At 41.5% G+C, this 144,179-nt stretch overlaps 2 protein-coding genes across 15 annotated transcripts; both read right to left on the bottom strand.

Annotated features, from left to right (window-relative positions):
• Positions 1-23,212: 23,212 nt before the first annotated feature.
• mctp2a (multiple C2 domains, transmembrane 2a) lies at positions 23,213-57,744 on the bottom strand. 3 transcript variants are annotated; one of them, XM_086208948.1, is made up of 24 exons: positions 57,242-57,744; positions 55,044-55,300; positions 53,497-54,495; positions 52,016-52,075; positions 51,815-51,923; positions 49,441-49,583; positions 49,055-49,131; positions 48,598-48,712; positions 48,486-48,509; positions 45,987-46,157; positions 45,150-45,280; positions 44,861-45,047; positions 44,531-44,624; positions 44,344-44,446; positions 44,146-44,248; positions 43,486-43,587; positions 43,318-43,392; positions 42,934-43,053; positions 32,975-33,094; positions 31,941-31,982; positions 27,522-27,631; positions 27,327-27,436; positions 26,184-26,281; positions 23,213-24,034 (listed from the first exon to the last, which is right to left on the bottom strand). In XM_086208948.1, exons 3-24 carry the CDS (start codon positions 54,481-54,483, stop codon positions 23,975-23,977), a joined length of 3,141 nt encoding a protein of 1,046 aa, XP_086065074.1. In that variant the 5' UTR covers positions 54,484-54,495; positions 55,044-55,300; positions 57,242-57,744; the 3' UTR covers positions 23,213-23,974. The 3 variants fall into 3 exon arrangements, with proteins under 3 accessions (XP_086065074.1, XP_086065073.1, XP_086065075.1); XM_086208947.1 differs by having other exon boundaries at positions 55,044-55,240; XM_086208949.1 differs by lacking the exon at positions 57,242-57,744 and having other exon boundaries at positions 51,815-51,920; positions 55,044-56,699.
• A 7,544-nt stretch (positions 57,745-65,288) lies between these two features.
• On the bottom strand, positions 65,289-131,850 carry mef2aa (myocyte enhancer factor 2aa). 12 transcript variants are annotated; one of them, XM_086208946.1, is made up of 12 exons: positions 127,373-127,526; positions 108,158-108,365; positions 100,188-100,391; positions 82,803-82,934; positions 82,601-82,735; positions 80,747-80,969; positions 77,844-77,903; positions 71,459-71,643; positions 70,367-70,390; positions 68,241-68,370; positions 67,978-68,101; positions 65,289-67,812 (listed from the first exon to the last, which is right to left on the bottom strand). In XM_086208946.1, exons 2-12 carry the CDS (start codon positions 108,209-108,211, stop codon positions 67,476-67,478), a joined length of 1,608 nt encoding a protein of 535 aa, XP_086065072.1. In that variant the 5' UTR covers positions 108,212-108,365; positions 127,373-127,526; the 3' UTR covers positions 65,289-67,475. The 12 variants fall into 12 exon arrangements, with proteins under 12 accessions (XP_086065072.1, XP_086065062.1, XP_086065064.1 ...); XM_086208936.1 differs by lacking the exons at positions 82,803-82,934; positions 127,373-127,526 and adding an exon at positions 131,676-131,850 and having other exon boundaries at positions 65,289-67,815; XM_086208938.1 differs by lacking the exon at positions 82,601-82,735 and having other exon boundaries at positions 65,289-67,815.
• Between the last annotated feature and the right edge of the window lie 12,329 nt (positions 131,851-144,179).

The following is a 144,179-nucleotide window of genomic DNA, read 5'->3' as shown; positions in this document are numbered from 1 at the left end:
TTTTCTAACTGGCCGTCCCTGCTTTCTTCTGTGCTCCTCTGTGTTGTGCCAGCATCAGCCCTGAGCCTCTCACCGAGAGAACGCTTTGATGTGTCCCCACTGTGCCGCCGCCCCCCTGTGCCCTGATTGGTGGATAGCAGGCGGGGCTGGCGGGGCAATGTGGGAGTGGATGGGGGATGAAAGCGAGCAGGGCAGCGAGGGGGCACCTGCACACAGAGCCTTGCCTGTGTGTCTGCTTCATCTTCAACTGCTTCCCTTGACCGCAGGCTGAACTCCTGTGTCAGCGACCATCACACGGTCGCTATGACCTCCCTCTCCCTCTCTCTCTCAATTTATTTCCTTTCTCTCTTCCTCCGTATCCTCCTCTTTTCTTTTGCTCCCTTTTGTCTGTCTATCTATATATAAATGAGAGAGTAGCAGATGACAGGTGAATCTGGGAAGCAGAATATGAATCAAATGAAATTCCTTGTCTGCTCAGGCTAATTTACTGAATCTCATATTTAATAACTGTGTTAATAATGATCACGGATTGATTTCATAAACACGATCAACGTACATTATATAAACAGCAGCAGAAATCTCTCAGCGTGAGACAGATATGTGACTACATCTGTCAACTGGTCTCTGTGGGAATTTGATTAACCATAAAACGGTGCATTATGTCGTTCATATTTGTGCCATTTAGAGTTGCCAAAAGGTCGTAGGAAAAATGACCTCTTTTTGACTTTTATTGAGATGTCTCAGCAATGAGGGTACTGTTTCGGCACAGCTGTATGCCAAGACAGGCCCAGCAGCAACAATGAATGTGTGTCTCTGTGCCATCGCATTTCAGACTTCACTAAGTCCAAAAGAAAAGAGGATTTGGTTCACGGCTGAAGTATGATTATAGCTCATGTTATGAATGGATAATGGTATATTATTAATAAAGTATATTTGTCCAAACTGTTAATGTCTACACTATAGTTTGAGGGTCCTGGCTGTGCTCAGAATTAAAAAGAATATATAAATCAAGAGGTTGATCTTTCCTTGAAAAAAAGGCCCCTAAAGTTGGTGATGTCATTTTCAACATAAAGGACTCTACTAATTGTCATGTAGTGCTGTGTGCTGGTGACTTGTACAAGTACTGTAGTGCTAGCAATGCTAGTAATTCTGACAATTGCACAGATGCTCACAGTTGCGCCATATTAACAAGGGATCCGGTGTGATCATGTCCTTTTTTAAACCAGCCTTAAACTTCATTGTCTTTCGTAGTTTTAGTACAGTCATATCATATCATATTATATATTTCACATCATATCACTGAAAGAGTTGTAATTACTCATCTGTTTTCCATGTTGAAAACAACCCTTATAGTCTTTAGCTCTGCTGTTAGCTCCTCCATATCTAACCCATCATGCTTTACGTTGCGTCAATCACCCAGTAAGAGATTCCGAGGGTCAGTGGCAGCTCTACATCTTCAAGATCTGTAAACTATGGTGTAACACGAGGTTCTGCCCATCACCTTCCACTGTACCTTTAGATTTACACGATACAGTTCACTACTGAAGAATAGAACAGCCTGTGTCTCATGGATGATGAATAGACTCTCATTCTCATATTTCTCATGTTTGGATCGCATGGATAGACACCCACCAAGAGAACATGGAATATTCTATGGGTTTATAGTTGGTGGGTTTTTTTGTATTCTTACCTATCAGATGTCATCCTTTGTGTCAATTCCAGAAACAACCTTGAGGAATGGCGCTCATTATTTCATGAGTGTGTGTGTGTGTGTGTGTGTGTGTGTGTGTGTGTGTGTGTGTGTGTGTGTGTGTGTGTGTGTGTGTGTGTGTGTGTGTTGAAGGGTGATTATTTTGGTGATTATTATTTTTCACTCTGGGCTCTCAATTATTTTGATAATACACAAATTATAGTGCAATCTAAACTTTCATAGGTATAAGTTGTAAGAGTGAAGAAGATGACCCTGAATTTCAGTGTAAAGCATGAGAATCAGCATGTAGCTGTGTATAGAATATAATTATTAGAATGCTGCTACTTCGTCTCCTGTGACGGCAATTGATCTGATGTGTATGTGCGTGACTGTAGTGTGTATAAATGTAATTTTCCTCAAAGAGAAGGTGTTGACGTGTCTCCGCTTGCTGTATTTTCGACACAAGGCCGGGATGTAGCCCTGGTGTGTGTTGCTGATGTGCAGTCAGGTCTCCACTAGCAGGAAACACTACATGATTAAGATCTGTCTGCTTTTTAGAGCTGTTTGGTGTACAGAGATCTGAGCTGACCCTGTGTAAATGCAGTTGTTGCAGAGGTGACCTGCTTGTAAATGAGGGTCATGGTTCAGGTGCTAAAGGTCACAAGAGTTCACCCTTTCTGTGCGTGAGGGCACCTTAGTGGCTGCTGCTGTCGACCCCCAAATGCTGAACGTGCATTTGATTGTGTTAGGGCCAATAAAGTATGGAGCTCCAAGGCAACAGAGAGGTCACCTCTGGACCTATTGAGATGTGAAAGGTGACAGGCAGCAGGGTCCAAGCCAATGGAACTCAAAGAGCATCTGTCAGATGTCTTCGACAGGAGTGTTTGCTCAGCAATCAGTGAGCGGCCGTTTAAAGAGACACAAGTACTTTGTGAAAAAAAAGGTATTCTTTCATATCATTTGATCCTGTGCAACAATTTAGATAATCCATACTGTGAGGCAAACTAGTCAAAGAGTAATAAAGACTTTTTTTCTTTTTTCTTTTTTTTTTTTTAAATAGATCTTCTAATCATTCAGTAGTATCAGTCCATTAAATCACTGTTATCACCTGTAATTGGGAACCTCTATTTGGGCTCTATTTTACCAACTGTAGTTCAAGCGACAGATGCCCTCTGGCAACCGTAGTAATTAGAGGAAGGAGTAAATCAGATGTCTTGAATTTATATAGCAAGAAAGTCCTTGCGGTCGGAGGCTGGCTGGTTGGGGGACGGGTCAAACAAACTGCACCAAGATGTCAACTGTTTATCTTTGAAACACAACTACTTCACATATACCTCTTGCTTTTAGCAGGCTATGTTTACCTCATCTGAAACATTTTAATGGTCAGGATTCAACTGATACTGCACTTATGAAATGGAAAAATAACATCCCCAACAGCTGATCCGCTGACATGAGCCTTGCTTTCACTCACCTAGATGTCAGTGAGAAAGCGAAAGTGGGAGCGAGAGAGAGAGAGAGCGAGAGAGAGAGTAGTGTAAAAGACTTCCAATGCCGCCTGTGCTTGAGAATTTCAGAGCAAAGCATCACAACACACATCACTTAGACCAAATCCCAATGGCCATGACTGGCGCAGCATGTCCCACATTAGCTCAACCACAGCTCAAAGAAATGGACTCGCCTGAGTGGAATGAAACCCATAAGGCAGCATGCACACCACACCAGCGGCTTTATCAGACAAAGATCAATGAACGGGAGCATTCACTCTGAGCACCCAAGCTGCAAGGACAAATACAGTATCTTGGGGGTTTGTGAGAGTCATTGATAGGCTTAGGCTGTGTATGTGTACGTCTCGCCTCCTTTAATCAGGTTTCCCAACAGCAAACACTGGGCGTCAAGTGATGCGTTGCAGGCAGTGAGGCCTTTCAGGCTGGACAAAAGGTGGGAGAAGCTGCGGGACTCAAGGCCCAGCCCTCTCATTCGCTGAATGTCTCTCAGTTTTCCAGTAGAGCTCAAAGGGCCTTTGCCCTTCCAGCTGTAAAATTGGCAGACGGGGAGCCTCTAAAATCCCCCACCACTGTGAGTCCACACAAAACTGCAGCGTTTAATCTGCATGAGCTAACCAGGCTTTATTACAGCCCGTAGATAACAGTGGTAGGAACTGAAAACAGCTCTGTTTGCAGGTTTTTATTCAGAGTGAGAGTATAGAAGTGAACTAGAGGGGCTCAGGTACAGATTGGAAACTTCTGTGAGAGGAAACAGAATAATCAGTTTGAGGTTGTTGTTTTGTTGTTTTTTTAATCCCGTGAAATTTCATGAAACACGCACGTAAACCACTATTTCATTCTGACTGCTGTAAATTGTCACTAAACAAAGACAAAAATTGTTCTTTTTTTTACGAAAAAGATGTATCTCTACTCCTTTTGTTAGCTCAACACTACAGCAATGATCCTTGTGTTGTGAGCCTCTATACATGAGGGCACTAAAAGGTCTGAATTCATCATTATTGCATCACAAGCTAGTGAAGTGAACCAAACTGAAGCCACAACCCCCCCTCGCCAAGGAAAATCATTTATTTATGAAGTGGCCCGTGACTTAAGAGCTCTTAACTAGGATCACGGATCTTATGAGGGATTTACTGTACATACTGTAACTTAAAACAATGGATGTGCACTTAACACAGTAACAGGTTACAAAGTGGTGTACAGCAGCTGTAGAATGACCCTGTTTGAGGGTAAATCACAACATTTTTATGATTGTTAATAAAATGTATTAGCCTGGGGTGTACCAAAATATCTGAGAGGGCCATCTGTCAACCCGTTTAGTGTAGGTAATGCAGGCTTGAGTGTCTTTGAAGACAAATTAAAGGAGGTCTTACTCATTTTTCAGTTATTTCGTTAGAAAAGGTTTCAAATCATCTAAAGCAGTGCTGTGTCCTCTTGCCCTAAATGACTAACTCTAGACGTCGTAGTGACACCGAAAAAAACTTCATGTTTTGTCTCTTTCATACTGCCACTGTCAGAGAAACCACTTGGCAAAGGAGCCTTTAAAACTGACACTGCGCGAAGAGAAAATACAACTAAATGACTACTAATTAGAATAGTAGGTGGTCTATTTTAACCTTTTGCAAATGTATGAAATTGGCTAATGACAAGTTTATGACACGGGCATCAGAACACTTTGGAGAAAGAGAGTAGAGGAGATGACCGAGAGCACATCAGTCAAGGCCCGGCCATGTTGTTTATATGATTCATAGGAGTCGCTGCTTATCACGGCCTGTGGCGCCCAGTCGAGAAAAGAGAGAAAGGATTGTAACTTTGGCCCTATTGTTTAACAGCTCCCAAAGACAGAGGACACAGAAATTATTCTGAAGAGCAGGAGGCACACGGTGGAAAATGACCTTTAACTGCACTTCCTTAGCTGAATCTCATCCAATTAGAGGACTGTATATTTTCCCTAATAGCAGCTGATGAGGCAGGGCGTATGAGCGAGCACGCCCGAGCGGCGTTGCTATGCAGCGAGATGGCTGCTTAGCACCAGAGGAGCGCTAGGGAATAAGTGAGCAGAGAGCTTTAATTTGATAGGGTTAGAATCCTGCAGGCTCCAGGGTCGCGGGTCACCAGGAGCTCGTCTCACACTGAATATGAAGAAATCAGAAGTAAATTGCTTACATCTGCTGCCAGTGGCTGTGAAGGCTGTGATTGGATCCCAGAGGTGTGCACTATCTAACGCAGGCAGCGGAAGGGGGCCTTGGTGCAAAGAAGGCTTGTAATTGGAGTAATTCTGCATTAATAGATGTTAAAAATCCTCCAAGCAGCTGGTTTGAAGAGAGAGGATTGCCTTCATGAAACACTGCATGATCACCAAGATGTTTTCCTTCTTCTTCTTTACATATCTACGCTGTGTTGCAATCACAACAGCCAGCTGCAAATGCTCTGCTTCCCTGATGAAGGAAGTAATAGTTATATCAGACGGCCAAGCAGACAAATAAGGCGCCATGTGAAAATTACTCTCCATCAACATTGTCCACAGACCAGGATCAGAGGAAATAGCTTGTAATATTACAGCCAATGAATAATGTTATATCAGGTCAAAGTTGGAGATGCATCCTCCATGTTTCCATCTACACATTCCATACCAATATCTGGGTTTGTTTGTCTTGTATGCGTCGTGATTACGGCTCAGCCATTTTCTAGGAACGCTGTACATGTTCTCTTGTCTGTGTCACACTGTCTAGTGGTTCATGTTTCTCATCACAGCGCCTACTTTGGGACTGTGTCCAACAGAAAATGGGACAGGCTGTGAATTATCACAAATGCTCTGGCAAATGACACTTCATTGGAAGGTCTTTGTCACCAATTATGTGTCTATTAAGAAACAGTCAATCAGTCAATGTGCAAATAGCTAACCCTCCAAGGGCTCAGCTATTGACAGGATGCTGTCAATAGTCCATCTGATATGATTTAGCTGTGGAGGAACTATGTGCTCACCGCAGAAGATTGACAATCCCACTGACTGTTTTGCAGGCGAACTTCTACTCTCGCTTGTTTATTGACCAACAATTACATTAATGAGCCTTTTTAATGGACATTTATTATTCACATTGGATTTGCTGTGCAGCTTGCTGTGGGTGAACCTTTTGATTGCGAGGTCCTCTGTACATCAAGTCATTCTTTTTTTTTTTTCTCTCAGCTGAATAAAAGTTTCACATCAAGAGCAGATCGTTCTAGTCTTCTGTAACAAAAACAAGCCACTTTCTACTCATCTAGTGGCCTGTAGCATATTATACCGCTGCTATATTTCACTAAAATGCAAATTGGATATCTGGTGGACTAATTTGATTACCCCAAAACCCTGAAACCGAAACCCTGTTAGTTACCTCAAATGATAGCTGTTATTATAGTTTGCAGCATGTAGCTGCAGCTCAGCAGCTCGTCCCAATCAGAAGCGTTATTACATTATGTTGCCATTTTCAGATGAACGCCTTTTAAAATGTCTCAACCATTGGTGTCTAGGCACAAATGCATTACGTTTACAGGCATATTCTAGTTTCATAATCCCGCTGTCTCAAAAACACCTCTGAACTAAATCCAGCCATGACTGGTTTTGATCACTGACAATCACAATGGAAAATCCTTCAACCTTCCCCTACAACTGGGAAAAAAAGTTTTTGCATGTTTTGTTTTGTTTTGTTTTGTTTTTTTCCTTTGGAACAAACTCATTGACATGTGGAGAGAGAAAAAAAACATCTTCGTGTGAGCGCTGACACTCTTCCTGTCAAAGAATGACTGGTTGTCAGTACGTAAATTATGAAAGTGAATGACAATTCAGTAACGCTGCATTTGCCTTAACCAGTCTGCTGGTAACAGGAGCATCCGCTCACGCTCTGACACAGCCTGATGGATAATCAAACACAGCAGCTGAAAATGGCCACAGGGCACACACACTGCTACTACACCTCAAACACAGTTATTCCTCGCCATAAAATGCATGTGATTTGCTTCAGCTATTGCTATTAGGTAGATAAGTGCATCTTTTCAATCCCCCCCCCCCCCCCGAGCTCACAGGAGACTCTTTTACGCGAGGATAGGGTGGATCAGACTGGCAGCCGGCGACCTGATAGTCCTCAACTATCCACCGTAATTACCATGACAGACTCTCTCAAGCTTCTCCTCCATCGAGCAACACCACTGACATGGATAGATATCTAGATTCTTGTTGTGTAGAATGGTCATTCGCCGCGAGAAGAAGCAAGGGGTGTTACGGCAAATACAGTTTGTTCTTGTAATGAAAGGTGTCACAGGAATGTAGGTGGACTGAGTTTATTCCAGCGGGGAGTTGTTTTAAAGACTGACAGGGATTAATTAGTCATAGGGAGTCGAGGATGTTGACATCCTTTTTTTTTTCTTTTTTCTTTTTTACTGACTTCTAGTGCAAAAAACACACAAGTAAAAACAGACAACTAAATGAGGAATTAACTTTAAAGCAAATGTTTCAAATACTTCCTCCCCTGGGGAATATCATGTCCTTTCTTACATTTTATTTTTAAACTTACAGGCAACTATTGTTTTTGTCTGTTTGTTTGTTTTTCTTTTTGTGCTGTATTTGAATACTACTTCCTGTTTCCTTGATTCTGATATGATTTGTGAGGAAATCAAATAAACACAGAATCATTAAAAAAGTAGGTCTCCAGCTGCTAAAGCGGTGGTGGGTGTTCCAGCTGAGGTAGCTCAATAAGCTTTCCCTTAAACATTGTCCCATGGTAATGGGAATATCTGTGGGTCAATCGGGGTTAGGCAGTCTTCCTCAACAGGAAATGAGCTTTTGGTGGGCTGTGTTCCCAAGGTAATGAACATGTGTGTGTATGTTTAATCTTAGCTAATATTGTTATAATAACTGGATAAATTATTAAAAACAAGCACATGATAACATTCTAAAGACCACCAATGCAACTTCATCTTACAACTTTTTAAAAGTAGAGGAGATGTGTAAATGTGCTTATAGGGGTCATGATTTGCTGCCTGTGGGTTTTTTTTTTTTATCTTCGTGTGTTGATTTCTTCTCTAAAAAGCTACACGTCTGTGTGTTTCCCAGCTTTAATTCTTGCATTCATTTTTACCCCCACAAGTGAGCTGTCAAATATTTGTTGTTTTCATCTGCTGTAAGGTCATTAATGCCTCAAATCTGCCACTAAGCAGCAGCGGTGGTGAGGGTGTATGAAATTATTGTCCTAATATGCAAATGAATTCATGAATGCTCCATATTGTAGAGCCGCATGCATCTGGCATGATTGGGCAGCGTGGGACAAATTGTCCTCAGCCGAGGCATTTTGCTACTCAGCAAAAGCTAATGTTGAAGCCGTGTTGAGAATTAGCATGATAAAAGTGAGCAAGGGGGAAGAATAAAATGTAAAATCAGGGACGTGAGCGTGTGCACGGCAAAAAATGATAAATAAATAAACACAAAGTCCCTCTATATAAATACAGACTTTGTCAAGAAATCACAGAACAAATGCATCAAATAAATACTTTATTCACGTGGAGCTTATTTCAACCGGCCATTTTGATCACGTCATTCCCTCTGGAAAATTGCAATTAAGTTTGGAGAGATAAAACATGCCAACTACTCTGCATTTCAAGGCTTGATTGGCCTATCGGCTAGTCAGTATGCCGCCATGGTTTTCATCACTGTTAATTGATCCTTTCTTTAATTAATCTGGAAAGGAAAGCCCATATCTCTATCCTGTCTGATCGTCCCCTCTGTCTGTCATAACACAATAAAGGCCCCTATCCTACTGCTAGTAACTCCGCGGTAGCCTCTCTCTCTCTGGCTCTCGGCCAAATGGACTATTTATGGTGCACCTATCTAGCGACAAGCCTGCTGTATGGAGTTCAATGGCAAGGGTTCATTAACAGTGCTTTACCCGGCTACTTCTAATTTGCATGCAGTGACACCTTGCTTTTAATATGGATGTGAAGGTTAGTGGTAGGCCAAGCCACTTTCTCGACTACTATTGGTCTAAGTATTGTTCTTTTCGCTCCTCGTCCCCCCAATGTCACTAACGCTGCCACGTTTTCCCTCTGATTCAATTAGACACCCTCTTTTTTTTCCATGCTTTGTTCCTCCGCTGGTTTTTTAGCCCGCGTATTGGTCTCAACCCCGATGATCAACGTGCATGGATTAAAACTTTGATTCTGGTTAATAAAAGCACTATGAATTGTTTCATTTGGTAAATACACAGACATAAAAACAACAAGCCATAATCTGTGCAATAAATATGGACTTTTTTTTTTCTTTTAGTCTCTTAAAAAAGTAGAACAACTTTGCAAAGAGTCCGTGGCTTGTAGTCATACATATTAAAACGGCTGGTATTTCTGTTTTTGCAAACACGAAGATGTCTTTGTTTGAAGCATGGGTGTGGCCTTCATCCGCCAGACTTTTTAAAACAACTTTCTTTGCCCTCTCTTTTGTGCACTTTTAACAGTTGGCCTAAGATTCTGACAGCTCTACCTGCTGTAATGGTTGCCTCTAGGAGGTGCGAAACAAGGTCTTAACACTTTGGCTTTTTTTTTTTTTTTTTCACCATGAATGTGTGCTTCTTTCCACTGCTCACAGTTAAAGTTACAATTGGACCATAAAGCACTTTTTTTTTTTCTCTCAACAGACTGTTAAGAAATGGATGAGAGGCAGCTGAGAAATGAACATGTGAGTATCTGTTTCTGTCTAATTAAATCCACAGAACAGCCTCGAGCCTTCCTCTGCCAAGCCTGGATTCAGACAACTTGCAGATAGACTGAGTGCGCCGTCTGTGGTAGCACACTGCCACCTATTGTTCAGAGAGCTCACCTCGTCCTCTGACACCTTTGTCTGCCTTCTTCTCTCCCTTGATTGTTCAAAGTTAGCTGGTAACAGATAACTGATGATAGTCGCATCAGTCATCTGTCGGGATAAAACACCCTTTTAAGATCACATATCTCTTTTGAAGGCTTCTTTATTACTATTTGTACAACACATAGGCTACCTCTAATGGCACAAATCATCTGAGCAGGAGAGTAATGCAACCCCAGCTCTTATGTGTTATCATTGTGAAATGTGTTTTCTTAGTGTGGGATTCTGCAAAGGCCCATTTGTTGTTGTTGCTCTTGAGAACAAAGCAAACCAAGAAGTGGCAGCTGGAGGAGCAATTTTTGTCCATCAAGGGCTATTGAGAGTTCGATTATTTATCTTGTGAAGTATTCCAAGGATGTGGTCAGCTCATCAGGGTTATAATGCACCGAGCGAGAGGACATGTGCATGGAGCACAAGGAGGAGGATGTTGTTGTAGTCTGAAAAAGTCAGCTAAAGCTTGTTTCCAGATACCAGCACTCCCACGCTCTCTGCAGCTGATGAGGACGTGTAAATGGACATTGTTCATATCTCTGCTAGCGGGGAGGACAAAACTGGGAATGTTCAACACTTACACTGACTTCAACTCACAACAGCCAGACACTGAGGTCATCTCTTATTTAAAAAAAAACAAAACAAAACATACGGACATATATTTTTTTCTTTTTTTCAGTAGAAAGTGCAACTAACTGGACCTTTTGCACTGTAACACAGATTGTCCTTGTAAAAACTTGTGAATGTCTCGATGACGATAATATAGCATTTCCTCAATGAGCGAATAAAAAGTATAAAAAATGCAGTAATGCATTTCTCCAGTTAACAAAGTTCAACTAACGGTATTTTTTTGTATTAAAATTGGGGATGAATTTATATTCTTTTCTTTTTTAGTGACCGAAGGATTAAATTGATTTATGATATTCATTTTGAGTGCAGTGCTGTGTTGGTGTGTCTTAAACTTTTTATTATTATCCAACAGTTATGTTTAATATCGTTCCACAAGTTAACATCAACAACAACAACAAAAAAAATGTCAAGAAAGCCTTTGGTCTCATGCATGTGCTATTTATAAATGTTAGAACACAATTGTTTGGTAGCTGTTCTGAAGTTTTGACAACTGATCTGGTTTGGTAAATTAAACTCACCTCACTACGGAATGTAAAATATTTATTCAAATATCATAGGGTGGTAGAGTAAATGCTTAACCCACATGGGAGGATTTATGAACTACACTTTGAGCCAGGGAACCTTCAGCCATATTTTTTTCTGACAAAGATACATAACAACTGTTAATGGAGGAAGGTTGGAAGGGGGTGGGATTGGGGGGGTACATTATGTCCATAAACAACATCAGAATCCTGGATGACATCACTTTCTGGTTTATCTTGGTGAGTGCCATGAAGCATTGTATGGAAATAACATTTAAAAGATCGTTTACTGGCCGCCATGTCAGCTGAGCAAACCTTTCCTACTACCGTCTATACTTTGATCAGCTCAAATAAAGCTTTCCAGCATAAGTCTGATGCCGCGCACCGGGTCATCTGTCTCTTTACATCCTGAACAGACGACAGGAGCAAGACTAAAACCCACCAGCACCAAAGTGTCTCCCTCTTGCTGGTTTTACTGAAATATCAGAAAATCCTGACATTAGCCAAATGCATTTGAAGCAAGACAAAGTATCAGTGAGATCCAGTAAACTTAAAGTGGCTGTTAAAACCCAGCTTGAAGTGAAATCCATCACTAGTTTATCCAAAAATGGATCACTTTCAGAATTCCTGATAATGTCCATCCATTTCTCCCAGTCAAATAGACTCTGTAAAAGTGACTGATTTTATACAGAACTCAATAATCCCGAGCCTGTGTGGTTTAAGCCACGGAGCCTCGCTGTGCGCATGTTAACACCATTAAATCACCTCAAATGTCTACATGATTCAATCTTTTTCACAGTGGACGACAACTGAATTGAATTTCCTCAAAGTGGCTGTCCATTTCCTGTCTGTGTGTGACGAGTGGCTAGGTTGCTGGGGAATTCAAACCCTCTCTTCCATTCACTTAACTCCCCCATATCACATTTAGTATAAAGCTGCCCTTTTTTCATGTAAAACTACAAAAACGCTCCATAAGAATAAAAAAAAGAAGCTATGAGTGTCAAACATGTATTTTAATTGTTTAAATTTTCATTTTTCTGTTCTTTTTTGGTTGTTCTTCCTATGTTCATTCAACAGCATGTGTGATATGTCTTTATCCGAGCAAGGATATCTTTTCTACACTGTATTGAACAGTGAACCACATTCTTAATTTTTTGGTTGCAGCAGCCAGATGAGGCCCCGGCCTTGTATGAGCCTGTCAGTGGCGTTCTATAGCACAGCAGCTCTTAGTGGCCGTGACTCCATGACCTGCTTTCCTGCTCCATCGTGAATAGCTGCTGGCACCTCTCTCCAGCCTGTCGACTAGATGAGAGGCAAGTTTAAAGAGATACCACTCTTTTTTTTCTTTCGGTACCATTACATTTTCTTTCTCCCGTCCTTGATTATGTTATTATACTCTACGCTATGTCTGCGTGGCGCTGCACAGTTTGACAATGCCCTCCAGGTCAGGTATAAGAATCGCAAAGAGTCTCCACGTGTTTGTGTAGTTCCGCAACTCTCTGTGAAAATGCTCAGCAGGAATTAAGACACACAGAGTTGATACTGAAGAAGTGTGCTGAGCAGGCTATGTAGACATGAAGAGAACAAAAATACGTGCTATATATATAATATTCCCGGTAGCGTTCATAAAAGCAGACTTTGTTGCATGCTTGTTGTAACACTTCTAATGTACGAGCTCTCTAATCAATGGAAAGATAAACCAGACCACCACCATCAGTGCAGCTGTAGATGGGCTGCGCTGGTAGCGGCTGGGGAACACTGATTCCCTCTGACAGACTGGGCCTGTTTGCTACCTGCTTAATCCCCAGCATTTTAAAATTGTGTTTGGAATAAACGGACTAAAGGGAAAAGAGCACCTCGGCACTCCAGAACCAGGGAGCTCGAAAGACTTGATTGGCAGGCTTCGTCAGTAAGTCTCTCGCAGAGAGAGGCACCTGTCTCAGTCCTTGTGGGATCCCCGCTCCAAGCAGAGGCATTGTCTTAATTACCCCCCCCCCCCAACTCCCCACATCTCAACAAGAAGAGAAAAAAAAAAAACCAACACAATTAACGTTAAGCATTTAGGAGAGAGAGATTATTTACTGGGGCCCATCTAGTAGAGACAGACACTCAGTGTTCCTGAGAGACAACAGTGTCCATCAGCTTAGTGAAGATGAGCAATGCACTGAAAGGAGAGATCTTTCAGGCGGATACTGCTTACTACTGGTGTTTGTTGTTCAACGATGGCATTTATAGAAATTAAAAAAAAACCTTGTTCAGCACAATCATCAGTTGTTTATGTATGTGTTATCATTTATGTACTGTATCAAAGGCAAAAGGAGAGCAACCCGAAAATAAATCGGAAAAAAAAAGCGTATCAGTCTCAACTGCAAACTGTCAAATCTTGAGGCTATGTAATTAACTTCTGTGGAACCGCTTGGTTCAGGGGACTTATATATCACTCTGTCCAGTGTGAGAATACAGGACAGTGGCTTTAACCCCCAAGCAAGGCAGCAGCAGACGTGATGTTAACAGCAGATAAATGTGTCAATATATAAGGAACTAGGATAACAGTGGCGGCCTCAGTGACCACCAACCGGTGTAGCTGCAGTTTACCTCCATGCTGGTCCAGACTCATAATATACTGTAGAATTTACTTTATGTGGTGCAGACTTAGAGGGAATTTTTACAAAGACATTCAAGGCATGCATATATATTCATATATATATATATATATATATATATATATATATATATATATATATATATATATATATATATATATATAAATATATGAATATATATATATTCATATATATATATAAATATATATATGTGTGTGTGTGTGTGTGTGTGTATGTGTGTGTGTGTGTGTTTAGAAAGTGCTTTTTTATATTGTCACATTGAAATTGACCTTTTTATGAGATGCAAAATATCATGACTTCATCACGTCATTTTATTAGATATTCATGTGAAATTTTGACATCATTGTTAGCATATGATTTCTGGAGATATGGCCAGAAACGTTCCAGAGTCACATTGACTTTGACCTTTGACCACCACGATCACATCACTTCATCCGTAACACCCAGAGAACATTTGTGCCATGTGTGACGGAATCCCCTCCAGGCGTACTTGAGGTCTCGCTTTCATGGGAGGTGAATTTGACCTTTGACCAACAAAGTCTTCGGTTCATCCTGAAGTCCGACTGGACGTTTGTGCCAAATTATACAAACTCAACCTCAAGGCATCCTTGAGCTATCCCATTAACTTGAGTGGAGCAGACGTACTACCTGAGGACACAATACCTGCACCCTTCAGCTACACGCCTCCAGGACCACAGTAATACACATAATAATAACGTTGCCGTTTACACTTGAGTAACAAGTGACAGTGACTATGGATAAACCAACAATTTTGGCCGATACCGATGACGGATATCAACACTGCTGTTATGGTCGATGGCCAGTCTGTGCCGACACTGAACTGATGTGTGTAAAAACACGTTTGTATGATATTCACACTCTGTACAAACTTAAAACGCAAAGGTTCGCTCAAAGGTCATCGTTGCAGGCCAGTGGACATTTAAGGAAAAGTGTGCATTATAAATCAAAATATCCTTAATTTTTTTTTTTGATTAATCAAATTTATATCCGTGACAGCCAGACACTCAAGAACAAAGTGTCCACTTCAACTCACATTTATAAGATACGCTAAATGGAAACCATTAAATCTGACCATTATCCCGTAACAGACACAGATTTCACACTGTATCATCTGTTGTTTATATCGGACTGATGTTGATATGAAGGCCGATATGCGACACGTGTTTATTGATGATAAGCTGGTGTTTTTGAGAATGGGTGGAGCCGGTCAGTAGGTGCAGGTGTCAGAGGACCAACTGACCGCTTCGCTGCATAGAAGATTCCTGTTAAGACAACAACATGCATGAGGGGAAGTGACAGCGCTCTCTACAGTATGCAGACTTCACCACAGACCCTCCAGGCTGAAGCAGAAAAAAAAGAATGCTGCAATTCAAAGAACAGGACTTTACTTTGAGAGAGGCAATCCAAATGAGAGTCTGGGCCTTTGGGTCCTCAGGTCAGCTAGCAGGTGGGAATGAGATGAAGCAGAGCGTGAGGGAAAAAAACAGGATGGCAGAGTGGGGACGTAACATCTGGGCTAAATTAGAAAGGTAATACAGCGGGCCTTGGAAAGTGTTTGAGGATCTGGGAGGCAGATCTCCTTTCCTTAGGAACAGCAGGTTAGTAAGTCAGCGGGGAGTCCAGATGAGAATGATTAGAGTTGGCCTTTGAGGAGCAGGTGCCTCTTCAACCACTGCTTCTTAGCACTGAATGGACCGTCATTAATCTTACATTGTCATAAAGCATTTAAGCAGATGATACTTTATGAGCTTGTCAAAATGTATGTGGTTTGTCTCACATGTAGAGTTTTGGCCGTCTAGACCTTCACTGAAAAGTTAACTGGAATCTGCTGGTGATGGAAAGAATGAAAGAAAGAAAGAAAGACAGAAAGAAAGAAAGAAAGAAAGAAAGAAAGAAAGAAAGAAAGAAAGAAAGAAAGAAAGAAAGAAAGAAAGAAGAACAAGGGGCCTCTTCATCACTCTAAGTGGATTACCTCACCTGACATGACATCATGCTTGGATTTGCGAGAACATCACGATATAAAAATCACACCGCTGCAGTTTGAACATTTAAAACAGAGATAGATACACTAACAAAAATCCTGTGAGAAGCCAAGTGTCTCCCTAATAGTCTCATAATTCGCCCCTCGGCTTTATCATGCTCACTGTCTCCCTCTGTGCCGCCATCTTGCCCGCTCTGCATAGCGCGGATGGACACGTTTGAGCATCGATTCAGCGCTACATTAGCTAATCTAGTCATCATTTACACCAACTGTTGTTTGGAGAAACAGAAGCATATTAAACAGGCATGAATGTCACTACGAGGAGAACGGAACGGTTTCGGGAGCAATGTGAGCGTTATCTGACTTAGACGGGCCACGTTGGAGGTTCTGCTCTCGGTTATCTCCTGAAGCTGTACAATGAAGTGGAAGATCTGCTTTTTCACGCCACCATTTCCACTCCATTTCTTTGCATTTGGCCACCATTGTTATCTCTAAAACAATTCAGTCAGTCATGAAGCTCTACCCCGTAAGAGAGAAGCATACAGCTGCTCGCAGGCGTGTGGGAAGAGCAGCTGCGGATACAGACCACTGCATGAGAACTACAGTGTAGGTGTCAACATAAAAGACTCCAGACAGACATAGATATTCCTTGACAAGTTTAAAACCACAGTGGAGAGCTGCTTTGTTCGTTACTAAACCTGGCGATTGTGTTCAGTCAATTCAGCTCTTAAGCATTGTGATAAATATTATGGATCTGTCATCCTTCCCCAAGCTGACCACCTATTTCTTGTTCCTTTTTAAAAAAAAAAGGGTTGTTTAAAAAAACACACACACACACACACCTGTCTGCGCTGTGCATGAAAGTGCTTTAATAAGAATTGTATAGTCTTAAGCTGGGAGCTATCTGGAGCCTTAAACCTTGGACAAAGACGGGGAGATAGACGAAGAAATCTGAGCCAAAGGCAATCGAGTTTGAACGGCTTTGCAGACTTTCCTCAAGTGCATTGTGCAGATTTTAGAGGGTAAAAGAATGAAAATGGTTACGTTTCAAATGCCAGTTGTCTTTTCCTCAAAAGTTTGCTTTTTTGTATAAAAGGTTGTTTTTATTTCGAAAAGAAATTACTGACTAATGACAGCTAATTAAAGGTCTATTTTAGTTTTTTTAAAAATTCGATTTCCATGAAAAATACTCGTAGAAGAATCATTTCTTTTAATTTGTTTATTTTGATTTTTTTTGGAAAAATCTCTCTAGCAATGGTGACCTGTGAATGTTAAATGTAAAGTACATGTTGATTTCATACATTTCTTATGTAAATATTCTGCAGAAACAACTAGTGATAGACTTGAAGAGAATAAAATAAAATAAATCTTAAATGACAATACTTTATAGTTGAGGTCGTAATTTTTGTTACGAGAAGAAATAAGCATAACTAAAACTGTTTCTTCACATTTCAGCTTCCAAAAATTCTTGCCTGATGATGAAGTGCGTCCTCATCCTCTCATCTAAGGTTTAGGATGGAGGTGCGGGTGGCTGCGGATCAGTAATGATTTACAAATAATAAGTGGAGGAATGAACAAATCAATAAATCAGTAGATCTCTGGATATTTGCGAGGCAACCTTATTTATTTTTATCTTACTTTTATTTATCTAGGTGTTTTATTTGTTTTCAGCTCTCCAAGGCAGGAGAAGGAATCCCAAATTATCCAGGGGGTTAGGGGGCGTAGTGCCCCTGAGCCCTGAGCCCCATAGTGGAGGTAACATATTCAATGGCCTGGGGCGAGTGGAGGAGAGGAGCGGCCCTGCTGCATACTGATGGCAGGGAGAGAAGCCAGTAATTGGAGCTGCAGAGGAGAGGGGAGAGGAGGGCAAGCACTGGGAGATGATTGCTTTGTTTTCTCTCTTCCTGTCTGTGCTGCTCAAACTCCTCCCCCCACACCCGACACACACACCCCCCCAGACCTCGCTCTCCCTCACACTCACTAAGTAGAGATATGGAGAAATTGAATAGAGATACTTGCTAATTGGTCTCTTGCTGCTTGCTTAAAGGACTATAGACATTCTTTTTCATTTGCCTATTGAAACTAATAAACGATGACTGTCTGTGTGTGTGTGTGTGTGTGTGTGTGAGTGTGTGTATGCGCGCCTGAGAGTGTGTGTGTGTATAGTGATTCAAGGATTACATGAAGCACTGTGTAGCTCTAATAGAGAAAAAAGGAAAGGTGTAAAAGACTGCTAATGCAGTAGTTTTAAGAACGGTTGTTATTGTTATTAAGACAGAGACGGGAAGCTACTTGCCAAAACCAGCATGTTCTTTAAAAATCTAAGAGTATTTATGATGCCATATCAAAGCTGGACTAGATCGTTTACTGCTTTTTTTCTCTCTCTTGTCATAAAACATATGCATTATGTCCATGAAAGCCAATTTAAACCCATTGCTGCCTGATGATGTAAATTGGTAAATACTATTTTAATCAGAGCACATCGCTGCTAATTAAGTAAATTACTTTGACAAACGGTTTGAAGCCGGTGTAAGAGCTTAAGCCAACAATGCAATCAGGCTCATTCCTTATAGCGGCGCTCCCTCATGTGGGTGAGGAACGCTGAGAACGCAGTTACATACATTACAGAGAAATCGCTATCAATTCAGCCTAGAGAAAGTGGAGTGGAAGTGAATCTGTAACCTAAATGCTTCCAAAATTGGCACTTTATCCCCACGGTGGTATGAAATATACTGGCTGGACAGAGAGAGAGAGTCTTTGCAGTTGGCCAGTCCATCCATAACAGGTTGGAGCCCACAGGTCACCAGAAGGACATACGCAAGAGGAGCTTTCATTTCCTGTCAAAGAGGAACAGAGAGACGCTTTCCAAGTCATCAGTCGCAAGCTAATTGGGCCCCGGTGGGTGACACTGCAGCACGATAAATAAAACAAACACAGTTGTGGTGTTTCTGCCACTGGACTCTTTAAACCTTCATCACAGAGCAAGCAGTTCTGATGAAACACCCAGCCTAATTACTCTGGTACAGGGCTGTTATCTTTTCTGCCTTACTGTAATTGATCCTTTTTTTTTCTGTGCGCATTTATGTTTTTAATCAGAAATGAGAGCATGCATCGCCTGAGAGCATGAAGACCTTGTAGGAGCCGATAATTAGCCGCTCTGGTTAATGGGCCTAACTATGCTCGTGTGCTACACGACTCTCCGGTGTCATAATGTGGCAGAGCTCGGAGGAGACGGTGCTCAGGGGTGATACACATGTGATTAGTCTCCTCACTTCACTGCAGCCCTCTTCACACCTTAGCTTTGCAGTCAGCGCCACAGACCTCTAGTGTAGAAAATTACATATGCTAAACTGCACTTACTAATCAAATCTGCTCCGTGTAAAACCTCCGACCAGCGTTAGAGGTTAATTGTTTTCCCAATTTTCCTGAAAGCGACAGATATACAGAAAGTTTCCTCCAAGCATGAAGAAAGATAAAAGTGGTTTCTCTGCTACATCTGCAGCATCTGTGTGTTTGTAGCAGCGTATATGCTAATTTATAAATATACAACTCGCCCCAGGCTGTGAATTGTAAATTTGGCTAATAATAATACACTTTTAGTCTCTTGCGTCTTTTAAATTCACATTAGATCAAAATACATCAGCTTCCTGATTGTCATGTTGTGCATTCTTTCATTCTGCACCCGGTTTTACTTTGTTATTCAGCCAGTGGCTCCTTCCTTGGGACCATATATCCATATTCATTCAGAACCTATAGAATGTGTCAAATAGAGGTGTCCTAATTGTGTCCTTGATGAAAGGCTATTAATATTGAACACTCTCACATTCACCCGTGCACTAGGCACTGAGAGAATGTGTTGTCCCCTTCTCTCACCGAGACAAAAAGCAGATCTGTTCATATCTCTAATGATACCTGATTCCCCAGGGGTTAGCGGCGAGACTAGCCGTGGCTTTAGCAGATTCATCAAACAAAAATATGGTGCTCTTTCCTCAGGAGGCTGAGAGTCACATTGTGTTATATCACTGTTAATTAGAATGAAATATGCAGTTCAATTATTCTTTGTATTGTTTCCTGACGCATTTGCTCACGCTAAATACAAGAGTGCTGATGTAACACCAAATGTTAAAAAGCTAAACACTTAAGTTAACTTAGTTCCTTTTTTTTTTTTCAAAAACATCCATCCGTTTTTTTGCTGACAGTTTTTGAACATAAAGAATAATCCAACCTGTGGTATTCAAATGAGGCTGGAGGTTCTATTTCTCATGAGCAGTAGGATCCTGTCACAATTTTGGCAGTAGCCGGCCTGATTGGATGGGCTGCCTGGTTCCCATGTGACATTGTTTTTGAGTCAGTCAGTAGCTGTCCTGTGGCCAGTGTCAGTACCTAACAACCTCTGATCCTGGAACAGCAACTGTCAGGCCTGCACCTGCAACGTTGAGACCTTATGCCCCTCCCGTCCACAACGCAGCGCTGCGCTTAGACATGCTTTGCATCTCACCGGCACTCACTGGCCCGAGCAATACTCCCGAGACTGGGCACGATCCCAGCTGTTGTCTTCATTTTAATGCACTCTGAATAATATTAAAGCGGAATCAGTTGAATTTATTAATGCAGCTTGCCCCTTAGAGAGATGCTTTTAAAGGCCAATGATTTAATTTCAGCTCTTAAATGCCATCTTCTATTCTTGATGCTATAAAGAATTATGGCTTTTGCCATGTCTTAACACCGCTGTGTACTGTGGGCCATGAAATGAATTATTAGTAAGCGGGAGCAACTGAAAACAGCTGCTATTAGCAACCATTTTTCTCTCTGATGATATCTCCATTATATTCCCACTCCTACTCCCAGAGACAACATCAATCCTGGCTGATGTATATCTTCCCTCATTGTTAGCGACTGAAGCGATGCAGTTTACAATCTGAACGAATGCAAAAGCATGATCATCCCAAACACTTCCTCTGCAGCTTCCTTTCCACTAATCTAGCAGAAGTCTGGTGTGTCTTTGGGGGTTATGTCCTGCTCTTTACAGGTGTCAGGGTGCTGACCGTACCCTCTGCATCGCTAATTCAGTGTTGGAAGAGTTGGAGCACAGCCATTGACCTCTATGAGCTGCTTACAAGCCAACCAAATAGCAAGAGCATAAGAGCTTTATGCAAGTGAGTCATGCTTTTGTTACTTTGTCCTACTGTGCGCATCATATGTCTCTCAGAGAGGAGGTCAGAGAACCTTAACAGCATAGCACATGTAACAATTACTAAGGAGGTGCAGAGAATAGTGGCTTATTCAAATGAGGAGAGGATTTTTTTTCTTTTTTTACTATGCATCTCCTTGTAAAGCAGAACTGCGACAGAGAAAAAGAGTGCACTGTTCTCTCGCTCTACACTTGGTAGTTTGACGCCCGCTCCGGGGCTGAACATCAGAGGAGTGGCTGCTGAAAAAACAGGTTGTATGGGTCCTTGCACACAGCCTGCCTGTGGTGCTGCCTGAAGGACTGCCATGGAAACAAGGAGTGTGACAGGCTCTGGGGGGATCCGCCACAGCTGCAGGCACTTCCTTTTTGACAGCCTGATGAAGACATCACTGCCACACCATGCACAACAACAACTACTGGTGGAAAAAAAAAAAAAGAAAAAAATGTGATCAGACAATGTTAACTGCTGTGTGGCTCAAATGTTCATTAGCAAGCTTGTAAAACATCCAGGGATTTTTTTTTTTCCCTACTGTATTTGGGAGAACCATATTGCACGGTGGCTTCATCTGCAGAGATTCAACGCCTTCCCAAGAGAAAATACATTGATAAATAATTCCTTGAATATAATCACACCTTCTTGAAAGAGGGGCTTATGTGTGTTTGTGCATCGGTGCATGTAGAAGCGAATCAGCAATTGTTGTAACCCTGTCAGACTCCTCTGTATGATCCATTGACTATGAATGATACAAGTCCACAACCTCAGCACCACAGATTCTACCACTTGACAGCTTGGAGGCAGGCAAGCGTATTCTCATATGACCACTCATAATGTCACCCGCAGCATTTGCTTCAATAATATATCTGCCCATGACACAATGTTATTTTGACTTAAACACTGCAATTCTCCTAAGTGACTTTTTTATTTAAATCAAATGTCTCCTAGTTGTCAGGTTCTCATTTTTTACCTGTCTCGTTAGAGAGATTTAGATGTCCTCATACGGCAATTTGGTTGTTTGCTGAAATGTCGATAGAAACTACCCTGGGAATATTGCTTAATTGGTTTCACCTCTTAGGGACGCCATCGTCGGGTATTGCCAGCGGTACCCTCCACCCTCCCTCGACTACCCAGCACAGCCAAAACCAGGCCCCCCGGCCCCAACAGAGCCAAGAATGTAAGAGGGTTTCAGCCAGTGTGTGGGATTTAGCTCGTCAGAAGCTCAGGGTCACCTCCACACCCTCTCACTTTGAAATGGACCCCTGGTGGCAGCTCCTGGGAGAGCCCAGTGATGTCTCTATCAGGCTGTCAAAAGAGATAGCCCGGGGCTCCACCAGGTCCCCCTGAGCCAATCAAACTCTTCACAAAGCACAGATGGATGCTCTTTCACCAGTGTGCAACTGCTGAGGAGGGGGTACCCGGCTGTGATGCTCAGTCCCCCAATCAGATTTACAAACTGCCATTGCCAGGGTCCAAACCTAAGTTCAGCCCATCTTCAGTTTGAACTCAGTTTATTCTGAGAGGAAGTATTGCCATGTATCGGTTATGAGAAAGCTGGAAACTTGGACACTTCTTTTTATGCCATCTTGTATTTACATGGTGAAAGTTCAACTGGCGGGTTTATGTAGATGAATATAGTGAATCGGTGTGAAATGAAAAGTACTTTTATAACAAAATTAGCCCCGACGGTTTGTACAAAATGACATTAATAATGTTTTGAATGTAAACTTCATATAAATGAGGTAATTTGGAGGATGGTTTTCTACTGTACCTCTTTTTACATGAGAAAATCATTGAGGACAGATGGAGTGGATGGTGTGTGTGTGTGTGTGTGTGTGTGTAGCCATTGGATAGGCCAGGTGATTTTAGTGCAAATGTGAAGCACTAAGTGCTGAGGATGGAGAGAGTACAATCTGTGAGATGAGCTCTTTCTCTCTCATCTGGACCCTGTTATTGTGAGGAGGCAACAAAGCAATGCATTAGGAAGCACAGTGGAGACACACAGCTTTGATGTGAGCTCGGGAACCAAAGCGCAGCGGTGGCCAGTGTGTGAGCTCTGTTCCAATGGCTGTGTTGTGTAATCAGATGTGTTTAGTGTGTATTCAAGTATAGAAGTGGTGTAATCCATCCTCACTAGAGTGCAGTTATTGGAAAAACATGGGCAAAAGCAGGCGCTCCAACTGATCAAGATTCTTTATTCAGGATATTTACAACACTTCCATTTGCTAGTGCAGACATGATGCAGGGGGAAAAAATAAAACTCTCAAATTAATTACATGAAAACTTTGGTTAAAAAATATATTCCGCAAACAATAATACAGAGTAAATATGTGAAAGCTGGCAGTATTATATTACATTCAGTAAATCCTTACCAAAACAAAGGAAAGCATAATTCAGTACTCTGTCCAAATGTGCAACAAAAACTAATTCTCCCTAATTATTCAAATTATACATTTAATATACTTGGCCTCTTGACATGTAATTGTATTAACATATGGATGAAAAATGTTGCCTTGGTTTGTTTTCCATGAATTGTTTTAGCGTGTATTAACTTTACCTCCGGGCAAATATCTCCGGCAAAAAAGCAAAACATTGGAGATCTGAGGTAAGCCAAACCCGACGCTTTTCATTCCTTTGCTAAATTATATCCAAAGATGAAGGCTGAGCCTTGCAGCGCTCTCTTTTCTTTACCTCCAGGCTTGTGATTGACAGGGCCATGTGCTGCCCTGCTAGCTGCTGCAGTTCACAGCCCCTGTCAGGGGGGTGGCAAACACACAAGCCAGCGAGTGGCTGGCTGCCCCGCAGCAGCAGGGGGCAGAGCTAGGGTGCTACAGTGAGGTGCACGGGGTCACGGGCTCTGGTGGCACTGGAGCATTGTTGTCAGGTGGACTGCATCGTACTGATTCAAAAGGAGACCAGACTTTCATCCAGCGTGTCCGCTGAGCTTACTTTTTCTTCTTTGGCTGGTTCTGGCTGGTGGGCGCTCTCAGTGCGCTGTACTGCACCTGTAAAAACAAACAGGAGTTTGGTCAGAGGCAGGTAATCCGAGCTCAGTGGAGCGCACGGTAATGGCTCCCCTGAGGAGAGCTGGTGCAGAGGAAAGCGAGGCGGGCTCGCCTGTAATGAATCATTTTTTAAACACAGGAGCAGAGGGGATTAATCACAGGGAGGAAGGATTTGAAGAGTCAAGGGTTCCGTACCAGTGTACGCCCCCCTCATTCTGCACCACAATCACAATATTAGAAACAGACATCAACTGTTGAGATGACCTGCCAGGCCAGTCAGGGAGTTGCAAACTGCATAATCACTCACTGTAAGTTATGTCCCCTACAGACCTTAACTTTGTTGAAGTCCAAGAATAGTATAAAGCAGGCGTTGTTTAGGTTAGGAAGTTCCCAACACTGTTCAAAACTGTACCTTTCTTCTTGGCGTGAAGACCCTGAGTGTCACTTTGATTTCTCCAAGCTGACATGTGACATCTGAACTTGCATCCCTGTTTCCTTCTCTTTGATACACACCAATTCAACTTGAGACAGACACACTAAACTTTCAAGTTTGCTTTTTTCTGAAATTCCTTGATGTTTAAAAGAGTTTACACAACAAAATTATGAGTGAAAATTAAGTTATCTTTGACATTCGGGAAATTAAATTCAATTGTCCGTATATTTTGTTCCCAAAATTGCCACCATAATCCAAAGAAGATTGATCATAGGGCGAATTGAAAAGGAGAAGGGCTAGAATTTGTAAACTTGCTTTTGAAGCGTTCTTGCTGAGCTCCAACAATACGGCAAATCTGTTGAATAAAGGTAAGAACTATGCTAATTAGATGGTCTCCATTATTAGAATGGAGGATGGAACGTGGGAACAAAGTGACTGCCTCCTGCATCAGAACATGAAACTGTCCTCAGAACTGACAGATGCTTCTTATTTCAGACAGACACAGCGTTGTCAGAAGTCCCCGTTTGAGGCAGACTTTGTAGATTTGCGCAGGCACTAATTGCCAAGTCACATTTGCAAGAAAGACAGGAGTCAATTTTCAGCCTTTGTGGTGTTTTTATGTCCACACCTATCTGAGGCTTGAAGTTCTAAGTCAACAAAAACAAAATATGGGGTCTATTGTTTTGGGTCTCCTGTGTATATGATGTTACGGTTATTTTTTTCACAGTACATAATGAAACATACTTATGATGAATCTTAAGGCTGTTTTGTTTTTCATGACTGGAGCTATTTTCAAGATGTAGTTTCTCTTTTAAACCAAGCTAAAAAGTATTGTCTCCATGGGATTTGAAAGTGAGTCATTTTCAAAGCTCAAACATTGTGTCCCAATGGGGAGGAAGACATACAAAGGATTCTGAATCAAAATGTATTCACCACCTTGTTTTGCCAACTCAGTCAGCCAAATCTCAAACAACACAGGCTCCCTCCGACATCACAGAGAAGTCAGCAATGGCTTGCTGCAAGAGGACATCAAGGGTGCAGCAGAGGAACAGACTGGGGTGAGAGTGTCTTTCCAGATCCAGACTGTCAGGATTTCTGACTGAATTCTGTCAGTGGAGTTACCTGGGAGATGAAGGCACTGTGTGGCACTTCATTTCCTGGCAGAGCAAATATCTCCGTCGGAGAACCGCGAGCACACAGCACCACTTACAATGTCCTGACAGCTCTCCCCAGCTCTGTGATGTAAATGCAAATGACATATCAGCCATGGCTAATATGTAATCACATATGGCACCTAGCAAGACGACTGGGGCTCACAAGTACATTAATTGACTCTACCACCCTGAAGTGACGGAGGCCACATCAGAGTTTCTGTGCTGACACAGCCGGAGACGTCAGGAGCCCTCTACCGGCCCCTCCACCAATCACCAGCTTTAATGTCACGGCACTTCCACCAGACAGACAAAATTGCTATTAACGGTCCGGGCTACAGCAATATGGCCGAGGACAGATCTGAGCAATCTCTTCATTCTGCAAGTACATGGAACTGCACTGAGGAATAATTGGGCCAGGGCTGCTTTAAAGGCGAGAGTCCATTAATAATCAAACAAAGCCAGAGGATATATTTCCTCAACACTTGGGAATTCTGGTACAGCAAATAATACAGTCATCTTCAGGGAATTCCTCCCCTATCTGTATGTAAAATTGAACCCTTACCTTTTGAACATCAGAAGGCACCCTCCTGAGAAAATCCAGTATTTCATTATTGTCAATAGCATATGGGTTGCGCAGCTTCTTGGTAAATTTGTTAACGCCTGTGAAAACAAGAACACGTTAATAAATGCAAATGTCACAGTGACCGATGCGATTTTACATTCCAAAAAGAAATAAAATCTGTTTACTATAACTCTTTACAGCACAAACCAATCGTATCGAAAGAGTGTCGCCACTTTAGCTCATCCACTTCATACTTAACTTTAATTTTAAATACAGACAAACATTCGTGACAGTTGTCCTCACTTTTTCTTCACTTCCATCTGATAATTTTCCAACCCATCTATATTTACTTTAGACATGGCTGCATACTGTGGAGGGGAAAAAAAAAACAAAAAAACATCTCTGGGGTCTTGTAATGGGACCATTATATTCACAGCTTGCCTTACTCCAACATGCAGACAAAGAACCTAAGGACTAAAATATGTGCAAGTAACTTGAAAGACTTGCCTCGCAACCACAGAGATGGGGGTTAACTGGGCAGACAGAGGAGTGTCTCAGTCTGTGTGTTTTTTGTTTGATATGATGGTTTTTTGGTATTGATTGTGTTGAAGGCAGTGTGGAAGTACAGTGGTTGTGGGCTTACAGCTGGTGGAGGAGAGAGCCTGTTAAGGGCAACATATCTCCCTGACCACTGAGATGACTGTCTATTCTGTATGACTACAGCAGATAATGAGAGGCTAGACCAGGAGCCTACAGACTGCCCAAGGACATCATGTATTATATACAGCTTGCTACTCTACCTCTGCTTTGTTTCCACACAAACCCTGGGCCTTGCCTCTGCTGGGCTCTGCCATATCAGCCCACACTGAGCACAGTGAACCTCTGCAGCTGTCTGATCTCTGTGCATCTGCAGAGGTGTGAGGATGGCAAAGAACTTAAATGACTGCACTTCATTAAATCACTGAATGTTTTGCAACAGTGTTGTGGGTGTTGATTTACTTTTTTTTTTGTTGTTGAAAGGAACTACAGCGGGAGCTAACTTTTTCTGGTTGACCCAACAAAAAAACAAACAAATCCATAAATAAATGTTGCTGATCCTTCTTTTTTTTTTTAGAATTTTATGAATGAATTTGTAGATCTTACCCCATATCAGGACGATATATCGCAGCGGGATGACGTATAATAGCGAGGTTGCCACAAACAGCACTAGGCAGGTGAGACACGACAGGAATGGAACAGACCAGTTGAATATGCTGTGAAAGAATGATGGAGATCAATGTTATCTGTGACACGTGGCACCAATAAAGTCACTTCTTCAGCACTAAACGGTTAAATTACTTCTTCATTCGTTCTCCGATATTTGCGATTTCTTCCAAGACGTTCTGGACAGCCAGCACTACTTCCTGCACCATATGTATCTTATCCATCAAACCTTTTTTTCCCGGTTCCTAAAAAAACAACAACAACAACAAAAAAATGCTCTGATGAGGCATACTGCATGTCAATTGTTGGGCAGGGTAGACAAAAGACCATTTATCTCTGCTGTGTTATTACGTGTGATTTATCTATTGAATGGCCCATAATGAGCAAACACTGTATATCTTCAGAGCATGCTTTTGAAGATGAGACGGACTCAGAGGTTGTTATGTGGATGGCTGTGAGATTTCAGCTTTTGTCCGCCACACACAATAGAGCTGTTGCACAAGTGCAGCACAATCAAGACTCTCTGGTGGATGAAAAGTACATAAAATGGCCATCTGCAATCAGGCAGACTAGACGACCTAGACAAAAAGTCCAGGGGCTTCACAACTTTCATTCCAGCAGCCTGCACCGGACAGGTTTGAACATGTTTTTTTTTTGTTTTTTGTTTTTTTTTGCAAATCTGTCAGTCCAGGCTCTCTAGCCAAACATAACACTTTGTCTGCACAAGAGAAACACTTCACCTTTACTGAGCACTAGATGGGTACGTATTCATATGAATTTTGCCACATTGTGCGAGCATTATTGGCTTTTAATGCACATAATAATGATGGCCGAGTCTGGCAAGTGAACATGTGAAGGGGAGATAGAGGGTTTGTCTCAAAATGAACTAAATGTGATCACATCAAGGCGAGAAATAACGACTGGGGTGAAGCCTTCCAGAGGGAGAGGAGTGCTCCGAGATAACAAGAGTAACACAAGCTAAAGAGGCCTGAAAACCTGACATCAAAAGGAGGAAATAATGACAGGAATGATGACAGAGAGGAGGGCAGGAGAGGGAGAGGGAGCACCAAGAGTGTTAGGGGAGGGCGCTCTGATGGACCCTAACAGGAGGCTTGAGGATGTCTAGATGTTTATGTTACAAGTCAGCCAAAGCCACAGCCTGTGTGCATTGACAGGGTCCAGGCAGAATGCCTTTATCAGAGCTACATGAGGCAGCCCCTGGGAATGCACTGTCTGCCAGCACGGAGAGACTCCCCACTGTCAGGCCCACTCTCCTCCACGGAAGGCGAAGGAAGAGAGCAATTCCCACACTAGCAGATCCTCCCCCACTGAGCTCAGATCTGGACAGACACTGGAAGCTCAGCACTGTCCAAAAAAGGAAAAACTACCACAAATATGCTTTTCTTTGAGATTCACATCTCATGGTCTCATCAAGGGGAAAATGGACTATCAGTGTTTATGCATTATGCACTGGGATGGGGGGAGGGGTTCTGGGCGAACCTTTGTGTGTCCTTTTCTTCACATCAGGTGTTAATTGAGCTGTTTATCCTAAGTTTATTTTGAAAGCATAAAACACTACTAGGATTTGCTAAAAGTCATTGCAACCTGCGCCTGTGAACGCCTGAAGGACCTTGAGAGGCACACAGTGAGAAACGATAGGTCACTCGATATGGAGCCTCATCAGTAAAGCTTGCATTCCTTTTCATGTTCGCACTTTAACTTGAGCAAGTGACCCAATTACATGATAAAGATTTTAAATCAAATAAGAGATATGGAGCATTATTTAGCTGCACATGCGAGGTATATTACCAGAAATATATCTCAGGGAGGAAAAGAAAACATATTGTCTTTCATTTCTGGAGAGAAAAAGGGGGGGGTAGGAATCTGACAAACGGATGCAGTCTGAAGTATAAATAAAGAGACAGAAATCTCATGATCATCATTATTCATCCCCTCTTAAATTCCTGAAATCCTCCATCTCCTTGGTGACCAAAACCCAAGATCTTACTACATGAATCATTTGAAGACATTTTTCTCTTCTCAGCATGTACACAGAAAACAAACAAAATGGAGAAACTGATCTCCTTGTGAAATGGAAAAGAAATGGTCTAACTGGGGATGGGCTAAATGAATCCTAAATGTCTGCTGATTAGAAAACCTGTGTGAAATCATATTCTCATTTCAGATAAAATTGTGAAAGCTTCCTCAAAGGTGCGGTAATGGCGAAGCAATTTGATCTCCTGCACAAAAGTAAACATATTCTCAAAGACATGCGGGGTGTCGTCAATGGCTGGAAAAAGCTCATTTAGCATCATTTTAATTAGAGCAAACAGTGCCAAATTTGAAATCTCTGACTGAATATTTTTCAAGGGTCTTTTTCCTTTTTTTTTTTAACCAAAATAAGAAATGAAAATACAGCTGTTTTCAAAGCAAATTATCTCCCATGCAGTAACAAGAAACAAACAAAAACAACAACAGGAAAACACTGTCCTAATGCACGCCACGGTGGATGACATGGGCAGTCTGTCTGGCTGGTACGCTCAAGGAGACCCAGCAGTGACCATGGACGATTGGATGAGAGATGGAGCAACACCCCCCTTCCCCCCCCCCAGCCCAGTCTAGCACCCCGACAACCACGTCCTCGCTCTCCCTCCCCTTGCTCCTCTGGGCAGGGCTACGGGAGCAAGTCAACCCCAGACCAGCTCTGCAAGCCAGGGGGCATGAAAGGGCTTTTTCATCTTCCTTGTTCGTTTCCATTGGAGATCTATGGACTTGTTTTGCACTCTCTGTTTCTTTATGTTATGATTAAATATTGTCTATCTGCACAATTGATACCTAAGGCCAAAGGGAAGTCACTTTGCCCACACATAATTTGTAAGCTGTCTCTTTCCCTGAGGACAGATTTGTTCACAGAGAATCTGTTCTGTATTATCCTGCTGCAACACTGCTTTGCCTTTCGTCTCTCTTTAACATCATGCCGTCACATTCTTGGTGCTTCGTCTGAGGTTTACATATTTCCTTCCTCAAGGGGGAAAAATGGGGGGATAAAAACATATTTGAGTGGTAATCATAACCTTCTCCTAGGGAAAAAAAAAGCCTTTATTCACATGTTAGAGGAAAAACTAGGGGAAAAGGCTTTGAAGTCGTCAAATTTAACACTGATCACTCTTTAACCCCAAATATTTTAAAGAATACTTTGATAGGAGGTGTAAAACTACACTGCTTGATCTAACTGCATGATATCACATTCAAGTGACAGCGAGACCATAACAAGACTTTCAAATAAGCCACTTTAAATTAAAGCTGACAGCTTAAAACAAACATGGGTGACTGCTTAATTAGTAAATGAAAGGAGATATTTCATTTTTCCTCGGAGTGTGAAAGGGCTTAGGAGGCTCATGGAAAACCTTTCAAACAGCTTTAAGAGGCGACGGCTGGAAACACACAAGCAGCGTATTGAGAGGATCTTAAATCTTTCTAAAGACATTGCCATTTCTTCAGCTACAAAAAAAAAAAAAAGCTAATCGTAAATTGAGGTTTCAAGGTAAAGACACATATAATAAATATTCAAGGAAGCAATGATACTAAATTCAGTGCATGAAGCAAATCTTGTCTGATTCAATAGTGATCAAAACATGGAATTTTCACAAAGCTTCCCACTTAGTGTGTGCAGACGTATCATGCAAGTTTCATCTGTGAATTAGCCCATCCTTGCAGACAGGATTTGGTAAATGTGCCGGTGTTTTTAAAAGGGAGCGGGTGGGTTTTTTTTTTTTTTTGTAGCCCCGGGTCATCACAGCAGAATATATTGAGCGCATTATGGATATGAATCCCGGGCCTAGACACGCAGCACAAGGGTCATCGCTCGGAGGCTTTGCGTTAGTTCCACACTTCATTGCCATAAAGTAATAATACAGATCCCTGTTAACTCTTCGTTCCTTACAGAAAACAGTGAGATGAGTATAATTGAATATTATGTGCTGAAGGGAAGTAGAATTTTAAGGCTACTTAAAGATTTCCTGTGGTTTTGTTTTTCAAGAGGCACCAGAGAGACGTATATTAATAAACATGATTTATGATTTCTCGCAAATGAGCAAATCAAAACCACCTTTTCGGCAAAGTACAAGTTATTTTTAATTTGCTCTGGTAGTAAAGGTCATTCTCAGCTATTCTGTTTAAACGGTGATGATACAAGAAATCTACTGAGTGAGTCCACAAAAGCTGCTCAAAAAAATGTATGTTATGATGTTAAACTTGATTTATAGATGCTGAAATGGTTGTACTGCAAACTGAGACACTGTGCAAAGCCCACACGGCTCGCCATTTTGGCAGAATGTTTTCTTTTTGTTTGATTTTAACTGAATTATTCAGAAAGAAATATTATGATCAGTCAGAAAATTATCCTCACACAAAGTCAGAGACAAATGTTACTACAGCACATTAAAAGCCAGTATTCACAGTAAGCAAGGAAAGACATATTTATATTTATTGTGAAAGGATACTACCAAAACATATTATCGGCTACAATGTTACAAATCAGACAAGATAAAATACCTTCTCGTCCTCGTCTTCGTCGTCACCCATGCTCATGTTCACCTAAGAGAAAATAAAGGGTAGAAGGTGATTTCAAACGGAGGGGACATGTGGGCACTGGAGCATTTTTAACAAACACCTAGTAATGAAATTTTCTTTGAGTACATTCACCCCTATTGGGAGAGGCTTGTTTCCATAGAGACTGCATCACAGGGGTGACCTCACACAAAGGAGAGGTGAAAGAGGGCCTTCCTCACAAGAGCACTGTCACACCAAAGCAATCTCATTTCTCCACAACATAAGCACACAGAAAAACAGAAAAAGGAAAAGAAAAAACACACACACACACATTTAATTTGGATGCTGTTGCCTATATCACTTTATATCAAGTCATCCCTGACCCGACGGTGGAGCACATTGTGACATTGCCTGGGAACAGAGCTTTGTCATTGCCGGCCAGAGGGTCACAAAGGGGTGACAGAGTCTCCGCACTGGATATGAGGGTGAGCCCGGGTTTTAACATTGCCCAGGGACGGCATCTTTGCCAGCAGCCATAAACACAATCTACTGGGGAGGGGGGGACATTGCCTTGGGGAGGGTATGTGCAGGCCAGACCCCTGGCTGGCCGGTGAGAAGACTTACAACACAGTGAAATTGGGGGGCAGTCAGAAGTGTGAACAGCATTAACCTTCACAGACATGTGTAGGGCAAACATAATTTCCATAACAGCAGATAGAGTGGAGATAATGGCATGTTCTGGAGAGGGCAATAGTCTTGTCTTTACACATGTGGTGAGACTATATCAACAGACTATAAGCTGCAATTTACAGTGACTGAATTTCAGACACTTCATGCTATTTCATGTTTTACCGAGCACCTGACGTCAAAAAACCATAAAGATGCCACAATTGCCTGAAACAAATGCAGTTTTCATACATTTCCTAGGATAATGTAGAATGTATTCAAAGCTATCAGCTGCTAAAATTTACACATTTATTGCAGGGAGTCTAGAGATGTGTGGACTATGCAGACAGATATGGGTCCTTGTCACTCACCAGGTCCTGGTTGGCGCTGGCCTTCCCTGAGTTGAGATAGAAGTAGTTCCAGCCGATGAGCAGAAGCAGGAAGAGGGGCAGCATGAAGAGCTCCCAGTGCCATACCGTCACCAGGAAGATCTGCAGAGACAGGACATGACAGCATAAATGTGATATACAGCAGCTTCATCACATTAGAGCAACCTCACCCCCCTTATGTTCACATCTCGGCAGGCCTGTTCCCAAAACAAAATGGATTTAAGCACATTTTAAATCTCCTGAAATCCACTACAGCCTCTGAGATTTACAGCCGATGGCAACAGATTTTATTCTTAGTGGTTTGAAAGTAGTAGACATTCAGGGACAACTTTTAATATCTTGAAATCCTTATTATATACAGCAATAGCACTGCGTTGGCAGAGCGTCTTATTGCTGAACAGAAAGTACGACATAGATAGGCATAGTATGCTGCCTTTTAACTAGCACATCAAATCCTCTTAGATTCGGAGGCAGCGTGGCTCTCAGATGAGGCACATATGGCAACTGGAGAAGCATTTGCAACAATTACCCCCTCCGTGGCAATGATACTGAGAAAAGCCAAGACCCCTGGTAGAAATAAGATGGATCGCGCTGAATGAGTAATCCCTCATAATTCTGTAAAGGAGTGGTGCTAAGTACGTTGCACAACACCCACTGCATTTCACAGCAGAGCACTAATTGGACGGCTGCATTTAAACCCATTTAGTGACAGTCTAATGAGTCTGTCTCCAACTGAAATTATCAGGAATGTGTGAGGAGTATCACACCAGCAAGTTGACAGGGATGAAATAAAAATGTCCCCCACAGCAAGTTGAATCTTGAAATCTATTATGGTGTGATTATTCGCCAATACAACCAACATATGGTCCCCTTTTAGTTACCCTTTTGCAGGGTTCATTTTTACTCACTTCATATGCACAATTTTGCTTTAATTAATGCATCTTTTACATCTACAACATTCACTCCACTTGCTATCTGCTATGCTGAAGCCACATGATGGTAGCTCTGCGCAGGCTGAGCTCAAAGAGCTGGAGGCTGCGTCAAGTACAAACAATATGTTTGCGTTAAGCATGAGACAGGATGTGAAACACTGGGGCCTTCAGGCCTCAATAGCAGGCCTGTAAACAGCAGACTGACCCTGTCATAGCAAACCGTGCAGAATCTGTACATGTTGCTCTGGGGCCCAGTCTACCTACTGCCACACCAGGGTTAGGTTCAAACAGGCCACCAGGGAAACGTGAGCAATGAGTAATGCAGACAACACTGTAGCTCTAATGCCCAGGGCTTTACCTCTGTACTACTACTATCATCCTCGAGTGTAGCAGCGGGTGACTCAAAGCTACATGCAAAATCAGTAGAATGACCACCATGTTAAGAAATTAACAGCGTATTACTGTTATTTTTCTATAAGAAACACTTTGGAATTACGTGTGCTGCGACAAACTAGTGCCAGTGGGGGATAAAAAAGGTAAACAATGAATATGCATGATGTGCAGAGGTAGCTGCAGTACATCTCCTCTCTGTTATGAATAACCTACGTCATGTGTTGTCACCTCAGTTCCCATGAGGCGACTCGAAAGCGACGCTCTCCTCACCCCAGAGGAATTCAGCTGGCTGGTGGACAGGTAGCTTGTCATATTCCCAGTATTCTCATAAAAAAGGAAGAGAGAAAGGGGGGGGAGAAATGTGCTGGGAAACTGACATGAGCCCAGCAGGAATGTTGAACCTCCTTGCCCTCCCTGCAAAAGCTGCTACATTAACCACTAAAGTCTAATTGCTTGGTCTCTGTCTTCCTGTGCAAGTCAACAGAGGGAGCCAATTCATTTCCGCCCAGGGAGCCAGCAGAGAGAATCTGTCACAGGTATTCATAATCGCCCACTAATGCAAATTTCTGCTCATCGCGTTCTGGCTCAGTGGACAAGATAAAAGCCTACAGAAATACAATGCCTGGTGTCTAAACTGAGTGCTTAAATGAGGGTATAAACCAAAACTGTCAGAAATATCTTCTCAATTCTTCCCTCATGGTATGTCAGCCCATGTGTTCAGGATTTACATGCTTTTTTAACACTAATAAAAACGATGGGAGAGAAACATCTGGGAAAAGCTCTCAGATTCCTTCACTCAGGTGCACCGACGGAGACTTTGCCATCAGATATCCCGCAGTAATGAGCAGAGGCAGGGCGATAGCTTCCCCTTGTCTCCTCACATTCTCCAGAGTTTCAGTGGAACAGAGACAGAGCTAATTCCCAACTAAGTGGTTGAAATTTTATTAGCAACCAGCAAAGTGATTAAAGAAGATGTTGGACAAAGTGCAACCTTTCAGGCATAACTGTAAATTGATATAAAAATAACTCAACATTTTAATTGCCACAGACTGTAATTTTAACTGCGTACTTTTTGTCCACCAACAAATTATATATGACAAGTAAAACCGTGAACTTTCCCAAACACGACAATGCTAATATGTTGAACTTGCAGTATAACAGCCATTTATTTCAACCAAAAATGACATAAAGCAGTAAACAAAAGAAAGGCAGGTCATAATTGATGGTATAACTGAGCATTTAGGTTTGCACACAGCAGAACTGGATAACGGATGACTCGTAATTGAACAAGCGCTAGTATATATGTCTGGGAGGAGTGTCTCTAATGTAGGAAACCTCCCTTGACAAACACCATTTAGCTGAAAAATGGCTGTATGATTATGCACAGGGAGCCTAGGGAGGAAAAAAACAATGAATTAATAAAACTATTAGCACACGGTGGAGTAGATGATGGAGATGCACTCTCCTTAGCCACCTGTAAGCGCTTGGAGAAGGGGGCAACCCTGGGCAGAGCAATTCTGCCAGCAAGGTTAAGAACAGCCTGACAGATTTGTTTTATAGTGCCATTAATATGATTCCACTAAATGCATTCTGCACCTTCTCATGCAGATCCCCTGGCCAGCAGAAACCAGCACCTAATAATAAAGCACTCAGCGATTAAAAGTGTGAATAAAATAACTTAAAGCTGAGCAAGCATGGCAGCTCCCACCACCCACACTCTCCCAGGAGAGGGAGAAGGGATCGTAGCAGGAACAAAGGGACAAAGACACCCTCTATAAGAGTTTCTACCATCCTGTAAATTGATTAACAGAGGAGGGGGTGGCCCCATCTACCAACCCAAACTACTGACTGGCAGACAGCAAGACTGCCAAATGCTCTCCCTGTACACTAAAGCAGACAACAGGCTATAAATACAGGCGTCGCATCAGTATAACACGCATAATACTGTTGATGAGCCAAATTAATGTAATGTCACAACACATGGGGGCATGTAATATCATTACTGTTGGTGAAAAAAGAAAACACCACAGAGTAAAAATGATACCTTTTTATATGTTTCGAATTTCACAAATACCCTTATATTTATTAAGACGATCCAAAAACACTTCTCCTTTAGTTGCACTTCACTTGGGAAGCTAAACAAAGCAAGAAGAGTGCCAAGTGGCATTATGAGGGTCAATCATGGGGGCTGTGGACGGATGCCAGACAACGTGAGCATTTAGTTAGTGGGTTTCATAAAGTGCAGAACAACAACTGCAGTGTTAATGACCGTATTGGAAAAACAACTGGATAAAATAATTAATATGTGAAAGAATAAATGTTAATTGTGTAATCTGAATCTTTTTTTTTTTTAAATCAAAAAATTAATTTGCATTACATTTGGAAATTAAACTAAAAAGGAAAGAAGACTCAAAGGTAGAAGTAGCATCTCAGTTCACTCAGGTCTTGTATTTTTCAGCCGGGCTGTAACAGAATCTGCGGCTGAGGGCTTGTGCTGGGGACAGAAGCGGCAGGCTTTAAAGTAGCTGTAAACGCAGAGCAATGAGACATGTAATTTGTGTTGAGCTCGGGCCAGTGTAGGGACAGGCTTTCAGGGGGTGTCGGAGGCAGAGGAAGCAGATAAGATTTCTCTTCGGGGCAGGTAGAGTGTGTGGGCAGCCATGGTGCTCTGAGCAACCGCTGAATAAATATTTCACATACGCTCAGCTCAAGTCTTATCGACTGGGGAGAGAGAGACAGGGGGAGAGTGTGTGGGGTGGGGGGCTAGACAGAGGCTATGGTGAAGTGCGAGCAATAAAAAGGGGAATCTCGTCCCCCTCTTCAGCGGTGAGATGTGAATTTACCAGATATGGTGCACGATGCAAATTTTTAATTAATTTAATGGATATACTGTAATATAATATCAAGTTAAGTGGGTTAGTTGTCTTTTTTCTGAAAGCCTCATGAAGAAAAAATAAGGAATGAGAGTAAAACTTTTTTTTACTACGTGCATAAGTAAATCTAAGCAAGATAAATGCAAAATTCTTTCAGCAAAATTAAATCGCTAATTTGTCTGACTCATAAACAAAAGAAGATAAGAAATGCCACAGCTTGTCAGGACATCTGCACGGCACAAAGCAACGATGATAGCAGCTCTTTATCAAAGCACTGAGGAAGAGCAGCCGTGCAAGGAAGACCATTAGCATTTGCTCACAGGGCCAGCTCTGGCCGATGTCTCCCCGCCTGTCTGACACATGCCAGGGCCAGAGTAGCACCAGTATGAGGCTGAAGCGGGGCAGTCAGCGGGGGCCCCATGGTGCCTGTCAGTGGTGGCTACACTGACCCTGCACTCCGGCACTGGCCACTAGTGTTTAATCCGTGTCGGGAGCGTTAACACTGAGCGACCTCCTGGGTGACAGATCTGCCATGTGAGCTTTTTCCCCTGAGGAGGCGAGGAGGGAGTGGCATGGATTCTCTCTCGCTGTCAGCTCAGCTCACACGCACGTTAACACACCAGGGCAAAGACTGGCCCCAGAACAACCACGCACAGGGGCGGACAGGTCAGCGCCTCTGCTCCTGGGGAGAGGTGTCTTCTTTGACTAGCAAGGTGGTGAGTATGTTGAAGGCAGTTATTACAACACTGCACACACTGCAGGGTTTAACACAGAAAACTGAGACAGAATACTTACACCAAATAAAACATTCTCAGGTCAACATGTTTATTCAAACTGAAGTTACTCGATGCTTAAAAAAAACCCAACAACAACAACGATGAATTCTGTTAGTTTAGAACAGAAATCTATGTCCTAACATTAACGATGAATTCTGTTAGTTTAGAACAGAAATCTATGTCCTAACATTAACGATGAATTCTGTTAGTTTAGAACAGAAATCTATGTCCTAACATTAACGATGAATTCTGTTAGTTTAGAACAGAAATCTATGTCCAACATTAATTGAGAACATTTCACAACTCTAATGAGGAGAAATCTTATTAATTCTGCTAATAAAGGGGCATGTTTCAAGGTTACACAACATTTTCAGAGAACCTCGAGAGCTGTCAACTGACACACTCATTCGGGGCGGCTAAATAATAACAATACTCGAGAGCCATCGCTGAGCAGCTCGCAAGTACTCACAGCCTATCATTTAATAATTAATAGATCACAGACTTAAAACCGTGAATGCACACTTCAACATACAGCCATCACTTTTTCCTACGAGACACATTCCCACTGCACAGTCTGTGAGAACTCCCACAGCCACGGAGATGGAGAGTGCAACCCCCATGAGACTGAAGAAACCCACTCCTTTGAGGCCTCCAACTTTTTTCAAAACAGAGAGAAAACAGATGCAAAGCAGAAACAAGGAGACGATTCACAGGCGTGCACGGTCCTTTTCACAAATGCTGGGCTACACTGCAATGCAGCAAACCACAAATGGCCAGATCCAAGACTCACAAAGCATCTCATTTTCAGGGACAGTGTTAACAAGAACAATTATGACAACTCTGATTACGTCTTTGATCTTAGCCAGGCTGGTGTTCTGGTTAATGGCCTTCGCTGCCAAGGGTTCTGCACAGGTGGTCACCCGAGACCTCTGGAGCCAGATCTGACCCTGCCCTGCCCTCATCTGGGGAGACGATGATTATATCAAGCCGCCGCCCCCCCCCCCACCCCCACCCCCCCAAAAAACGGCAGTTGCAGCTGCCAAGTGTGTTTACAGCTGCACCGCATCAAACATTCATCAAATGCCATCTTTACAGTGTGTGATGTGAGGCAATCAGCATTTCACAGGCTGTCAAATGATGTCTAAAGCGGTTGCTACCTGGCAGTGTCAAAAAGAAAATGGTTCAAATACTCACATAAGGTATACAGGTTTCTTTCTAGTCCAACTCCTGACAGATGAGGTACCTCATATGTTTAAATATTAATTCTACTTAAATACTTAAAGCGGTCTAATGACAGCAAAGCTCAAAATCAGCTTTCAAGTGTAAATTATCTTTTTTCTTTTTTTAAACTTTCATCCATTTCATCTAAATCAAAATTGTTCTCAACTTTAAACTTCTAAAACAGATTAATTTGCCTGGCTAATACATGCTAATTTAGCTTTTTTTTCCCTCTTTTTTTTTTTTTTTTTGCTTTCTTCATCTTGTGTCTCTTGGTCTAATGCACAGAATGGAGGATTTCACTATTACAAGTTGTTCCCACGAATGGCTCCTGTTGGGAAAAGTAAATGATCTCCTTAGTGCCGCCAATCATATCTCCAGCAGTGCTGTAGCTCCATCTACAGGTCGTAGACTTGTGTGCAGCAAAGAACTCTGGGTGACCCCTCTGCAGTCACTGCTGATGTATAGCACATTCATCTCGCTCAGTCTTAGTGAAAAGCACATCTAAAGGCCGTTATTTTATGAAGATTTTAGCTGTCACATTTCCTCTCTCTCAGAGAAAGGAACATGCTGTTGTCAAACTCTTGAAAAGCGTAGATCCTAGGCTCATTACTGTAGCATAAACAAACCCGGGGGGAAAAAATAAAAAAAAAAAATCAAAATTTCTTGTTTGTATTTCCGTTCACTGATGAAAATGTTTATGAGGATTTGCCAGAACTTTGTTTAAATGCGTGAGAATGTTTCTTTTTTCTTTTTTTTTTTGTTACATTACCTAATTAGAGAGACTCTATTTTAAAACTGCAAGCCAATGGTGGAATGTCGGAAGCAGCTTCAAACAGTAGAGACTCTGCTGATGAGATTGCACACTAGAAACAAGTAGCCTCCTGCACCTGCAAACTTTGACAATACGGAAAGTCTTTCCATTGTTTCCAGAGTTTTCTCAAACAATAACACCCAGTAGCAGCAAATCAACCATTAATCTGTAAATGCTGGATTCACGTTCCCTGGAAAAGTTTTCCTGATATGAACAATGAACAAGAACTTGTCAAATAGCCTTTTTTTTTTCCCCTTTTCCCCTCCACTTGTGAACCAGGAGTGATCCCTCATGCAAAATATGAATACCTCACACACCACACACCAACAACCACTTCATAATGCATACATGAATCTACATAAACAGGATAAAAATGTAGACTGCATGCTGTGTGGAGGTCAGAAAATTGGCCTGTGGGACTGAGTGATATAATGGCTAAGTATTCCTGGTAAAGCACTATGCAAGCATCCCGCAGTCCCAGCAGAAACCACAGCAGCCATAATGCATTACAGGATGTATACGGTGTAAAAGGGTAGGACTGGTCTGCCTGCTTGATAAATAATGTATTGTAATGTATATTAAAGCTAGACCCACCACTGCAGCGTTTCCTACCGGCATACCCTGAGAAGCCCTGCGCTGCCTGCCGCTGTGGAAAGGAGCAGACACTAGTGGTATAATTATGCACATCTGAGAGGCAAGTACAGGCCATCTGTCAATGTCTGAATCAGTTACCTTATTACCACTGCCTAAAGATATAAAGATAGGAGTGGGAGCTGCTTTCATTAAGGCACATGCTGCTTTAGACAGCTCCAAACACTAACTTAATTGCAAATGATGACTTGGAGGAGGAGTTGTTGTACAGCGGCTGGCCTCGGAGTGGGCAAGGGGCACTAGTGTGGAGAGTGGCATGACACCAGCCATGTAAATACAGTCGGTCAAGGCCTTGTTGTAACTCTCAGACAGCGGAGCAAGTCAGGTTTTTTTTTTTTTCTCCTTGTTTCTATCAATCACATGCAATATTTACATGTTATTATGTTTGCTGTGCTTGTAGGAAAACAGCATTTATGCCTCCGTTGTGGCGGACTTTAAATAAAATGTACTGAAATGTTGGTTTAAATTTAAAGCCAAGTTAAAAAGTTCATGAATTAATCTTTTCAACAGGTGTTTTTTTTTTGTTTGTTTTTTTTGTCCAGACAGTCTCTTACCAGACAAACAGTGGTTGTCATAAAATAAATACTTTGAGGACGTTCGTGCTAGATGTCATCAAATTTCCTCCAAACACTCCTGAGGTGGTCATGAGGATAAATGTGACCCTGACCTTGGACCACCAAGATCTTTTCAGCAAATCCCTAAATCCAAGTGGACACTGGAGGTCACATTGGTATGAACTACCTTGAGGCGTTCCTTAGATGTTATGTTAAGGAGAATGGGACGGCTGGAAGAACAACCCCAATTCTTAAAAAAAAAAAAAAAGTCCCCAGGCCCTTGGCTGCGCTGCACTGAAGCTGGAGTCAGCTGATGACTGCGTGATGAACACACTTCACTCCGACTGTTCTCATCAGACACCTTCAACACTTAAAGCACACCTCATCGCACACAACGGTGTAAGCCTCTGTTACAAACTAAACTGAAAAATATGAGTTTGTGCGAGTGTCTGAAAACAGCTCCATTTTTATTATAAAAAATAAATAAATAAAAAGGATCATCTTCACTGACAGAAAAGCTGCAGATGGGGAAGCACTCTGCTTCATCATCAATGATGATAGTCCATGTGTGAGTCCTTTCCCTTCATTAGAAGATCTCTATTTTGTGTGCTGTAGTGCTAAACAGCAGGTAGAGTAGAAGTGGAAATGAAAGATTAGAGTGTGCCACCACACACTCCCATCGCCTGTGGAGGATCTAATTATAGGTGGAAGAAGATGGCCCCATCCCGCTGACCTGTCACCTGTCAGCCTGCCTATCCTCCTGCTCTCCTGCCCGTATCCCTGCCTCCCAGTCTCTCCCTATCTACCTTCTGAGATCGCACTCTTACCCAACTGTCTTCCTCTTTCTGCGTTCTAACTTTCTTTCCCAGATAGTAGCCTGCCTCCCACTCTGTCCTTATACAATCGTCCGCATTGTTCTCCGTCTTCCTGTCTGTGTGTCCTCCTGCCTGTCTGTGTGTCTCTCGGTTGCAAAGGCTGTGATACACTGAGCCCGGCCATTGCCTGAGGGGATATGCACCTCAGGATCAGTGAGAAAGGCTTATAGAATACACCAGGTATGAATTGCATGTCATCCTGAGACAGAGCAGACAGAAGAAAGGCGGTGAAAGGAGAGTTCTTCACACACCCTGTCTGTGACCGCTTCCTCACCCTGACACTGCGCTGGCAGGGCTTTCATGGCAAGTGTACACTCTTAATCATGACATTACATGTGCTGTACTAAGGGGGATTCACAGGGTGATTTAAGATTATTTAAGCTTAGGACCTTAGATCACATACCCTCATTAAAAACAGCTAAACAGAGACATTTAAACAAGGTTCAAATCTCAGAGGTGGACTGTCACTCCTCCACCCAAGGAAGCTGAGACTGTGATCCTCCTTACACCGTCCCCCGGGTTAGGAGGCTTTGCTAAGAAGTCAGATGTACAAACGCCCAAACCCCACCCCTTCAAATACACTCTAATGTCATCAGAAGTGAAGGAAAGCCAAGTGGGGTTTGAGTTAAAGGATAAAGCACATCCATCACATACGCTTGGGATAAAAACAGAAGGCAGCCATTGTTTTTCCTGGGAAAAGACTCGCTGAGAGAGAACATGGCTAAAACCAGAGATCCTCCTCAACATCTAATTCACATAAAATAAAAGCGTTAACACTGGGCTGCAGTGAAATGGGACAAAACTTGTTCGCCCCAAGGCTTAAAGAGAGATCATTAACGTGAGGCAATGACTTACCAGAAAGGCTATTAGACTCCGTTGCGTGCTCTCCCATTGAAAACAGCTTTTAATGTACTGTAACGTGTACAGAACTGCTGTGCTGATTTTTCGAACCCGATATATATTCCGGGCAAGAACCTAATGGGAAATAATTGGAACAAAACACCAGTTAGTATCCTTTGATACTGGACATAATGTTTATGGCTCTGCAATGAGGTTCAATCAGCTTTACAACCCCTTATTTTCTACTTGTGAATTTAAATGTTTCAAGACAATTAAACTAATAAGGTTGACTATGACCAATCCAAGCTATGACCATGTGGGCACTTTATTTGCGAGTCTTCCGGTGAGTCTTATTGTTTCATTTGCTAGATTCTATTAAAAAACATTGATAGAAGTAACCTTTTTGTTGAACTTGGGGTTTTCCTCCATTAATTTTGCTTCCTTTGGTTTGAAAGTTCTGATACCAGCTCCGATCTAGGACAATGAAAGATTATAAGGATCTTTATATAATAATAATACTTAAGCACATCTTTGTCGCCTCTCTAAAAAAAAGCATGTGCTCCTTACTTTGTTGTAAATTACTTCCAGCACCAGTGTGATGGTTCCTTTGGATGCACAACTCAAGTTCTCCTTCTTCAAGAACAGACATATCTGCTGCTCATTCTGAACCTGACGGAATGTAGAAATACAGTATTTACTAAAAGAGAGCATGGGACCTTCTACCTGGCAATAATTTAGCATTGTTAATGTCTAGTTCCTTTTTCTCAAAGTTATTTTTGATTGGGTGAAACAGAGTTTGCGGTCACCGCACTGAAATTCCACACTAATGAATTTGGAAGTATTTTTATACATTTTAAAAGAAGTAGTTTCGAACAAGTGGCAAACTATACTAAAGAGGTTGTCATGGACATAAACACACAAAAAAGAAAAAGAAGCACGATGCTAGTTGTGGTGACATGGATGTACTGCTTCCACACTGTAATTATTTCTGAGAATGAAAGCCAACTTTGTGCTTCTAACGATTCAATTAATGCTTCAAAAATCATAAAAGTGGTGTTCATTTGTGAAGATAATCTTGTGAAACAAAATGTTTTATAAACTTTGGTGTATAACTGAGCTTATTTTCGCAATATTCCAAAATCCAATGTAAAAATCCCACCAATGACCCTCATGGTCAACTAAATCATACGACATTACTGTGGAAATGTTGATTACGAACAAACTTACAGTCAGTAGTGGAATGGCTACTTTTCCCAAAAAGTTTGGGGCTCTGTCTCCATTCTCATCCAGCACAGTCACCTCTACTACATCATGGATGTCCCTAATTGGGCTGTAATATCCGAGTAGCACAATGTTATTCATACTGAATTATTAAAGATTAAACACAAGACATGTCCTGATTCTTATACCAGATGTCCCACTTACAATGTAAATGCTTTGTTCCACTCTGGATTGAGGGTCTTGTAGATAGTGTGGGTTTGAAGTTTGCTGTTTCCCAATTCAATAACACATAAGGGGTTGCTTTTTCCTGCAGATGACAAATCTGCTTTAATATTTAATGTACGAAAAGGCCATGACCATGAGAATAAGGAAAAGAACGCTTCCAGGGTACCGTTGAGGTCTGTTGCAGGAAGATCATTTGCCTTTAGAACCTTCACCTGAAGGAAGCCGACATCCTGCACGCACTGGTGCGAGTTCTTGAGGCTCTGGAGAGAAAAAAATGAATACAATTAAAATCTTGTTAGAGGACGCTTTTATGGCCATGGTGAAGAAATGTACTCCAACAAATTGTAACAACTGGCATGTCACTGTATTTCTTAAACGCTATTGAGTGAGTATGTGTTTACAGCTCAAAATCCATGTAACTAATAACTACGAATGCCTGCAGGATACCAATATTTGCGGACTCTTTTAACCCACAAAAATACAAAAAAAAACATACATATTTCTCCATTACTGTTTCTCTCTTATCAGACTTCTCCAAGGTGGCCGTCTCGATGTCAGACATGGAGACTCCCCAGCAGGGTTTAAGGGTGACCAAAAACACCAGCCTCCCCTTTCCTGGGCCCAGCGCATGAGTGTAGAGCTGCCTCTCATTAACAGGAAGTCTAGATAGGTCGATCTCAAACCTGACACACAAAAGATAAAAAGCGTTCCGTTGAAACACGTAAGGCCAACTAGTTCTGTGGAAGGAGCAAACGTGGGCAAAATTAACACCAGGAAATACTCACATTCCCCATGATTCCTCACCCTTCCTGCCTCTCTTTGAATACACCTCCACCTGCAGAGGTTCCTGGTTATCTACGAACTGATTGAAGTCAAACTGCTCTCTCCACTGGGGATTGGCCTGAATGCGAAGGTTCTGAGGGCAGTAAAGACACAGATTCAGCTCATACAGTAACATGAAAACACACACGCATGCGCGTGCACACACACTCTGACGCAATGTCAACTTTAATGCATGATCAGACCGAGCAGCTCCTGCATGACAGGTGGATTAAGTCTTCATTCAGTCCGAAGCAGAGCAAGGCAGGAAAGGAGAAAGAGAGGTGTGTGTATATGTCTCTATTTGTGTGTGCTTGTATGTGTACACCTCGGTAGCCTCTCTGGGATTGTAAACACTGACAGCTTCCAATTAGAATCAGCTTTGTTCAACAAACAAACAAACAAGCAGAGAGGGAAGCAGAGAGGTTTACAAAGGAATGACACGACAACACAAGACAAGTGCGCCATAGAATCATCAGGGGGGAGGCAAACAAGTACAGGTAGATGAACAGGGGCATGCTGAGTATGCAAATGAAGGCAATGAAGCCCAGCAACCGTAGCACAGAGAGAAGTGAGTGGCAGCCTTGCCCAGTCTAATGAGCTGCCTCTGCCATGGCCCAGTGAGCCAAGGTGGAGGTGAGTCACTGACAGGCACCTGCTGAGGGAAGAAGCGGGGAAGTAAGAGATAGGGGCAGGGAAGAAAGACTTCAAGTATAAAGAAAAGATATTAAAGAGACAGGAGAGCATGAGAAGTGGGAGTGCAGAGGAAGAGGTATAAGACAGAGACTTTTTCAAAGTCCAACCTTGCTCTTGTATTTCTGATCGCCAAGTCGGAAGCGGACGTAAATGTCCCCGTGGCCATACTGCGGCAGATCCTGTCCCTCTACTAAGGTGATATTGAGCACTCCAGTCCACGTCTGGTTCTTCAGCTGGTTCTTGTGCGCATCAGTCAGGAGCTGAGATGGCACAGCCTTCTGTGGTACCATACAGAAATTACATTTTGTTTATAAAAATAGGGGAAGACTTTTGATGACATTCTGTGTGCTCCCCTCTGTTTACCTGCTCCTGCCTCACCCTGAGACCTCATCAATTTGACAGAGCGCATAAAATTAAGACAAAAGGTTTATACTATACAGCACATCTCTGTTGGAGCACATTATCACATCTTTTTTGACAGGCAAGCCACACCACAGAGGATCCTGGAGAGAGAGGAAGAGAGGGACGTCAACGAGCAGCCAGATGTCCCTGACTGTGACAGTCCCACTCATCACTGGCTCTCAGACTGAGTGTGGGGAGGCAGGACACTTGGCATACTGCACCAGAGACAGCAGGCGGCAGTGAGTAATGATGCAAACCGCTCAGCTCTCTCTCAGCAAATCATGCATCCATGCAGCATGTATGGCCGGCATCAGAGTTTACTGTATTGTTGGAGAATCCCACAAAATTTGAATTTCGCCGGCTAAATATTTTCCACAGAGGTGAAGCTCCAAAAATGACAACTCTCTGGAAAATGAAGGAAAATAATTCACTTCTCCTGCCATGTGTCACAGAGGAACAGAGAGAGAGAGAGAGAGAGAGAGAGAGAGAGAGAGAGAGAGAGAGGGGGGCCTTGATATGTTTCCATGTTAGAGTTCCCGTGAGGCCATGCGGTGATAGGCCAGAGCTGTAAAAACAAACAGCAGAGAGGTTGTGTAGGGCTAACTGTAATTAAAGAGCAGGACCGTAATCTGCTCTAACCTCTTTGATTGCCCAGCTCCTTCGGCTGCCCCGGTGACGCCGCTTCAAACAGCCCCACTACAACTCCCCTGCCACTCCGGCCCCTCCTCTTCACTACGGGGTCACAACCCACATTGCCACCCAATCCGGAGGGGATCAAAGCACATCTCAGGGACCTGAATTAACATGGAATACCACAGGCACAGCCCTATAAATATCAGCCCCTTCAAAAGAAGAAGAACAGAGGGAGTGGAGGAGCGATATAAAACAGGCCTCAGCCAAGTCATCCCAAGTGTTTATCTTGGACACATTTCTATCTCAGCAGCCAATAAAACAATTCCACTTAACTGTAAGTGGCCCCTAAAGAGAATCTATTCCTGGTCCTAAAAGGGCTGTACGATTGCTTCCATATGGTGGGACAGCATGGGGACAAGCATGATGAGCTCAGACCCAGGTCCATTTGGCTGGTACCTCAGCACTGTCCATCCACAGCTGTGATATTACTTCCTAACATCTGGGTTATTGCCCACTATGCCTGGGAATTATCAGCCTTGCCGATCTTAGGCATCCCACACTGGCAGCATGCCTCGAACAGCAGAGCCCCCCTCCTGTTTCTCCCATGCGCCCCCCCCCCTCCCCCCTCCTGTTTGAAACACTATCACACAGCAGAGTTTTACTTAGGCACTTGCCATTCCCTGTCTCTGTGGTGGTAACACAGAGGGAGAAAACGATGTTGGGAAAGAGGGGGAGGAAGAACTGTAAGAGCTGGCTATTCAGCACTTCCAGGGTAGGTGTTAAATGCAATAAGATATTGTATGTTTGTCAAAAATGAAAGGGGGGGGGTAGCATTGTTACATTGTTAAATTAGCACTGTGACTTAGGCAGGAGAACATTGTGTTGAGTCCCATCACACATTTCTGTCTCCCTTTGAGCATCTTTAACCATCTGTAGTGGATAACCTACAATGTGTATGAAAATGGCTTCATTCCTTTGTCATCTAATTTCAAATTGAGATTGTCTACTGGACCATCAAGAGACTGAACAGTGGCAGATGTAGTGACTACATAGGTGTGAATATAAACCCACACACGGCAGTGCGAGTCCCAAACAGACACCCAACTCTTTCACTCTGAATCTAATTACAGCTGCAATATATTGAAAATCACTTGAGAGGAGATGGAACTTTGTTTACTACAAAACCAATTACTGCTCTATAATACTCATCTAAGAGCTCTTTTATGACAACATATCTGGTCAATATTATTATTTTGATTTTGATCAGAATGTAATATTGTGTGATACTTTATTTTCCACAGCAAATGATACCTCTGAAAATATTATGCATTGGCAATAAGGTTTCAGTGTGAAACCACAAAAGCAATAGTCTGTGCTGAAACCAAGGTGACACACAAAAACTGGTGTAGCAAGCATGCACCTTGTTCTTTGTTTTAACATAGCACAGTGAGCTACTGCCCCCTAGTGTTTGATATAGAGGCCAGCAGTAGGAGACAGTTGAACGTAATAATGATGACATTCTTGATATGATTAGATTTCAAGAGTATTTGTGACGATGTAAAAGTCCATACCTTATTCTTCTTTGCAGGCCATCTCTATGAAAAACAAGAAATTACAAAATCAGTGCAATTGATTTAGAGAGATTTTTTAACAATAAAATCCTTTCCCACCAGAGATACTTACAGGGCTTCTTTTGATGGTTGCATCCCTAAACATCATGCAAGCATCAACCACAATCACTCCCATGTCACTCTCCTTATTTTTAGGATCATCAAGTCTTAGCTCCATTTCATAGGTTCTGTAGTGAGACATAAGAGGGGCCTGAACATTACAGACAATCACTTATGGATATTATTTCAACAATCTATTCAAACCATTCCCAACATAAGGTTGCAGCCCAGTTTGTTTGAAATATCACTAAATATTTCCTTATATATTTATTTATCTTCAATTGTAAAGTAAGACATTTCTGTTCATTGTCTGGAAATGACCTCTCTTGACCTGTCTGCAATATGTTCATTGGCCACCAGGAGGCTGTGGCTCACACTTTTGGAGTCACTCATTTCTTTATCTAAACATATTTTATCAATATATTTATATGAACACACATACATCCACACACACATACATATAAACTCACTTGTATAATTCAAGACTCTTCAAGGAAATAGAGCTGGAACCCATGAACTCATCAGCTGTTCGGTTTTTATCATAGACCTGCAACAACATAACAAAAATTCGGATTTTGATGATGTGACCGTGTGTGTGAGTGTGTGTGTGTGTGTGTGTGTGTGCGTGCGTGCATTTTAAGTACATACACATAAGTTTATATGTATATACAAACATATGTGTATGTGTATATACATAAATTATATGTATTATATATAGCATATACAAATAAATATACATATACACACAATTATATCTAAATATATACATACACATATAAATACACACACACACACACACGCATACATACAGACATATATATGGAGAGAGAGAGAGTCTACATATCAGCGTGCCTACCCGAACTTCCACAGTATGATCTCGCTCTCGTAGAGGATAGGAGAAGGACTCATTCCAACGTGGGTTCAGGCTTTTATAAACCACTTTGCTTTTATAGATCTGCTTTCCTTCCATTTTGAACTTCACATAGGGATCACTGGTGCCTTCACATTAAGAACAAAACAAAGGCAAATCAGACACAAAATCAGTTAGGACATTAAAATAGGAATGCAAGACTTTTTTTCTTTTTTTTTTTTACCAATATTGATTTATTGTTACAAATACAAATTTATGACGTAATAATATTTTGTAATTACTGAAAAACACATAACATTGTAAATTTGTTTTTTCATTTATTTATTTATTGTTGTTCCTTAATAATTGATCATAAGCAAAGAAGGCTCAGGGCAGATATCAGCCATTCCAACAATACTGTTACATTTTTAAAATGACCAATGAGGGTCAACACTGATCCATCATGTATCTCTATCTCAGTGCCCCCCTGCAGCATCATCACTGCATAAAGACACTGCTAACTGATACATTTGGGGAAAGTACATTTTAATATAAATTAAATTTACATTGTGTGGAACAAACTGTCACTTTAAAAACTATGTATGATAACACATACATGGACACACACACACATATACACCCTTCCCCCCATGCTGGTTGTGTGAGAGAGTGAAATATGGGGGGGGGGGGGGGGGGGGGGCGCCCCACACATGGCAAAAATAGAGGGATGTAGCTGTTTAATTGTGAAAGAGTAGAAACACTCGCCAGCGTGAGGCAACCAGATACCAAAATCTAGAAGCAACCAGTGTTAATCTCCCAAGCCTGTTAAGAAAGTCTGTCTGTGTGTGGGGTGAGGGTATGGGACTTCTTTGTTTCAGCAATTGCATGCAGATTGGCCAAAAAATGAAAGCCAGTTCCATGCCTTCATTTGTATAGGGGAATAAAGGGGTGCTTGAGAGAGCCTGCAGGGAGGCTTGAATCACATGACAAAGGCCCTGTGGGGATGGGCTGTCAGGCCTGTCAGCTCCCCACTCCAAATGAACATCTCGCAAAGGCAGGCAGGACCCACAGCAGCTCCACCCTGCCAGCCTGTGACAGGGAAACCTCCAGGCAACTTGACAGGAGGAGAATGTGGCAGCTAGCAAGGAGAAAAGCTCTGGCATGACTGAGAACGGTGACGATGGAAATTAATGGGTAAGAAAAAAAGGAAAGAACAAAAAGCAAAGAGTGGGGGCTGGTGGCGTGGGTCCTTTCAGAATATGTAATGACAATGTATGCCATTGGAGAGCCTTTGGCACAGTGCTGATTGTTGGGCAAACAGTGGCGAGACAGGGGGCGTGTGGGGATTGCATCATCGTGGTGCCATCTTGTCAGGGAAAGTAAGGTCTCAACTAGCACTGAGTAGGGAACTGGACTTGGGAGGGTCTGTTGGCACCAGTCAAGAAGAAGAAAACCTAGCGAGTTCCCCACCAACAGGCCTCAGAGGAGAATCTGATGGCAAAAACCACCTGCAGGAGTCAGTTAGCCGTGATGGGCAAAGCTTTGATCTATAGAGAAATCCTGTGATGCACAATGACCACTTTTTCTGTGGAACAGCCAAAAGTGTGTCTGAAAAGATATGAGACCAGTCTTTTCATATTGTAGTTCCATTTAATACCACTCGAGGTCGCTAATTTCAAAAAAGTTAAGTCAACTGGATTACCGAGACCAGTCAACACCAGCTTCAGGAAAAGAAATGTATGTTTACCCCCACACACACACACACACACACACACACACAAATGAGTACAGGTGTCACAGCATGGAATGTGAGGCAGTTAATATAAACTGATTTACATAAATAAGTACCAGTTTCCTTAGTCAAGGTCAACTGTTTCAACATCAGTAGATTCATATACAGTCAGAGTTCTGTTTAATTACTGATTGATTTCTCGCAGCCTCTCTCTTGTCATACTGGTCTGACTGCATTCTTCTGAAACAGTTCCTGTTTTTTTTCATTGCGCAAACACAACATGACAGGAGACGTCACTCTCAGAGCAAACAGAGGCATTAACTGAACACACTTCATACATATTAACACGTTTGTTATTCTCATTGTTAGACGGTCTGATTTCTTTGCAGTTGCAAACACAACAAGATTAACAAGATGTGAACACGCTGTATGTACATGCAATGTTGTAGCTGTGGCCAAAAAAACTGAACTATTCAATTCAGGCATGGTATCTCTACATCTGTACCCACCTGTCCAAGGGTGTCTCAAAAAACAAAATCCACAGGTAAGTATTCGATGGTAGCCTTATAAAAGATATAGCTCATCTTATCAAGACTTTGGCGAATCTTGCAAACAGCCGTATGCAGCACCAACAGACTTTAGACCTACCAGACCGCTTTTTTCCGATGGCAAGGTTCCGTCCCTGCTTCAGGCTGATGGACAGAAGGTACCTCTGAAGGGGGATGGGTCCTTGGGCCTCAAGCCCTGGTATAACCTGCTGTGCAGAACCATTCACATTTATATGCTGCAAGTATACAACTAAAGTACTTGGCATAGCCTTGTCGGCACAGCAGTCATGTAAGTACTCACCAAGTTTTCAGAGGGATCTCGCAGAACTCCCTCAAAGAACTCGCATGGTTCACTGGACATCTGCAACGGAGAGGATGGAAAGACGTTACGGAAGGCTACAATGCAAACACCTAAAAAAGGCTTTCATTACATAATTCAGCGCATGCCTAATGGCTGCAGATAATGTATCATAGGGACACACACAGCAGCGGAAGTAGTTTCAAGTGTATGGCAATGTGAGATTTTATCAGCCTTGTGTTGCATTTTTTTATTCAAGTCTCCAAACCACATTGTAACTCCAACTCGTACTGAAGGTTTTCTGTTGGTATTTAAAAGAAGATACAATAGTTTCAGTTTCAACTGTACCCAAGGGCTGTCTAAACCCAAATCCCAGGCGGTCACTTTACTTTGAATATCAGCCATGTGAGGATGCTTTTATTATGCCTGACCAGCAGAGCACATAGTTAGTGTCACAATATGTGTATATGAGACATATAATATCTTCAATAATGAGTAAGCGCTGCAGGGACCGAGGGTAATAAAACCACTTCACTAACAGAAAGAATGCAATTCACCATATTAGTGGCTGAGGAAACCTCTCAGGATATAACCAGACCATACTATTTGAATGTGAAATGATAGCTTGTAATAGTGTGTGTGCGCGCGTGTGGGTGCGTGTGTGTGGGGGGTAACTGCAATAGTGCTGCATGTTACTGAAAATACAACTGTGGTGTTTTTATACATAAAACTTCACACATACATAAAAATCTACTTGACTCATAACCTGATTTTGGCAGATTTATTACAGCATTATAGTCTGTATGGTCCGTCTACATTCTAAAATACAAAGAGTTTTATCAAACTTTCTAGAACTACAGCAGAGGGATTATGACATGACTGTGTTATTTATGGGTTTGCATCTGTTTGATTGATCATTCTGTGCAGAAGCTGAACCGTACCACTGAAATTTGAACTTCATAAACCACAAAGTGCATGTACAGCACAGGTAGACTTCAAAGAAAATATGCCCCACTAAGCTAAGGCCTGTGTTATATTACTTAACGGACGTGTGCGTGAGAAGCTGCGTCCACCACTCTTTTCAGGTGTCTCCTCGGACGACACCTTGCACATGTGCAGTAAACTGGTGTATACAGGAGGACACATTCTGTTCACGTGCACTTCACACTTAATAGTAGCAATAGTGACATACGTGTGAGATGAAGGAGAGCTGCTTTGGGTTTTTTTGTATCTAACACCTTCACAGACAAAAGGAGAGTTTAGAAAGCAAGAAAGAGGTGCAGAAGACCAGTGAATGTGAATACAACCGAAGAAAGAGTCAACTTCAGTCGACTAGCACATGCACGGTTGCATTTTGTCACGCTGACAAGAGGTCACAACAAATTGTCCGGTAGACAAATATTCACACAGAGACCCTCATGGATGTGCAAAGTACAACACTGGCAATCTCATGAAGGCCTAATAAAATTACCAATAGAACTGACCTCCAACTCTTCAGCGCCCTCCTCAGGCTGGCCTTCCTCCAGCAGAGATTCCTCTATGTAGAATTCTCTCAAAATCAAGGGACTGATGGGATCTTGGTCCAGTCCATCTGAGTCTGTTGTCCAGGGCAGGTGGACTTGCTCCTCACTGGGTGTCCCGCACACCTCCGAGTCCAGAGAGGCACGATCTGCGGTCTCCATAGGTGTACCCAGAGTGTCAAATACCAGAGGAATCCGCTCCCCAACTGCTTGGGGAGCCCCTTTTCCAAATGAAGTCTTGCCCTTCTCAGATTGTGTGCTCCTTAGTTCTGGGGGCCCCTGGTCTCCCAGCAAGTGCGCTCTGGCTAAAGCCGCTACAATTGTGCCTGAATGTCCTCTGTCCGCTGAAGTGTCTTCAGAGGTGCAAAGACTTTCTCTCTCCATCATGTCTGGTCTTGGTGACATAGCCATGGGGTAAACAGATCTTGGTGCAGGAATGGGGTCAAACGTAAATATCGGTATTTTATTCATGCGTTTTTTATCTGCTTGTGCATACATGCGTTCTCCAGTCGAGTCCGCCCTTGTCTCCAGACCCGACATACACATATTATCGATGTCTTCATAGAGACTCAACGACTCTACTGGTGCACTTATTCTATTCAAAGCTGCAGCGGAGTTATCTGTGGGATATCTGAGACGGCTTTCTGAGAATGACACAGAGAGTTTCTCTGAAGGAGGTGGCCCATCAGTGATAGAGCCACTTGCAACAGAATCTGTATCACTCACACCTGGTGAAATGCCAAAAAAGATTGCATCAGAGGCAGTGGACACCGAGGCGTTCTCTGTAGAAAAAGCTTCACCTGGCACAAACCGCAGATCAGGCACAGAGATACTGCGCCGGTGAGCTAGTTGCCTTCCCTGCTTGGCAAGAGGCTTCTTTCTTGGCTTCTTCAAGTTCGGCAATTTTTTAACACGGAAATTGTCCAGGAAGTTCTTTTTCTTGGCATCCATCTTGAGTGATTCCTTTTGAATAATAATAAAAATAATAAAAAAACAGAAAAACAGCACAATCAAGACTTTGGTTTTATTTTTCTGAGGACCAAAGTATGCAGACTCAATCCACAAACGCTAACTAAAGCTCTTTTTCCTGGCTAAAAGTTATAAAAACAACTGCACAAAAAATATTGGCTTGTAGTATTTTCAGAGCACAAAAAAAAATCTGATAACTCTTCTGGGCGCATCTTAATATTACTGTACATGGTGTTATTACAGAAGGTGAGAATACACAGTAGATTAAGTTGTAGTTACATGGTGACAGATCAAGCGCTTGAGGGGATTTATCACTGTACACACACAATATCAAACACTAGCGTTGTCTGCCATCTGAATTACACCAGATTGGACCTACTTCTGCCAAATTTCTCTCTTGACCTAATAAAAACACAAGAAACACAGTCCAATGACTAAATTAACAAAACCAAGATCTAATATTACAAATATTTACCAGTAAACATCTTGACATGAGACTGTCTCCTGGATTACATTTGTGTAATTAAAAATTCCTCATTTACCTGTCCGGTAGATCTCCGGTGAAGAACTTGAGAGAGCTGCTTGCTAATTTCAAAATCCACAAAGAGAACGGGTAAACTTCCAGAGAAGCAGCTTCACCATTTTAACTACGATGAAGGTGTTGAGCACAACATGTAGTGCGCTTCCTGCTTGAAGATGAGACGCTGGAGGAAACCGGGTGAGACTCGCCATACCTGTCCTACAAGGGGAGTTTCAACGACTTTGAGAATGCCAAGCATTAGGAGAGTCCTACCCAAATCTGCCATGTTGAAGAGAACTGCATACCAGATCACTCAAGTTACACAGCGTCGAACAAAGTTATTTGATAACAAATACTGAACGTATGATGAGTGTTGCCGGTGCTGCTCTGAATCTGTAGCCATACAGTTGTTTACATTGAACAGCCTGTTCCGTGAGCTTGTCTGCTTATCTGAATAATTGACAGATTGTTTGCATTTGTGGGGCTATTGGTCTATTTGACTTTCATGCATTCTTCTAAAATTATAGGCCCAAGTATTTAAAACAAAAACAAAACGTAATGCTATAATCTATCCTAATTCTACTGTACAACTGTCCTTCCTATCTGTCCACAAAAGTCCTAAAATACTGCTGACGGATTCTGAAACACAACTGACATATGAGAGGTTGGCGATGTGTTCTTCGCATGTCATCAAATCTGGCACTCATCAGCTGCCATGTCACTCCATCGCTCTTGTATTTGTTTACAGTGGAACACGGTTTAGCCGACGCTCGTCAAAAGTGAGCATTTGTGTTTGCAAAGTATAAACTTTAGCTCCCAGTCAACACATCCAAGCTAATGCAACAGAGCCACTGGTGTTCACTCTCTCTCCTTGTCTGCACCTCGCAGTGGAGACTATATGACAACAGATGCGTTTGAGTCTGGACCGAGACTTGTTCAATATTTACTGATGTCTTAAGGGGATCAGACCCACATGAAAGAACCCCAACTTGGCTCCCAGTTGAAAGGCGGGATTGGGGATCCGAACAGGGCAAGCCCCTATGGCAGGTGGCCTGCCGCCCCCCTCTCCTAGAACTCAAACAGCCCAAAACCCTGCTTGGTTACTCTACACATGCACACTGGACCTGTTCCCACCTGCTGCACAGCTGGTCCGACCGACTGCAAGCCAAGAACATGCACTTGGGGACAAATACAGTGAGGACACATGCAAACCCTCACACTGAATACACACATGAAAGATTGAGCTTGTCAAGTACACAGCTGACCTTAAACCCCTTTGTCTCACAGTGCTTTATGTTATGCCAAGTCAAGTTCAGGCTTTTCTTTAAATTTATACATAAAAGTAGCAACACATTATAAAATGTAAACACAAGTCCAGCAGTAAAAAAAATAAATAAAATCACTTACAGCTTCATAAAATGTACTTTACCCAACTATAAGTTCTTAAACTAAATACTGGCGTTAACTTTCCATCTGTTGGAGAGTACTATTCTGCTTTTGTTCTCAGAAACTGTTTCGAAATCTGAGATAAAAACATTTGAATACTCACTAACTGGACTCTCCAGCAGACATCTCTATAAGTTTTTGTCAATACAGTTTTTGACATCTTTTTTGATATTTTGTTTTTTTTTTATTTGTAAATTTTGCTCCTAATTAAATGTATGTTTCTGAATTTTTACACAAAGATTAAGCGCTAAATCGGTCTTTCTGATTAGGCTACAAATCTGAAAACAAAACATGAACATAGTCTTTTTAATGATTTGAGTTTCCCCGAGCAAAAACTAGCCAAGAATAGATGCTTAAGAAAAGAAAAAAAAAAACACATAATAAAACCAACAGTCAACAGTATGCATCACATTATTTTAAATTGTAGGTATCCATTTCAGATCCTTTACTATGGCAGTCAGATAAAGGCCAAAAGTAAAATTCATTTCTTTAAAGAAAAATCCCCTGCAGGTATCGCTTTGGTATCCAATCAAACCAACAGCTGTTAGTTTCCTATCTGACGTCACGGTTAATTGTTTCTGGACAACACAATTCAATTCTTGCTAATTCCGAAACCTTCATTTGCCATTTGTTCCTGTTGCTCATTATTGTGAATGTTGCAGGGCTAAGCGTATTAATTCATAGTCACTGTTATTGTCTGAATTCCATCTCCTCATTTAGCCAACAATTCTTCTGTCAGCTTTCATTCATGTCGACGTTAGTTTCGGTTCCTACCTGTCGTTGTTTGACACGAACGGTGAAGGGTGTGACAACGGAGAATGAGTGGCATGTGCTATGTTAAGAGAAACAAGTATTTTACCCGGGTCGGAAAAACTATTAACTGTCTTTAACTGTTATTAACTTTGCCTCATCTACTGAAACGTGTGTGTGACCAGGAGCAGTAGCAGGCCCGAACTGTCTGCGCCATCCCTGGTGTTCTTATGCCTCCTGCTGGCCGCAATCCGGAATTACATCGAGGTCTCCAGCAAGACAGTAAAATTCCCGTGTCCCCCGGTTGCTCGTGTAATGATTCATTTATCAGTAATGGCAGTTGCGTGGCCCCGTGGGGACAAAGAATTTTCTGAGCCTGTTCTTGTAGCAGCTCTGGGACGCTCCACTGCTGGGTGATAGAAGTGTGTAAATGGTGGCTGGCACTGTACAGCAATACCACAAGTCTGCGTCCACAAGGGCCAGCTCCGCTCTTCTGGGTCAGTCCCTGGTTGTCTGTCTTCCTGGCACTGGCTCCCGAGCAGAGCACAAAATAGAAGAGGACATCAGTGACCACTCTGATCACGATAAATGTATGTTCATTTTTTATAATTGTTTTTTTTAATGATACGACCTGATAATCTCTGTAGCTGGATGCAGAGAAAGCAAAATCAGCAAGTTGCAAGATATATGCATATTGGAAATACATCGATCTTATTAATAAAATGAAAACCTGAAAAAGAGGGGTAATCCCAGCCAGTTTTAGAAAGAGAGGAAACTTTAGCTCTGTCAGTTACTATGGCAACAACCTCATTATATGTCAGTGTGATCATGATGCTGCATGAGTTCCTTGAGGAAATCTGCCAGGCAAGCTGACAAACGTCACACATGACGTTATCGAGTCCTCTCAAAGAGGCAAACGCAAAGTCTCAGGCCTTCAGGAATTTTCCGGTGGAATTTGTTGTCACTTCACCCACTTACTACCCCAAAACCTTTTTGAGCATAGGTGTGGCATCTCCTGATTGAATGTGAATATTCATTTCTTTTAAGGCATTGAATGTAACACCTGTATAGTTCATTCTACCTGCCTGTTTTTTTTTAATAACACATTTTATTAATTTTGGATAAACAAACAATATACAGAAGCAAAACCCCTCACCCCAACCCAACAGACAACACAAACCAGTTACAGACAGTCTCACAATTTAAGGGCTGAAAGGTGAAGCCCTCTTCCATTCAGAAAACTGTCTGCCCATCAGCAGTACATTTTTCAGATCTGCAGGTATGCAATCTAAGAAGCGCGTCCAAACTTTTAAGAATAATTCATCCCTACCCTCTACAACAGCTTGTAATCTGTCACGAGGGAGAATATTAAAGATCCCCCTGTACCAAAGGGTGACACTGGGTGGAAGAGTTTCGATCCAAGTCTCTAGAGGAAAGAAAACCCCAGGATCTTTCTTGATTTTTTTTGTTCTAAATATCCGACTGAGCACCTCTGAAATAAGTGTCCAAAATCTGGAAATATGCATGCACTCCCAGAAGTAAGGATAATAAGTCCCCCTTTCTAAGTTGCACTTGGTACAGAGAGGAGAAATGGAGTGATCAATTTTGTTCAAGATGACGGGTGTAATATGCAACCTATGAAGTATTTGGTATTGAGTTTCTCTCAGCCGGTCACAGGTAGATGTGGACCTGATCAGGCGTACGGCTGCCTGCCAATCATCCTCAATAGATCCGTTACTCCAGTCTTTTTCCCATCTATGAGAGATATCTGGTAAGTGGTATGTGGCGGAAGAACCAAGAAGCGAGTAAAATGCTGCTATAAAATGCTTTCTATTTTTGAGCTTCAGAAGACAACTCTCAACCTCACCGTAAGCCATACTGGTAGGGAAAGAGGTCATGCGTGAGGACACAAAATGCCTGATCTGTAAATTTCCCCCCAGAAATGGTGCTTGGGAATACTGAATGTCTCCTGTAACTGCTGGAAGGACGGTAAGGTGTGATCTCTAAATAAATCACTGAAAAAAATGAATTCCCACGTCCCTCCAAAAGAGGTGAGTGGGTGAGCTGCAGGAAAGTCAGGATTATGGGTTATGGGAGACAGTAAAGACTTCACTTTTTTCCTCTCAGGTATTTAGATACATCTTGCCATATCCCGTCACTGCTGTAGATGATAAGGTTGCATTTTACTTCTAAATTCATCTTTTTTGGCCTCGCGTGTGATCAAGCGCCATGAGGAATGAGGGTGGCAGGCCCAGGAATCAATACAGGTCTCTCTGCTAATATGGGAGTGCAACCAAAGCCAGAAGTGGCGTGCATGACAGGCCCAGTTGGAGAACAACATATGAGGCATAGAAAGCCTCTGCCTAGGTTTCCTGCCTTGCTGTATAAATTAGGAGAATGCCCTCTCTAAGTCTACGTTGGTTTTCTTTGAATGATATAAAGGGAGCGTTTGCAAAGGCTATAAAAGTTGAGGAAGCACATTCATCTTAATAAGACTGATTCGACCGAACAAGGAAAGGGGGAAGTTCTGCCAACATTCCAGGTCTCTTTTGACTGAAGTACAGATTGGGGCAAAATTTAATTTTCGCAGATCCCTCAGGTCTGAGGACACTTTTACCCCCAGGTAGGTAAAGCCAGATCTCGACCATATACAAGGAAAACTCTCCTGAACATCCGTAGTATTTAGGGTCCCCACCCTCAACCAAATCTCCCCAGGGTATCAGATAGATAGCCCCGCTCAACCCTACCGAAGGCCTTTTCCGCATCTAAAGAGACGGCCAGTGCCTTCTGTTTGTATTGTGAGGTGAACTGTATAATCTTCAAAAGCCCTCTCACATTACTGAATGAATAGCGTCCAAGAACAAAGCCTGTCTGGTCTGAATGTAGAAGTGTGGGGAGTCTTTTCTCTAGCCTCCTGGCCAGGAGTTTTGACAGCAGTTTGCTGTCTACAGAAATTAGGCTGATCGGCCGATAGGAACCACTCATATCAGGCGATTTATCCCTCTTCAGAATAACCGATTCATGAGCGCAGCTCAGTGTAGGGGGGAGGAAGCCCTTATTAAAGGAGTCTAAATACACATCGGAGAGGGGACTGTCTAGTTCCTGACTGAAAGTTTTGTAAAGTTCAGGGCCAAAGCCATCCGGCCCTGGAGCCTTGCCTCCCTTAAGAGTACGTATGGCTTGTAAGACTTCTTCTTTATTAATTGGCTTGCATAAATCTGCTTTCTGTGTATCTGAAAGGGATGGTAGTTTTATTTTCTTAAAAAATCAGTTTGGTCTTGGAAGAGGCTGTACAGTCAGAGCTATAGAGGTCTTTATAAAACTGTTTCATGACTTCATTTATATCAGAAAAAGTGAGGCACCTCACTCCATTTCTGTCAATGAGAGAAGGGATAACATTGGGCTCCGTTTTACCATGAGCAAGGCGAGCTAGTAACCAGCCCGGTTTATTGCCTGATTCAAATAATCTATGTTTGGCAAAGAAAATCTGTGTCTCTGCCTTCCTGGTTAGGAGCTGATTCAGGGCAGCGAGCTGCATCCAGCTGTTAGGCCAGAGAGTTGTAAGATTTCTTGAACTGAGCTCCCAGATTATCTGTTGACTTCTCTAAATCCAGTTGTCTTTTAAGGGCAACTTTCCTTTGTGCTGACGTACAAGATATCATAGCCCCACCTATGTATGCTTTGCCAGCTTCCCACACAGTAGAAGGACTAATATCTGGGGTTTCATTTATAGGAATGAACTGCTGCCACTCAGCTGTGATATATTCAGTAAAAGAATGGTTACTTAGTAGGTTCGTGTCAAGCCTCCAGTGTCTGCAGTCTGGATATCTGGAAGGGGGCGAGACAGTCACACTGATAGGGGAGTGATCAGAAAGGAACTTGGTACCAACAGCACAATTCAGTATTCTGCCCAAAACTGACCTTGAAAACAGAAACTAGGCTATTCTGGAAAAAACACTGGTGGGGGATTGAGAAGAATGTGTACCGATGGTCTTTATCTAAGGGAGGTGCACCCAACATACATGTATTGTTGGGGCATCTTGCACATACACCCAAAAACAACATGTTCTCCACAAAGACAGCCAGACACAAGTACATAGCGTCCCTCCTTATCCAATACGGTTTTATCAAGTGTAAAAGGCAAGGAGCAATGTGGGAGAATTGCAACCCCTCTACTTTTTGAATTAGAAGAAGAAGAAGAAACAACCCGGCCCACCCAGCCTCTCCTCAGTTTGGTATGTTCCAGGTCTGAAAGGTGGCTTTCTTGGAGAGAGGTGGATTTGGCATCTCTCTTTTTTTAAGGACAAGATTTTCTGGCGTTTGATTACACGGTTAATGCCCTTTATTAAGTGAAACAATCTTGAGGTCACTCGTGTAAAATGAAGTCTTTTGTAAAGTTGGAGGTATTTTATGCCGTCACCCGTGAGACAAGGAAGAAGAAAAGCAGCAACAGACTGTCAATCAATAAAGGACTGGAGCTAAACATCCACTGTGTAAAAGAAAATAACATTAAATGAGGCGAAGACCCCTCCCCGAACGTGGGCTCAGAACCCTGAACGAGAAAGAGCCCTCCAAACCAGAAAAGAACATGAAACGACCTTCCATGGGGTTTATAAGTCTGCGGGTAGGTGAGGCAGAGAGGTATCCTCCCACCTGTGTGACAAAAAAACCCCAAAAAACACCGGACACGGAAACAACCGCCCGCTTCCCGTCACCGATGCTCGTGCTCCGCAACCCTCCCGCTCCCCAGCCAGACAGCCGGTGGGATTAAACTGTATATTCTAAGTAATTAAATATCATCGGGAAAACAAAACGTAGGCATATTACCTGAGCATGTGTCGGCAAGCGTTCAGCCACTGTCTGCCGCGTGAGGCGTGAAAGATAGAGAGAAAAAAAATATTGTAAAGTTATTCTCATTCTGCGGTCAAAATCAACTGTCCTTGCTCAAAAAGTGCAGGTAATCTCCCGTTTCTCTGCAGCAAGGATCCGTTGTTTGTCGCAGAAATTGAGCGACTTGATGATAACCGGTAATTTTAATTCTTTTTTGGCGGGCCTCAGGCTCTGTGTGCCCGGTCGATTTTAATCGAGCCTGGCTTGGTCTCCAAACCCAGCGAGTCTGGAGGGCAGGCCTCCAAAAAAACCTGACGGCCTGATTCCCCTCTGCATCTTCTTTGGGGCCGATGACATGTACGTTATCTCTGGGGCTTCTGCTCTCACTGTCCTCATTATTACACAAGAAGAGGGAGGGATTTTGGTGTAAAAAAACAAACAAACAACGGTCTTTCGAACATATATTTGGTGACATCAAGAGTGAAATGAATCAACGCAGGATGAAGACTGGGATCATGTATCTGTTAAATGAAGGGACTTTTTGGTTATAACAACATTAACTAAAAGAAATATTCCCTCCTCAAAATGTCCAAACATGAGCAGTAAATCCATTCAAAAAACTTGCTGTTCATGGGCTCATCTGGAGCTGAGTCACCTACAGTAGGGTCCAGCCACATGGTCTGAGGCTGGGCCCTCAGAGGAGCCCAGATCCACCTCAGCACTGGCAGGCTGAGGCTCCACGGAGTAGAGAGAGGGGGGGGGGGGGGGGGGGGGATTCATCCCATTTTCAGGAATGTCAGCGTGGCTCGGGCTCTGGTTGTCCACTGGAATGCCTCCCGTCTCAGTGGGAGCATCCAGGATGGGTTCAAGTTCTAATTTGGAAAAATTAAGAGTAAAGGCTTGTACATTAAGCAAAGAAGCGACCTGTGAGCAGAGACTGCTGAATTCACTAATGCCCTGGAAAGCAGTAAAACGCACAAACCTGTTAGGTCAGGAATGCATGTGCAGGAAAAATACCTCCACAACCCTGTTTTAAACGTGGTCCGGGATGAGTGGAAGTCCATTTTCAGGGTTCACCGAACAACACAAAGTAGTCGATGCTGAAAAAGTGGTACACAAATTTGTTGAAGGGCACAGCATTCCAAAACTGTGTACTCAAAACACCATAATGACTGCATATTCTGGCAGATCACATGCGGTGTCTGCTGTTAAGATGTTAGATGTAAGATGTTAAGAGTTTATTCAGAATTTGTTGGAATTTGAGTGGCTATGATGTATGGGGATGTCAGAAAACCTCCATAACTCATCTCTGCCTTTGATCTTAGAGGCTCTTACTTTAATCTCTCGCTTTGATCTGACTTTGTGATGTCAAATAAAATCGACAATAACACAGGTGCGTGATAATATCTTCACATTATCAGCTGATGTTGGCTTCAAAAAATTATCTGTATCTGGAGAACAGCTGATATTCCCCAATGTGCTGTATAACCGATAGTTGTCTATGTTGTCGTGTGATGACATCATCATTCACTTGATGCCGGAGCAAAATGTCAAGCATTGCCCTTTTCTAAGTGTTGGAAACTGAAAAATTGCTATCTGAATGATTGCTCAGCATCTGTCCTGCCTGGAGGAACCAAGAACCGGCGTTTTAACCTGAGCTTAATATGTTTTTCGGAAAAGTGTTCCCCAAATCCAATTAAACACAACATGTTCTATCAAACCTACCTGGACAATTGTTATTGTTTTGCACAATTTATAATATACACATTTATGTATTATGTTATGTCTTATGGCAGTACGGTAATACAGTGGTTAATACTGTTGCCTCGCAGCAAGAAGGTTCCGGGTTCGGACACAGGATCTTTCTGTGTGAGTCTCCATGTTCTCTCTGGTACTCCGGCTTCCTCCCACAGTCCAAAGACATCAAGAGAGGACGAGGCTGATTGATACTCTAAATTGACCGTAGGTGTGACTGTGAGTGTGAATGGTTGTCTGTCTGTACGTGTTGGCCCTGTGATGGACTGGCGACCCGAGCCAGAAGGCTGCTGGGATAGGCTCCAGCCCCCCCGCGACCCTTAACATGGATAAGCGGAAGAAAATGGATGGATGGATGTTATGTCTGATGCTGGTGGATAATCAGATAATATTAGATTAGATAGTTATTTATCCAGAAGCCTGATGGGATTTAAACAATCATGTATGATTCTAAGGGCAGATGAGTGACAACAGATAACATGATATTAGTGACAGATGGGGCCAAATGTTGTGATTATTATGTTTTCACTGAGCCCAAAGACACACTTCTGATTTTCAGTTCCATGAAAACTCTTAAAACTACGTGACGAAGTCAGTAACGTGCATTTTATGGGTGAAATTCAAAGAGGAATAGACATGGCGTTGAGATTGAGCATACACTGATGTGTTTAATAAAGTTGACAGTTTCTACTTTTTGGGACTTCACAGGAGGACAAATTCTATGTCAGAGTTGTTTACTTCATTTTATACAGAATAAGAGAGATAACCTAAATTACACATTAAAAGCCAATATTTGTACTTTTCTGAAGAATACAAATTTTGTACAACAATATCTAGCATAGTATCTTAATTGTTTAATAAAAAGTTCACTTGAATATTTATTGTATGGTGAAAATAAAATAACACATTCAAGGGAAATAAAATGTAGATTAACTTAAAATCTCTTTCGATTTTTGAAACAAATAATTTCATGATTGGCAACAAAGTCCAGCTTGTGCCGCCAAACGATCTGAGCAATCAGATCGAAAACAGCTTTTTAGTTTAAGTGAACTATCAACTACAAACACTTACCAAACACATAGTTCTGTTTATAAAAGCCATGAAGCAAAGCAGTGTACTCTTGCACAGCAAAGTGAAGAAAGTCCTCTACAAAGGTTCATTGATTACACGTTCCGTTCACATTCATCAGTTCTGCACAACGTTGACATGAATTCAAAGGGTCAAAAGGTACCGCCGTGCATTCACCGTGCTTTTTTCTTGTGTGAGTCCTTTCTGAGGAGAGGCAGGCTCGGTCAAGACTGAGCGATTTCTGCAGTGTGAGTCAAAAAAGCGGTATTGTTTTTCTTTGGGATAAGGCATTTCCTAACTGTGCATATAGATAAAACTACAAAATTCCCTGATATGTTATCAAGTGCTAAAGTGTGTGCTCAACTACGAGGTGATGCTGCCGACACAGGAGGCAGACATTTTTTTGTTGTTGTTGTCGTTTTTTTTTTTGTTTTTTGTTTTTAATTTATTGCTATTTTTAACCTGCTGTGTAAAACATCGTTAGATAATAGAATACTAGTGTGAAGAATGCGTGAAGAGCGTCAGGGTATCCAAATAAATCAATAAAATGTTTTTGTGTACTCCAGCAACCTCCTGCTGCGCCACCTAACAGTCACGTGCTCATCCACCTGCGATGACATCATATTCCGTATTTATCGTGTGAATCGGGGGTTTAAAAACTGCATAGATTGTTACGGGTGTATATACTACCATGGAGCTGATAATGGGAACCGCGAGGGCAGAAAACACACAAGACAAGTCACAGTAAATGCAGAGTGATACCTCCCTTGTACAGCAAACTTTTCCTACAAATGTGTGCAATCCAGCAGTGAGATTGAAGCCGTCGGTGAATCGGCTACGGAGACGAGTTTGCTTCCGTAACGATGGAGAGGAAAAGCAAGTCGCAGGGCTTCTTTCCTCATCTGTCTCAGTGTGGTGTGATAACTCGACGTGCGTCGCAACACTTGTATGACTTCAGCGCGTTTTGACACGAAAGCCAATCATGAGATATGAAAATGTTTTCCACATAATTATTGCTGACCATTCTAGCAGACAACCGCCTACATTGTGAGGTCAGCAGCAATAACAGGATAGTGGATATTATGTGAAAGATAGCACGTCTTTCAGTTGAGCCATGTACAGTAACAATGGATTATTAGTCATCGATGTGTGTTTGGGACCTTGGGTTTTGAATGTTGGCAGTGTATTCTGCAGCTGCTGGTAGACAACTAACACAATAGGAGAGAAGAAAGCCCATTTCCCCTAGCCTTGTGATCATCCTTCACAAATACGACAGCAGTGGAACTTCAATCTCACAGCATTGTTAGAACAATGTCTTAAGAACAAACAGTCGCCACTAATAGAGAGACAGAGAGAGAGTGAGAGAGAGAGAGAAAGAATGAGAGAGAGAGAAAACATATTGACCACCTGGAGCGAAAACACACGGGAGGTTTTGTTGATGATTCAATTTTGGCGCGATTACAGTAAAATGAAGAAAACAGCAAATAATTGACCAGCGAATGATCTACTTTTTAAGGGTTTACACTTGTAAACTTGGCTGTAATCCACAAAAATATACTTTTCTTGAAAATGGTGATCGCACAGTACATTCAGAATGTACCCACACCCTGGTGATATATATATATTAAAGTCGCTATTTACACAACAAAAAGAAAATGTTTGGCTCAATTTTTCAATTGTACAAACAGAACAGCAAGTGTCCATGGCTTTAGATATCGAGTCCGGGTTTACACGACGTCACGCTGCTTGAAATGAAGCACAATAAAAAAGAAAAAGTATGACCAAGAAGAAAAAAAAATGGTGCATTTGAGTGAATTGTTCGGAAACCATAGCAACTGTACAAAAACAACACAAAGAGAACAGCTTTGGCTTATATAACTGATGAACTGTTACACAAATTTCTCACCAGTTCAACTGGACAGGTTCGCATTATCTTAATTGCACATTTACATATCCTACTCTTTAAACTTAAAATGAATAGTATGTCATTATTGCAATATATTCTGTCATTATCTCATTTTTACCTTCAACAGTATTGTTTCATGTATTTGATAACTGTTGTAAATGGTTACATTATTATCAAAATTCCTGTATAGTATGAATTAACTTCTGTATCTCCTGATTGAAGGGATCAATAAATTAGAAGAGGCCACTAGAGATAGAGGTGTGGTTACAGCATGATTTTAAAAGATAGTTCTTGCAGTGAAGTCGTATGTAAGGGTCCTCGGGCCTGTAAGCAACACAACTTTCTCTGATTGTTTGCAATTTGCAAGCACAACAGCAAAACAGCAACTACATGTAAGTGCCTGACTAAACCACTTACTACAACAATCTACCGCCTATTGTTTAACAATTTTCAACGTTGTTCTTCTGCAGACATCATCTGAATTGCACCAAGTACCTGATACCACCTGCTTGTATCAGTTTGAGGATTTACTTAAGATATGTCCTGACTCATATTTGCCACTCTGTCATCCAAATTGAACTAGAGTTGAAGAATAATATCGTAAAGATAGCTCTAAGGACCCTTGCTCTTTCTTTTATCTCCATGTCAAACCCCTCCCTCTCTCTGACTGGCTGGTGACTGGAGGCTTCATCAGGGATTTTATGTCACCCAAGTGTCCATGCGCAAGCGCTTGACCGAGGGGCTCTCCCTGTCGTCAGATCCAGCCGGGGGTCTACCCAGCCCCAGAGGTGAGTGGAAGTCTGGCCGGTGGTCCTCACGATCGCTGCCATCGTAAGAGCTACAGGAGGAGCTGAGGCTGTCGGCGGGTGAACGTCCAAGAACTTCTTGTCGGCTGGATCCTTGCTGAGGCTGTTGCGGGGGGAAGCCAGAGGGCGTGACACGCTCCCGTGGCGGCGAAATGGGCTCGGACTTGATGTTAACACTCTGGCTAGTGCTGATGGAGAGGTTGGAGCCCTGAGGTAGGTGACCTCCACCACTGCTGAGAAAATAAGAAGTCAACATACAAATTTGAAATGGAACAATGTAGTGATGAGAATGTAGATGTGTGATTCAACATGATATCATACAGCAGAGAGGGTGATGATTTAATAAACAAGGGGCGTCTGGACAATGCACCTCCGTTTGGAAGCGCGTTACTCACACCAAAGAATTAAGAGCTGCTTGGCCCAGTTGATGTTGTTGCCATGCTGACATGGAGCCCAGTGAGAGCCCAGGAGAGCTGAAGCCCTGTAGGGATGAGATCTCTGCGCTGCTCAGGGAGTATTCTTGAAAAACAAACACAGCCACATGCAGTGAGAACACGCTCATATTTCAGCTACAATACAGAGTACCACTGAGAGAAGAGCAGGAACTAAGAGCACGCTGTTAAAACAGCAGTTGTTTTAAGTCTGAGGGGAGACTCACCAGCGGGGTTGTAGGAGGTGGGCATGCCTGAGTAGACCAGGCCTTGAGGGGGCAAGCTAGGGGTGGTGACAGACACAACTGGAGTGGCCAGCGGCTGGGTGGACTGAGAGCTGCTTATCCTCTGGGTATTCTACAAAGCACACAAAATAAGGCAAACGGTTTAAAACAAAGTAGAATAATAATTTAGTATTTGTTCAAAGCGAAATATTTCTCAGATGGTTCCTACTGTTCATACTGGGTTGACATAATGAAATAAATGTTATAACCACAACAACCACAAGATGGTGCTGTAGCTTCATGGCTATGGCTCAGTATCTGACCGCGCCATAATTGATAAGATTACATTCTTAAGAGGCAAATAACTGATATGCAATGTACAGTTTATATTAGCACTTAAATTACACATATTATATAAAGTTCCTTAACTCTACATAACGTGTTTACTTACCAGTTTTTAATATTTAGTACCTCCTGATGTTCTATTTTGCTGCTGCAACACTTGGAATTTCCTCATATCTGGGACTTTTCAAGAATTATTTTTTTCTTAATGTATTTCAGTGCTGTATTAGTAATAGTATTAGCACAATTCTTGTATTAATATTAGTATTATGCTAGAGTATATTTATAGATATCTCTATTATCACAGCTGCTGTGATGTTGTAGTTGTCTCTATCGGTCTCTCTCATCCCAACCGGTCGAGGCAGATGGCTGCCTACTCAGCATTCGGGTCCACTTCAACGTTTCAGCGCCACTACCAGCAAGCGCTCGCTCACTAGGGGGTTACTTTATGAAATGAATTTCAAGATTTTTGCTCTAGCCTTGCTCTATTTGTGAAGTGTTATATAGTAACTTTTGCTGTGACTTGTTGCTATACAAACACGATGAAAAGGACTTCTTTTGAGAATTGTTGAGTGTAAATTCATCGAAGGAGTGTGGTACTAGACCTGCTCTACTTGGAAAAGTGTCATGAGATAACTTTTGTTGTGATTTGGCGCGATACAAATAAAATTGACTTGACATATAAAACTGCAAATACAGTTTATGGTGAATTTAGCCTATATCAAAATTGGCATGTGTTCAAAAATAATTATTTAACTAAAATAAATATTTCATTTGTTTCACTGAAGTTTAATAAATTACAGATGCAGAAAATATGCTCCTTCCTACATAATGGGGTTGAAAAGTAACTGAATATATTCTTTGTATAACACACAGATTGACTTGAGAAGTGACTCTATTAAATGAGTAGTGAACACCGAGGAGGAACATTCAACTTGATCCACTCAAAGGGAGACAAATCCAAGAGGGGTAAAGTGATCATAAGTGAGAGGGTGAAAAGAGATCATAAAGCTCCAGTGGGTTTTTAGTGCAGTGACTGTCATGCAGTCCACACCAACTCACCAACAAAGCATGGTGTGGTCATGCGGCACACTTCGATGCAAGCTCCAAAAAAACAAAAACAAAACAAAACATAAACTCCGACTACAGTAATCAAACGCAGACGTCGCGTGGAACCATTCCGACACAAATCCTCTGTACATAATGAAGCAAACATATGTGCAGCTGCCAGCGGTTACGTTTGAAGCAGCATTGCATCATGATCTAGCTGACGGCTTCCTCGTATTGTTCCAACTCTCTCCAGCCAGATGACTTCACCAAACCCAAGTATCTCACAAAATGACTTCATTCAAGATGATGTAATCTTCTCTGCCTTAGAAAAATATAAATCATTTAGATTTTGTACTCAAAGGCCTCCTGACTATAAAAATGTTTGGACTGTAACAAGAAAATAATGGTTAAAAAAAATAAAGCACTAATTTGCTCTTATCTTTCACACACACGCGCACACACACACACACACACAAACACACACTTTGTTTTAAATGATACACATGACAAGTAAGGGAGTGGAGGAGCCAATATAACAGGCTGAGGCAATTTTCACGGGCCAAACCCAAAACATGCAGTGACAAAACCTTTTTTTTCTTCTTTTTTTTAAATATTAAATATATTATTGCTGTCAATTCTGAGAGCCAATCTCCGGTTTGAGCGCTGCCTTTTAGTCGAGCATGTGTGATTACCGGAAGCGTGTTCACCCATTTTCCCAGGAACTTGTCAAAACTCACCAAATCCATTTCCTCCTCCTCCGACTGCCCTCAACAGAAGAAAAAGAACAGAGGCAGAGTTACAGAGAACAGTCAGAGTGACTATAAATCGCTCTGGAATATAGTTCCGCCACAAAGAAAAATAATAAGAGAAGTGTGGATGACCGCTGCTATAAACGCAGTCGTTACATTTTGGTAGTCAGTTGGTGCTAACTGTCCAAAGCGCCACATTAATGTGACTCACATATGTGGCCACAAAAGTCCAACAATGGGCAACAGACAAGCTGTGAAGTTCTCAGAGAAAAGCCAGAAAGATGTTGTTCCTTCCCTGTTACCAACAATGTAGCCCCCTTCATTTTACATCTATTTGCAGTTCACTGTGCCAGAGGCAGAAGCCCATCTTTCGTCTTTTTCTGTACAGTGGGACATGCGACTGCGACCAGGCCACGGCTGTCTTAATACCCACACTCAATCAATAGCGGCAGGAAGACACGACAAGGGCGACAAGATATTATCTGGCTCACACCCTGGGCCCCTGATTAAGTCTTCATCTACACTCTGTCACACTGAGATGTGATTAATTTAATACCATTATGGCCTAATGACAGGCTGTCTACTAGCCTGCCACTGCCAGCACCCTCCACAGCCTCTACCAAAACGCTTGGTTGGCTCAGACAGAACTGAACCCACCTCTCTCACTACTCCTCTCGACCTGTTCCACATGCCACCATGGTAACACACAGGTGGAGCATCAGCAGTAACCCAAAGTGAATTTACCAAACACAATCCCTTCCCCGGTGTGGCTGACAACAGGAGAAATACATACATTTTGCACACATCTGAAGACATTTCTTAAATGATTTAGGAATGAGATTGGAGAGTAGCCTCAGGTGTTCACTGGGGTCAGAGCGCTCAGCTCCTTCAGTATTAGAAGGAGAAAAGGTAATGAGAGAATGTTATGACACCCACAATCTCACCAGCGCGGCGTCAGAAATGTGTGTCTGCAAAGTTTGGCGATAACTTATAAAAGATTTGCTAAATGCTCTTCAGAGAAAATGGTGAGAGGTCCCCCAGCTCGTGATACTCATGTGCAGCTGTGTGCTCTGTGCTCACCAGTGGGGGCATCATCCCTTTGCTAGATGGAGGGATAACAACCCGGAGGTCTGGCTTGCGGCCTCCCATTCCCATGGTCCCTCCAGGGGGTGGTGGAGACTTAGTAGGCATGACTTTACCCAAGCCATTGCCGCTGGGTGTGCTGAGGAGGCCCGGGGAGCCCCTGGGGTTGACGAAACCGTTCCCTGCAGAGGTACACAAAGACAGAAACACATCATCAAACTATGGAGTGTGACTGACAACACTCCCAGTCATCAAGCATACCCAATCACACTCTGTTGTTTTCCAGTTTGCTGCAGCGCGCAGCGTTAAGTGTTTTTAACCCTCTGGGAAGTTTTAATAGACTTGTATAATTATCCTGCACATTTACAAAAATAAAATGTCCATTTCAAAATTGATGAGCCTTTTATTTTTATTGTGAATGATCACATCAAAGTACATTCTTTGCATCTTGAGATGAGGAGCACTTCCCTGACAAATGTACTGTGACTACTTAAAGAAAATAACTGAAGCCATTACAGCTGAATAAAAAACAATAAAAAAGCTGTAGGTTTTGTTTTTGCACGCAAGCAACAGTAAAGTCCTTCAACATTCACAATGTGATGTGCAAAGTCCAATTCTCCTTGCTTCTGCTAGATCACTGGAAAATTTTTCAAAGGGCAGAAATTGAAAAGATTATTAAAGTTCAACAAGAAGTTCCCTTTGGTAAATGGATTTCACAGTAGTGCAACTAAAACCTTTTTTGTGTACAGTACTGAATTTTTTTAGTCTGCCAAATAAAATCTGCCATAATAAAGCATTAGGGTATCAAAAGTCAACCCTTCTACCACTACACGTTAAGAAAATAGGTTCCCCATAAACAAACCATGCTGGTTTCATTAAACTATTGTCTTTGTTTTAAATTTCATGACACTGTCTGACTCATCTGAACCAAGTCTGCAGATGGACTTTGTAAATTCCACTCAAATCCACTCTACTGACAGTGAGATCCCCCCTCCCAAAAAAAAAACCCAATGAAATAACACTTTTAAGCATGCTACAATCCAAAATTCCAAACTTTATATGCAAAACCATGCGTGTGTAATTTACTTGATACGTGCAAAAACTTGCTGAAATCCAGAAAAGAAATGGAAGAAAGAAATGAATAGTATCCAGTGCTGCATCAACAGATCAGTAACACTTCAACAAGTTGCTGGCTTCTCTATTGTGTTCAGTGTATCCCAGTGAAACATGAAGTGTGTGCACAACGAGTAGGCTCTTGCGTAGGAACATAATGGAACAATAGCCCCTCTGACTACAGATAAGGACACCAACAATTCATGGTCAAATAAACAGTTATGAAGCCCACAATGGTATCTCACAGCTGAATCAACAGTATATACAAGCAGCTATCAGCTCTGGCTTTGATCATACAAGAATTGGCTGCTGCTTGAAAACTCTGTTTACAGAATTAGTGAAGTAAATGTCCAAGGTCCTATAAATATCACTGCTGATTAAAAGCAGGAGAAATGTTAGTGCAAAAAGAATTTCATGTAAAGCACTGAGATATGGTGATGGGGAAAGATGAGATTCTAAATCACAAAGATGCATTTTTAGCCATGTTCAACACACACACGCACACACACTGCCCTAACTAGTGAGAAGGGAATAGAGATTTCCGACACTTGTGAATGATCATTTCATCACTGACAGCCATAGTGTTGCAGAGCTGTAATTTAGGCATAAATATGACACATATCGTTAGAAGAGAGATGACAAATGTCTAGACAAATCTGCACTTCTTTAATTTTATACGCATTGAAAATAAGTGCTTGCTCACGAGTCTCTTTCACTGGAATTAATATCAAGAGCATGGTTCTAGACCTACTTTATTTGTAAAGCGTCATGAGATAACTTGAGTTGTGATTGATACTACAAAAATGAAATGAACTTGACTCGCATGTTTGGGGATGAATGAATGTAGCGGATGACGTATGTGGTGTACCGTTACTGATCAAAGCAGAAAGTCTAGGAGGTTTACTTTTACCCAGAGAGCTGTTACATGATGGTGATTCACTCACATTTACCGACAAAGTGCTGACTGTTCAAAGTGTGGGTGAAAATGACAGGTGGCAGCGATAACGTTTCATTAGAGCATTATGATGAGACGTGCTGGAAAGTGTCCGTCATGCCTGCCAGTAGCTCATGTCACCATCATTACGCCGCGCCCATAGCCCCACCCCCAAGTCAGTATTTGGATTATTGATGGTGTTCCATTGTGATGAGCACAGTAGTGCCTCTTCACTTCACTATAGAAAAAAAGAGTCTCTTCACCTCTTTATGACATTTAATGGCAGAATTGGCAAATGTCTATTAAATCAGCAAATGGTGACACAATACGCATTCATTAAAAATAACATATGTTTCATTATCTAATTTGATTACAGATAATAATTATAATAATAATAACAAGCAAACATAAGAGGAAGAAGTACCTTCAGGCTCAGGCCCTTATAATAATAATAATAATAATAATAACAAGAATAATAGTTCCTATTCCACAGCACTGGTAATGAGACATACCAGTGACATCAGAACAAATCACTTTGTTACACAGAGAGAGCTTTTTAAAACATCAAAAATGGATGTCTGGAGAAACATTAGTTGTTACATTTAAACCAACTCATGTGACTTGCCACAAATTAAAAAAATCTTTGAAGAATGTTTTTTTTCAGTTCCTGCAGCTGGACCATGCTACCGTCGCCATGTTGCTGGTAGGACAGAGTTTACTGGTACGCAGAATGGTAGAAGTCAGGCCAAAGGCTTTGAATTAGTTGTTTTTACCTAACTTGGCAGAAGTAATAAAAGCTTAGAGAATGACTCCTGAATCTCTCCTGCTGGTGCTAAGATCCCTACTGCTGTATTCATGGATTAAATCAGAGATGGCTGAACCCCTCTTTCAGTGTACAGCTGACTAAAGATGTCATCAGATGTCACCATTTCCTAATTTTTTTAAATAACTGCCAAGACAACACATGTGACAGTATAAATCCTTCAGGCTATGCATTTAGAGCAAGGACAACAGCCACAAGGTAAAGATCCAGCCTTTCAGCAGATGATTTTGTCTGACGTCTCACCTCCTTCTATATACAGGCCCCTGTAACACTGGTTGTGTTGACTGAAACCTGTGCATGTTAAAAGCTGCTTGACTTCTCTTCATTGCCCTAAATTATTAACACGGTCTTGGAAGGGGCATTATGTAAGGGCTTGTGTTTACAACTGAAACCTTCGGTGTTATTTGAAGGAAATGAGGGAAAAAAGACAGTGATTTATTGTGTATGTACAGTATTTCAGGCTCAGGGAAAAAACTAAATGTCTTGATGAATGAGAACAAATAATAGATGTGAATCCAGGGCCTTCAGATAAAGACACAATTCTAATTAAAGCTGCAAGCAGCGTTGTTAGGGCCTGAGCCCCCGCGCGGCCTACGGCCGCGTCCTTGACACCGGCCCGAATCCAACGGTGTAATCGGCAAATCCCTAGGCCTTGTAGTTTAGGAGATACGAGCCTCAGTTCGCTGCACAGTGTGAGAGCAGAGCTGAGACCCGGCCCTTTAAGAGCCCCTCCCTTCTCTGCTCGCTCTCTGCCATCTCTGTCAGAGCTGAGAGCAGAGCTGAGAGCAGAGCTGCCAGCTGGCCCTTTAAGAACCCCTCCCCCGCTGCACTGTCTCTGATCTGTGCTAGAGTGGAGAGAGTGGAGGATTAAGAGAAATGTAGTGTGGAAAAGCTGAATAAGTCGGCATACGTTGGTCAAAAGTCACACAAAATACCATATTTTTGTAGGGATTTTTGTCAGGAATACAGTGGTGTGTTTTTAAAAGCTGTGGAATGTATGGTGTAGATGTGAGAAGCATTTGTTTGAGAGTATGTACCCTGAGAGGACACGCTCTCCCCATAGACTTCCATTGTAAGGCGAAAAGTGTCTCCCCCACTTTGACGGCTCATAAAATCCAAACCGAGCGCGTAGTATATTAACCTTGAACAACTTTTAATCAGCACAGTTGGGAGAGTAATGTGTGAAAGTTTGGAAGCCCTGGCATTTACGGTTTAGGAGGAGATAGATTTTGTTCGGGGCGCAAAATTGTCCAAAATTAGACATTCGTGTCCAAATTGTGGACATCCTGTTACAGTTAGGTCAGGGGTGTGAGTGTATGATTTATCCGTCTTGATGAGACGAGTTCAATGGTGTTTGTCCCATGTCTGTAGGACATTCCTACAGTCTGTGGCGTGGTTTTTTGTGTATGTAGGTGGCGCTATTGAGTAGAGCGCCTGTTTTTTTTTCAATTATCGAATTTTTCGCCGCACCCGATGTGCTTACCAAATTTGGTGAGTTTTCATGCATGTTTAGGGGGTCAAATTTACTTTTGAAGTGGCGAGTGTGACTTCGAAACATAATAGGGTCTTCGCCAGGGACTGGCTCAGGCCCTAAAAATAGATCCCATGCGCAGCCCTATTGTTTGGTCTCAGAAATGCAACCAAATCGGATATGCAGAATCTAATTTGTTAAGACAAAAGACAGATGGCAACCAGGTGAAAAAAAGATTGTGCCAGCACTCTACTTGACAATTAACATTTTTGCTTTTTGTACAGCATGACTATGATTAATGATCATCCTGCAACCTCATCTTCAACCAAACCACACATGAACCAAAGGAAAGAAAACTTTCTGTTAGCAAACTATACACAAAAACAGACTTTGTACAACGACCACATTATCTGTTGAGCACACAAACAAGCTTGTGTTTCAAAAGCTTGTAAGGCTCCAATATTAATGAAGGCATGTGTACCGCTTGTAGATATATTACATAACGGACAACGTTCTCTTAAATGCTCCTTGTTCACTGCAAACTACATTTTAAACGCTCAGCAGTCAAGGGCTAGAGCTTGTAATTAGTTGTAATTGTGTAAATTGTAGAGATCTATTACAGAACTGCCAGTGCACAGGGTAACAGTATAAAATGAGACTTCAAGAGATTATTGGTAGCTGTGGAGCCATGATGTAAACCAAAGACTAACAAAACAAAACAAATGGCTAAATTCACCAAGAACAACTAAAATGCATTTGCTTGAAGAATTGTCCCTGTGACATCAGCATATGCATGCTTGCATGTCAGGTAAGAGGTAAATTATAACTCCCTGAGACCCCACAATTAAATCAGCTGCCCATCATTCCTAAAAGGGTCCTGGGGGGCTGAGGGGAAACTAAGCAGGAGCCTCTTGTGCCTCATGCTAATAAAATGTACAGTATTTGAGCGAAACTTGTTGTGCATGTGTGTAATCTCCCCTCTGTGGTGACACCATCAAACAGGAGAGAAGATATCACATGGCACATCCTCCATCTGGTAACTTTGAAAGGCTCCTGCTGCAGTCATAGCTGCTACTTGTGAAAAAGCAGAGCTATGTCAGGAATGGTCATCTGACAGCAGGGCTAGAGAGGTTCCTCCTCCCAGTAGTCTCTCCTGTTCTACACACTCGGTACAAACAACAGCTGCAGCATGCTCACGCTGTGCCAAATGCTGACGCAAATGCTGGCACAGAATCCCAACTCTACCAGGACCACACCCCAAACTTAAGTTACCCAGCACCTTCCTCAGAACAACAACTGCCAAGGCGGTCTCCTGCTCTTTAATCAATGCATAGCAATATTCCATTGTAAGCTTATATTCTTTCCACCCTCTCAAAGTTTTGGGCATTTAATATCCTACAGTTTAATGACAGAACTTCAGAAACACTACTAGTGCCAAAAGTTGAGTGACAAGGAAAGAGTTAAACTCCACCTGCCTCCGCCTCTCACACAGCACATTGCAGCCATGACAGCCTGTCCGGTCATTGTGTACTGAAGACTTAGTGGGATGTCATGGCCCGAATACCTACAGGGTTATGCTGGTCTAGGCAGCTTACAGACCCTCTCCAGCCTTATAAGGGCTGCTGGGGTAGTGGGGGAAAACAGATGCACCTGTCAATAGAGGGAAGGAAACAGGAGCGGGGAGGGCCACGTCGAGATGACAAGTTCAAAGGAAACGTTGAGTTTATTTACCTGCCAAAGTCAGTTTGACTGCTAATTGCCTTGTCTGGTTACCATTTTAAAGCCAAAACACCACACTGCTGAACTGTTTTCATCTCTCATGCATGCATATGTCACAGATTTCCTGTGTTGAGAGGAGGTTCACATGTAGCCTCTTCACATGCAGTAAAAATACAATCAGGCAAAGGCGCTCTCAGTTGACGACAGTGACAACTGTCTTGAACCAATCACAGATGGATACACAACTATCCAGCTCGTGCTAAGCAGGAGGCCTATTGGGCAGAGCTACAGAGAGCTAATAAATCTCTCCGGGAGGACTTACCCGCTGGGCTGGAGCCCACACCACTTGGCACTGAAAGGTCTGTGGTATCCAGCATGCCACCTAATGAGATGCACAGAGTGATATGATTAACCATCTGCATCCTGCTGCAAAGTAGCAGAGAATGTGATGGAGATGCCGGAACAGACATGAAAATGTCATGTACCTTTATCTCTGAAGCACACAGAAGGGAGGAACTATCCCTGAGTCCTCACAAAGAGAACATTATCAAAGAGAGAGAGAAACATCGAGCATGATGTTTCTTATGTTTATAAAGTTTAAGACTTTGCAGTGCAGCATTCCACTTTGAGGAAACACTTGCAGCAAGCATTCAGCCATTGTTTTGGAAATCTATCAGAGCCTCTTGTCACTGTTTTATAAAAACACAACTACGCAGACAAGTCCAAGAGATACACTAAAAGCAAAGCAAAGCGAGCTACAGTAGAATGCCCCATGAGCCTGTTTAGGAAATGTACTGATAAACAATGAACTGGGAAATAGAGAATAATCAAGAACGAGGTGTTATTGTGAAAAACAACCATTAAGTAATCCCACTGCAAATGAGAGGGTGTCAGCCAGTTCAGATACGTGGTCACATCTGAATGATGCATTTCACACCTTGTTGCATGAACCTCTGTCAAATGCAGTGCAGCTAAATCAGACCAGTCATACAAGTACCTGGGTGCACTGACATAATCGTTTCACAATACTGATGTAGTAAAAGGTGTGATGATGAGAATTTCTGCGGGTGTGAAAAAAAAACACACACGCACACATACACACACACCAGGTAGAGTGTGTAAAATAAGTACTCGCCCTCAGTTACAGCTTATATCTGATACCTTTGGGAAAATGTAGACTTTTTGTTATAGAAATAAAAAAAGACAATTAAGAGAATATGTGGACTTATTCACTTTCTTGCCAAGAGAACAGCACTCTCTGATCAGGGCTTAATCAAGCTGGAACAAGGAGGCAAGAAGCCAAGCTTTACCGAAAGACGAGAAGCAAGGTAAAACAGCAAGTTCGGCACGGTTACAAAAATCTGCCAGCCAACCCTTCTAAAGATCACAAATTAAGTGTATCTTAAAGCGAGTTATGTCTCAAATCTATGTCTTGGCTGCAGTTCTGTCATCAGAGCAAAGTTCCCAAGCAACCAACCTACATACTAACTGAACAGACACAAAGTAGATCATCAAAGAACTTAAAGTACTGCAATAAACTGTCTTTTCTTTAAGAATTGGAATTATATACAAACATATTTTCTCCTTGAAGTTTTCTTTTTACTCATGTATAAACCTACATGTAGTCACATATATATACATTATATGGGGAAAGTATGTAACAGTACAAAATCAACAAAGATGTGTAAAAACTTTCTCTACAACTTCTAACTGTCAAGTGTCTATTTCTGTTTGTGTATGGAGCAAAACCCCATCCATTCATCCATTTTCTAAACCGCTTATCCATTAGGGGTCGGGGGGGGGGGGCTGGAGCCTATCCCAGCTGACACTGGGCGAGAAGCGGGGTTCACCCTGGATGGGCCGTGGAGCAAAACCCTAAAATTAAAACGATTAGTGAGTGACCTTAAATAGAGTTAGGACTTGATTTTGTTTTCTACTGCTGGAGGTTGAGGTTTTTCCCTTCTCTTCCTTGTCTTTATGCTAAACCAAAAGAATAAACTCTTGGTTTCAAGATGTACACAAATTAATTAATGTTCATTTCGCAGACCTAAGTTATCAATATTACAGACTTACCACTGGCAGAAAGAATACACACATATTCCCAAATATGTCAAATTATTTTATCAGAAATTTGCTATATAACTCACAAGTTAGGGCTGTTAACAAATATTCTAAATTCAATCAAGATACTCAAATTGTAAGAAAAAAATGTACATTCTACTGTGAAAATTAATAAAAAAAGAAAAAAGAAAAAAAATTCTATCCATTTTCTATCGCTTATCTTGTTAGGGGTTGTGGGGGCGCTAGAGCCTATCCCAGCTGCCTTCAGGTGAGAGGCGGGGCTCACCCTGGAGGGGTCGCCAGAAAAGAAAATAATTCACTTTATCTAATTATATCAGTGGCTCCCCGTTTAATTCAGAATAGAATTCAAAATTCTTTTTTTAACATACAAAGCCCTCAACAATCAGGCACCTTCATACCTAACAGAGCTCATAGTCCCCTATTATGCAGACAGAATCCTTCACTCCCAGGATGCAGGGTTACTTGTGGTTCCTAGAGTCTCTAAAAGTAGAATAGGAGTCAGATTCTTCAGCTATCAGGCTCCCCTCCTGTAGAGCCACCCCTCAGTTTCAGTTTGGGATGCAGACACCCTCTCTATGTCTAAGAGCAGATGTAAGACTTTCCTTTTTGATAAAGCTTATCGTTAGGGCTGCTTAGGCTAGCCTTTAGATATGCTGCTATAGGTTTAGTCTGCTGGGGGATCGCCCATGATGCACTGGGCTTCTCTCTCCTCCTCTCTGTCCTCCTGTACTAGTGTTACTAACTCGTCTTCTCCGGAGCCTTTGTGCTTCCCCACTTCGCAGATCCCTGACTGATGCGGCTGGAGGAGGCTATAGACCTGAAGAGGCTCAAGCTGCCTGCCACTCTTAGCACCACCTGCTCATGTCCCCATCTGTCCATCATTCTTGTCCCCCTTTCTCTCTCTCTTTATCTCTATCCCTCTATTTCCTTCTGTATATCTGTCTTTCTCCATTCTCTCTTTATCTCTGCTTCACTCTCCTGCTCTCTTTTCCTCCAACCGGTCAAAGCAGATGGCCGTTCCCATTGAGTCTGGATCTGCTCAAAGTTCCTGCCTGTTAAATTGCTTTAATCAAATGTTTAAGTGGTTTGGATCATGCTCACAATGCAGCTTTGACCAACGGACAAGAGACGATGCCCACTAACCTGCACTGCCTGCACTGGTGGGCCTCTGGGGGCCTCCACTAGTGCCCACGTTCCTGTGCAGAGAGGCCTGTGGAGGAGACAGCATCCCACTGTCACTCAGAGAGGCTGTTGCTGCTGCCAGGGTCTGGCTGCCCAGAGTCCCTCCTGGCTGGTACATGGCATTAGGATTGGATACAGGCACTGCCACGTGCATGGAGAAGTTCTGCTGAGGCAATGCTGTAGGCTGCAAGAGGGAGACAAACACACACGGATATTTACACACAAACACACACAATCCTAGACCTGATGGGTCAGTGGTTGTCATGGTATCATTAACAAGAGAGCTACCCCCGAGGGTTAGCTTTTGTAAGCAAACACATTCACAAGGCAGATCACACAGAAACTGTAAAAATAGAACAAAATATAAAATACATTATCTTTTGAGGCTCTGCAGTTTATTTATATGAAAGAATATTCTAAAAATATGTCTGCTCTACATCTAACGGCTATTGGGTGTCACCATATAATCATCAAAACAGTTTACTCTGATTAGCATCATACATATAGAAAACACAGATCTTCAGTGCTACTGCAGCACGCACAAAACAAGAAACAAAAAACTCAAAAACATGCATTTAGGTGATCACTTTGGCAGTGCAGCACTCAGCACTAAAGACATACATGTTGCCTTTGGACACACTAATGCAATTCTCTCGTACAGCAGCAGGGTAACAGGGATTGACAGTTACAAGAATCGTGACTCACATGCATTTACCTACAGAGTGCTGACTGTGCAAAGCGTAAGTGAGAATGACAGGTGGCAGTGAAAACATTTCATCATAGCATTATCCAGTGGACCAGTCGGTGTGTTATCATTAGTTTGTTAATGGCAAATGATGCTCCTTATGTCAGGAACATAGAAACTACTGCTTAGTAAACACTATGTTCTTGCACAGGTCTAATATTGTCACGCATGATAAGATCACAACAGATATGTGGTATTTTATTGGTCGAGCCAGTGTGAAATCTGATGAAAAAGTAGGAGGACGCTAAATGATAGTATAGTTTTTGTGCTCTGGGAACACGACTGGAGGAGTAATCGGACATACTTAATGCTAGAATACATCAAGAGAGGGGAAGTTGTAAAGATCATATCATTAAGAAACTTTGAAATGTTTTATTAATGTTCTTTTTGTTGTTGTTGTTGACTTTTTTGCCCCTGATACCAATTCATCCTCCCTGGTAATTCTTCCATCCCCTCAGCCTCTGCACCTGATGGTGAGGAGTTTCACTGGGGGGGTAGCATGTGGGAGGACTACGCTATTCCCACTAGTTGGCCTCACCCCGAAACAGGCATTCCGAGAGACCAGAGGAGGCGCCACCCACAGACACGGCCAACAGCGTCTGTATGGACACCCAACCAAGCCAGAGGCCCACCATGTTGGCAGGCTACGTGATAGACTGCTGCACTACCTGGGTACCTGAATAAACTTTTATTACGATATGAGGTAGAAAAAGACCCCTAAAAAACACCAAACCTTTTTGACAAACACCACTACATTTACTGCTGTTTGAATTATGGTAGCATGATCCTGATACAACAGCGTAATCTTTCCAGTGGAATTATTCACTTATTCATACGATGTGATCTTATCAGGGTGTGCCAAAATATCAGTTGCAGAACAAATCAACATAAGAAATGTACACCCAGAGGAGGGGGGCATTTATCTTGAGCGAGAGTAGTTCTGAAAGAAGTTGACAGAGGTTCTGGTGGTGGTGGGAGGGTAACGTAAAGAGGAAAAAGTTAAATGAAGAAAAGAGTGAAAATCCTTTGTGCCACAAAGCCAAGCAAAACATTGCATTTACAGTACTTACGATTTTATGATTTCTCATCATATTATCAAACTCCTCATTAATTTTTTTATACTTTTCTTCAGTGTGAGGAGTGAGGACATATGAGGCATCGGGGTCCGGGCTATCACAACCTCTGTGTTCTTTCTTGTTTAGCGCCTGTAGTGAACATCAACATAAAGACAGGAATCAACACAAAATAGCAGGGGACAAAGGAAGTACTTACACCACAGCGCTTGTACATTAAATCACTCTCTTCGCTTAGTTTGCCGAAATGGTCGTCCATGAGGGGGCTGTGCCCAAAACAGTCATCTGGATCAGGACTAGCACAGTCATTATGGCCTTTGTTTCTCAATTTCTGAAATGAAATTGCACAGTTGAAAAGAAACAGAATACAAGATGTGTCTATGATTTTATTTGAACTACTACACACATGCCTACAAAAAAAAACAAAACCAACAACTTTGAACCAAATATTAACTATTATGTACTTTTCCTTTCTCTGAAACAATTATCAAAGCTAAACTCTGGTTCTAGTCTGGGTCTTGTACCGAGGAAAAATTCAAATGTCACGCTAAATCCTTTTACCCTTCAGGTGTGTTCAGAGAAACAAAACAGTTTCCTCTTCCATGTTCTCTCTGCTTCTCCAGCCCCCTCCCTCTGTCTGCCTTATTCTATTCTTCCTTCTCTTTTTTTGCGAGTGTCTGTTTGCATTTTTTTTATTGCTATATTTCACTTATCATAAGCCACCCAGCAGGAAGAAAACCCTGCATAAGATCCTACACCAGAGTACTTTTCAGCATCCCGGTCTATAATTCAGTATGGTTGTCAGTTGTGGGATATTATCAAAGCTAATGCATGTGGAGAATAAAACAGATTATCAAATGTGGTCAAAGATGCTTATTTGAGCATGAAATTGTGCATTTATTGTAAAAGCAAAGATATAATAAGTACATAAGGCGGTGTGTTGTGGTGTTATAAAGAGCCTATTCTAACTCTGGTTTGAAAAAATCTGAAAAAAAAACATGTCATAAACTACACAAATGTGTGCTTTTGCTCACTTTCATACAGCCTGTTCACTGCTCCTCATTACAGCTCTGAATAGCGGTGTTAACAAGACTCGCTGACAGCATGTGACAGCTTGTGATATTAAGGCAGTGTACATCAAAACATGATTTATGTGTGGCTCTCAAGGTTCCTCTATCAGGCTGCAGCAGGCCCACAGCAGCGCCCTGCCCTATCTGCGGGCTGCCTCAGAGGCCTCGTGCCTACAGGAAGGTCAGTGACTCCTGTGGATGTCGGGGTCAGAGTGTAAGACAAAGGAGAGGAACTAATGAGACCTTACTCCCCGTGTCTTGTCTTCATCACACAGCAAAGTATAAAATGCGTGTGTTTGAGTGTGAGCAAGGGAAACTACACATGTAGGAGTGTGTGGTGCTTGGTATATATGGGGAGTGAAGGGGTGGTGGTATTTCCACAGTTGGTACATCCTCTGACAGCAATGTGAGAGAAGGCGTAGGTCTGTAGACAATGCGGCTAACCCAGCACTGCTTATCACAACCTCAACTTTTAGGAATACTTCCTAAATCCTGTGACATGACTTTAAGAGCTTGCTGCATAATACCGTTGCTCATTAAAAACAAATGATAGTGAATCTCTCACTGCTCACTTCTGCTGGCATTTCTTTATAATTCTTAGACATGTACACTTTTAGGGACAAAAAAACTTGTCAATCTATATTGTATAGAGAGAAATATGCACAGCTGGGACCAAAATAAAGAAGTTCAAAGATGCACATAAGTGTTTACACTGCCCAGAGGAGAGTGAGACAGAGAGACAGAATGAAAGTGAGAGAGAGTGAGAAAGTCTTCTGGATAATGAATGGCCAGCAGTGTACCACAGATGCATTACAGTTTAGTGTGGCACAAAGCAGCGGCATTCTTCTCATTCTAAGAAAACGCCTTGCTGGTTCATTTCCTGTTTACAGAGCAAACCCGCTTAAGTTCAGGTCCTTAAGGCCTGTGTTTACTGGGGTTAAACTATGAACTTTCTCCACCAGTGAGCCAAAGATCTGATCTGCAACTGCAAATTTAGGTTTCAACCTGCTCATTATGGGAATATCTTGGTTGGACTGGTCGGGCATGGCTGTGCAAGATGGGCAGGGCTGCTCTACTTTCACAACAAGCCCGGCCAGCCTTCGGTATGCCGCACCCACAGGCCCAAGCCATTTAGGGAGGGGTTGCAGCAGGAACCAGATAGCAGCAGACAAGGACAGCCAGCACTCAGACCTGAGTTATGACACACAATACGTATCACAACATGCATGTATGCATGTTATATTAAAAAGATGCCCTTTTACTGTGATTCGAGAGGGAAAGAGTTAAACATCTCACTTGCATTCTAATGCATGTAAGAGAGTGAAAGCCTGAGAGAGCATGGCTATAATTCTTTGTTAAATGACTTGGCATGTTTTGGGTATCCCACAGATGCTGCCAACAGCTCCCAGTAAATGGATCACTAAATCAGCACATGGCCAAACAGGTGTCTCTCCTCCAAACACCTGTCAAGACCTGGCTCCCCATGCTAGCCAATCAGAGGGAGCAGCACAGAGACATGGCCATAGAAGGGGCCGCAAAGAGCCCGAAGGCCACCTGACCCCAAATCAACTTTGCTCTAGCGTGTCAATACTGCAGACTGCCCCAGTCACTAGAGTACTCCGGCCTAGAAAAGAGAAAACCTGCTACATGATGAAGGTGCAAAAGAAAAAGTCATATATTTTGAAGAGTTCATTAAAGGCATCTCTGAAAAGCAGAAAGATTTACACTGTGGACATCAGAGTTGGCAGGGTGTGAATACAGGTTAAGATTTTCAAAAGCATTTCTCATGAAAGATATGAACTGTGTTGGTTGAGAGAGGCTGCAGAGAGTATAGACAAGGGAAGTTGTGTGTAACATATTCACAAGGTCCTGAGAGGCTCACAAAGATGAGTGGGAACAAGGCCAGCTGCTATTTTCTCACAGCAGTCCAAACTTGTATTGATAGATATTTGGCTCTTCAAATAAAAATGAGACTCTGAGTGGTTGACGTCAAACCAACTGGGCAACATTGTCCATGTGTGCATTTGGTGTTCATCCATGTGTGTGGTTGTGAGATACTTCAGGTTCTCTTAACTGGCATTTTCAGTGCAGGAGGCCTTGAAACTTCCTCGTCATGAAGAAAACATCAATCCACCTGAGCCCTGATTGCTAACCTAGCTGTAACCATGGAGAACACTGAGCAGAGTAATTGCCTCTCCAAGTCTTACGCATATACATGCGTAAGACTTGGAGCGGTAATATATTTGACAGTGAAGACACAGAAAACCTTATATATCACTGATTTGATGTTATTTTATGAGATATCATTCTCAACGATGACAACCTTATAATTGCTATGAAATCACATAAACGGCAAATCCATTTATATCATTTAGAATCTGCCAATGTCAATTGTTGAAGCTACATTCAAACTTCTTATCTTATGTACAGATATCTTTATATCTAAATTGAACTAAAGACTATTACATAGACTAAAAATAAATCTTAAACTATTGCATAAACCACCTACATTACCTGTTCCTTGAGAAAGTACTTTCAGTGAAATGAGCCCGAGCAATTTACTTGGCTGTGTGTCTTAGAAAACCACTTCACCCGCATGTTGTCCCTCCCTCGTGACAAGAGAGCTTTCTGAATGTAACTTATTCATGTACTGTATGGTACTGTAAGTGAACAGAAGGCAGGGAGACAGGAGGGGAGAATAGTGGTTAGATATAAAAGCTGGACTTCAAAATTGTGGGGGAAATGGCAGAAAGGAAGGCATGAAGAGGCTTTATCTATAGTTTCTTCCATTGTGCCTGGATCACAGGAAAAGGCTATACTTACTGAAGCTTTCACTAGTGGTAGAGGACCACCTGACCTTTCACTGGTGCAGCACAGCTCTGATTACAGGCCCCTCGACAACAAGACAGCTTGTAGTGTAATAGCAAATACAGTGCAAAATTACACAAAATGTTCCATATGTGGAGTACAAAACGTGTGTGTGTGTGTGTTGCGTTTACTCCAAAAGCTATTATTTAACTGGCTGTTTTGCAGTAACCTCCCTTCATCTCATTTCAGCCGCATGTCACAGCCTCTCACCCTGCAGTGCTGTGAATTAGCCCTTGTGCCCGCTGCTACAATGAGCAAGGTAGCGTGCTAATCCTCATGACATCACCATTGTGTCCAGGCCGTTCCGTCTAATGTGCTTATCAAAGGGCTTCTTTGAGTGTGAACGCACTAGGAAATCAGCATCAGGAGGCAGCTGATAGCAAGACATTTATCTGCTAAGGAATATTTCTGCTCTTACATAACATACTTTAACTACCGCCACATTACATTTCCCCTGTGGTGTTGTTGTCTTCACTTTGGGGGAATGAAAGCTTCTTTTGGTTGGTTTTCAGATACTGTATGTCAAAGCCCACCACAAGGCTACTGTACAAGTGAAGCTTCCATCTTATGGCTGTCTGTCTGCATTTCTCACCACATTATGCAAGATGGACCATTAGAAAAGAAAATCTCTGTAATTCCCATACATATCTTGTTTAATCTCATGGTTATTATACATCATTGAGTGAACTGATATGAGGCTAGATTGATGGCCGTGCCTTGGCTCACCCCATTGTCTTGATAGTGGTGGGAAGAAAAGGCAAAAACTGTCCACATTTCACTTTGATACTGTCTTGCACCAGTTCAGAAAACAAAAAACAGTGAGGTTCAATCACATCTGACATTACAAAAAAGAAAGAACAACAATGACCCTCAACATCAGACAAGATGCTTCCTCATTAATCTAAAGAGAGTCATGCTTGTAAAATCTAAAAGATGTGAGAAAAGTCGTCTTATCTTATTATCGTGTATACTGCAAATGATTACTTGCATTTGACTGACAAGATTAAGGATTAAATATATCCCACTCATTTGACTGAATGAGAGGCAATTGCTGTTCAGTGAGCAGTCCCTTCTGAGCATTCTGCTCTGAGACTGTGGTGAAAGAGTGATGTGACAAAGCTATTAGCTGTCACAGTGAGGGAGAGCCGAGTCTCAATCAGCAGACTGCATATTTTCAGTATAGACGAGAGGGAATTAAACTACAAATTGAGGATAAAGGCAAACCAATGTCATCATTATCTACAGATTAAAAGGAATGAGAACACACATTCTGTGTCAAAAGAAAAGGTGGTAGACATTAAAAACGGATCAGAGGAAATTACAGTTCAGACAAAAACATGCATAATATTGAAAATCTTTCAACGCATTTTGCTCTGTCTCCCTCCCTCTCTCTGGTCATTGAGTGGATCATTAGCTGTCAGGGCCCTTGAAACCATACCCTCAACCCTGAACTCCCATTCCTGCTCGCCTCTAAAATATTCATAAGGACAATTAGGAGTTCCGATAAGGCGAGTTCGGAGAGCTGGGGGGCGGGCAGCAGAGAGGGCAGGATATGCCAGCAGGACGTCTGTTCTGCAACACTCTATACCCAGACCACAGACCTGTCCTCATCAATCTGAGACCCAGCACCCTCCCTTTTTGGCCCCAGTCAGACCAGGCAGCCAGGGGTAGGTGGCACATTGCCAGCTAAGCCTCATCCCTCCCACCCAACCACCCACCATCCCAGCAGGCTTTGCTCTGTCCTCGCCCCTGGGCAGGAGGGGTTGGCCACACAGCATGCACAGCGGGAGGAGGGGGGCACAAGGGCAAGCTGGTTGTTGCACGAGCTAACTCACAGAAGCTGCTGTGTATGAAGGCAAGGTCTCATTTCAGCCATTCAACCCGCAAGGTCATTGGAAAACACAGGGGTGGACTCAGGGCTTGTGGTTTCTGATCTTCAACATAACCAGTATCACTATAATGCTTATGACTCGATCAAACCAAATCAGGTCAGCCCTTCATTGACCTATTTCATGGGCTTCATGCCATGCGAGTTTATGGTTGGATCTCACTTTGACAAGCTTTTGTTACAAAAGGAAAGTATCAGATCATGTTACCACTACTTTTCTTTGCAGTGTTATCAGCATGAGTCAAGTAGCTTTTCATTTCCCCAAAGCATTAGCTAATGTACACTTCATTTCTTTATATCACTTTCATGTCCTGACCTGTGATTCATTTTTTTTCACTATCTAAAACACAATAAAATAAATCTATAAACAAACATTTCTTTCTTTCTTATTTTTGGACTGGTACAATTCGAAATCATTTAGCACATCTGCACCTATTTCTGACAGGCGCGACGACTGATATCATTCATTTGAAAGGACAAGATAACTTTTCAGCCCAGCTTCTTCAATCTGTGTACATATAAGACAACTTGTGTTACTCACAGTGTTGTGAGCAAGTTCTGTGACATTAAACAGAGAAAACCCAACACAAATCAAATGATATCTATAAACCTACAGAGAACAACAAGGGTGGGTGACTTTCGAGGCTGAGTTAAAAAAAAGATTGATATCCATTTGATGTTTTCCACCTGCCAAATTAACATGGAATAATGTTATTACAAAGGTCATGCGACCTTATAGGAACCCAACGTTTAGGGAAATAGATTTATTTACCATCATCCAGAGCCTGGAAAGAAGACACCCATCCCTCCTGTGTGTGTTAAGAAGGGAGCTGAAACCCACAAAGACCATCTGACGGCTAGTTAGCTTAGCACAATGAATAGAAGTGGATTGGCTGGTTAGCATACTTCAATCTCGCCCGCATAACCTCCTTTATATTAATGCAGGAAAATACCATTTCAGGGAAATGCGTATTTGATGAATTATGAAAGAGGGATGCCAACACTTCCCATCCACTACTATTCAATGAGCTGAACTAACTAGCAGTCAGTGGTTCTTTTTGGGACTCAGCTTCTTATGTCTATCTTCTTAGCTAAGCAGGGAATTTTTGGCTTATGCACAGCAATCAATGCAAAAGTTTTAAGTTGTGTTATTGGTTCACAGAACGGTGAAAACCGTCTGCACATTTCGAAATTTCTGCTTGCGGAGACATTAGTTATGCCATTGCATTACTTTTAGGTAAATATCACTGTAACATTAATATCACTAAACAAAATTCTACAATTGAGATTCACTGTAAACAGCCTTTTATATTGGTATGAATATTTTGAGACAAGAGAAATGTCACACATCTTCTGAAAGATAAGTGGAACTGTCATTTAAAGAAAGAACAGTTTTTTTCTCCATGAGCAGACTGAAGAAGATGTTCATGCATTAGCACAATACCCTTGTCAACAAGAGAAAAAAGAAAGACAATAAGAGAGCCACATCAAACTCTAAGTCCACTTTTCGTGGGGTTCAGTTCTGCTCTATGATGTATGTGAAGGAACATGTTCTACCAGGAAAAATGTCCTAATCACAGCCCCTACAATGACAAATATTTACATTTGACACGTCCCCGAATGTGGCAGAAATTTTGACAGTATTTAAGGGGAAATAATGTCGATATAAAAAGTCACGATAAATGAATGGGTCAATAAAACATCAGACATTAATACTTGGCTATTATTGTAGCCATGTTGGACAATTACCTTCGGGAAGTTGTAGCTATATAATGTTCCCCCTTCCTCAACAAAGGTAATTATTTTGTTCGGACAAACAAACATTTTGTTATTTAATTTGGGGAAAAAGTCTACCTTTGAACATGTATAAAGCATGACTTCTGGAGCACATTGACATTAACAAAATTTCCCGTTTTGTTGGTTGAAGAGTAAAGACTCCCTATTTCCGTAGTTATGATATGGAACCACTGACGTTTTTACAGCAGATTGTACATTTTTTTATTTTTGTATCTGGTTTGATGCAGTGAATCTGTAAGCCAAGACAAATGATTCCCATGGGAGACAATAAGAGGAACCATAGCCTTCATGGCTAACAGTGAGCTAGTGTATTGAGTGAGAGAGTCGCAGTATGGCTGGTGCAGACTGCAGAGCTGGATTAGCAGTAGCAACCGTAAATGTCGCTGCTGTATACGTAGACAACAATCCACTCTTAAAATGAAATTATGCTTCAAGCAAAACAGACTTCTGAATATTGTGTAGATATGTTTTGCTGACTGCAGTGACTCAAACAGAAATATTATTAGCTATTGTCACCTGTGAGTTGTGGGCTTAACCAATCAGAGAAGCTGAAGCTGATAAATACAGAGCAGTTTCTTCCGCTGAGCAGGAAAATCTGATCTCGTGTGTCTGAGACAAAAAGAGGCCTTTGGAAAAGTAGGAGGAAATTATATCAATTCTATCTTTTTATTACTATTACATAATTACAGATCGGTTTAATACTGTAGACACACATAAACAGTACAGCTGGTAGTATTAAAATATAAGACTTCAAATCATAGAAACATCTTTACAAAACAGCCTTTTCCTCTTTATTGAGTGTGTTTAGTCCCAGCTTTTGAGCTAAGGTTTTAACTCATTGGTGTCATGACTATCAGTTGTTTAGAAGAAGGCACCATGGCTGGTGGTCTTTGGCTGCTGTGCTTCCTTTCATTATACGCTCTCTAAAAGATCCTTAGTTTGAAATGAGACATATGCAACATAGTTGAGAGGGTGGAAAAGAAGCCCTGACGTCAATGAAGCACAACATGTGCCAAAAGCAAAAATCTCTCAGCAGTAACCTGGTAACAAGCCTCACACATTGAAGAGCAGACACATAATAAAACAATGTCATGTATTACAAGATGGATTTAAAATGCAGAGGGAAGAACTACTTCTATTCTTTAGCTGTATTCAAAAGAAAAGGGACAGAATCCCATACAGAGCACAGAGGCACTGCTGGGGTGAAGCGTTCTAACTGGAATTATATATTAAAAAAACATTAGGTATTTATCATTGTATATCTGTTAGCAGAGGAAACACGACAGAATAGTCTGTGACATACTCACATGAACATTACTATAACTGTTTCATTATGCTCGGAAATTTACAAAAGAGAACCAGTGACCCTTTTTCACTAAAAGCCCAGAGGAAAAGGAGTCCTTGTCCTATAAAAAGGGGCACTTTGAAACCCAGCGTGTTGCTAGCAACAGAACCATTAATACTGTTTTACTCACGGTGGCAAGAGAAGACTTTTCAAACTCGAGGAGACTAATTTATATAAGAAAGTTTAAGAGCTAAAAAGTGTTGTTTATAAGGCCTTCCTTCGTAATTTATTGTTTGCTACCCAGCACGGCAAAGCTTCAAAGTGGCTTATTATACTGTAGAACCCACATAAACTCAATGGCTAAAAAAAGACAATAGGTTGAATTGTTTTTGTTTTTTTCCCTATTATATTTGCGAACACTTAGTTATTTTGCAAAGCCTCTAAATGCTGCTGATGGGCCAGTAGACAAGTTTTGGTTAGAAATTCAAGTTAACGGCGCTGACCTGGTCTGAAATATAGACTGTAAATGCAAATGCCTGCTCTAAAGCAAAAAAAAAAAAAAAAACCTTGTGCGCATGCAGGAAATAGTATCTCACCTTCACAACACTGTTTATATTTTCACCACGTAAAGAGACTCTATTATAATTTCAGAGACACATATTAATGCTGGACTACTCTGTTATTTCACCAGAGCAAAGGCTGATGGGTTTCATATTTATTTTGGAAACAGAGAGGATGCAACCGACTCCTGCTCATTAAAAATCAGTTATCCAAGTGTCTATCCATTAATTCAAAATATATTATTGAATTTTAACAGCATTCACATTTATCTACAGTGTGTGATCTACAGTCAAAATAAAAATATACAAAACCATATTAATATCACTCCAATAAATCACAAGAGAAAGTGCATAAGATTAAAACTGAGCTGGCAGGAAATTTCACATATATTGGAAAGCCCTGAAAAATCAACATCAACCCAATAAGTCTATGTCAATAGCAATGATATTTGAAATAGCTTAAAGGAGGGTTCTCATCATGGCTGAGCTCCATGGTGAAATACAAAGAAGAAGAGCAGTATGTTCATGGGGGAGTGCAGAAAGCAGAGAGGTGCTGACGTAAGGCTGGTTGCTGTAATTGTTATAGAGTCTTGACAATTATGACACTGGCGTAGCATAATGTCCATAATTGCAAGCATGTGAAGACTCAGCTCTTTGTCAAGTCACAGACTACACAAAATGTGTATATTACCAATTCAAACATTGATTGGTCACAAAAGTCAACTACCCTTCCGTGCCACACCTCCTAGCTTAGCAAAAAGGGGCTAAAAATCGTAATTTAAGTATTTAACGGCTGAACAGACAACATGAGAATAGTAGTGACCACAAAAAAAGTGCATTAAGCCACGTTTGTTTCACTTGTGTCACGCATTTTCCAAAGCTGCCATAAATGCTGTATTAGGAGACAAATAATTAAATATTTAACAAAGCTTCATATACATTATTTTTTAGGGGGTTTATTAAAATACTCATAAACTGTTCTGGCCAGGGGTGAAAGTAGATTAAAGTTCTTGCTGACACTTCATCGCTTCATATTGTTCACATCCAGTTTAATGCATCCCTCTCCAGGGCATGCATCCGCAGGGTGAGTTCTTCCCATTTACGACAGCTTTGTGCAATATTTTCAAGCCATTTGAGATAACAGAACGACTAAAAGTTTGCACATCTGAGCTGCTCTAATTGCGGCCTCATCCTCAATCATAAGTAAATGTTTTCTTCTGTCATCTGAATTGAATATTGGCCCAACAGATAAACATTTACTCAGCGCAGTGGGTGAAATAGCACAGTGCGATAAACAACATGATTATTGCATGATACTTTGCACTGGTCACTCTGTTTTCCTCTCATCCCTTTATTCTTCTTGTGACCTCTCTCAACTCTCAGCGCGAAGCTGACTCATTTATCCCTGGAAAAGTCCTCAACTGAGAGAGGGAAATATAAAATAAACACGTCCTCATCATAGATTGAAGATGCAAAAAAGATAAATGGTTAATATGGTATTCTCTTACATCTGCTCCTCTGCTCTCCTTTCCTCCTCGGTTCATCTCTTCTCTACATATCTTCATTTCATCCTTCCTCACCTCACATCTCATTTCCTCTTCTCTTCATTCTTTTTTCACTCTCCTCAATCCTAAGGTTCTTCTCCTGCCATCTTCTAAACAATTCTCTCCTTGTGGCTCTTCGTCACACATTTTTCTTTTTTATCTCTCCTCCACTCCTACTTCCTTGCTTAATTTCTGGTCTTCACGTCTTTCTCACTCCCAATCTTCATAATTATCTCTCCTCCTTGTGCTAGGCTTTTGCTCCTGCTCTATGGGCATTCTCTTTCCCCACTCTATTCTTTACCTGAAAAAGCACCTTCAGCTCTCTTGCTCTGCTTGTTTCACTGTTAGACCCACTGAGCCGGCGCTTTCCAATGGGATGTGTGCTGTGCCATCCACAGGGTTCAAATCAGTGTTTTGAGTAGGCGTGACACGCGGCGGTTAAAGTTCAACATCAAACTGAGCGGCATGCATTTGTCCATTGCCATTGCAGTCAGAGAAAAGGGAAAATGACACAACTTTAAGCAATTTTAGAAACCTGAGAAGCCATCTCACACCTGCAGGTTGGAAATATGGCTGCGGTGGGTTGTATGTATGTGGGTTTTGTAAGGCAGATGCTGTCCTTTCTTCCTGGTGGTGCGTACCAGCACTGTTTTAGTGGTACAAAGTACTGGCCTGCTTTCACCACTGGTATTAGCAGGTACCAAATAAAATGTAACCTGTGTTCTCCAAGTTTATTTCATTTCCCGACAGTGCAAATGTTATTATTTGTCAGGAACAATGTAGAATAGTTCGACAATTTAGTAACGCATGACAAAATATTTTATTTGTAAGGGAAAAAAACGTTTTAAAATGTTTTCCTTTATGACAAAAAAATGTAGCAAAAGGACAGAGGCAAAATTCAAAATGAAAAACTACAGTTTGAAACTTGAAATGCTTAAGTAATGATCATGAATCCTGGAACAAAATGGAATAAAATGTAATAGAGTGGCATTGATGGTGACAGCATTTCAAATAAGTTTAAGAGGCATGTTAAATTATGTTGCCTTGAGGAAAAATGGGAAGTATGACCAGTTTGACTTGGAATTTCCTACACCACATCTTCAAAAGATTGATGTGAATGAAATGAGCCCCAGGGAACAACGTTACATTTTCAGACCGTTTTAGACTCCACATGATGCCCCCCTTTCTGAAAACCAAAAAAATAAGATCAGATCTGAAAATGTTTCTTTGTAAATTTAAAAAGAAAAAAGCAGAATTGGAAGATGTTTTTATTTATTCGCAAGTACATATTCTTATTAAAAGGAATTTAAAAAAAGAATCAAAATTACTTTTGAATTAAAGGACTTTATATTAATGGTTTGGTGATATATATATATAAATCCATCCATCCATCATTTTCTATACCACTATATCTGTTAAGGGTCGCAGGGGGACTGGAGCCTGTCCCAGCTGACATTGGGTGAGAGGCAGGGTTCACCCCGGACGGGTCGCCAGTCCGTCGCATGGCCATTATGAGCAATTAGGGGTTCAGCATCTTGCTCAAGGAATACTTTGACATGGTCACCGGAGGAAGTGAGGATTGAACCAGTGACCCTTCAGTTGCTAGCCAGTGGCCAGCCATGCTACCGCCAAGCCATGCTGCCATGACACATACTGCATGTATAAACAGGCTATATATAAACAGACAGTGTGTGTGTTTGTGTAAATATATATAGTGGTAAAAATAACAATAATAATCATACTATATATAATATAACCTTCATTGAGCACCACACCACTTGGTGATGAGAGAAACAGGTTTTCTACACAGACAAGCAGTGAGTTGGTGTTTTTCCTGTGCTTCAGTTGACTTATCCCTACTGGCCCTTCTAGCTGCCAATCTCAAAATACAAACTGCATTTTTTTGGTGTTTGTTTTTACTTCATATTTTACTGTCTATTAAAGAGAATTCTTCTTGACATAAAAGCCTTCTTTTTCCCCAAATTTCTGTCTTTTTTTTTGTCCAATCAAAGATATAATCTGAGAATTCTTGCTGCAGGTTTCAATTTTCTCATACACTTTCATTTCTCTTCCTATCTCCACCCTGTTCCTGAGCTTCCATTTCCACCGCCAGCAGGAGGATAATTGATCAATCATGCTAATTGAAGAGTCTGGACAGCTAGCCCACCACAGCAGATGTGCCAATTTGCATTCATTAAGGTAGAAATGAGTCTTAATCACTGCTCTGGCTTTGATTGACAACATAAGCATCCGTTGTCTTCAACTCATGGTGCCAATTCAGCCCAAAGCTTTTGAAGGCATTAATTCCATATAAGTATATCAAAAATATATTTCTCTTTGAAGTTTGGAGTTATAACCTGTAAGATTTCAGCCTTGGTAAATTTGGCGACACCTGTGGTTTCTAGTGGTAACAACAAGTGCTGTTAAACATTACAGAATTCTGTCAGTATGAAACACAAAATAATATCCTTCTAGTAGAGATGCCAAGCGATAATAAAACTTTTTTTTTTTTTTTTTATCCATAAGCAACTGTTACCTGATTTCATGCTGCAGACATTATGAGTCTGCCAGTCAGACGGGGACAGTGAAAAGAGTTTGTTACCTGGCTAGTAAGTTGAAGTTGCAGTATTCCTTTAAATCAATTAAAAATAGTCCTTTTAAGTGCACAATATGTTCATTCATGCATCGATTGCCTCCATTGTTCAAAAAGGAAATAAGATGAACTGAATCCTTAGCTAAATGCAAAATCGGCTTTTGTTACTATACGAAAGGGCAGTGGTGAAAGTCAGTTACAAAATAATATAAAAGAAGAAAAGTTTGACTGGGCGAGAGAAACGCATTTGGGGTCTGACATTCTGTAATGGTCAAAATTTACATATTGGTCCATATTTAACAAAAGATGATAGTGATCATGAAATTAAACGTAATGGAAATGACCTGATAATTGTATGTACTGTCGAGGCTCTGTGAGAGGGAGATTTCCCTCATAAAAAGAGCATGAATTGTATGTTTCTCCCACGTCACATTAACAATGCCCACCCCTACTTAATATGAGAGAGATAAGCAGCATTTCCCTATGAATGATCTGTGGTTGTTTACGCCAGGAAATCAACAGGATAAAAGGGATGCAAAAGAGCAGTGAAAAGTCACTTCTTTGCAGAAGGTGCAGGCCTTTTATTTACAATAACCAACTGGTGTTTGACTAAAATCACATTCTCAAATTGGGTTTATGGCTATTCACAACCCTGATTTTTATAAGATTACAATTAAGTGTTGACTTAAGGTTGTTTCCATGTGCCGGCAAACTGTGTTAATGCTAATCTTGACTCTATGCCTTGGTTGTATTGAATGCCTCAAAGAGAGGACAGATGAATGCTGAACAATGTCTATGAAGTCACGATCTGATTTCAAGGCTTCTCCTGGAGACAGGGGTCTCTGTGTGTGCAGGAGAACGGTGTGAGGTTATTGTGGAACACGAGCAAAATCTCATTAGCTCCACAAGCGGAGAGGGGAGGAAGACTGGATATTATTAGATTAATCTAATGACTAACGGCAGCATTTTCATTTGTGGTAAAAAGGAATTCAATAAGAAACACAATAGAAACAACACCATAAACCCTTCAGTGACTAAGGTTTTGCTCCTTTCAAAGGAACCCTATCAAAATACTGAATAACTGTTTCCAGAAATCTTTTTTTGTATAGAAGAACCTCTAAAATAGACAAGAGTCCTTCAATAATAGATTCCCCCAAACATTGTTTACACGTACTGTATAATTGATGAAAAATAAGAAAGGTAGGTTTGAATGACACATATAGGTAAATGCATGGAACGTTTTAACATCTCCACTTGTCAGTAGGAGCGTTACTAAGGCTGAGACCACCAACACTCACAGACACATACACAAATACACACACACACAAAGAAAAACTCAGAGCCTACTGCTCTGCTTTGGACTGCCAGCCAAGTTTGAGACAAAGTCCATAGCCCTCCACTGGGTTATCAAACTGTGGCCCAGGCATGCATCCATCTGTGGAAAACATGGAGTCTGTTCTCCCACACTGTACAGCTCAGCCTTTATCTACAGATGGTACTACTGAGCAGGAATGTGACCTTTGATTTTGTTTCTCACACGGAAAGAGCTTCCCAATGAAAAGTGGGATAGTGTTTGCTGACGTCCCAAAAGTGGACAAATAAGCACATGATTGTTTGCATGACAAAGATTGGTTTTAACACGATTTAAAAATTTAGATAAGTGTCCAGGGTAAAGTGTCCTCATGTGAGGCTCATTTCTCTTGATGAAAAGAGGAGGAGGGAATTCTTCCCATCACTACAATTCCATTAGTCCTAAAGGCTGAAAATGTTCTCGCAGACAGATGGAGTCACCAAACAGCTACAAACATAATTTTTCTTTTGAAATGCTTAAATCAACACTCAACATATTATCTAGCACCCCTTACACTGGCTCTCTGGCCCAGTGAATACTAAGGAGGTTGTGTGGTGATGCTGTGAAGTGGACTAGGATGGTTACTTCTGCTCTGCTTCTTCACTTCTGAGCCTTGACCACGTAGCCAGCAGGCAGAGGGGGGTTTTGTGCAATTCTGTAAAGATGCTGGCCGAGCGAGCGGGGACAACAGGCCCTTGTTCTCGCCCTTTGTACAGCAGGGCAGCTTCCTTGAGAGTAGCCAGAGGGGCTAAGTGAGAAATCAGCATGGGTCTAGTGGTGCTACATTATGCACAATGTACATTCCAATTACACCATGCTGTCAACACAAACACGCATTGGTGGAGCACAGATAAGTCATCCAACAGCCTGAGGGGATAGCCAAGCTGATAGAAGTAGGGACTAACCCCACAATAATTTTGCTTACATAGTGTTCACAGCAAATCTTGTTTAAAATGTTTAAAGATTCCAGAGCTACTGCAAAAAAAAAAAAAAAAAAAAAAATTGTGGCCACCGTTACGTAAGAAAGGAATGTATCCATGTATTTTTTATGCAGGTGAGCCCCTGCTCTGCCATGAGGGCCCCTGATGAAGGAGTGACTGCACGAGTCGACTGGATGCCAGAGCACTCTTCTGCAGCTCTGCCAAGCAGGTAATTCACAAGCAGCAGCAGCATGAATAAAAGATAATGGGCCACAGCTGACTCCTTTATGCTGCATGTAATTTCTCTAATTTCTCCAAGTGAGAGTCTTTTCTAAAGAATTCTGGACATTTTATTTTCTATTTCCTTCAAATCCTTCATCTCTTAATTATATATAAAAATAACCTAAGCGGACAGATGGCAGTAAAGGTATTGCAATACTGTTAGGACTGCACAATGACAAGGCCTATTTAGATGCTAATGTGATATTGATATTTAGGCTAGATCTTCTCGACAACATCTCATAAGTACTGGATTTAACCCTTGTTTTACTTGATGTTTGGAAAATATTTATTAAATATATCCCACATGGAACAAGTGGCAATTCATGGAGAATATACAGTATACTGTATCATCAATCTGGGGGCGGCATGGCTTGAAAGTAGTACATCCAAAGGGTTGTTGGTTCGATCCTCAATTCCCCCAGTGACCATGTCGAAGTATCCTTGAGCAAGATACCAAACCCCTAATTGCTCCTGATGGCCCTGCGATGGACTGGTGTCCCGTCCAGGGTGAACCTCACCTCTCAACCCCTGCAACCCTTAATGGATAAGCGGTATTGAAAATGGATGGATGGATGGATTGATGATACATCGATGTCCTATCCATTTATCCATGTTTGTACACTAAATTCAATGTATCTATAATCATTGTTCAATTAAAAAAACATATCAAGTCATAAAAACAATGGCCATTTCTGCTGTTGGTTTTATGATTCTATCAGGAGACATTGTGCATTGTGTTGATTTTCATTTAGTCAAACTGAAATCCCAACCTCTTGGAAAAAACATACACCAAGAAACCACAAGTTTGCCAATGAAAGTTTGGAACTCAATATATTCCAAGGCTTTTTCATAAAGGTTAGCTTTTTTTAACATGCAGCCATAAAAAGTGTGTTACTATCCTGCTGGTTGCTGGGTATGCAGTAGCTGTCAGAACATCCATTTGCTTGCTTTACAGAGCAGTATGGACATATTTAGCATGTTTTACTGTAACAGCAAAAACTAGAGTGACTACTGCCACGTGCAATAGGAAGAGAACTAAGCCCTACAGGTACAATATCTATGGGAAACAGGGTCATCAGAATGGTCAGCAGCTACTGCACCAGTAGAGATAGGTTCTCCACGTCAGTTAATGAGCAGAGGAGATGCTGAACTTATCAGGGAGTGCAGACCTCCTGTGCCATATCTGAAAGGCGACTAGAGGGAAACTTACTTTTGCTTCACATCTGAATCTTTCCCCTGCAGTATATAACAGTCTGTTCAGCTACTGGCTGCTCGTGAAAAGCATGTTTCATGGTCTGAATTCAGGACTATACGTATAACTTTGGCCCAAATGTGATATTAAATTATTTGTGTAAGAAATTAAAAATATTGGAAAATAAATGACTACAGTTTTCTCTGATAAAGAAAGAAAGTGATGCTCACCCACCTCTACAATGTCAGAGTTGGTTCTGCTCTCATGGGGCTCGTTGTACTCTGTATATTTCAGCAACACTTTATCCATGTCTGTACTGGCGTACTGGAACAGTTTATTAGAGCTGTTGAAAATGATGAGGGCTATCTCACAGTCACATAGTACGCTCAGCTCATAGGCCTTTTTCATCAGGCCAAACTTCCTCTTTGTGAAGGTAACCTGGGGAACAAACACAAAACAAAAACAGTGAAAGACTATTTTGGTAAATTAAAAAGCAAATCAAATGCATGTGAACAACAGAAATTGGTATAACTACACTCAAATTGCACAGGCGTAAATATTAAATTTCCATACTTATTTATAACAGAAAGCAGCATTGTATTCCTTCAAGCCCACATTTGTCATTCAATTTTCAGTGGTGAAAAAACATTTATGTTCTTTTACTGAATTAAATGTAGCAAATGTCAATTAAATCTAAAAAGTATTACTTTAGTACTTAAGTACTAAAGTGCTGTCAGATGATAAGAGATGAAAGGTTTAAGGAGTAAAAAATGAAATGTAAATTGCTCAAAGTGGGTCCGAAAGGTTCCCGTCAATTTCTCATATATATTTACTACATGACTAAACTAACATTATTATTGTGTTAGAAGCATTTCATTTTGTCGAAGGTGTGGGGAGTTAATAGTACAAATACAAAACACCGACAACCGAGAAGGGAACAAAACTTTTCAGGAAATCACGTGAGTTTAAGAAGTACCAGGAAATGCGCTTACTTACTTCTATCTAAATTATACTGAAGATCTGCTTTATGCAAGACAAATTTTAATTTGTATAAAACTTATGAATCCGCCTAAAGGCTATGGTGCTAAGAAAATACTCTCATCTGGAGTGTGTTGGCTGGACCGAAGTATAACGTGTAAACAGTCTCATGATGTTACAACAATGATACTGTAACCAACATGACACATAACAAGTTCCTTCTTGCTTTGGAAATGATTGCAATAACATAGTGCATGTCTGAAATGTCTAGTAATCAGAGGTCAGGGTTAGAGGCAAGTCAGCACGCTGAGTCAGAGCTTTGGCAACAACAGGGGTCCATACATTACTGTAGCCCCTGACTCCATATACGGAAAGCTATCTCGGTAATGCAGCATAAGCCTTGTAACATGAGCCCCCAGATGGGACTTCAGGTCATACATCACTCCAATGGTAATGCAACCCTCTCTGCAAAGTGACTTTATGTCCCGTATCTCTGCAGCTCTGTCTCTGTGGTCATCTCAGACCCATGCACACATGTCATTATGTTACACCGCCACTTTAGAGTATGCTATGTTCATTTCTCAAGCGAATAACATCCCTCACAAAGATGGTTTCCCTATTGGTTTTATAAAGGGGGTTTTGAGAAAATTTTTGAAAATGTGTATATTTTAAATCATGGCATGAAAAATCATATTTTTCCTTTGCACTTGTGTATTAAAATGTAAAAGCTAAGAGGAATGTGGGTTTCCCATCACTTTCGCTAACCAACGAAGAGGAGTAGAGCAGATGAGCTGGCTTTGCTCAAATTTAATTGGTCGCAGCTTGTGGCTATACCCTCATTTTAACTCCTATAAGGTACAAACCTATGTGTTGCACTTTGTCTACATAACCGCCCTGGCAGTGGGGTCATTCCAACTGTGATAAATGAATTTCAAATCTTCCACGCTACAGGTAATTACACAGAGCCATTATTCCTGTTCTAGACATGGAGGAGCCATCCTCATGTCATTTTGTACTCAACACTCCGATTTTAGTCAAACTCATACAACAAACCAAACTCAACATTGACATTTCTTGAAATGACTGGGTTTAAATATAGGAGAAGCTGAATCAAATAACATGTTTTCTTGCAGTCATATAAAGCCTTCGGGTACGTTTGGCTGAATAAAAAAAGCTTTGTGTGGTTTTGTGCATGTCATTTGGATGATATTTTCAAGGTGGATTTTGTACATGAAGGCAGACAAGGAGATATGTCAGGATGACCAAGCTCTGGACTGTTATACACACTGAGAGCACCTCAAGTTGAACCTCTAATACTAGTCCCCTCCAACTGAGCACTATGGCTACCTATCTGCTCATCCGCCTGCTCACATATTTGTTTGTTTACTCAACCAACTGGAACGTAGGGGCTGTCACGTGGGAGGAGGAAACTATTAACAAATTGTACGCTCTTTAGCAGATGAATGTGGCTGTTAAGCCATGGAGATGTCACCTTTCAGATGAAGCCCAAAACGAGACACTGAGTGGGGGCTTTGTTCCACCTGGTTGCGTGGCAGAGTGCTGAGTCCAGGGCTGCTGACCCAGGCATCGCTTCATTTCAACCTCAGCAGCAGCACTGAGACTGGTCCTTGACCCCTCCACAGACACAGTACCCCTAAAAAGCCAGCTCCCAGTCACACAACCATTACTTGTGACTTCTACATTACTCTTCTGTACAAACTTTAATAAAGACAGTACTTGGGAATGTATGGTCTCCGTATTTTCTTGTTATTATATCTGAAATCCTTCATTTGGTATGGCACGACACAAAGAAGCTCAGAACACAAATACCAACGTAAACCAATAAGTCCTCCATCCACATCATCTGCAGTGACAGTGGAAAACCACAGAATCCTTATGGGTCAAGTGGGATTTTCAACAAGTCATCAACACCCACAAAAAACGATAATAGGATTTTTCTCAATGGATAATTCAAACAGTGAGTTGTGGTAAACATGAAGATACCATCCTGTCTGATTCATATAATTTACAGCAGGATTAGCCTCAGATGTATTGTAAACCTTTATTGTACTACCAATGAATGGCTGAATGAATGATTACTCATCTCAAATGTCAAAGACTTTAACTTCCAAAGAACTGGAGTGATTCCAACTTACTCAGCCTTTGCTAAAGTCATTACAACAGCTCACACCAGCCAAATCAGGGACTATATTTGCAGAATGTGCTGGATCTAAACTGACCTTTTAAGACACTCTCAATGTCAAGATGAGGAGTGACTTCTGCTCTCATTTCACACTTTCAATATGTCTAACTTTTTCCCCAAGTGCTTCCATCACTTTAACCTGTTTTTACTGGGCTACGTGTCAGTATTTTAGTTCAAAATGTTGAAAAAATATTCAAATTCACAAAAACGTGTGTAGATAAAACAGGTTTAATGTTAAGTCATCTTTGTAACCCAATTCACAGATATCCCCTAAATCCGGGAAACACTGGCCCACCCCATCTTGCAATACCACAAAATTTGTAATTGGCAGTAGGGTTCAGTCTAACATGAGAGATCAGACATCTTGTCAATCATGATGAAACTACTCCTAATGACTGACACATTTTTGGAGTACCTGCATTTGGTAGTTAGTCAATGATTAAACAAAGCACCTAATCCGTGATTCAGTTATGATATGAATATATCTTTTTTATGAGTTGGTTATGAGTTTTACATGTTAACAAACAAACATAAATAGTATTGTAAGATGCACTATGTTAGATATCTGCAGCAGGGTAAAGTGAGCTATGTCTCCCTAAGAAACAATGCAGTGTCTCCTCCGGAAAAGGCATCTAATACATACAGCAAGAGCATGTGCCTGTCATGTTTTTATTTTCGTATTACATTTTCCATCCTTCACAAGACAGACCCCACCACTGACAATTGTATAGTATACACTAACATATGCTACAACACACACATACACATAGAGCTGATGTGTCAATCAAAAGGTCTATCAATGTCTGTCCTTAGGCGGAGGTGCCAAGATACAAACAAGACATCTGGGACTGTGAGTGCAGCTGTGACAGAGGGGTGATGAGCTAGAAGCCTTATTAGAACCTCATGTCAGCTCTGATGGCCCCCACGGCAGACATGAGAGTGGGCTTGTGAGACAAAGAGGTCTGGCACCAGCTGGCAGAGTGACCCGGGCCCTGTGGCTGCTGCCCTGGCTATGCAGTGCCAGGGAGTGTGAGGGCCTGGGAGACAGGCCAGGGCGACTGCGACTGTCTGCCTGGATCATCTCTTCCTGGAAGAGCAGAGAGCCTCAGGATCCCCATGTGGAAAAGTGAGAGCACAAAGGCCCTGTCCAGGGTGGTACTGACCTTGAAACCTACAATATCCCTGACTGACCCCGACCCTGCAGAGTGGATCTCATACTTGTATACATTCTCAAAAGTTTTAACCTATAAAGGCTGTGTCCTGTCTAAACAAGCTAATGTTCTGATGAGTTTTCAGTGTTGTATTACTTTTTCATACAGCTATTGTACATGGTGGCCCTAAACCACGCACGCCCAAATAATTTTTGCATACAATATCACAATCCAAGTTTTTGGTTTGCCAGCTTATAGACAGACAAGGCAACACCCTAACTAATAATTAGCAATTGTATCATGATATACTATTATCTGTATTTGTTTCAGTCAATATGTTGCAATAACTGCAAAGTAAAACCTGAGATGGAGACAGCACCCATCACCCTGACACAACCTGTAGGGACAGGTGAGAAAGTCAGTGAGTAAGGTGAATATATGATGAAAATATGATTTTACAATGTATCTGGGACATCCACATGTACAACAGTAACAATCTGGTTACTTTGGCCTAATAAAGGTTAATAAAGGTAAGAATTTCAGTAAGAAGTAGCCTATTTGGAGGCCAGACTTTGTAGATTTGTAAAGGTACCTTGTTTTATTATTCACAGCCCAATGTAATTAGTGTCACCTGACTCCACAAGTGGATGTTTAAGAAACATTTTTTGCAAACATCCTGGACAAGGACATTATTTACATGGGCCACAACATTTAATACTGTTTGTCACCAGTCAGAAACATAATGGAAAATTTGGAAATAGGTTAAAGGACAATTGGGTACATTGCACCCTGGAGAGGCAGAGAGAGCTGCTCGGTGTCTACGGGCATCTGATGTGCCGTAGCAAAATTCAGAATGACCCATAGCAAGGGCAAGCAACCTTCCACCCAGCAGCAAAATCATCAAACTTTTAATGAATTGAGCAATTACCCCTCATGATCCTGCTTAATGGTATCCTAAGGACGTCACTGTGCGATGCTCACTAACCCTAGTGGTATTAAAAGTGGAGACCACAACAGGAGGGCTCAGCAATCAACATCATTGACACTGCCACCACTAACAGAGTACATGACCCCCGTCACCCTCTATACCCATGCTTCACCCTCCTCTCCTCTGACTGCAGACACTGTGCAAAAAACACACCTTGGTAGACATTTAGTGCCTTCAGCAATGACCGGCTTAAACCACCTGAGCACACTTCTAGAGATCTTATATTGTGGCAGTGGAAGAGTTGGATGTGCCTTCCTGGGGAGAAACTTACAGTGGTTCTTGGCCCCCAAAGAAACAACATCTAAGAGTGTATAGGTATCACTCAACAAAATGAAATAAGTCAGGGACTTAAGCTATCAAAGTGGCCAAAAACTGAAATTTTCTAATTACCTGCCAGTCAAAACATAATTTTTCACATAAACTGTTACATTTTGCCTCAGTCTGCATCAGGTACAAACCTGCAAAAAAGGGGCATGTATTTGAAAAGGTCTTGTGAATTTTCTTTGAAATTTATCTGGCCATATAAAATTCACAAGTTCTGTATGAGGGACAATACCCCAAAATTGATTGATTGATTGATTGACTGATTGAGTGATCTGAGTATATTGGCAAAACAGTGTTGTATTTGTGTGTAGGAAAAAAAAAAGATATAAGGAAAAGTCAAACACACAGGTCATGATGAGTCAGTGTTACATATGAATCTGTCAGAGCATCGGAAAGTAATAATTCAAGTGGCTGTAAATCAGGAAACCCTACCACTGTATTATCTACCATTCATTTACATTTAGTGTGTCATTTTAGCCAGCGGCTCTGCTGCTGTGTTGCATACTATGACCTTATGCGGTGCATTCTTCAGCAATGAAATGTAAAAATCACGAGTGATATCTCAAGCTCCATCAAAATAATAGACATTATTTTTTCCTTCCTTTGTTTTTGCGAATCATTCAGCCCTATAGATCACCTCCAGTTAACGTCTTCACACAAAATTAAAAAACTTATCAGCTAAGTTCACTATCTGTCTAAACCCAAATGCAGGATAGAAATTAGGGGCCCCAGGCTGTGCCTCACTGTGTCATAAATCTTTGCAGGTTTACAGCCCTTCCAAAGCACCTGCAGAGATAATGCACCACTGACCATTGTCCCCCACAACATACTATATAGCAATAATTAGCACACTTAACGACCCCTTTAATTTTAGTATGGCTAGCTAGCAGCAGAGCAACGTAGATAAAGATTCAAATTGTCTCCCGACAATGGGGAGCATATGCTAATGGATATTCCCTCTTGGTTAGGAGCGCGCCCCAGGGAGATGGCACTGTGTGCTTCATGCCCCACGGGGAAAAAAAGAGAAAGACGCACACACATACATCACTTCATACCAAAGCTTTATTTTAGCACAGCAGCCTATTGTCAGTGCAGATTCTCTGCTGAGCCAGCTAAAACCAACCAAAAGCAAGCTGAAATGCCTGTGTTCTGCTGATAAACCTTTCTCACAAATTATACCGTGAGACATTAAAAATCTGATGCAAACACCAGACTTTATCAGACACATTAATAATAAGCAATGTCTCTCTATGCAGCTCCACTTTTCTTGGAAACCACAGAGAAAAAGCCTTTCTTCACTCCACTCAGATAAAGTAAGAAACATCACATGATGCAGTAACTTACTCACCAAGCAATCAGTTGACAACCTGTTTTCTTGTAATTTCCTGTTTCCTGTTTTCCCTGCCATCACAAATGATCACATACAGTGTAGACACCAGAAATAAGCCAGGAGTGATTCCTCCCCTGCCCTCCTTTTTGGAACCCGTCCATGATGAGGTGTACACTGATAATTGGCCTTGAGTGTAGCACTTGGCTGAACAGCTAGCCTAACAGCAAGAAAAGGCAGAATACTGATTACCTTAAGTAGCTAGTACCTTAACCATCACGTTCTAGCCCTCATGTCGGACAACAAAAACCTGTAAAAGAATGCTAATTATATTTTAAGGAAGCTTTAATAACATGTATTCTGTGTGGTCGTACGAAAACTATGCAACGTCAACAAACTAGAATTCATCAAAAACTACACTCAACAAGTTGCTCAACTTAGCTCCAAATCCAGAAGGAGTGTAGCTAAAAAAGAAATGGATCCAGCATCCTTGTTATAGATATCCAAGCCTGTTATTCTTGTTTCTAACAGACCCAGGCTGTTTTGTACAGTGTTTTGCTGTTTAGGAGTTTATTTAAAGAGAGCAGACAGAGTGAATTCCAGCTCTTTCCCTCTCTGTGGCTAGACGGGACCAGCGTAGCCAAGGCGGAGAAGGATGCTGTGTGTCCTGCTGACCCACCCTGCAAATGAGAGGGTGCTGTGGTGCAATGGCTGCTCGTAATTACTACCAAACAGCTGCAAACACATAGGGATACAGCGAAGAGGCCCAGCCATACTGCCAGACCGGGGGACAAGCCCTACAGTGTGGGGAGGCCACAGGCGGCCCGCTGTGCTTCTTGCTACCCTCAGTTCACTCCCACGCCATGAGGCTCCCACTGCAGCCCAGCACTCCTGCTGCCTCATCAACTTCTCTGGCTGAAATTGCAGGCTGGCAAGGGAATAATGTCTGTAAATACGACTGCACTGACAAAGAAATGTCATGGTCCCTGTTCAGCTGCATAGGACTTTGGGGAGGCAGGTATGTCTGTTTAGATCCATGCACACAATGAGCTGAACCCTGATCCAACGTAGGACGAAAACTAGTGTGAGACAGCAACCTTCGGACAGGTACTTTTTTTTTTTTTTTTAAATCAGACCAGGTAAAAACACAACATAGTCCTGAGACATAAGAATTTAAGTTAAGCATTAAGGTGCTGATGACAGTACAATAGGATTGAGTTTTCTGACACTTACCTGCCTGTTCCTCTCATCCATGATCCTGGTGATCTGTATCTTCTTCCGCCCCATTGTTGCGTTCTTTCCCGTCTCTCTGACACTTCAACAATATCAGAAAAACAACACGCTGTCTTCCACCACTCTCCTAGCACATTGTGCAACAGCCTTTCTTGTAGACACTTTTTTCACTGCTCTCAATACACTTTCCAGTGGACAACAGCACAATCTGTCAAAAAAAGAAAAAAGAAAAAGAGACAGAGACACTGTGAGAAGGGGAGAGAGAGAGCATGTGAAAAACAGAGAGTTAACCTGACACTCAATAATGTCTCCTTAGGCACTTCAAAGCACCAGAGGGCTCTGTGTTCTGTCCTCAACATCCTCACGTCACATCCTTATCTTTTTTGCTGCTGCACTCAAACCAGAGCTCAAGTCAGTGAAAGACAGTTTCACATTTAAGGGGCAGCAGCAATAGTCACTCATGTGTTTAACTAATTAATGCATGACAGTAGTCAGATAATTTAGATGCACATTTTGTAGAATCACTTTATGAAAGGTTGATGGAAATGGCAAGTAAAAAGTGTACAAAACTGGAGATGGAAAAACCTATTTTGAATGAGGTCTGACAGTGAATCTTTAACTCACATGACTGACCAGCGGTTTCAGCCTCAGTCGTCATCTCTGATATTTACAGACTTTGTCTCTGGACAGTAAACAACATATCCAACACTGGCTGGTACAAGAACAATGACAACTTGGACAACTGAGGTAGTTCCTCAAGACCTCTAATTTTTCAGATAGACGACTATAGTTTGTCCACCATCTTTATACCATATTCACAGTTTGATGAAAATCAACATGATGAATTGAAACACAAGAAATGACAACAAGGGATTATAATGTGCCCATGCACACACTTAGACACACACTCTCACCCACACACAACAAAAATCAAATTAAAATACCTTATACACTGGAATAAACAGATGTTTCACATTTACAGATTTATTTGTGTTGGCTCAACAAAATATCAACGACGACCACAACATATTAATATTCTGGATACAAAAAAAACCCCAACAACAACAACAACAACATATCATCATCAATCATCAAAGGGGTGGGGGGTGTATGATTATAATATGGCCCTTCAGTAGTAAATAGGAGGACCGTATGTTGATGATGGTCATGGGCATTCCTCTAAATCTGCTACCCTGTGTAATCATTGCCTTTGGCTGGCCTTTTTCCTCTTCCCATACCGGGTCCATACTGTCTTTGGATTTCCCAGCGTGTACTCTGTCAATCACCATCTTCTTCATCAAATTTCATCTTCTTCTGGTGATTGTTGTGTCCTTGTCTACAGATCATGATTGCTGATTTGGTCTTGCCTGTGGAGCTTAAGTATTCATCTTTAGGAGCAGTTGATAAAGGTCTATTGATTGTGGTCTTTGTCATTCTCCAGGTCTTGGCGCCATACAGCAGCCTCGATTTAACACTGGAGATAATAATATTTTTGTTTGTTTCTGTATCACTCTATTTTCAGCTATAAAAAGACTTGCTTGCTTTGACATCTGCATCTGCACCACCCCATTAATCAATGATACTTCCCTTGCAGGTAGAGGACCCACTTATTGTAACCAGTTCATTGCTGATTACATTCATCCTCCTGATCTTCATCTTCCTCTTGTGGATGTTAAGGGCTACTCATGAAGAGGTAGCTGCATGTGCTGTGGCCTTATCCTGAATCTGAAGGCTGCTATGAGTCAGTAATGCCAAGTCGTCAGCAAAGTCCAGATCACCCAGCTGTGACCAGTGTACGGCCAATAAGGACAAACAGCCTTATAAGGTATTATTCAATAATTTATTTGTGAAAACATGGCTCCCTCTATTCACACACATGCCCAACCCCCATCATGTACAACCATAAATAGAATCTAATACTGTGGGAAACACTGAACTATAATGAATGGCCAAATAGTGTGATCATTTAATGACACAAGATTCCCCTCATGTTTTGATGAGAAGATTTAGAAAACTGGGCCCTTAACAGGGAAAGTTATCTGTGTTCTCTTGCTGCAAAGACACAACAGCTACATTTCCTTGCCCTTCCTCGGGTGACCCACCATGATGCCAGCATTGCTCTTAAAATGATTAAGAGAGCACCAATTCAGGGGTTGACAGTCGTTGAAATCTCCTGGGCTGGAGGAGAAGGGTGTGGGGAGGGTATATTCCCACAGGAGCCTGTAACCTGGCCAGTGATTCTGGCCACACTGCTCCCTAGGGAACATCAGAGTCTTTCCTATCACCCCTTCCCTAGAGGCGAATCCATCATTTACACCCAGCAAATAAAAAATGTCTAAACAACGACAGTTCGCCTATGACTGCAAATGTAGAAAGGTTAACAACTCTGGCCATTAGATATGGCCAGAGTTGTGAAACGAGGAAGCCAGGAGCCGAATTGGCACCAAAAATGAAAATGACCGGTTCCAGTGGCACACGGTCATTATGGGTTACAGATGGACTGGCATTATGGTGTCTGGCTGTCTGAATCAAGGCTCCACTGTAGGCAAACCTGACTGAGATCACCTTGCTATCTACCCACACATAGCTGTCTGAGCTTGGAAAGTATCCGCCTGAACCCCAAGCGAAGATTTTCCCCAACCCACATCAAAAGAGTCCAGGGAATAAGACTACATTCTTCTTCCCTTCACACACAAATGGACTGAGAAGTGCTTATATCAGAGGGGGGTCAGGGGGTTCAGCCCATCCACAAACAGTTGCCAACCACACTGAAGGAATTATTAAGTGTCAGCTGAAATAAGCAGTAACTGTGCACATAAGTACATTTATTCATTTTTTATATACATTAATTCAGTGAATTCACCGTTACTCCATTTTGTTAGTGCTTGTGTGTGCATGATCAGCAGCTCTGGTTTTACAAATAACTCAAAAGCTTGTTGCCAGTCAGCAATGATAAAGAGGAGGCTCATGTATCTAAGGTGAGGAGTTTATCCTCACTGCTGTTGCCGAAAAATTAGTGGCCATATCAGTGTTGTATCAGATGTCAGCAGACTAGGCCCCATCCAAACGAAGACAAAACGCTTAACAGTTTCAAAAACGATCGTCATAAAGACGAAGGCGTCTCAGAAAATGTGTGCGTCTACATGAATGCACTCGATACGCATGAAAACGCTATAAAAACACATGCCAGACCTCTAGGGGCGCTGTAATGATATGACGGAAACAAGAGCAAACAGACAAACAGCACGTATACTACTCCGTACGCCGCCATTGTTGTTGTCGTTGCCGCCTGTGGCGCATGCGTGTCAATGAAGATATGAAACTATGGCGCAAGCGTGTCTGAAAAGTTGCGGAGAGCCAGTAATCACGGAGCATCGTACACGGCATTTCAAAATCTTTCCCACTCTGGAACCTGGTTTCAAAAATGATCGTTTACAGACCCCCAAAACGCCGTCTTCGTATGGATGATACACAGATTCGGCAAAAAACTTATGCGTTTAGACCACGGTTTGTCTTTGTGTGGATGGGGCCCTAGTTTGGTAGAATCTATTGTATTTTTGGGGGGGAGTTGGCACCTGTTCGTGACCCAGTAGACTAGAGGAAGGTCTGAATCGAGCCCAGCAAATTCTGTTCTTGGAGAGAGCGCGTACATGAAAGTCTGCATTTATCAAAGTAATGTGCATAAACATTTTATCCTGTCTGCATGTTGGAGGACCAGATCATTACTGTAGAGACCTTAATCATTTTATAAAACTCCAGTAAAACTGTACACCATAGAGAATTGAGACACTCATACGCATTCATGCGCATATCATCTGCTGTCTTTATGCACTGGAGCTGTCGCACCGAGACGGTTCATATCTAGAGGCACAATGGACTATGTCATGACATTTTCTTATACAGATATGAAACGACAAGCTGAGAGGGCCTTCAGATGAGGGTTGACACAGATACTTCAGTACCAAGTCTGTGCCAAAATTCTTAAAATTGGTATATCGACTACCAACTTTTAAAATAAAATTATTCAAGGCAAAAATGAGAATCTATTAGAAATGTCTGATCCTTGCAGTGCCCCACGTGTTTTGTTTGGCCAAAACATTTGATGACAACAGGTGAAAAAGCTTGGTCTGAAGACTGGCGGTAGAATTGAGTGAGGAGAGTGGGATTATCTAGTTCTACAAATGATTAAATGAGATCAAATAATTCCTGTCACCGATGCTTGTCAGTGGCACATTGTACAACAGCATCTCATCACACCCTCTTAAAAGAGACCTTGATATCATACACCTGGCCCACTTCGATAAAAACTAGTCCAGCACTTCTGAAAGATGCTTACCAAACATTTGTAACACATAAATCAATGTGTAGAGAATATGTTGCCATAGGAACGACCACATCAGCTTGACACATAGTCAATACGACATGTCTAACACAATGACACCGTATCTTATTGTACCTTCGGTTTCACATGACTAGACAGACTGCCCCTTCCTCCCTAAAAACGGATCATAAGACAGATCTCCCCCACTTGTACATCTGTGTTTCCTTCACATAAATTTGAACCATTTCTCCTTCATCTGTTGTCCTACATAAAGTGCAATTTAAAAGCAGTATTGATTAGTTGTATATTATAGGACCTGCCTGATGAAAAAAAAAACATTACAAGGGCATACAAACTGTATTCTTTCTTAAAATTCTAAAGTTCATTTAAAAAATAATTAATCTAATTAAGGTAATTAGAAAAACTCAGCCTATGTGACTAGTGTTACAGACACATCCACTATGTCAAAACAAGCATGTCTCCATTTCGCAAAGGTGAAGTAGCAGCCAGACATTTGAACATTGCCACGACATTTGCATTTACCACAGCCATTGATGTGATATATGTCTGCCTGGTTTTATTTTGAATCTGAATCAGATGCTCTATGCTGTTTCTGTCACTGACTCTGTTTCTGGCCTGATCTGCTCAGTGTGGCTCAACACAGCTTGCTTCATAAAAATGACAAAAATCAAGTTTTGAGCAGAGTAGAATGGAGAGCTGCTGTGTAGGCTAGTGGCCCTGATGTTCTGCAGCTAGCTAGCCGCCCCCGGTGGAATCCGCTGGTTAGCCTTAGAGTCCAGTCATTGGCTTTGGCCAGACAAGTCTCAACTTCCTGCCCTTCCATTTCCTGTTATTCATCTGCACGCCTTTAGCAGGGAAGTGAGTGGGAGAGATGGAGTGGAGGAGGAAAGGGAAGGACCACCTTGGGGACACCCTAACCCTCTGATCCTTCTCCTTATTACCATCTGACTATTAGTCCAAGACTACACAACAACAGAGGCTCATCTCTTGTGGCTTCACTTTGTATGCTTATTATGTTTACTGAAAGGATCATTACACCGCCTGGACGACATGCACACACTGCTCTCAGCCACTCGCTTAACAATTAGTAGGCAGAGGCCTTTCCTCGTCATTCAAACGCTCCAATGGTTACGTAAGAATGAATCACAGCTCTCACAACAAATTTCAGTTTACACTGAAAGAACATGTTCATGACAGAGCTACATTTCTCCTGTGAAATAATCCATGAAAAATGTTTATTAAATTTTAAGTGTCAACACTATGGCTCAGTTACGATTTGCTTCTGGCGGAGAACATAACTGACTGAGACTGAGAACATAAAGAAAAGCGGCCTCAATCCTGCTTTAGCGATTGTTGAATGGAGCCTTGACACTGGCATCGTAGGAAATGAACATCCACCTCTTTGTTCTTGCTTTCATCAGGAGGTGCTGTACCTGTAAATGGGGCTGTTGGCCTGAGGGGAGTGGAGGCAAGCCAGCCCTCTCACGCTCTCTCCCTCTTCCCTTTTGTGAGAGTGCGCTTATCTCCCTCTCCAGTCGTGAAAGGCAGGATTGGGGCCCCAGCAGCATCACTACTGTTAATGTCTCCTGATGCTAATCTGACACACGGCTGATCCCTCAACAAGCACTTTCTCCATCCCTCTTTTCAACCTTCTCTTTTTTCTCCTTTTCTTGCTTGCTTTCTGTCATGATTTCCTCCTTTTTCTATTTTTCTTTCTTACTTTCTTTGAACTCATGTTATACATTCCCTCACCTCAGTTTCCAAGGCAACTAATGAGATATAATTAATAAGAGCCATCACAAGAGCATGCAAAGAAAAAGTAGAAAAGGGGGCTTTGAAAAATGTAGAGAGAGGTTGAGCAGTCTGCAAAACATAGACTTTCTGCAGCACTTCCTCTTCCTCTGTAAAACATTGCCTGGGAGACATTTCTCGTAATGGAAATTTAAAAAAAAAACATTTTAAAAGTAGATTAAGTGATCATGATATGAATGTCTTGAAGGTGTAACATTAAAATAAATTACATATATTTTGCACCAATAAGGATCTTGAAATGTGAGACATAAGACTAACATTTTTAACACTTTCATTACAGATTTAAAGTAACCTAAGAAGGTTATCAAATATCTTTAAATGATGATCGTTTGCCACGGGGCCACCTTGACATTAGCATTGCCATGGCTTCCTTCCCCAGTCAAAAGCCAATGGATTTTTATATCAGAGTAAGTGTTTTTTTTTCTTTGTTTTTGTTTTTGTTTTTGCAAAAACTAGCTGTTTATAACAAAGGTTATGAAAGTTTTGTTTTATTTTGCAAGATAATCATCAGATATAACCACAACTTTGAAGTTTTTTAAAGCGTAAGTGCATAAGTGCATCATGTCGTGTGCCATGTCATGGCAACAAGCATCTTTTGTTTCTGGTGTCTTGTTAAACCACTTGTTAGAAACTGCCATTCTTAATACTTATAGCTTAAAAATTCACAAGTATGGTATTTAAGGAAATAGCTTAAGCTATTGAACATATGTTAAAATATCTAAAGTGTGTGTTGCCCTGTTGTAGGCATTTAACTGAAAACTGATTAAAAAAATACCACTGACTTAGAATCAAGGGAACCAAATGTTCAGCAATGCCTACTTATTTCCAGGTTTCAGGACTGATTCCAGCACCACTGTACATGTTTCGTCCACATACTGAATGAGTTTACACCTAACTAAATCCTGTAAGATACAAAAAAAAAGTATTGTTCCAAAAGGATACTGTGACCTGCACAGTGGGGACAGACACAAAGCTAGCAGAGAGTCTGCAATGAAATGGCAGCCATGCAGACAGTGAGTGGTTAATCTGTCCTGATGACTGGTAGCTCAGTCCAACTCTCCAATGACCCAGCTGTAATCCCTCACTGGATCAATGCAAGTTCAAACAATCCTCCATGCTGCTCGCACCTTGCTTGGGTTGGGGGATGGTGCTGTAATACAGGGACCAGGAGACAGAAAGCTACTTATCACCTTCAAAATGACATCAAAAGGGAAGAAAACCCCACTGGATGAGTCTATTCTCACTAAGAAAATGTTTCACTGTCGGCCACATTATACCCCAACTGAAGGGAAATGATGTGGCTCTTCAGATAAATACTGGACATGTATTCAATCTGTAAATGAGCGATGATGAGTGGATATTACAACCAATAACTGAAGGACATCATATGCTGACAGCATTACCAGACAGACATCCTCCATCTCACTCTCACACTACTGTCAGGGGATGAGAGGACTATGCAAGGTGACTTTGACTAAGTGCCTTGGGGTTTCATGAGAAAACGACACTACATTAATTTCATGTCTCTTTTTTAACTGACTTAGTACCACAGAGCTCTGGATAGCAGGAAAAAAATGAAACAGACAATGGGCTTCAAGGTACAGACAGCGGGGATCTGGATGCCAGGAAGACAGAATGTGACAAATAGGTGACAAGATCAGCAACAAACTTTTTCCTCAACCGAGGGATGAGACATTCATTCAACAGGATCAATGTTAGTCAGAAACTTTCCACTGCACTTCACATATGTTTTGGTTTGTTAGCAGGTGCGAGAATGAAAGAGAGAAAACAAGAGTGAGATAGTAAAGACAAGGGGGAGAGAAGACAGTATGGCTGTGTGTTAACTAAATGGAAATATGTAAGGGAAACAAGACTAAAAGAAGCATCCCGCGCCCATCCCATCCCACCTCTGTGGTAGTGTGTGGCAGCGGCGTTGTAACATAATTACTGCTGGGACACTTCTATTCCCAATGATCCATTTGCGTCAGTCAGGTTTTCGAGCCCAGCCAATGAATGGATTCTCAGTTTCTCAAGGATAAAGAGATGACCCTCTCCAACAGTTATATCCATTTCATGTAGAAAAGCTGCTCTCCCTCTCAAGGTAAATCCCTTGATGCATATTTGAGTGAAACTTTTGTGAACAAAGAAATTGATGATAACTTCTTTGATGCAAGATAGGGGTGATGAATTATGTCTCATTAAAAATGAATGCAAATGAGTAATAGTAGATGTATGGTATATAGTTTCAATAGTGCCCCAGTTTCTGCCTCTTTTGTATTACCATGGTATATGGCATCTTATTCTCAGAAAAATAACCACACGATCATCTTTAAAAACCTAATCAGTCCTTAAATAACACTTCATTGAAGGCATTTCCAGTATCACAGTCGGTTCTGAAAATCCTGTGGAAAAATATCTTATCTGTGGCACAATGATGTACAACTTTAAGTTTCATTATCGTAGCATACATTGCTCTACAAAATAAGGCTATGAAAATTGTGAGTGCAACTTGAGAAAAATGTTGTATTCATGTGGCAAGGGAAGGATTTTCATTAAGGGTTTGACGAAACTTCAGAGTATGTTTAAGTACTGTATTGTTAAATGACCCTCTGCCTGATTTCATGTTATAAGAAAATTACAGGTTTCACTAAAGTAATATGAGAGGCACCTACTGGGCTCTAGTCATAGATTTGACCTGTAGATGCTGAAGTATTGCTCTTGACCTGAGAACCTTCACTATTACCTCTTGACCATGAGAAATCATTTTGAATCAGCCTTATTACGACACACCATGCTATATCTGTAAACACAATTGAAAGTCTAATGGCTAACACGTCATGATAACAGCACTGGTTTAAAGTGAAAGCCCTCCATCACCAACATTCCTTATGACAGTATGTCAGTTTAACAAGTCAGTGACTTGACATGGCACAACATCTGTATTCAACATTCCAGCATCACTGCTTTTGCTTTTATACATATATGAGTTGCTCTACTCCTCAAATTGATTATCTTTTCTTGCTTTGTCAGATCATTTGCAGTGAACTGAAAGAGCGAAAGAAGGAATAACCATAGACACACACTAACAAAACGTATGCATGCAAGGTCCAAAAGGTTTATAAATTTGCATTGCATTTCAGTTTAGTGCTGCGGTGTGGTAGGCACCATGGCATGTGTCCATAATGGTTGTCTATCATCAGATGGAATTCTCATCAGGGAACAATAATAATGCCAACACCATAGGGAGTGTGAGTCCCCCACCCTCGCAGGAACCCTGTGAGCTGTGTTAAGTGCCGTGGCAGCCTTTTGATGTTGCACAGACTGCAACTCAGAAATGGTAAACAGCAAAGTTGAACCAAGATCTTCCTCCAGGGGGAATCCACAGTGTAAGGATATTAGGGACGTCATGCATAATGTGTCTCAGCAGCAGCAACAGAGCATTTACCCGATCTCAACACATCTTTGAAAACACTGAGGGTCCAGATTAGACTCTCAGATTCCAGATATTCATTGCTCCTCCAATTTTGATCATCAGCAGCTAGCTTTTACAAAATAAAAAAGGGAAAGCACTGTGGAAAGACACTGGTACACCTACAGTAGATATAGTCCATACTGTTTAGGATTGTAGTTACTGTGGGCCTTCAGAGAATGTCTGATTTTAATGGGAAAAAATAAAAGGCTCTGGATAAATATTTGATTTTCTCTTCCCATTTTTATCTTCCACTCGATGCCTCTTTCCCACAGTGTTCCATTACATAAAAGGTTTATGCAATCTGGGCAGTGAGGATGGCCATGAGTCATATCAACAGTGAAAGAGTCTAGCTTAACTTGCATTTATTTATTTTTCAGTACAATTTTACATTATAGAATAAGTCTGTTTTCGCAAACAGGCATGTTATTCAAGCATTTCATTTGATTTTAAAAATGCATCTGCTAATCAAATTCAGTGTGGCATATACTGTCTAGAAATGACCAGAAAATGTGCAAAATCTGGGTTTTTCCACATGATTTAAGACTTCCTTAAGTTTAAAAAAAAAAATCACATTCCCAGTTTTATTATGTATTAATTCTTCATTTATCTCTTATTCCAAATATAAGTTCAAAATACTTTTTTTAATACTCAAATCCCTTTCTTTAGTCATCCTGCAAAATAATTCAAACGTTTGACTCATCCTGCACTCAGGGGTATGAATTAATTTTGTGTCCAACAAAAATGCATTCTGAGAAACAAATACACCTTCACTTGCATATTATGGTGTGTGTAAATACCTGTAGCATGCTACGACTTACATTTTGAATAGTCAATGCACATTCTGATTTGTGAAGAAGCCCTGAGAAAAGCAGTTTCTAAAACTACAGCTTCACAGGGCAGATGGGACAAAGAACATGCAGAAAAAGAACGGTGCTTACTGTGAAATTCTGATTACGGTTTCTAGTTTGTGCCTGACTTCAACCAGAAGAGATTCATTTTTTTCCGTCATATCTCAGATCAAAAACCTATTGACATCAAGAACAACATCCAATGAGCAAATAATCTGAGGGGTATGTCTGCTGCTACAGCCCACAGTTTTTCCCAAATCAGATGATGTGTGCTCATCGTCACATGAACACTGTGTCCAAACACTGTGATAAAGAGGGAGGGAGAGATACAGAGAGAGGGAGAAAGAGAGAGACCCCCACAGGCCCTGCTGCTTGCCTCACCAGGAATCTTCAGTCAACTGTTTGCTGATAGCCTCTGGTTTTAAGTCCCAGGACCATATACATTCTGAACATCCCCGCCAGCAGGATCGGCGATAGAGGTTGAGGAGAAGAGGGAAACAAAATCAAGAAGACAGTGTGACATGAATACAAGCTGGCGACAGATCACTGGTAGAAAAACTACACCATTTTCACCTAGATTTACAGCCCACAGCGCACAGATGGAAAGTGGACTGGGAGAAAGGGAGAGGACAGGCAGGCAGGCAGGGGCACAAACAGCGGGCAGACTCAACACTCCACTCACACACTATTGAGAGCTGAGATCTAGAGACTGGAGCTACAATGACAGCATCACCTAGCAATGCCCTTGATTCAAACAGAGAGGTTTTGACTGAACTCAAATAATCAAATATGGCCAGACAAAGATTTAGAAACTGCATCCACTGAAAGAGGAGATTTGATGTCTAGATCTGCACATACAACATACTGCTTCCACATATGGCTGTTGGGAGACTGTAAGTCCCATAATACACTTGGAAGTCCTTTCATTTCCTATGGAAACCTCCATAATGTCAGATTTGTTTGCGAAGTTCTCCTTTTTGTTTATTTGCTGTCTAGTATTTGCAGCGAGTATGTTAAAACAATTGAACTTTTGCAGTGAATTCTAGATAGATCAAACAGTGTGCAAGCAAAACAAGCTCAAAGGCTACCACTGCGCTAAGAAAGCAGGGTCTGGCTATCTCTCTAGCTACCTCTCCAATGGTCCATGCAGATATTCCACACATCCGTGTTTTCTAAAATTACTGACGCTGTACATGCGTATGTGGAAACAGAGCTTTAGAGTTTGGAACCTACTTGTGCTGCTTCAAAGAACATGCTGACAATACTCTGCAGTGGAAGACAACTTTGAACTGCAAGTCTGGGGCACTTCCAGAGCAATGAGTGTAGTGGTATTGGTGGAGGTACTTCCCTTCCAAGTTCATACTGGTCGTCTGCTGCACAATAATGGGAAGAATGACATCCCTCCCACCTGTCCTGGTTCACAAGGCTTCCCAGACAGACAAATAAACAAGGACATTTCAGGCTAGGCTCCCTTCCTGCAGCTCAGAGGGCCACGGGGCCGGTCAAGCTGCAGGGGCTCCAACTCCTCCAGCAGCTACTGGACCCTGTCAATGGGCTCACATTTGGAACAAAGACACCCACGTCTCACAGCTGTATTTACTACACCAGCCACTGATAAACATTGCTAATGAACTATACTTATTATCTTTGGTAACATTATGGGAGGCTATTAAATAGAGGAGAGAGCATGCTTCTGCCAATCTGATGTCATCAGATACCAATCCTGCTTCAGATCAATTCCAAAATCAAAGTTCTATCATCCTGACAAATTCCACTAAATCCATCTACAACTTTGAGTTATCCTGCTTACAGACATAACAGCGATCACACTATCTCCAGGACGGAGTAAATGAAGGCTGTAACTGATGTTTCATACTGACTCTACAAGCACTCAGCAACAACTAGGTAAACTCCCTTCACATAGAATTCGGCGGACTTTGAAAGTTTACTTTGCACATAATTCAATTCTTTGTCAGTGCACAATGCTCCTACTTTATCGGCTCAATACAAAGCCAGAGAAGTTAAATCTCCAGTGTGAGATGCTTTTTAACATCTACAGTAGAGCATCAGGAATTCAATACAGTGGGGTATATTAGCAATCATGGAAGATCTTTTGATCTAGTAAATTAGATTATAATATATTCCTTTGATTTATGTTTTTTTAAGTCTCATTAAAATTCAGTTAAAATGCAACTCAGCAAATAGATGTCTTTCTTAACTTCCTTTTCAACTATCGGTTTATACATGATGGCACTTTGTAATATGAATCAAATGAATAATATTGTCACAGCTCTTAGGACTCCATGCAGGCGGATGAGCGTTGTTGTAAACAACTATCAGAAAACCAGACAAAAATGACTAATAAAACCACACACGCACGCACACATGTGGTTGAGTTGTCTGTCTCCAAAGTGATGCCCACTCACTCTTAAAATGATGCAGTCTGATTCTGTGGTTTATTTGCACTCCAGAAAGCCAAAGAAGAAGGCGTAGCGTCTTAGAAAGGTGCTAAATGAATTAAATTCTCAAAGTCATCACCTTTGCTCCACCGCATTCTTCCACACTCTACCCTCCCCAACCAGTGTGAATCTTTTCGTAGAGATAAAAGTAACTTAGCGAAACAAAAGATAAAAGCTATAAAGAGCAATGAAAACTGGCTAGGATGCAGCACTACAACACTTTATATATTTGCCTTTGAATGTGTGTCTCTTTCTTCGTATCCCTTGTTGTCTGTTGTATATTAGTGTCATGATGCATGAAGATGTGCTGTTATTTTATCTAAGCATATTGTATGAAACCTGCCGAGGGACTGCAGATGAAAATTAGCTGAAGCTACATCTGGTATGATGATTCAAAAGGCAACATTTATGTTTATTATTGAAAATGGTCCAATGCACTGCATATATACGTGTATACACAAACACACACACATATATATACATGTGCGCATACATGTATATATGTATATATATATATATATGTATATATATATATATATATATATACACTTTATATATATGTATATATATACTTTATATATATGTGTGTGTATATATATATATATATATATATATATATATATATATATATATATATATATATATATACACATACATACATACATACATACATACATACATACACACACATGTACATACATACTTTTTTTTTTAGGGGTTTTGTGCTTCCATAAAATTTCTGTACAAGAGTACAATGACAGTGAAGATTCTCATGACTTATGTCCTGTTTGTTTAAGTCTTCAGCGGTATGGCTGTTGACTGAGAGAGGGACTTGGATGGTACCAGTGAAAGCAGATTAACAGCAGATTTAGAGCATGGCTCTGCTTGAGGATCTTCCTGCTGATTCTCCTGTGTGGTCCAGGTGGACGAGGTGAGGGGACCTCCAGTCAGGCCTCATTTGGAAGAGCAGTGGAGACAGGAAAAGATGGTGCTCGGCCTTAAGCTGCTCTACCCTGCTCAGCAGCAGCACATGTGCTGAGTGAGCCAAACACGGTGGCTTACCACCAGAGGTCCCAGTCAAGGGCAGGACAGTTGAAAGGTCACTGCTAGCTGTCTTGCTATACAAACAGTGCCTCAGCGAGTAATACATTCACCCTGAGAGATTAGGGCAAACTATTAGAGTGCCTCAACAACACCATACAGTCAAAGTTTCTGTCTGCATGAGACATCTGGGTCATTTTTAACTTTATTACCAAAACATTCCAGAGTTAAAAAGTACTTCTTATTAAGAGAATGAGATTGTAACGGGCTATTTCAACAGTGTGCTTTGAGGATTACATAATTTTGTAGGCCAACCTGGAAGGCCAATGAGATTTTTTTTATTGGATTTTGGATTATTACTGAACATAAAATCTGAAACAGAAAAATGTTTAAGCACAGGTTTGTTTTGCAAGATAATCTTCACTTATCACCACTACTTCTATCATTTTTGAACAGTAAATGAAATCTTTTCAAGTATAACATTGTGCATTGAATGAACTGCACCACAGATGTATGGCTTTAACCATAACTAGTTTCACGCATTATATCAACGACAATCTCCTTAGTCTCATTTTTCCACTTGATACCAACCGACATCAAAATTCTAATCTTATGCCACTGACATGTGAAAATATCTTCAGCTTGTGTTAACCACACACCTTATTTCAGGCATTTAACATGAAAATCATTCAAAAATCCATTGAATTTGAGACAAGGGAAATGGTAAAATGCTAATTCAGTTTTTTTTTAGCCTTTTAAGACTTATTCCTCTAGCCTTGTATTAACTTAGTTCATTGTCATTTTTAAATATTAAAAACAATAGTATTCTTTCAAACAACCACAAATATTAATGTGTTTTTAGCACTTTAATGATGTCTGACACCCAGGGCAAAGTGTAGACGCTCACACCCAGTCCATGAACGTCCTGTCTAATATGGACAGTACACGTATACACAGGTGAGGGCCAAAAATTGAATAGAGGGCCTCCTAGCAGCCGTCTGAAAAGCCCACACAGACTGACCGATTTAATATTCACCAAACTCAGAAAAAAAGGAATCATAAAATTGTGTCTCGCATCTTAAAACCAAACGATATAAAGTTTCTGCTTCATATTCAAACTGTAATTCAGATGTGATTGCTGGAAAGTGACACTGGAACTATCCATTAATAAACCATATCATTTGTTTACCAATAAAGAGGTACACATTTTATGTCTTTAGTCTACAGTTAACTGTGGTCTCAAACATTATCTGCCAGGCTCAAGATTCTGCATCCGACCTCCAGGTCTCACAGGAGAATGCTGGAATCTCCATATTGATGATAGAGCTCCAATAAACAATGAATCATGTTACTAAGATGCTTTTGATAGTCAAGGAGAAGGCTTACCGAGCCTTATCTTGCCAGTGATCTTGTTTTTTCTCATGATCTTAAAAAGACAGACACCAATGCCAGCATGCCAGAGTTTACAAAAAAATAAAGACTTGTCAATGCCAAGAAAAGGACAGGAAGACAATTAATTCCCTCAGTCCGTTCATCCTGCTCACTAACACAAACATTCTGATGTTTTGGACCTTGGTGTAGCTGATTTTACCAACATAACTAAGCAACTGCCAGAAAATATATTTGTCAAAGGTGTGCTACAGACATGACTATCAGCCTTGCCACTTCAATACAGCACAAAGAATTGTTAAAGACAGGACAAATATTAAAAAGAGATTCCTAAATCATATAGAAGGATATAAACAATTCTAATTCAATTGCTGTCATTCCATAGCTTCATTTTCAGGATAAAAGAACATCTTGGCTTACCAAACAATCAAAGAAACTGTATCCTTTTTATTGGACCAAGAATGTGCAGCTCCTATCTCTCATTTTTTATTCAGTGCACCCCTGGCTTTCAGCTTTCTGGTGTTTTGTCCTCCTTGGAAAAATGTCCTGGGAGGAGAAGAGTGGTGGTGAAAGACTTTCACTCAGTGATTCAGAGGCATCGTGTAAACGCCAGCATTCTCTTTCTGACAACCAGCGTTAATTGCAGATCCGACTCGCCCACACACTCCACATTTCTCCTGGAAGGAGAAGCTGAGAAACTGAGATTGAAGTGGGATGAAGAGTGCAGCAAAAGATGCTGCAGCTGCCCGTTCCTCACACCATCACCACCTCTCATTTCTCCCTTTCCACTGAGAACGTGTGCAAAGACGCTGACACGAACAAATGCACATTTACGGAGACAAGCGGGGCACACAAACACAACATGTAATAAGGCTAAAACATTTAATAAACAGTGGTCGTCATCATGGAGTATCAGCCATCTATTTCACATCACTGATTAAATGATACAGAAGGGATTCTAACAGTCATATTAACAAACCTCCCTGTATACTCCCATAATGGCACAAGCAGAACATTAAGGGTCTCTGAGGTTAGAGCAACAGTTCAATGCCTGCATAAGAACAACATTTATAATAGCCCTATCTGTGCCTCCATAGATATGTATTCATTCCAGTGACTAATATATGACATAAATTGTTGAAATGAGATTAATTTCAGTGGTGTTGAAAGAATCCTTCATCCACACATGACACATAAAAGCTCACGTGATGTGGATCATGAGCAACAAGGCCCATTACTAGCGAGGCCCAGGGCAGCATGGAAGCTAATGACTGTAGATTGGAGAGTGCTTTACTGCTTTGCTTTCAATATCACTGGCAACCAGCGGGTATGGTACGTGGTAATATACATACCATCAGGACTGAGCTGGACAAAGGATAATAAAACTGCTGCTGAACTAGTGTCCCTGAGGAAATACATTAGAGGGGAACTAAGAAGAGAACGCTTCAGTAAGAAGTTGACCTTTTTCACTATGTTAAATGCATCTGCCCCAAAATGTGACAGGTTCTAACTATGCAACACCCCTCCACCATGAGACAAGCATTGTATAAACATAACTGGAGCTGCAGAGGTGATGTTTCAACAAAGTCATAGTCCATCCTTATGTATCGTAAATTATTTCTAACAGAAAACCTGTGAAACAACATTGAATTTTTCATCCTGCAGGTATCAGGAATTGATCATGAGCAGTAGGTGGCACTCAACCCTTCAGGTACAGGCACTATTTTATCACTACAGAGGAAAAGGGTGCATCATGAGGGGCTTGAGCTTTGCCCCAAAACAAAGCTCTGACACCTCCATCCATCCATTTTCTACCTCTTATCCTGTTAAGGGTCACGGGGGGGGGGGGGGGGGCTGGAGCCTATCCCAGCAGCTTTTGGCCATGAGGCGGAGTTCCCCCTGGACGGGTCGCCAGTCCATCGCAGTGCCAACACATATAGACAGACACTCACAGCCACACCTACGGTCAATTTAGAGTATCAATCAGCCTCGTCCCCTCTTGATGTCTTTGGACTGTGGGAGGAAGCTGGAGTACCCAGAGAGAACCCACGCAGGCACAGGGAGAACATGCAGACTCCACACGGAAAACCCACATCCGAGCCGGGGCTCAAACCCAGAATCTTCTTGCTGTGAGGCGACAGTGCTAACTACTGTACCACCATGCCGCCGCTCTGACACCTCTAAGTCCAAAAACATTATTTCAAATTCTTGCACTTGTTTCATTTCATTTGGCCCATTTATTTTTAAAGCTTATAAATGAATGAAAAAGCTTCTTCTTCTGCTCCTCTTGGCGGGGGGGCTAAACGTTCATGTGAGTTCCACATCTGCTATTTCAAAATTGCTTCAGACAAGGTGATTCTATTTCCCTTATGTTATTGAAAAGGCAAAATCCAGCTCAATCAGGCATGAACTTTTTTCATTTACCTGTTTTCATATGCTCTCTCAAATGCGTATTTAAAAATAAAATACATCAATAGAATGTGAGGGATGTATGGAAGGAGGTAAAATATTTATTGTTGAGGTTAAAGGGAAAAAAATGTTAAGTATATTTTGCTATTAAGAATGTTCATACATACTTTGGATTTGATCCACAAATAACAAAACACTTTCCACAAGTTGGAACATGTCAGGCGACTGACCCAAAAAAATGTACTGAGACTTCTAAATTTAAAAATGCTTTTAACATACCCAAGAGGAAAAAAATATAGGATCAATGAATGGTATTTCTTATTTAAACAATCAAAATGATTCACATTAAGGCAGTCCACACTGGAGACATTTGAGAAGGTCATGTCACGAGCCACTCCAAAAAGGGGGTTCAGGCCACAAGGAGAATCAAAGAGCAACCAGAGAGCAAAGACTCTCCCTCAGAGGCTCAATTACCAAAACATTCATGGAGCTTATCTCATGCATACTGTGTTTAAGTGTAAATGTCAATTGATCTCTCCAACATATTGCACATTACTTCACCTGATCAGGGGCTCTTTAACTGGTATTTTCAGTTTTAACTGTCCCCGTAATTCCCAATTAAAACTCAGTGATGATTGGGTTTAAACTGCTTTATATCCAGGTAACAACTACAAAGCTTAGACACAACAGTTCAAGAATAACAGATAAATTATGAGTTGATGCCACACGACTTAGATGCTCCTAAATAAAAACTAACAACACTGACTGCAACTTTCATGCTGTAAGTGATGCCACAGAGACAAAAGCACTAGCTGCGCTAGTATGTGAACAAGGAAAAACAAAATATGTTGTGAGAGGTTGGCATGTGTTGCTAACGCTGCCACTCACTTAACTGTAGCCCTGTGATACAACAGTGATATCACCGACGCAATAACTACTATTTTACTCAGACTACTCGCCTGTTGAACAAAGTACAGTATATTACACCTTCAATATCGAATTGAACTCAAGAGAGAGATTTTAGGATAATATTTCACCAGTGGGTCATACTGAAGAACTGTATTACGCTGCGAACCGCCAACAAAAACAAAAACAAAACAAAAAAAGTTTCTAATAATTCACTAATATCAACAGCGCGCGCGCTCCTGACTGCATCCCTCACGAGTTAACGTCGTGAAAACGTTACGATTAAACGGCGTAAAAATGTTACAGTGTGACACGAGTCGCCGTTAACATGTACCGCCAGGAAGATAAGTTGATGTACTTTTAACGTCTCCCGGTCTCCCAAAGCCACTCTACGCCTCCCTCTTGTGCTTTTCTAACGTTACGCTCTCTCTCACACACATACACACACAGACACACACAGACATACACATACACACACTCACTGTATCTGCCGCTGCCACACACCGCAACATTATTGTTTCTATTTCCGTTACTCACCTTTACTCCCAAGTCAGCCGCTGTATATAGACACTCTATATCGGTGGCTCCAGTGGATAAACGTAATTTCAGTTCACATTTACACGCTGACTGCTATTTTAGGGGGAGCTGACAAACTCAGAAAAGCCAGTCTCCCTCTTGTCAGTGAGAGACTCCTCCCCTCATCTGACGAGCTCTCTCTCTCCTTCCCTCCCTCCCCTTCTCTCTCTCTCCCTCTCTCTCTCGCTCACACACACACACACACACACACACACACACACACACAGTACAGTTCAAAAAAACATTACAGCTAGTAGTAACTGTCTGTGTTTATATTGGAAACTTAAAAACCGCAAGTAACGTGAGAAGTCGACATGGTTTATAGCGTTAGCCTACATGCTAACACTTTGACTTAGCTATATAATAGTAACTCTGTTCCAAATCCGCCCAAAGGGTGAGCCTGTTACAGTAAAAACAATCCTGACCTCAGGGAAACTTTGGCATTAACATGAACAAAAACAGTGTCTCTTGGAAGAAACATTTACTGAATCTGTTTTCTGTCACTTCAAGCCTGATTTTGGCCAACTACTTTTCCAAATTACTCGGCTCAGCCTCATCACATTAGATACATTTGACGTCATATCTCTAAGACAACAGAAATGGAATTTGATTTGATGGGCGGTTCCTTCATCCAATTGAAAAGTTCAGCGTCTGCTAAACAACCAATTAAAAAAGAAGGCGGGAACTCTTCGACTCTCATATGAGCAAGTCACGTGTATTGCAGGCTCAGAGGAGGTGTGGTGCTTGATGGACTGTTTTCACTGGCATTAGGAGGCACTCAGGCACTGACCAGGTTTAGCTATCACACAAAGTTACTGTATATATAATAGGTATGTATAGACTTTGTTTACTCAATTAATTAATGTATTTATTAATTAAAGACGCTCCATGTGAAGTTTGCAATTCCATTGTACACTTGCTCAAATGACAGTGAGGTTCTTCTACAAAAAGGGATAGAGCAACGTCATTTTTTTAGCCCACTTCGATTTCTGTGACATAATTATTTTTTCTCCATTTTCTGTTTCTGATACTGAACTATAATCCAGCCAAAAACATTAAATCAGTTATTACATTTAAATACAGCATGTAAGACGATAACTCTGATGTAATTGCTTAATAAGAAATTGCTGCAGTGTGTGTATATATATATATATAGAGAGAGAGAGAGAGAGAGAAGTTAAGTTGCACAAAAGCTTTCCTCTCAACTATTCCTGTCCTCACTGTAACAAATAAATAAATTTGAACAGTGACACCATACCAACTTACTTTAATTTTAAAATTCTCAACTCTCTCTAGTATAGGAGTTACAAAAAAAACATGTACAGCTGTTCAAAAACAGAAGCACTGGTTCGATGACACCGTTTCCTCAGCTGAATAGAAGTAAATGTGGAGACATCCTCTTCCAGTGACAGTCTGTTTCATCACACCGCATGGACACAAGTGCAACATGAGGTATTTTGGCTGCAGTTTCATGTACTTATTTGTTTTTGTGTAGTATAGTATGTTTTCTAGATTATCCTGCTACCTTTTTCACAGTTTAACACCATCTTCATCATCGCTCTAAATTTCTCAGTGCTTTATGCTGAGGGGCCTAATCAACTAACCTTACAGGATCACGCCAATTTTTTGGGAGACAGATATACAAAATTAAGATAATATAAGAAGACAGATACTTTTTCTCCTCTGTGTGTGCAGTAGGTAACTGAGATCTACCAAGACCCACTGACTGCTTGTTAGCTTAGCACAAAGAATAGTTGTGGAACAGCAGGTTTCTCCAAAATAGTCTTTTGCTGTGTAAAACATTCATCATGAATTAAGATGTAAAATCCAGAGCTATTATCGTTTTAGAGTCGGATACATAGCTGGAACTACTTTTCTAACTGGGTGCACTCATTTAACAAAGCACACCAAAAGTTTATTGATGACTAGAAGAGCTACTGCTACTTCTTATAATGGATGACTTTGAAAGACAGGATGATGAGGATTACTCTGTACCAACCAACATCCTGAGCCTGACCTATTTGAACCAGAAAGCACATAGTAGGAACTACATGATTAGGAAGCTTAGCGGGCAAGACAGAGGTATGCTAACCTGCCCATCCACTACCATTCATTGTGCTAAGCGAAGTAGTGGTCAGCTGTTCTCTGTTGGTCTTTAGAGGAAAAGAGGATGATAGAAGTTGTTTTTTTTTAATTTAAATTGTGACAATAGTTTAACATGTTCATTCTCTATCATCAAAAAAAAATCACAACTGATCGTGAGTTGTATGGCATTTATCGGAGGGAACTTTTTACGCCTCTCCTTATTTTTGGTCTCTTTCAACATGGGATGTCCACATTAAACCTTGCCTTCAAAAAAAAATGAGGTAACGTGTTCATGTAATCTCTGAGAGCAAAACCCTCAGGATGCAGACTGCTCTAAACTGGATGTCTTTAAAGGGTCATCTGCTCCAAATGAACTCTGCATCCATTCATTTGCCAGCTATCATCCTTGGTCCTTCAGTTCTTCTGTGCTGAGATCAGCTGAGATGTACTTGCTCACATTAAATTTACTCTACATTATTAGATCATGTGTCTTGACACGTGGAAAAAACAGAAGTAGAACGTATGGGATGTCACCCTTCAGCAGGCTTCTACAAATTGGCCAATCCAAATTATGGAATTTCAGGGAAAGGGCCTTTAAGACCGAGGTTTTGTTTTGTTTTGTTTTTTTTCCAAACAGAGGATGAACGCGGTGCCTTCGCAGGGCCAGCAAAAGATAAATGAGGATTTTTCTGGACGATGACTCATGCAAAGCTTTCCCACTTGAGTCCCAGAATAAAAATATAGAGCTGGAAATGAACATAATAGGTTCCCTTCAGAATTTGTTACACATGTCTGCATTGTCCTGCGCTTGGCTCGAGTCCATACACCGGTCCAGGTTATATGCTCTTCCTGTAATTTGCTTCATCCTCTTTTGCACTGCTGTGCAAACTCAGGCCCCTGAAGGACATGATCCATCCCATCCATTGTCTTCCGCTTATTCCTATTAAGGGTCGTGGGGGGGCTGGAGCCTATCCCAGCGTCAACGGGCGAGATGCGGGGTTCACCCTGGACAGGTCACCAGTCCATCGCAGGGCCAACATACAGAGACGAACAACCATTCACACTCACAGTCACACCTACGGTCAATTTAGAGTATCAATCAGCCTCGTCCCCTCTTGATGTCTTAGGACTGTGGGAGGAAGCTGGAGTACCAGAGAGAACCCGCACAGGAACAGGGAGAACATGCAGACTCACACAGAAGATCCCGTGCCCGAGCCAGGACTTGAACCTGGACAACATGATGGTACATAAAAATTTATTCGGCCATGAATGAAAAAAAAAAACGTAGATACACAGGATTACCGTCAGTATTTTCAACTAAAATATTAGAAAATACTTCCACCGGGATGCCGCTGTGATCGTGGTCGCTATACTGCTTGATTTATAGTATTCCTATATTGGTTTCTTAACTATATGAATGTGTAGTTAAAATAATTCTGGGGCTCTCGCCTTCAGTAAGTTTGGAGAACTTTATTAAAATAATTCTGCAAATATAATTTAATGATCAGCACAGAAAAGTCTGGTGACATTTTTATTAAGAATACTACAAGTAGGATTCTCGCTGTTGTGCATTAGTGTATTCTACTGGGTCGTGGTTCTTGCAGCATCTTTGTGTTGACATAAATGCTCCATCTTCTCAAACTAACTGCAGCAACAAGGGACTGATGCTGTCAGACATATCGGGTGATAGAGCTGAATATTTTCATAAAAAATGTCTGATTTCAATCCTTTTGAGTGGAGTGCATTAATAAATCCGATATTTGAAGGAATGTTCAATGTATTGTAGATTTCATCGAAATCCCAATTCAAATAGTAGTTTTGTGGCTTTTTTGTAACAAAGGTGTTTTCTTACAGGTGAATCAGAATCTGATATACAGGCAACACATTTTGATACACAATTAAGGCTTTGACAAATACTGCACCTCCCAGTGATATATACATTGTAGTGGGCCACATTTCAATTGATTGTGCAGTCCTATGAGGGGAGATCGGCCTACAAAGTGTCACAATGATCTGTGATAAATAGGGAAAATCAAATTGATCGCAAAAGAAATAAGATCTCATCTTGGACTCACTAGAAAAAAACAACCTCCAACAGACATGACAGAATGTTACCATCAATTGGCATCCAGTTCTGTGTGCAGGGAGTCAGGAATTCTCATGACACCTGTGTTCTCACCTGTTTGTTGTTGCTGCACAAACGTCTTCACAGAACCTGCTGTTCCAATCTCCACTTCTCCTCCCTCTTGACTCTCTCTTTCCTTCTGTTTGCACTTCTTCTTCTTCTTCTTCTCCTTCTTTCAGCTGCCTTTTGTTTCACTCTGCACATCGATTTACCTCAAAGCCAGACCAGCTGGCTTTGAACGCTTCCCTTCGAGCCCTAAGAGGCCCGACTTCACACCCTGTGCCTCCTCTTGTCCCTTGGTCTCTCTGCTGGCAGGGAGCAAGGGGGGCCGTGGTTTGAGCCCCAGATGGACATGTCGGGCATGCGTTATGTGACTGGGCTTGGCTCAAGGCTCTGTTGAACAGCCACAGCTATCAATCACAGCTCCAGTAGGTGTTAAGGATTTTTCTTTGATTTCACAGAAATGTAGAAAAAAATTCACGACAATTTTTTAAAAATTGTTTCTTGGGGAATTATTCGGTATATTTGATAGGCCGCAGTTTATTTAAATGTGATTAGACAAATCTCTAATCTGTTTTCATTAAACCTTGACGTAATTAACTTTTTAGAAAAAATAGTTTTTACAGCGCAAGTGAAACCGTACTATGTATGTCACAGTAATTGCATTTCAACAAGTTGCAGGGACATGCCAAATAACAGTTTGTTCCAGCAGAGCTTTGATGCGTGACAGCTGGCATTTCCAACATTGCAACCGACCACAAATAGACCCAGACACGCTTTCTCTCCAATTAAAAAAAGGGACTAAAACACACGTCTCACGCAGGGAACTTTATTAGGCTATATAAGTCAAGTCTGATCCACAATGGCGCAGCGAAGAAAGAAATAGATGTTTATTTTGTAAATGAGAAAAGCACAAACAGATCAATGAGTCACACAATTTTTCTTAGACAGCAATTCGACCACCGAGCTCGGAAATAACATTTCATTATCTGCGGCTCATTAAAACAGCCTTTCTGAAAAGCCCTCAACGCTCCTCACCAATCTCGTCTTTCGGCGCAGGCATGGGACAAACGGGTTTCAGCTTTCAGTGACTTTTGAAATAACAGATACAGGCGCAACCATTAACCGCCAACTCGGTTTTGAACTACAAATTTGGCACACAAGGTTTTAACACCTATGAAGTGTTTTGAAATGTGTTAATTAATTTACCTGAGGATTCTACAGAGCTAAAAATTCACAGTGGCTTTAATCACATTGATGATACGGAAGTCGTCTTACAAAATCTGAGGAGGCCACAGCCACATGTAAGATAATCAAGATCAAGATCTAAAAATACTCTATGTCTCTCAGTCTGGATCTCTCCTCTCATTACCCACAGTAATTAAATGTAACCAAGGCCTCCAAATAGCATAGAATAGCACACAACTGCTAATTTGGAGGAATAAAATGAAATGCAATGATACCAGGACACGAGGGTCACAGAGCTGCGAGAACTCCTGTGACGTCCAGTTAAGGTTTAATTGTCAAAGTTCTCATGCGAGTCAAAACAATGCAGCTGGAGACGATTTGTCACACAGACTTCACGACAGTAACCGGTGATAATGTTTTTTTCTCCTGTTTATATCTCGCGTCTGTACAACCTTGACACCCTGCAGTAGGTTTTTCAAAGCGTCTTCCTGAGGCAAAGAGCGACGGCACACAAAGGTCCTTATGATGAGCTGATGAACTCTCTAGAGATTCCAGTCTCTTGGGTTTCTTAATATATTCATCTCTGTTTATTACTCTGCTTTCACGACAAGGTGGAGTAGCCCGTACTGTTGTGTTTGTCTAGATGGACCCCCCTTTTTTTTTCCCATCTTGCGGATGTAGAGAGATCCAGATAATAACACACATTTTAATTATCTACAATATTCACATGAGCCTATAGAGCTCCATTTATAAAATGTAGTCTCCACTGTACTGAGCTCATTAAAAATTGAACAAGGTCAGGAATGAAACTGCTCTTACCATTATTCATTTTGTCCCTAATTTCAAGTAGTATTCGATTAATCACCTGGAATGAGTGAAATAATTCACAGTGTCATCAGTTGCTTGGTGATATTAGCAATTTTTGGGGGGGAATAAATGAGTTAAAGGGAACAAAACACAATTTCTTCCATTTTCAAATAAGAGCAAGTCTCAGATACCTGTGGCACCATTTATTTTACCATTTTCACTCCGTACTCACTCACAGCAGTGCACACGCAGGTTCAAAAACTTGGTTAAAACTTCTAAAGGTCAGTCGATCTTCATTCTATTGCAAATAGATGAGGAATTGCCTTCAGAGGTGTGTTTGTTCTGGTGGGCTTTGCAGTGCTTTGACTGCGTTCGAGAAGTCAAACGCAGTCAAAGCACTGCAAAGTAAACCGAATAGGTTTTTTTTAGTGTCTTTCGCTGCATTCTGTTTATCAAACTCAGTCCTGACTGAATGCCATTAGCCCGCAGGTGCTTAAGAGCAGCTGAGTTGAATTTTCGGAAGAGATGACAAAAAAAACCACACAAAAAATGCAGAATTCACCAGTGGTGGCGACGAGCTTTCATTAGTTGGCTTTCCTGTTTTCATGCACATTTTGAAGTACTGAATCAGAAAAGGGGATGGAAAGACCAAAATATAATTAAAAAAATCATCTAATTCCCCTCAAAAAATTTGTACTCATTTGAGGTGGTTTTGATTTATGTGAAAAAGGGTTCATGCTCAAATGTAGAAATGGAAACACATTTGCCAAATAAGTTCTGATGTAGCAAACACTGAACTCAACGTGACGGCTGTTTCTGCTAATGGTGTCTTATAAGTATGCATAATAATGTGCATGTTGCCAAGACGACTAGCTGGTTGGTTCCTGGGCTGTAACCTCTACTTCTTCTGCATTTCATTCCAGCCATGTTACGGTTGCCTTTCCCGCTATGTTCCATCCAAACCCGCTTTGCTTATCCGCTCCAACCGGTTGATGGAAACGCGCCAAAGTGGCTTGTCTTTCTTTTTTGTGAACTTTAAAACGATTTGCTTCACATTAAGATTGAACCCAGGCTATTGCCTCCGTGCTGCTCATTACACGTGGGTAGTGGCTAAGTGTCACATTCACCCAGATTTTGTGTACATCGATGCCGATACTAACCGGAGCCGATAAATAGTCGTGTCGACTGCGACCAAGCCCACTGCAAGCATAACCCAGATGTTAGTCATTGTTAGTGGGTTTTTCTGGCCAGTAGGAGAGGGGTTTCACAAAGCAACATCCATGATTCCTTTTCAGGCACTTGGGGGGGCTTTTATATTTCACTGTTGACTAATTCTCAGATTTTCTTACTTGATGATTGCATCACAAATACAAATGTTGCGTATTTGAGTTGTGTGTGTGTGTGTGTGTGTGTGTGTGTGTGTCTGACATCGCCAGTCAGCAGGTGCCATCACTTCTAATCCTCACCATTTACAGTGTAAAGACAAGTTGAGGACGAGCAGGATCAAGAGAGTCTGCCAAAGGGAATGTGTGGGAGAGACCACTCTAATTTCTGCCTCTCAGCCTGTTCTTCCCGTCATTTTATCTATGTTTCCACATCAAGCTAATGCTACTGTAATGTATTCTGTCAGCTACAGCAAGAACGCCACAGATATATGAATCTATTATCACGGTTGTGGGCAGCATTTACAGAAGACAGTGTCCTACTCTGCAAATGCTACTCAGACTCTAGTGTGAATTTTGTTGATGGAAATTAGACTAAAAATGTGAATCGACTATCTAATTTTGAAGTCTTAATCTAGATTTAAACTAAAAACAATCAAACTGACTAACACTAATATGTTTTTTGATGTTCAAAAGACTAACTAAATCAAAATCAGCTGCGCTAAAAAAAAACCTGAAGAGACACACTGAGGCTCACACCAGGCAAACTGAGGTCAATTTTAATCAACAAAAATACTTGTGGTTTCCTTTGATGAAGTTGAAATGGAATTCTCAGACATTTAGTCAACTGGAACTTGAAGAAGGAAAAAAATAGGATGTGGATGCCTAAAAGATGAAAACTTACAAAAGAGAAATCAGACTCATTTTAAAAATTGCTAAGAAAAAAAAAAAAAGATCACCAACTCTACATCCGTTCACATCGTAAAACATTCTTCTCATTTCTGCTTTTGTTTTTGCCATCGTGTCTTCTGAATTGCTTTTACGCTGCTCTTTTAAAACTCGATATTACATGCATATTCCCTCACAATGCCCTATTACCGCACGCTCGATTTCTAAAAACCTCGACTCAATCACACAATTGTAGGTAGTAGGTGCCCAGTTCTGCCTAAGCATTATGATTCATACCAGGCATATAGTGCAGCTATCCAACTCTAATCCACAAGAGATAATTTGGTATTCATGTTTTACAAATGTGCTTGAGAAAAATCCCTAAATCTTTTTTGGCAAGTGCAGTCGAGAAAGTCGTGCGAGCATGTCATCCACCGTGAAAAGGCGGCAGGATGGTTGGGTAAAGCAGGGCTTTGTCTCGTGCCTGAAAGACATCACCATCATCAGCTTCCTTTGTTGCAGACTTTGTCTTTCCAGTATTTTACCGGTTTCTCAAAGGTAAATAGAGGCTTGACTCAGTGGGACACATGCAGTTTTCCCCTACAACAGGTAATAAATTTGCATGTCAGGCCTGCGCGTCACAGATTAAACATGCTTTGTTTAGGATGATTTATGAGTGCGATGGCGTGCTGGGGTGCACTTGGCTGTGAGGAGCTGAGGGGTTTTTCATGATGGTGGTGGTTGCGGGGGGGGGGGGGGGTAGCAGGTGGGGCGGTGGGTTGGTGAGTGTCAGATTTGTCTTACAGGAAGACTGATCTGTAGCTGCTCCGAGGGTGCCCACTGCAACACACACCTCTGTCATTAATCACACACAGACTCGGAGTACAGAGTGCTTTGTCTTTTCCTGCTCTCACACCAGTGCTGCGAGCTGTCACCATCCCGTGAAGAGCTTAGTACGGGACAAATATCAAGACGTAAGACAAACCCTCTGAAACTGCAGGGCTGCTGTGTATTTCCAGAAAGAAAGGTATAAAGTTACAGCACTTTTCCCTCTACTCAAGACAAAAATAAAATCTCCTGAACTGTTTTTTTTTTGTCTAGACAGTGCCTGACTATAATGTCTTTCCTATTCTCTATCAGAGAAGGTTACCTGGATATACAGGATTAAGATCCTTCGCTATCCTGATGAGAAGAGCTGAATCGGCAGGCTGCACAGCTAAAAGCAAGTTGACTTATAATCCAGACACAGCTGACCGCTGATGCCCCACATCCCCCCCTCTCTTTCTCTCTCTCGCTCTCTCTCACACACACACACACACACACACACACACACACACACACACACACACACACACACACACACCCCTACCTTCCTTTCTGAGCCACAATCTGAGGTATTTCTTTGAGGAAATTCTGTATATCTGATCTGATGAACATTAAGAAGAAACATGACTTTGCTTATTTTTGATCTGAGTGCATTTAACCTCCTTGGTAACAAGAGCTGGATGTTATTAAAACTGTAAGGTTATCCTTTATAAAAACAAACATGGTGTTGCAAGGAAAAGTAAACTCCATAATACTTCAAACCTAAAACATTTCATGGAAGTGGTGAAGGTCGTAAAGCAAAACTGTCGTTTGACACAGAATCCTCCATTGTGTAATTTATTGAAGTATTTTCATAACAAGGACAAAATAATCCATCGCACAGAGAAGGTAAAACATATGAAAAGAGTTAGAACGTGAATGAAAAGCAGCACACCTTTCTTGTATTTTTAAAAAGAAGCTTATTACATTATATCATTAAATTTTATGACATTGCCTTGCAAATGCACAACAGCAAAAGGTAGAAAGGACAGAATAGAAATTATTATTGAGTCTGAGGGTGCAACAAATATCCAAAAAAGCAGGAAACAGATGAACTACCGGTTCTAACCTGCATACTTGATCTAAAACATTTAAAATCTCAAACTAAAACCTGTTTTCTCAGTGCATTTTAATGACCTCTCTGGAACTGCAACTGTGAAATTTCCATGTCAAAATCTATATTTTCTTCCCACAGAGATATGGGCTAGTTTTCACCACTGCACCCTAGGCGTCCCATAAACAGTTAATTTTTGAACGTAACCCTAGGTGGTCAGGAAGGGGAATAACGATCTGTCAAAATAGAGCCCAGTTCCACAAAGCATGCTTTCAGTATAAGGAGGTCCAGATATGTGAAGTGTATAATTGCACGCACTGTTTAACATTTATTACATTCAGCACACCATTGCGGTTTGTTTATCGTAACACGCCAGGCAAACAGAGTTAATGTGTGCCTAAGCAAATATTTGCAGCACTATATCAAATGCAGCTACCAAATTAAGGATATCAGAGAGGCCAAATAGGGTCGCGTGTGAAATAACAGAGTTGTTAGGCCGTCCGCTCCTCCGTACACAGATTGCCCTATCACAGGAGTAGCTGAAGTGTTTGCACACAGAGCTTTGCTGCCCGTGGGCTTATATATCACACTGTGCCTTATTAAGTGCTTTAACAAAATCTGGCTTTCACAACCCCCCCCCCCCCCCCCCCCCGCGCACCCCTTAGTCACCACTTGGAGGGCAGCAGCCTTCAGGACCTCCATTTGAACACAGCCCTGACTAAACACCTCGTCCCCCTAAACAGATTAGAGCAGTGTACATGTGCTTGACAGATAAAAGGCGAGAATAGAGATATTATAGCTGTGCTGTATAAACTCCGAGCGGAATGGCTTTAAAGTGATATCCTTCACCCTTCTCTCTCGCTCTCAGAGATCAGCTTTATTGGATGTCATGGCTTGATTTGATTCAGATTTATTTTTCAACACACTGCGCTGTTTAGAAATGCTACACGTTCTTCCAGTGAAATTCAGAAAAGGGAATTTATTTTCGAGTCATTATTGTACAAAAGTGAGTTCTGATGAAGAGACGGAGAGTAAGGTAATGTTTTCATTGTTCAGGTTCAGCTATCAGCCAGACAAGCTTAGAATTTCAATTCAACAGTAATGAGCAGCGGTGCAAGAGAGTGAACCAACGACCCATAAAATGATTATCTACAGCTGCACGTTGACCCGCTGCAATGACTTCACTGTAATGGGTGAAAGTTATGATGTGTTCTGGGTGTAGCCTGTCCTACTCCTCCAGCCACCAAAATAGAGGACTCCATTTTATCATAGCATGCTGGGAATTCCCCTCCATTTCCTCATGCTCTTGACCTCCTACCCTCCATTGTATGTGCAAGGAGAGGGTCTGGGGCTGGAGGAGCTTGTGCAGCTCTGCCAGGCTGACAGATCAGCTCAACGTGCCCTCCGCTGCTCCGTCTGCACTGCGGTTCCATTGTTCTGCCCTCTCAGGCCGAGCCGCGGGGCAACTCCTCGCCATTGTGTCTGACAGACCTGTAACTTGATACCGGTGACACCAGGCGCCTGCTGTTGTCCCTATGGAACACTGATGCAGCATGGAAGTGTGCATTTGGGTGTGTTTGTGTCTATGTTAAGTTTTAATTAAATCTGCTCTGACAAAGGATTGTAAAACATTTACAAGGTACTGCTTTTGTGCGTCGTGTCATTTTCAGCATGTACATGTTAGTTGAGCCCTCTTTGCCCTACAATACAACAGTATAACGTTACACTGTACCTTCCTATGAGCAGAAAGTTCACAGCAGTGGATTGTTTGCATGGATATAGTTTGCACCATCACATTCCTGTCCATAAGGCTCTCCCACAATCTGACTACAAATGGGCTCATCTACACCCCTCAAAAGTTGCCATTTTTGTCCCTGCGTGTCCTGCACAAACTCCACCAATGCAACAATGGTGGGAGGTTGGGCAGTTGTTTTCACGTTTGATCATTTGGGGGTTTTTTTTCCTATCAGCAGTCTGTTGCATTACCTAGCAACAAGGAGGCCACTGGTTTGGTTCTGGGTGTTTCCTCCTGTTCAGTTGGCATCAGTGTGGACACAACTGGCTGTCTGCAGGCGATAAGATGGATGAGGGTTTGTGTCCTGGTTGCTGTTCTAATGCCTCCTCTGGTCAGTTGGAGCAACTGGGTTTTTTGTTTTGTTTTGTTTTGTTTATTTAGGGAGGGAATATAGCATGACTCTTCCATGTGCTGCATCCACCCGGTGAAGCTCCTCAAGGCCAACAACTCCTAATCTGAAGGAGGAAGCATGTGGCGCTCCACAGAGCTCCCCAGAGTGACAGAGGGGGGTGGAGCAACAACCAGGACAGATGAGGTGAATTGACGATGTGCAACTGGGGAGAAAATCCTTTATTCCCTAACTATAATAACCTGACTAATATACAGACGCACCATCTCAGAAGTGACCTATTTTGGATTCAAAACGTTGAAAGAAAGACAAAGTTCACACGCCCCATAGGCACAAGAACAAACTTGCTATGGCACTGTAGTAGGACGTATGCTGGAGTTTAGTAGCAGGATACACACTCCCAGTCACATCTTTACTGCATCAAGAGGAACACTAACAAATCTCACCTCCACAGAGAAATTGAAAAAGTGAGTCTGAAGAAGCCTATAGTGCAGACACAACACAACAGCCTATACACATCAAAGCAAGACCCAACCAAGCTGAGCATGCCGTTGTGTGTCACTGAGGAATAGTCCTCTTTTTATGTAACACACAGATGATTAAAGAGTTCAACACAGCAAGCAGACTAATGACTCCACTGGGTTGCAGGGGAACTCAGGAGAGAAGAAGGCAGGGCCTCTGGAGAATACTTGCTGGAACGGGGATAGGTTCTAAAATATACAAATTTATTCATCAGAAAGATGTCTTTTTATGTCATCGATGTGTGCGTGTATGAGTGTGTGCAGGTGGCAGAGGGTGAATGCGAGTGAGGGAGGAGGAGAGAGAGAGATGAGAGAGGAAAAGAGATAGCAAATCTGATAGCACCACTGCCGTCTGTGAGCTAGAAAACATCAAGCAACAACCACCATGAGGAATCTGCAACTCTGCTATAATGTCGGCTTTCCTCGCTGCATTTTATTGTTTCTATAACAGAATAATGGATATTTTAATCTTGCACCATTTTAATAAGTTTCTACGAATCCTTTAATGACAACTTCCTTGGCTTTTCAAACAAGGGCTGCATTCATAGTTTCAGATTAACATGATCCACACAAGCTTTTGAGCAAATTTCAGAATGTTTTTGTCCGTCCATATTAACCCACCCTAAAACATGTCACATGATAGTTCTTGTACACTGGGCATGTGCGCACTGGTGTAAACAGGAAGTCGATTGTCTACTCTTTGGTCTGTTGCAGGAAAGACTTCTGAGGAAAAGTAAGATCAGAGATTTCTTTTCTTGGACCCATGTGGATGTGGAACTAATAGTACTACGAGTATTCTATATGAAGGTCAAGGAGGCAGAATTATAGTTTTAGAATTGTAGTTGTCACAAAGCAAATAAACATAACTGGGCTGCGCCAGGAGCATTATGTAAAACACCTGAGTTGTGTGTATGCAGGGGCACCAAAAAAAACACGCATGTGAATGTAACCATCATAGTAATGACGGCTGCGGTTTGTGTGCACAGTAGAGAGTCAGATGCTCTACTGCTGGATAAATGAAAACTACTGGGTCTCTTGTGAGGGGTGACAATGTGATGAATGGTGGTGGTGTCTCTGGGACAAAGTGTAAGAAGTATTGTCCCAATATGAGAAGGGATTAATGACCTCAAGCTAGTGGCAAAGGGTAATCATGGTAGATTATGAAAAAGCAGTCTGCAGGCATGGAAGGTATAAAGTTTGAATATGCAGTATAATCAGGAATATAATGATGAACCCTCAGAACCCCTGCAGGTATGTCTTCTTTCTGTAGATGTGCAGACGATGACGGTACCATAGTGGTGGATAATCATTCTAGAAATATCATGGAAACAAATTGTTAAATGATGCTGCAATTTATGATGCAACCCAACAGCCAGTACAGATGGTTCCTTGGCTTGATAGATATTGTTGTATTCCCTCTTGCATTTTTCTCTGCAATTTGTATTTTTGTCTTTCTTTGAACTTTATGGTCGTTCATAGTTTATTACCTGCCATGGAACTGCGGATGGAAGTCAGCAACGTCCAGCATATTTACCGGCGTATTTATACTGACGTTCATCACTTTATGCTGTCCCTTTCAAAGACTAAAATAAATACAGAAAAAAATACTCCTAAGTTCAGTATCTCATCTATAGAGACTTAATGGGCTAGATGCAAAAAAACTAATGTTGTGTAAAAGCATGAAAAAGATTACTGCTAATGACATGTCTGTAATAAACCTCTGATATATCTCCTGTGTCTGATATTGGTACTAAAAAGGTCCTTGAGTTGATTTCTTGACGCCACTCCTTTTCTGTTTGGAGTTCCTGTGTTCAGCGGGGCTTACACTGTTTCCTCCCACTCTCCAGAGATTTGTCATTCATTGTTGCAAAATCATAGCAAGACATTGTTTCAAGTGGCAATGGTAGTGTATTGATTGTCCCGCTGCAAAGCAGTGGTGCAGCAGTGGCAGCTGAATGCGTATCTGCGTCCTAGTAGTTCTCGGAGAACAATAAACAATGCGTGCTGCCAGTCTATCAGCGAGCCCCTCTGTAGACGCTTGTTTTCAAAGATCACCTGTATCTGTTGATAGGATAAGAGTGTATTTCTCATGACCTCTGGATGCAGTCAATATAGTTTTGGTTTAATCATGTAGTATTTGCTGAACAGGGGATTGTTTTATTGTTTGGTACAGTTAAAAACCTTGGAAAAGCAAAGTAATGCACCTTGAGTTTTAGGGGGATTCCATTTTGCTCTGTTGTTTACATAACTCAGACACTATTGCTAACCATTGTGCTCTGAGGAAATATTTTCCTCTCTTCCATTTGGGTGCCAGGTAGCACATGCACTTTTAGACACTGAGGAATTTTCCAAGTGACCCTTTTACAGGAAAAACTTGGTGAAAATCTTACACGGCTCTAATTTCCTGTTGTAAATAATATTCACATATTGTGAATGTGCACAAAGCTCATTAATTCCCTTTTGCTGTGCAAACATTCCAGATTCTGGTGGAAAAAATGCTGTAACTTAAGAATTCTTCCAATGCTGATGTCATGAAGATATTTGAACATTAATTCCAAAGTGAAGGAAACGACAAAAAAAAACAACAACAACAACAATAGAAAGAATGATACTATATTATGTACTGTATGTACTGCAAACTGGTTTTATGACAATTATAAATGTGGTCCAGGGGCTTTTTGCTGACATCTCCTATTAGGGGTGTCAGGATTTCCATTCTGAGTAAACTGAGGTAGTTTCAGATATATCCTTATGTCATTATGTCATTATAACTGTGCACTAGACTGCAGTCAATCTCAAACCATTAGGTGGGTTCCAGCCAGTGTGCTAACAGGGCTTGTGAGAACAGAACACGTTACTTCTGTACAACACTTCTGTGGTAGCTGGTACATTATAGAACTTATTTCAACGGTCTTGCTGCTTATTTACAGGGATTTAAATATTTTCCCAACTTGCTCACTGGCCAAAACTCAACTACATCCCTCAGATCATCCAGCGTGTATCCTGTGAACGTCCATATATCAACCAGCTGCAACTGCTTTGTCATCTAAAAGAAGTCTTAAAACCATTCTTCACCCAAGAAATGTTTTTTTTTTTTTAAGACTTTCAAGTATAAATAGGTGTCTGGAACTAAAAAAGGTGTTTTTTTCCCCCCTCTTGCGTCACTTCTGTCAGACTCCAGAATGCAGAAAGAGCCAGTCACGTATTTTTAGCGTGCAACGATTGGAGGCTGACCTTTTATAACCTTGATCCACACAGGGGAGTCTCACTTTTGCAGGAGAGTTCTGATCACATTCACACCTGAAAGCTGCTCAGTACAGCCGCAGTCTGATCTGCTGACCACCGAGCAGTTTGAGGGTCTTGCCTTCAGCAGTGACAGCTACAAAACGACAGCTAAACTGAACAAGTCTGAAAACACATCCTTTTACAAACTCTCACGTGCCTCGTCTGGTATAATCCAGGTCTTCTTTATCCAGCTGTATGTTTATTAATCCACAAACAATTTGAGCTAAAAACCAAATGAATTACAACCATTTTTGGTTCCTCACTCATTCAGAGTGGGGCCAGCTGTGACCAGCATTCTGTTGCACTCACTCAAGTCATGCTCGAACTGGAGGTGTTAAGAGTTCACTTTTTTGCTTCAGTTCTGAAAATCCTGACGTTGCCTAACATTGTTTCCAGGAGGCAGTTGGAAAGTCAGCAAAATGAGTCTTATTGCTGCTAAAGTTATATTGTGTGAAAAGGTAAATTTGCAGTGTCACAAAAAAAAAAAAAAAAACGGTGAGGAAACATTTGTTGCTGTCAGGACAAATTAAGCAGATATGTTTGTAGTACAGTAAAAAAAAAAAAAAAAAAACTTCTTTCTGTGTGTGATGTCACCCATTCTAGTCTCTGAAAATCCTGTCAAAAATGCTCTATTTTACTACATT

Source organism: Aulostomus chinensis, chromosome 7, assembly GCF_037954235.1.
Source record: "Aulostomus chinensis isolate RoL2024-O1b breed Wild chromosome 7, RoL_Achi_v1.0, whole genome shotgun sequence".
Taxonomy (NCBI): domain Eukaryota; kingdom Metazoa; phylum Chordata; class Actinopteri; order Syngnathiformes; family Aulostomidae; genus Aulostomus; species Aulostomus chinensis.
Note: the sequence above shows the minus strand (reverse complement) of the source record. Positions and strands in the feature narration are given on the sequence as shown.

Coding starts and splice junctions, on each gene's coding strand:
- mctp2a (XM_086208948.1), bottom strand. CDS start 54,483: ATGGATGCCAAGAAAAAGAACTTCCTGGACAATTTCCGTGTTAAAAAA. Junction 52,076..53,496: donor AGGGCGCTGAAGAGTTGGAG/GTCAGTTCTATT, acceptor TCTCCGTTGCAG/ATGTCCAGTGAACCATGCGA. Junction 48,713..49,054: donor AAGAGTCTTGAATTATACAA/GTGAGTTTATAT, acceptor GTCTCACTACAG/AACCTATGAAATGGAGCTAA.
- mef2aa (XM_086208946.1), bottom strand. CDS start 108,211: ATGGGGCGGAAGAAGATACAGATCACCAGGATCATGGATGAGAGGAAC. Junction 100,392..108,157: donor TGGATGAGAGGAACAGGCAG/GTAAGTGTCAGA, acceptor TTTGTTCCCCAG/GTTACCTTCACAAAGAGGAA. Junction 80,970..82,600: donor TGATGAGAAATCATAAAATC/GTAAGTACTGTA, acceptor TCCCTCTTGCAG/CCTACAGCATTGCCTCAGCA.